Source organism: Nerophis lumbriciformis, linkage group LG13 (genome assembly GCF_033978685.3).
Source record: "Nerophis lumbriciformis linkage group LG13, RoL_Nlum_v2.1, whole genome shotgun sequence".
Taxonomy (NCBI): Eukaryota; Metazoa; Chordata; class Actinopteri; order Syngnathiformes; family Syngnathidae; genus Nerophis; species Nerophis lumbriciformis.
Window position 1 is genome coordinate 25,557,200 of NC_084560.2, and position 144,179 is coordinate 25,701,378.

Below are 144,179 nucleotides of genomic sequence, written 5' to 3' on the forward strand. Positions count from 1 at the left end.
CACACAAGTGCAAGACTGACCGGCAATGTGGTACAAAACGCACACAAACCCTCAAGACACATGCAATATGGGTACAACACAACGGAAGTACGATGAAACCAGAAGTTAACATGGTACGTGAAAGTAAGCCCCACAGATATGGATATATATGATTAGGGATGTACAAAACCCAAAACCAGTGAAGTTGGCACGTTGTGTAATTCTTAAATAAAAACAGATTACAATGATTTGCAAATCCTTTTCAACCTATATTCAATTGAATAGACTGCAAAGACAAGATACTTAATGTTCGAACTGGTAAACTTTGTTATTTTTTGCAAATGTTAGCTCATTTGGAATTTGATGCCTGCACAACATGTTTCAAAAAAGCTGGCACAAGTGGCAAAAAAGACTAAGAAAGTTGAGGAATGCTCATCAAACACTTATTTGGAAAATCCCACAGGTGAACAGGCTAATTGGGAACAGGTGGGTGCCATGATTGGGTATAAAAGCAGCTTCCATGAAATGCTCAGTCATTCACAAAAAAGGATGAGGCGAGAGTCACCACTTTGTGAACAAATGCCTGAGAAAATTGTTTAAGAACAACATTTCTCAACCAGCTATTGCAAGGAATTTAGGGACTTCACCATCTACGGTCCCGTAATATCATCCAAAGGTTCAGAGAAACTGGAGAAATCACTGCACGTGAGCGGCAAGGCTGAAAACCAACATTGAATTCCCGTGACCTTCGATCCCTTAGGCAATACTGCATCAAAAACTGACATCAGTGTGTAAAAGATATCACCACATGGGCTCAGGAACACTTCAGAAAACCACTGTCAGTAACTACAGTTTGTCGCTACATCTGTAAGTGCAAGTTAAAACTTTACTATGCAAATCGAAAGTCATTATCAACAACACCCAAAGACACAGCCAGCTTTGCTGGGCCCGAGCTCATCTAAGATGGACTGATACAAAGTGTAAAAGTGTTCTGTGGTCTGACGAGTCCACATTTCAAATTGTTTTTGGATACTGTGGACGTCGTGTCCTCCGGAACAAAGAGGAGAAGAACCATCCGGATAATTAAAGGTGCAAAGTTCAAAAGCCAGCATCTGTGATGGTATGGGGGTGCATTAGTGCCCAAGGCATGGGTAACTTACACATCTGTGAAGGCACCATTAATGCTGAAAGGTACATACAGGTTTTGGAGCAACATATGTTGCCATCCAAGCAACGTTATCATAGACACCCCTGCTTATTTCAGCAAGACAATGCCAAGCCACGTGTTACAACAACGTGGCTTTGTAGTAAAAGTGCGGGTACAAGACTGGGCTGCCTCCCATTGAAAATGTGTGGCGCAATATGAAGCTTAAAATACCACAACGGAGACCCCGGACTGTTGAACAACTTAAGCTGTACATCAAGCAAGAATGGGAAATAATTCCACCTGAAAAGCTTAAAAAATTGGTCTCAGTTCCCAAAAGTTTACTGAGTGTTGTTAAAAGGAAAGGCCATGTAACACAGTGATAAAAATGCCCCTGTGCCAACTTTTTTGCATTGTGTTGCTGACATTAAATTCTAAGTTAATGATTATTTGCAAAAAAATACTTACGTTTAAAAGTTTGAATATTAGGTATATATATATATATATATATATATATATATATATACATATATATATATATATATATACACACACATACATATATATATATATATATACAGTATGTGTGTGTGTATCCATGTAAATATGTTTGTTTATATATATATATATATATATATATATATATATATATATATATATATATATATATAGCTGTAAAAATCTGATGTAAGTTATGTATGCTTGGGTCCCTTTTTTCTGGACTATTAATACAAAAACTGACAATGATGTCTGGTGGAAGGCTAAAAACGTTATGACAGACCACTTCAAAATAGGGAATAGAATTTAAAATGTTCTACTCAAGGAGATGTATCACTTTTCTGCAGAACTTAGAAATCTGTTCCTGATACCCGCGTTTCAGTCTGCCTGCTCTGTAAACAAACAAACCCACCCACGCCGCTTTGTGCTGGTCTGCCTGCAGCTGCTGTGACGTAGATTACCGTAATAACCCGTATATCACTCAAAAGCGCAGATTCCAGACATTGAAATACTTTTTATAGTTCAAGATTTACGTAATTTGAAAACAGCACCGCACATCGTAATGGTGGCTACAGTTTCGATGTTAAAGGTCTAAAAAAAAGATCTGGAAACGTCCGGTGGGCCGTATCGAAAATCTTAACGGGCCGCGTTTTGCCCATCTGTAGCATTGAGGAGTGGGTGAGGACACAAAGTGCTAAAAAGTGGAGAGAGGTAATCCATTTTTCTCACGTTTGGTGGACATAAACAGGCTCTAGGGACACATATTGCCATTATGACATCATTAAAAAGTCAATTATCCGTAATAGGGGACCTTGAAAAATCTGGTCTGTGACAATGAAACCATGCAGCAAGGAGGGGCATGGAGAGAAACAGAACACATGCCGCCTAACATAATAAAAAGTGGGATAGAGACTACAGGGACTGCATCGATTAAAATCGATTAGAAAAAAGCTTTCATTGTAGTCTGTTGCTTCAATTAATCGTTTAAATGTAACTAGACAAATGTTATCAAATCCAGACCGCATATAATGCCATGAACTTTAAATATGCGGACTATTAATCATGCTGACAAACAGGTTCATGAATGTATTTTGTCCGTCACACTCAACCGTCAAAGTCAGAGGGCGGGGCTAACACAAATCTAGTCCAATAATTGCTTTGCTCTGAAACCTGGAACTTCGAAAGTATTTCAGCAGGAGAGGATACACATGTTATTTTTCGGGAGTTAGTGGCAGATATTTTAGACTTTGCGGAGTATGTGGAAGCAACACCTGCTGACCCAAAGCATGGAGCAGGTAAAGTAGAGGAATTTATTGAAGTTGTTAAGAGTTATTTCCGCACTTTATTAACAAGATATCGACCAATACTCTTCCCCTTCTCTGCTTGAAGTTCCACAGACAATGGAAGTGCCATTTAACCAATCAGGTGTTAGGCAATACAAAGTACACGCTACCTTTTTTATCACATCCACGGGAGCCCGCATTCTCGTTGTCTCTTCTTCGACAAATGGACAAAGTTTTTCGGTAAGTAGAATCACAGCTGACCCGAACATTCGAAAGTTCTCTTGCCGTCTGACTTCAACTGAGTTTGACGGATGAAATCAATTCACGAAGCTCTGACAAGGGGGAAATTCCATCCATCCATCCATCTTCTTCCGCTTATCCGAGGTCGGGTCGCGGGGGCAGCAGCCTAAGCAGGGAAGCCCAGACTTCCCTCTCCCCAGCCACTTCGTCCAGCTCCTCCCGGTGGATCCCGAGGCGTTCCCAGGCCAGCCGGGAGACATAGTCTTCCCAACGTGTCCTGGGTCTTCCCCGTGGCCTCCTACCGGTCGGACGTGCCCGAAACACCTCCCGAGGGAGGCGTTCGGGTGGCATCCTGACCAGATGCCCGAACCACCTCATCTGGCTCCTCTCGATATGGAGGAGCAGCGGCTTTACTTTGAGCTCCCCCCGGATGGCAGAGCTTCTCACCCTATCTCTAAGGGAGAGCCCCGCCACCCGGCGGAGGAAACTCATTTCGGCCGCTTGTACCCGTGATCTTGTCCTTTCGGTCATGACCCAAAGCTCATGACCATAGGTGAGGATGGGAACGTAGATCGACCGGTAAATCGAGAGCTTTGCCTTCTGGCTCAGCTCCTTCTTCACCACAACGGATCGATACAGCGTCCGCATTACTGAAGATGCCGCACCGATCCGCCTGTCGATCTCACGATCCACTCTTCCCTCACTCGTGAACAAGACTCCGAGGTACTTGAACTCCTCCACTTGGGGCAAGATCTCCTCCCCAACCCGGAGATGGCACTCCACCCTTTTCCGGGCGAGAACCATGGACTCGGATTTGGAGGTGCTGATTCTCATCCCAGTCGCTTCACACTCGGCTGCGAACCGATCCAGTGAGAGCTGAAGATCTTGGCCAGATGAAGCCATCAGGACCACATCATCTGCAAAAAGCAGAGACCTAATCCTGCAGCCACCAAACCAGATACCCTCAACGCCCTGACTGCGCCTAGAAATTCTGTCCATAAAGGTTATGAACAGAATCGGTGACAAAGGGCAGCCCTGGCGGAGTCCAACCCTCACTGGAAACGTGTCCGACTTACTGCCGGCAATGCGGACCAAGCTCTGACACCGATTATACAGGGAGCGAACCGCCACAATAAGACAGTCCGTTACCCCATACTCTCTGAGCACTCCCCACAGGACTTCCCGGGGTACACGGTCGAATGCCTTCTCCAAGTCCACAAAGCACATGTAGACTGGTTGGGCAAACTCCCATGCACCCTCAAGGACCCTGCCGAGAGTATAGAGCTGGTCCACAGTTCCACGACCAGGACGAAAACCACACTGTTCCTCCTGAATCCGAGGTTCGACTATCCGGCGTAGCCTCCTCTCCAGTACACCTGAATAGACCTTACCGGGAAGGCTGAGGAAGGGGGAAATTAATATTTAAATAATTATTTAAATGTGTCATTATTTAAAATGAATTTTTTTGCTTCTTCCTAATAATCGAGAAGCACTGAATCTCTTCCCTACACTAGGGAAGAGATTCATATGGCCCCATTCCTGGGTGGATCTCGCATGAAAGGAAGGTAGGAGTTTAATCATTTTGCAATGCAGTCTGGTGAAAATGATGGAAAGTACCACTCTAAATAGTAAGTGATGCAGTGGTCAAAGTTGGAATTGCCACAAAACACAGTTTAAGACATTCAACACTCTACTGCCATCTGGTTACTAAAGTGGATAGTGTACCCCCCATACCCCCAATTTGTCACATTTCATTTGTCAGTTAAACTGTAACGAACGGGGCCATATAAATCTCTTTCCTACTGTAACATGCATATTTTTGTATTGTGGGAGAAAGCCGGAGTACCTGGATAAAACCCACGTGCGCACTGAGAGAACGTGGCAACTCCACACAGAGATGTTCAAACAGAAATTCAAGCTGATAATATTAACACATACTTGTATTTAATTCCAATTGTAATTAATTAATGACCCCCGAGAAGGACAAAGGGCAGAAAATGGATGGATGGAAATATTATTTAAGGATATTTATTTAATTGGTCCCATAATAAAATGTGTCTTATCCAATTATTCGATTAAACGGACAAACTAATTACTGGATTAATCGATTACTAAAATAACAGATAGCTGCAACCCTAAGGCCATTTCTACATTAAGCCGGATAACTCCTTAAACGAAGAATTATTTAGCCTAAGCACCATGCCAGCCACACTTACCCATCGTCTAAGGTCTCCCTCCTTGGATAGTTTTTTACACGGGTAAGTGCGCCGTGTATTTCTTGGATCTCCGGCTCTTAGCTTTGTATGGACTTATTGATAGTTTACAAACTGAGTTCGGAGAGGAAGTGACGTCAGAAAGAACGTGCCAGAGTCAGCTTCATAACAACTGGAGCTAACCACTGGAAAGATGGAGGTGAGTCATCTGGACATGCCTGTGTGGAAATCACACATCAATACCATAAGAGAAGGAAATGCGCGATTGCAGCTATTTGGGATACAACATTTCTCAGACGGCAAGATAACTTTCGAATGTTCAGGTCAGCTGTGATTCTACTTAGCGAAAAAGTTTGTCCATTTGTCGAAGCAGAGTCAACGAGAATGCGGGCTGCCGTGGATGTGATGAAAAAAAGGTAGTGTGTGCTTTGTATTACCTGGCCGGCGAGGGAAGACTACGGAAAACAGCAAATGCTTTTGGACTGGCAAAGCAGACTGTATCAGTTATTGTCCGCCATGTATGTCGTGGACTCAACGTCTAGGTCCAGAGTATATAAAGTCACCAAAAACAAATGGACAATGAAGGTGAAGGCAAAAGAGTGAGGAGTGTCCTGACCAGATATCTAGATCCCTAATTTGATTGATGTAAAATGTTTTTTATCACATTGTTTACTTTCACGTGTCCATTAAAGATTTGATTAATTTATGATGGCTCAGATGTGATTCACTACAATAGAGCCCCAAAGCACACTGGATTCCAGTTAATTGAAATACCACAACACTGGATATTGTTCAGATAAGTTACATTTAATTTAAGAACTTGCACACAAGGCAACACTGGAGGTGACTATGAATATGTCTACACTAAGCCAGATAACTCCTTAAACGAAGAATTATTTAGCCTAAGCACCTTGTCAGCCACACTTACCCATCGTTTAAGGTCCCCCTTTCTTGGATAGTTTTTTACACGGGTAAGTGCGCCCTGTATTTATTGGATCTCCGGTTCTTAGCTTTGTATGGATTCATTGACCGTTACAAACTGAGTTTCAAAAGGAAGTGACGCCAAAAAGACCGCGCCCCACACAGGAAGTGACATCAGAAAAACGCGCCACAGCCAGCTTCATAATAACACGTTTGGTAACTCGGCAGCAACCATTAGAAGATTGAGGTGAGTCATCCAGACATGCCCTTGTTTCTCCTTCTTGTACATGTACAGACGCTTTTGGAAATCACACATCAATACCTTAAGAGAAGGAAACACGTGATTGCAGCTATTTGGGATACAACACATCTCAGACGGCAACATAGCAATGTTGAACGAATGTTTTGGATAAGGCCTGGAAGAACGGGAGCCTGGTGGGATATGTTTGTCAACGAATGTGTTGAGTCAGAGGAACGACAAGAGAACTTTCGAATGTCCAGGTCAGCTGGGATTCTACTTAGTGAAAAACATTGTCTGTTTGTCGAAGGAGAGACAACAATGCGGGCTCCCGTGGACAAGGGAAGACTACGAAAAATAGCAAATGCATTTGGACTGGCAAAACAGACTATCAGTTATTGTCCGTGATGTATGTCGAGCGATTACTCAACGTCTAGTTTTGTACTAGGTGTCCTGCCATGAAGTGGTTGCAGACGTCAAGTACGACCGCCAATTTCAGCCTACAAGCACAGTGTCCTGTTGTTTGTTGTTTTAAAATGTTCTTTATCACATTGTTTACTTTAACACGTCCATTAAAGATATGATTCATGTATGATGGCTCAGGTGTGATTCACTACAATAGTCTAACAGCTGCTGATGGTGAGGCAAGCAAGGTTTACTGTTAAAAGAAATGTGGCAATAGTCTACATTGAAACACAGGGTAAGAATACACTTCCAGGTCAGAGGTGACTATGGCGCGCGCATTTTTTCACGCATGCGTACTAGGTCGCGTTTCGCCGGCGGACGAAGGGGGGGAAGGGGTCTTAAACGGTGGCATTGTTGTGTGTGAACACGGATAAGGTTCGGTGGGATTTACCCTGGATAACCTTAGCTGGCTTAGTGTAGAAGGGGCTTAAGGTTATCCAGGCTATATCCCACCTAACCTTATCCTTGTCCACAAACAACAATGCCACCGATTAAATGCGTACGTTACAGTTACCTCCAGTGTTGCTTTGTGTGCACGTTCTTAAATGTACCTTATCTGAACAATATCCAGTGTTGTGGTATTTCAATTAACTGGAATTCAGTGTGCTGTGGAGCCCTATTGTAGTGAGTCACACCTGAGCCATCATAAATTATTCCAATCTTTATTAGACACGTAAACAATGTGATAAAGAACATTTTACATCAATCAAACTAGGGATCTAGATATCTAGCCAGGACACTACTCACTCTTTTGCCTTCACCTTCATTGTCCATTCACTTTTGGTGTTTTTATATACTCTGGACCTAGACGTTGAGTCTGTGACATACATGGCAGACAATAACTGATACAGTCTGCATTGCCAGTCCAAAAGCATTTGTCGTTTTCTGTAGTCTTCCCTCGATGGCCAGGTAATACAAAGCACATGCTACCTTTTTTAATCACATCCACGGGAGCCTGCATTCTCATTGACTCTCCTTTGACAAATGGACAAAGTGTTTCAGTAAGTAGAATCACAGCTGACATTCGAAAGTTCTCTTGCCGTCTGAGAAGTGTTGTATCCCAAATAGCTGCAATCGCTTTCTCTTAAGGTATTCATGTGTGATTTCCACAAGCGTCTGTACATGTAGAAGAAGGGGAAACACGGGCATGTCTGGATGACTCGCCTCCATCTTTCCAGTGTTATAAAGTCGGTTGTGGCGCGTACTTTCTGGTGTCCCTTCCTCTCCGAACTCAGTTTGTGTCACGAAATGGACTATGGTGGGGTTTGTTTTCCTGAGATATATAAGAACTGGACCGGACATGGCTTGAAGGTAAAGACATGATTTTAATTCTAACAAAAAAAAGAGTGAACAAAAAGGGCGCACAAGGCGGAGGTACAAATGAAAACAAAACTAGCACAAAGGCTGAAACTTTGGACATGAAACTAAAAAGACTTACTGTGGCATGGCATGAAGCATGAACTATGGTATCAACAGGAAGCAAAGGATAGCATGGGTGTGAGAAGTAATGTCACCAGACAGACTAACTGAAAAAGACAGGCTTAAATTATAGTGACATGATTGCTGACAGGTGCGTGAGTCCGAACGTGAAAACAGGTGCAACTAACAGGTTTTCATGGAAACAAAAACAAACAAGAGTCCACAAACAGGAACTAAAAAGAGTCCAAAAACCAAACAGAACCTAGCCAAACAAAACATGATCAAAAGACATGACAGTTTGTAAACGATCAGTGAGTCCATACAAAGCTGACAGCCGGAGATTCAAGAAATACATGGCGTACTTACCCGTGTAAAAATCTGTCCGAGGAGGGGGACCTTAAACGCTGGTTTGGTGTGGCCGAAACGGGGCTTAGGCTAAATAATTATTCGTTTAAGAGGTTATCCGGCTTAGTGTAGACATAACCTTCGTGTAGAAGAGGCCTAAGGCTTTAGTAGCTCAGGTTGTAAATGTCGCCTGTTGCTGTCAGCGTGAGTACTTCCTCATCTCCGCTCGCTCTCCTGCCTTCTCAGAATATGTTGATCCAGCGGCATAAGACAAAGAGCACTGTGTCTACACAAGACAAAAGGAGATGAAACGCACAAAGAAAAAGGGAACAAAACCAACAACAACAGGCGTGGAAAAAACACCGCACCATTTCACCACAAGCAACGACTGAAAGCGGCATTTAAACAAAGAGGGAGTGCACAGAGCGGCGGCGGAATCTGTTATCCCGAGGCCCTGTTTGCGGGAAAAAAAAAAAAAAAAATGTTGTTTCCCTTCGTCTTGTAAGAAGAGAAATATAAACCCCTATTGAGGAGAGGGGATGGATGTGTTAGAGAGCGTGCTCAGCGTGTGAGACAGAGCTGCCTCTTCTTTTCTTTTCTTTTTGTTTGGCTCCCCTCTGGAGCCAAGCTTACCCAGGGAGCCCTGCAGGCCCGCGGAACAAACAGAGCTTTGTGAGCGCTGACCCACTGCGCCCAGCGGCCACACCGCAAACCTCCACTTGTGCGCGAACTGGCAAGGAGAGCGAAAAAAATAAAATAAAATAAAGTCGTCTGGATCGCACTCGCCCGCCTTGCACCTGCGCTCTCATCACGACAGAACACGAAGACGCAGGCAGGGGATGCTTTTTACGGTACACCCCCGTGTCGTGGATTTGTTTTGTGCCATGCTCTAATCAAGACCCCCTACGCTCCCTTGAGGTCCCCGTAAAAATGTCAATAGCCAGCTATAAATTTGCCCGCTGCTGACCGGGAGGCATTGGAAGTGTGAAGTGAGGCACTCTGCTGGTCTACATGTGATTGCACGTTTTCCATTACATGCAGACATGAATGAAATAAACAGTAGCGACAGTTCATTTTGCACCTTAACCACGACACAGAAAGCCTTTTAGGGCTTTGCTCATTACGCTTTCTCCTTTCTGCAAGAAAGCACTGCGCTACGTTTACAGATGCTGCAGCCCAGCAATAACCAGCCAAACACCACTGATTGTTTCTTCCTTTTCCTTCCTGAATGGTCAGAACGAGACGAGAGCGATACAAGGCTTGAATGTTTTTAATCCCATGCTTGAGTGACCACTTGCATCATGGCCATTGACTTGGACATTTAAAGGTCTTTCCGAGTTTCTTTAACATCCGCAGCAGAAAAGCACAATCCCTTACTCTCACACTGCAAGACCTCCCATTCCCCCTCGTGCTCGATCTACATCTTTAGTATGCAAGCCTGTTAGCATGTTGGAGCAAAGTGTCAATAATGCCGTATATATTTACGCCTAAGTGCAGGGGAAGCAAGCACCACTCAGACAATTTGCCAACATTGTTGCATGAATACATGCTGTGCATGTACAGTATTATAAGACAGTGTTTTTCAAGCCCTGTGTGCACCGCGAGATAAAGTCTGGTGTGCCGTGGGAGATTATGTCATTTCACCTATTTGGGTTAAAAATACTTTTGGAAACCAGTAATTATAGTCTGCAAATGATGTGTTGTTGTTGAGTGTCAGTGCTGTCTAGAGCTCGGCAGAGTAACCGTGTAATACTCTTCCATATCAGTAGGTGGCAGCCGGTAGCTAATTGCTTTGTAGATGTCGGAAACAGCGGGAGGCGGCGTGCAGGTAAAAAGGTGTATAATGCTTAAACCAAAAATAAACAAAAGGCGAGTGACGCTAAGAAAAGGCATTGAAGCTTAGGGATGGCTATGCAAAACGAAACTAAAGCTGAACTGGCTGCAAAGTAAACAAAAACAGAATGCTGGACGACAGCAAAGACTTACTGTGGAGCAAAGACGGCGTCCACAATGTACATCCGAACATGACATGACAAATCAACAATGTCCCCACAAAGAAGGATAAAAACAACTGAAATATTTTTGATTGCTAAAACAAAGTAGATGCGGGAAATATCGCTCAAAAGAAGACATAAAACTGCTACAGGAAAATACCAGATAAAAGGGAAAAAGCCACCAAAATAGGAGCGCAAGACAAGAACTAAAACACTACACACAGGAAAACACCAAAAAATTCTAAATAAGTCATAGTGTGAGTGACAGGTATTTACAGTACACCTACTTTGTGACAAGAGTTATAGTGATGCATGGTTGGTTATGGTTTAAAATCATATCCAACAATTGCAACATTAACTTTTTACTGTCAACAGAGTTTCATTTTTCAATGAATTCTGCTGGTGCTGAGCCTCCAGATTTTTTCAATGAAAATAATGTGCCTCAGAAATTAAATAAAAAAATATAATCATATATATATATATATATATATATATATATACTGTACATACATATACACATGTACATGTATACATATAAAATATATAAAGGTGTGTGTGTGTGTGTGTGTGTGTGTGTGTGTGTGTGTGTGTGTGTGTGTGTGTGTGTGTGTGTGTGTGTGTGTGTGTGTGTGTGTAAATCTACACAGCCTGAATGAATATGTTACTAGGGTGACATATCTCTATTTTAAATGTCAGCTCACCCACTCCCTTTTGAAATATCTGTTTTAGGGCAAAAAAAGAAAGAAAAATAAATAATGAGTGTGGCAAATGAGTATCCATGCCAAAAATAAACAGGCAGGCGAGCAACAAGCAAACAAACAAGTCGCTCTCCAATGGTATTATTGTAGTCGGATTACACTCCTGCCTGTGTAATGAAACATTATAGCAATTCCCTGTGCACCCACAGCAGGATTGTTTTCATCTCTGGCCAGCAATCAGCTGCAAGCTCCATCCTTTTGCACAAATAGAAACTGTGTAGTGCTGTTGCTCTAAATTGGACACACAATGAGATTTTTTTTTTTTTTCACGTGCTGTTCATTCAGTAAAGTGGGTGAGGTGTCACCAAGCAGCAGCAGATGTCTAGTGCATTTGAAAAAAGTGGTGCTGCAAAGAAATTGAAATACATTTCAATCCCAAGCATATCAAAGTACTGTACAGTACGGCATATGAACTCACTCTGCCAAGGGAGTAGGAAGTTGATGTTGTCCAAAGAAAAAAAGAATAAGATAGACAACATTTGGAGTTCAATCAAAGACAAATATCATCAGCTTGGTGGCATCACATGGACAAAGATAAGACCTTCTGGAGGTCAGATGAAACAAAAATTGAGCTGTTTGGCCACGATACCCAGCAATATGTTTGGAGGAGAAAAGGTGACGCCTTTAATGCCAGGAACACCATTCCTACCGTCAAGCATGGTGGTGGTAGTATTATGCTCTGGGCCTGCCAATGGAACTGGTGCTTTACAGAGAGTAAATGGGACAATGAAAAAGGAGGATTACCTCCAAATTCTTCAGGACAACCTAAAATCTTCAGCCCGGAGGTTGGGTCTTGGGCGAAGTTGGCTGTTCCAACAGGACAATGACCCCCAAATACACGTCAAAAGTGGTAAAGGAATGGCTAAATCAGACTAGAAATAAGGTTTTAGAATGGCCTTCCAAAAGTCCTGACTTTAACGTGTGGACAATGCTGAAGAAACAAGTCCATGTCAGAAAACCGACAAATTTAGCTGAACTGCACCAATTTTGTCAAGAGGAGCGATCAAAAATTCAAGCAGAAGCTTGCCAGAAGCTTGTGGATGGCTACCAAAAGCGCCTTATTGCAGTGAAACTTGCCAAGGGACATGTAACCAAATATTAACATTGCTGTATGTATACTTTTGACCCAGCAGATTTGCTCACATTTTCAGTAGACTCATAATAAATTCATAAAAGAACCAAAATTCATGAATGTTTTTTTGTGACCAACAAGTATGTGCTCCAATCACTCTATCACAAAAAAATATAAGAGTTGTAGAAATGATTGGGATCTCAAGACAGCCATGACATTATGTTCTATACAAGTGTATGTAAACTTTTGACCACGACTGCATAAGGTTCCCTGATTGGCAATCAGGGACAGGTGAGAGAAGCAGCAGCGTATAGGCCTGAGTCGAAACGGCAGGAAATTAAAGACAAACAGGACAACTGTACTTTTACTTGTACTGATACTTCTACCATAACTACTGGGACTTATTGTGCAACTTATTGTCTTGTAATTAATGTACATCAGAGCTATTCAAATTGTTGTATTTTTTGTATTTAGTGTATTAGATTCAGCAACTAGTGTTTGGATCCCACTGTACGCAATATCTGAAGAGCATGGAAAAAAGCATTTCACTGTGGTGTACTCTGCATGTGACGAATAAAACCCTTGAACCTTGAACCTTGACTTGCAAACAAGAAAACAAGAGCGCTAGAACGGAAATAACACCACAAAGCAAAGTCCAAAAACTGTCACAAAGGGTCATGACAGCTGCTGTGTTAAGCCCGTCACTCTCGTCCAGTGGGGCCCAGTCAGCAATACGGTTGAGTTTGCAGTGAGCACTTTGTCCAAATCTGTTTGGCGTTAAAATAAATATTTTAAGCCTGCAAGCGTGTCCACGGCATCTAAAGTTACGAAGTTACTCTGCTTTAACTGGCGGACACGTCCCGCATAGGGACAACCTCTCCATGAGAAGGGTGCGAGAAAAACACAAAGCCATACTCACGTTTTCCCCGATCAGAATCAGGTGTCCTAATCACTTGGCCCAGCCACAGGTGTATAAAATCAAGCACTTAGGCATGGAGACTGTTTCTACAAACATTTGTGAAAGAATGGGCCGCTCTCAGGAGCTCAGTGATTTCCAGCGTGGAACTGTCATAGGATGCCACCTGTGCAACAAATCCTGTCGTGAAATTTCCTCGCTCCTAAATATTCCAAAGTCAACTGTCGGCTTTGTTATAAGAAAATGGAAGGGGTTGGGAACAACAGCAACTCAGCCACCAAGTGGTAGACCACGTAAACTGAGAGAGAGGAGTCAGCGGATGCTGAAGCGCATAGTGCAAATACTTTCTGCACATTCAGTTGCTACAGAGCTCCAAACTGCATGTGACCTTCCAATTAGCCCACGTACAGTACGCAGAGAGCTTCATGGAATAGGTTTCCATGGCCGATCAGCTGCATCTAAGCCATACATCACTCTTCCAACATGACTGTGCACCAGTGCACAAAGCAAGGTCCATAAAAACATGGATAACAGAGTCTGGTGTGGATGAACTTGACTGGCCTGCACAGAGTCCTGACCTGAACCCGATAGAACACCTTTAGGATTAATTAAAATGGAGACTGACAGCCAGGCCTTCTCGACCAACATCAGTGTGTGACCTCACCAATGCACATTTCGAAGAATGGTCAAAAATTCCTATAAACACACTCCACAACCTTGTGGACAGCCTTCCCAGAAGAGTTGAAGCTGTAATAGCTGTAAAAGGTGGACCAACATCATGTTGAACCCTACGGGTTAGGAATGGGATGGCACTTCAAGTTCATATGTGACTCAAGGCAGGTGGCCAAATACTTTTGGCAATATAGTGTAGCTCTGCTATCTTAGCAGCTAGCTAACTGAGCCATTCTGTGACGTGGGAGTACAATCCACCATTCACGTCACGTCTGGTTTTGGGATCACTTTTTTATATTCTTTCGAAAAGAAAAGGGTGAAAAATAAGAATTTCTATAAACTAGATCTCGGGAATTACGCAATCAATATTTTATGGACCCCAATGACCGCGTTATATCGCACTTTAAATGTACTTTTGTTATTCATATATTTTAAATTTAAATAGTAAAATTAGCCATATTCAGTTCAGGTCAGTTTCAGTTTATTTCAAACATGCATACGATACAATGCAATTCATCACATATTTCCAGTTGTTTCATTACAGCACGTCCGAAAAGGAGTAGGAAGAAGCTGAGTTTATTTAATCCTACCCTCTTTTCATACCATTGCCATTTTATCCTATTTCTTTGTTCTCTGTAACAGAACAGTGAACAAATAAATAATAAATAAATAATATACCATAGTAAGCAAACAAATATCAAATATATAAATAATCTTTGTCTCAATAAAAAAAAGAAAAGAAAAAAAACGGTTCAAAATGTTCGTCATAATTCTTGTTCTGTGTACCGTACTTTGTGAACACTTGTAGTTTGAACAGTCTCTTAAACTGAATCATATTGTTGCTTTGTTTGATTCATTCCATAATTTAATTCCACATACTGATATGCTAAAGGTTTTAAGTGTTGTACGAGCATACAAATGTTTTAAATTAGATTTTCCCTCTAAGGTTATATTTCTCCTCTTTTGTTGAGAAGAATTGTTGTACATTCTTGGCTAGCAGATTATAGTTTGCTTTGTGCATCATTTTAGCTGTTTGCAAATGCACCAAATCGTTGAATTTCAATATTTGTGATTCAATAGATAAAGGGATTGTATGTTCTCTATATCCAACATTATGTATTATTCTAATTCGTGGCCACATAGAGAAAAATCTACTCCCAAGTGGGCCGGACTGGTAAAATCACGGCACGATAACTTAAAAATAAAGACAACTTCAGATTGTTTTCTTTGTTTAAAAGTAGAACAAGCACTTTCTGAAAATGTACAAATCATAATGTTGTTGTTTTGTTTTTTTACACTTACATATTGAAGTTAATAGTAATCTATCTTTGTCATTATTTATATTTTATTTAATTAATTACATTTAACTCATTGGTGTTAATTTTCAATCTAGATCAAGATAAAAAATTACATCAAAATCAAATTACAGTAAGTTATTTATGTAGTTTGATCATTTTCCTCGACTGACATATGTAGCATCATCTACAAATTGCTATTGCGACATCCAGTGGACACATTTAGAACAGCTGTTTCTTTCATTCAAAACTTGCAGTTTCGTTTTTATACTTCGCAAACTCATCCCGCGGGCCGGATAAAACCTGTTAGCGGGCCTGATCCGGCCCACGGGCCGTATGTTTGACACCCCTGTTCTAATTGATCTTTTTTGTAACACAGTTAGTGAATGAAGCGCACATTTGTAGTTGTTTCCCCATATTTCTGCACAATAACTCAGATATGGTAACACTGGCGAGCAGTAAAGAATATGAAGTGATTATTGGTCTAGAACATGTTTTTTTTTATTCATAATTCACGTTTCTTGCTACTTCATGTTGTATATTGGACTTTGTCAGAGCATTTATTTTTTTCCTGTCACACACACACACACACACACACACACACACACAGGCGCCGATCTACATTTTTGCCAGTGGGTGCTCGGTGTGTGTGTATTAGTGTTGTCCTGATACCAATATTTTGGTACCGGTACCAAAAAATATTTCAGTACTTCGGTACTTCGGTATAATATGTTTATTATTGCAAGTTTTTCCTTAAATAAAATAGTGAACATACAATACAACTTGTCTTTTAGTAGTAAGTAAACAAACAAAGGCTCCTAATTTAGCTGCTGACATATGCAGTTACATATTGTGTCATTTATCATTCTATTATTTTGTCAACATTATTAAGGACAAGTGGTAGAAAATGAATTATTAATCTACTTGTTCATTTACTGTTAATATCTGCTTATTTTCTGTTTCAACATGTTCTGTTAAAATGTAATAATCACTTATTCTTCTGTTGTTTGATACTTTACATCAGTTTTGGATGATACCACACATTTGGGTATCAATCCGATATCAAGTTGTTACAGGATCATACATTGGTCATATTCAAAGTCCTCATGTGTCCAGGGACATATTTCCTGAGTTTCTAAACATAATATACATTTAAAAAATAAAACAAAAAGAAGATTTTGTGATGTTAAAAAATATTGACGTAATCATAGTAGTATCGACTAGATACGCTATTGTACCTGGTATCATTACAGTGGATGTTAGGTGTAGCTCCACCAATGGCGTTTGTTTATATTGTAGCGTCCAGGAAAAGCTGGTGCTGCAGGGAATTCTAGGAATTTGTTCTGTAATGTTTATGTTTAGTTGCGGTGCAAATATTCTTCCAAAATGTGTTTGTCGTTGTTGTTTAGTGTGGTTTCACTATATGGCACATGTTTATGACAGTGTTGGCATTGTTCATGCTGACATGTATGGCTGTTGAGTAAGTATGCTCTTCTTTCGCTCATGTGCAATATGCTCAAAGTCAAGATATTTGTGTTATTTGCTCATTTTCGGGCACAAAGAAATGTTAGTCAGACTCTGTTAATTATGGACTATATGACTTATGACTTCTTTATAATGTAAAACAGACTAAACTCTCCACAAAATTAACAACAACAAGATTGATAGCCTGGGAACGTCTCGGGATCTCCCGGGAGGAGCTGGACGAAGTCGTTGGGGAGAACAAAGTCTGGGCTTCCCTGCTTAGGCTGCTGCCCCCGCGACCCGACCTCGGATAAGCGGAAGAAGATATATATATATATATATATATATATATATATATATATATATATATATATATATATATATATATATATATATATATATATATATATATATATATATATATATATATATATATATATATATTTATTTATATATCAGTGAAGTGCGGTCACTAGAGGCAGGTGAGGCGGGGCCTCACCTGCCATCATGGAAAGAAAAAACTGTAAAAAGAAAAAAAAAATTAATTAAATTGTTATATGTATCCAGTGATTATACTATAAAGCTATTTTCCATTTAACTTCACCAGTTTTAGATTATTTTTATTCAAAATCGCTGAATTTTCACATTTGCCGTTCAAATACTGAGAAGAGACGGTGCGGTGATCAGCAGCCAGTTGAGGCACGTCACTCAATTGTGCCTCACCATGGATTGCGGACTCGGCTAACTGCTGGCCTGCTGTGCAGTGAGACCGTATTGCTATATGAATTATATTATACATTTCCATAGTTTAGTTAGCTGAGGTATTTAATGTACAGTGTATTTTGTGTAAAGTATTTCTTGTGCTGAGCAATCATAAAACTGCTGCGAAGACGCACTGTGTGAGGCTCGCGTAATCCCGCCTCCTGGTGCCGGTTAATGCACCTCCGCCGCAGACTGCACCCCCCGACGGGAGCGCCACACCAACCAAAGCCCACACCCAAACCCTCCACGTGCAAGACCGAATCCACCCAAAAAAAAGTCACCTAACAAGAAGCCAAAAAGTGCAAAAACAACATTGCTCGCGCCGGAGGAGCCGTGAACGACTGCAGGGACACAACATTAGGTACACCTGCAAACTGCAGCACGGATTTCATATTTCATTCATTCACAACTCCTCCAACACGAACACCACTGTTCCCGCACTTATAAGTAAAGGTAAGACCATAATAATGTTTTTTTTTATTAAATGTGCTTTTTTGTGTGCTACAGTTTGTATGTGTAAAGTTAAAGTTAAGTTAAAGTACCAATGATTGTCTCACACACACTAGGTGTAATGAAATTTGTCCTCTGCATTTGACCCATCCCTTGATCACCCCCTGGGAGGTGAGGGGAGCAGTGGGCAGCAGCGGCGCCGCGCCCGGGAATAATTGTTGGTGATTTAACCCCCAATTCCAACCCTTGATGCTGAGTGCCAAGCAGGGAAGAATGCTGGTATGAGCTTTTAAACATAACCCGTTAACTGCTGCCAATCAAATGGTGAATAAGATACTCTTTAGGGTTCATATGTTTGTAAATCTGACTGTGATGAAGTCAGTGCCTCACCAGTCATGAACCTCACCGCACGTCACTGATATATATATATATATATATATATATATATATATATATATATATACATATATATATTTGAAATACTTGACTTTTGGTGAATTCTAGCTGTAAATATACTCCTCCCCTCTTAACCACGCCCCCAACCCCCAACCACGCTCCCCACCCCCAACCCATCTCCCGAATTCGGAGGTCTCAAGGTTGGCAAGTATGATGAACGTTTTTATTTATTTTGTGACTCTAGCTGAGCGTTTGGCGAGGGTACTGAATGAGTATTGTGGTAGAATATTGTTTTTCATGCTGCAATGTGATATTTTGATCCTATTAGAGCAGCGGCGTATCGGCGGCATGAAAGCATAAAAGGAAGCGAGAACCTCCCTCTGCGTATTGTCATTAACTTCTATCACAAGGGCCTTGGCGGCGCTGTGCCGGCTGTGCTCTGCAGGTTGCCTATCAAATACCTTTTCAGAACTTGAGGCACCGTAGGTTGTACCCTAGATCACGTCCTCAGGTGGGCCGCTTTGGAAGGCGCTATAAATAGCTCCAAAAGACGACACAACCTCAAAGTTTTAATAATAATATAATAAAAGAATAAACATTAAAAAAAGAAGACGGCACCTCTGCAAAGCAATGTCAAGAGGCTGCTGGCAAATGAAAGCGAAAGTTGCCCTAAGAGTTGCCACAAAGTTTGTGAAGTCAATGTTACTTTTAATCCTAAAAAATTAGGAAAGGCGCTTGGATATGCCACCCCCCAGGGGGCGACGGGGAGTTCTGTACTTAAGGCTTGGAACGGCCTCATTATCTCCTCGCCTCGTCAGGGCCTTTGTCACAGGCAGCGTCGTCGTGGTCGATGCCACGAGGCATCGTACTTTGCATATTTGCTATAATCCATATCAACGTGCAATAATTACCGTATTTTCCGGGCTATAAGGCGCATTTAAAATCTATTTTTTTTCTTCTCAAAACTCGACAGTGCGCCTTATAACCCGGTGTGCCTAATGTACGGAATAATTCTGGTTTTGCTTACTAACCTCGAAGCAATTTTATTTGGTACATGGTGTAATGATAAGTGGGACCAGTAGATGGCAGTCAAACATAAGAGATACGTGTAGACTGCACTATGATGGCAATATGACTCAAGTAAACGACACACACATTTTATATAGTCAATTAAAAATATAGAACATTACACACGGCGCGCAAAAATCTATCAAAATGTTTTAGTACGACTTTGGTAAGCTATGAAGCCGCACCGCTTGATGTGCTTCAACATAGGAGTATTATTATGGTGTGTGTATAAGGTAAGACATATTAGCTGGTGTTTTGTTTCGCAATATTATGCAAAAGCAACTTTTCTTACCTTCTGGTACCTGCTGATCTGTATTTGGGATCTGCATAAATCCTGAAAAATTGCGCACGTCCACTCTGAAGTTGATAAGCTTCTTCTTTTTCTCTATCTTCTTGTTATGGGACATTCTTTCTCCGCTGTTGCCATTTCTAATATAAAGTAGTTTAAAGTTCTTACTTATATCTGCCAGTAAACTCGCCGTGAAAGCGCTAAAACATACCGGTGTAGTGAGTTTACATTATTCACCCAAGGAACTTTAGTTATTAGAGAGTTCCGGTCGGACGGTTTTTCACCGGACACATTTCCGGCCTTGTTATTGCACTAGTGAGCCACAAATGGGGAGATGCTTTCTTACCTTCTGGTACCTGCTGATCTGTATTTGGGATCTACATAAATCCTGAAAAATTGCGCGCGTCTGCCTTTGTAGTCTGGGCCGGCACCGTAGTCTATAAGCTTCTTCTTTGTCTCTATCTTCTTGTTATGTGACATTCATCCTCAGCTATTGCCATTTCGAATATAAAGTAGTGTAAAGTTCTTACTTATATCTGTCAGTAAACTCGCCATGAAAGCGCTAAAACATACCGGTGTAGTGAGTTTACATTATTCACCCAAGGAACTTTAGTTATTAGAGAGTTCCGGTCGGAAGGTTTTTCACGGGACACATTTCCGGCGTTGTTATTGGACTAGTGAGCCACGGATGAGGAGATGCTTTCTTACCTTCTGGTACCTGCTGATCTGGATTTGGGATCTGCATATATCCTGAATAATTGTGCACGTATGCCTTTTTTGTCCGTGTGGACGCCGTAGTCGATAAGCTTCTTCTTTGTCTCTATCTTCTTGTTATGTGACATTCATCCTCAGCTATTGCCATTTCGAATTAAAAGTAGTGTAAAGTTCTTACTTATATCTGTCAGTAAACTCGCCATTAAAGCGCTAAAACATACCGGTGTAGTGAGTTTACATTATTCACCCAAGGAACTTTAGTTATTAGAGAGTTCCGGTCGGACGGTTTTTCACCGGACACATTTCCGGCCTTGTCATTGCACTAGTGAGCCACGGATGGGGAGATGCTGTCTTACCTTCTGGTACCTGCTGATCTGTATTTGGGATCTACATAAATCCTGAAAAATTGCGAGCGTCTGCCTTTGTAGTCTGTGCCGGCACCGTAGTCTATAAGCTTCTTCTTTGTCTCTATCTTCTTGTTATGTAACATTCATCCTCAGCTATTGCCATTTCGAATATAAAGTAGTGTAAAGTTCTTACTTATATCTGTCTGTAAACTCGCCATGAAAGCACTAAAACATACTGGTGTAGTGAGTTTACATTATTCACCCAAGGAACTTTAGTTATTAGAGAGTTACGGTCGGACGGTTTTTCACGGGACACATTTCCGGCGTTGTTATTGGACTAGTGAGCCACGGGTGAGGAGATGCTTTCTTACCTTCTGGTACCTGCTGATCTGGATTTGGGATCTGCATACATCCTGAATAATTGCGCGCGTATGCCTTTATAGTCCGTGTGGACGTCGTAGTCGATAAGCTTCTTCTTTTTCTCTATCTTCTTGTTATGGGACATTCATCCTCTGCTGTTGCCATTTCTAATATAAAGTAGTGTAAAGTTCTTACTTATATCTGTCAGTAAACTCGCCATGAAAGCGCTAAAACATACCGGTGTAGTGAGTTTACATTATTCACCCAAGGAACTTTAGTTATTAGAGGGTTCTAGTCGGACGGTTTTTCACAGGTCACATTTCCGGCCTTGTTGTTGTTTCTGGATGAGGAGATGCTGCTCCGTTATTGATTGAAGTAAAGTCTGAATGTCATTAAAACAGTTAGCGCCATCTTTTGACACTTCTTCCACCCCCCATCCTTGCACGCTACACCGCTACAACAAAGATGACTGTGGATATGCCACCCCCAGGGGTGACGGGTGGGGGGGATTCTATACTTAAGGCTTGGAACAGCCTCATTATCTCAGACTTTGTCAGAGGCAGCGTCGCCGTGGTCGACGCCACGAGGCATCAGGACAATCTCCGTGCTGTACATAATTTGCCATATGGACAGCATTTCAAGACCCCAAAAAAATAAAACAGCCCCCTAGACTGATTCCCAAGATAACTAAATGAATATTTTATCTCTTTTCCATCTAATTTGCACCACATTATTATACACGACTCATTTTTTAATTAATTGATAGAACAGATCAAACACAGGTTTGACTTTATTTTTTGTCTTATTTGGCCTCCGTTTTGAACGCGACTATAGGAGGACGATCGTACCGTGCATTGGCCTATTAATAACTGTCATCACACTCCAAATGCTTGTCGTCGTTTTACTGATGAGTTCTTTTACCTGACACACCGCTGATTAATTCATTTCACGCTGTTTAATTAAATCCAGTCTGGGCGCCACCACAGGGGAATGCCAGCTTTATTGAAGGAGGTCTGAGACTAGGGTTGTACGGAATACCGGTATTAGTAAAGTGATACTAATGAGTCATATTCGGTACTATACCGCCTCTGAAAAGTACCGGTCCCGCACCCCCCTGCGCCCCCGTCGTCGTCACGTGGTGTCAATGCTGGTTTACGAGCAGACGAGCATGTTTGGCAGCGCAAAATCACGGAGTACTTACAAACAGACACAGTGTGTAGACAGAAAAGGGAGAACGGACGCATTTCGGCTTAAAAACTAACGATAAAGGTGAAGTTATAACACTGAAACGCCCTCAGGAAGAGGTGCTTAAAGACATGGCTAGCTAGCTAGCGGCTAACGTCCATCCGCCATCGGCAGTGTTTTAGCTACTTCTTAATCACTAATCCTCGCCTCCATGGCGACAAAGAAAATAAGCTTCTTACAAATATCATCCTTGCAGGACGAGGAATAGCTAAACATGCTTCACTACACACCGTAGCTCACCGGCGTCACAATGTAAACAAATGCCATTGGTGGATCTACACCTGACATCCACTGTAATGATACCAAGTACAATAGCGTATCTAGTCGATACTACTATGATTACGTCAATATTTTTTGGCAACACAACATCTTCTTTCGTTTTTTTCAAATTCATATTATGTTTATAAACTCAGGAAATATGTCCCTGGACACATGAGGACTTTGAATATGACCAATGTATGATCCTGTAACTACTTGGTTTCGGATCGATACCTAAATGTGTGGTATCATCCAAAACTAATGTAAAGTATCAAACAACAGAAAAATAAGTGATTATTACATTTGAACAGAAGTGTAGATAGAACATGTTTAAAGAGAAAGTAAGCAGATATTAACAGTAAATGACAATTAGAATAATTCATTTTCTACCACTTGTCCTTAATAATGTTGACAAAATAATAGAATGATAAATGACACAATAGGTTACTGCATATGTCAGCAGAATAAATTAGTAACCTGTATTTGCTTACTCACTACTAAAAGACAAATTGTCTTGTATGTTCAGTATTTTATTTAAGTACAAACTTGTTTTTTGATTGCAAAAAGAAAGATATGTTTAATGTCCCATAAGATTTTTGTAATTATTAAAGACTGTAGAGCAGGAGCAAGACCGCTGACTCTACCACTACTTTTGTTGTACACCATGGGTGAGATACTTTGCCAATTTAAAAAGCAAGATACACGTACAGTAGAGTTTAATCGATGTCTTGGCACACTGTTCAACTAATAATTACAAACCCTAAAACCAGTGAAGTTGGCATGTTGTGTAAGTTGTAAATAAAAACAGAATACAATGATTTGCAAATCATTTTCAACCTATATTCAATTGAATAGACTGCAAAGACAAGATATTTAACATTCGAACTGGTAAACGTTATTTTTTGCAAATATTAGCTCATTTGGAATTTGATGCCTGCAACATGTTTCAAAAAAGCTGGTACAAGTGGCAAAAAAGACTGAGAAAGTTGAGGAATGCTCATCAAACACTTATTTGGAACGTCCCACGGATGAACAGGCTAATTGGGAACAGGCGGGTGCCATGATTGGGTATAAAAGCAGCTTCCATGAAATGCTCAGTCATTCACAAACAAGGATGGGGCGATGGGTCACCACTTTGTGAACAAATGCTTGAGCAAATTGTCGAACAGTTTAAGAACAACATTTCTCAACGAGCTATTGCAAGGAATTAAGGGATTTCACCATCTAAAGGTCCGTAATATCATCAAAAGGTTCAGAGAATCTGGAGAAATCACTGCACGTAAGCGATTATATTACCGTCCTTTGATCCCTCAGGCGGTACTGCATCAAAAAGCGACACCAGTGTGTAAAGGATATCACCACATGGGCTCAGTTACACTTCAGAAAACCACTGTTAGTAACTACAGTTTGTCGCTAAATCTGTAAGTGCAAGTTAAATCTCTAATATGCAAAGCGAAAGCCATTTATCAACAACACCCAGAAACGCTGCCAGATTCGCTGGGCCCGAGCTCATGTAAGATGGACTGATGCAAAGTGGAAAAGTGTTCTGTGGGCTGACGAGTCCACATTTCAAATTGTTTTTAAAAACTGTGGACGTTGTGTTCTCCTAAATAAAGAGGAAAAGAACCATCCAGATTTTTATAGGTGCAAACTTCATAAGCCAGCATCTGTGATGGTATGGGGGTATATCAGTGCCCAAGGCATGGGTAACTTACACATCGGTGAAGGCACCATTAATGCTGAAAGGTACATACAGGTTTTGGAGCAACATATGGTGCCATCCAAGCAACGTTATCATGGACGCCCCTGCTTATTTCAGCAAGACAATGCCAATCCACGTGTTACAACAGCGTGGCTTCATAGTAAAAGAGTGCAGGTACTAGACTGGCCTGCCTGTCTCCCATTGGAAAGTTGTGCCACAATATGAAGCGTCAAATACCACAACGGAGACCCGGGACTGTTGAACAACTTAAGCTGTACATCGAGCAAGAATGGGAAATAATTCCACTTGAAAAGCTTAAAAAATGGGTCTCCTCAGTTCCCAAACATTTACCGAGTGTTGTTAAAAGGAAAGACCATGTAACACAGTGGTAAAAATGCCTCTGTGCCAACGTTTTTGCAATTAAATTCTAAGTTAATGATTATTTGCAAAAAATATATATATATGTTTCTCAGTTTGAACATTAAATATCTTGTCTTTGCAGTCTGTTTAATTGAATATAAGTTGAAAACTATTTGCAAATCATTGTATTCTGTTTTTATTTACGAATTACACAACGTGCCACCTTCACTGGTTTTGGGTTTTGTACACAACTTGACAACACAAAAGAGCAGATTTGTCATTTTTCAAGCTACCACACAAAGAAATACATTTATGTGATCAAGATACAGTATATTTACGTTGTAGAATTATAACACCGGTTGCTGTGTTTACACGGGAGAGTGGCAAAGACACCAATTGTGCACACTAAGTGGAGTTATACACAATACAGAACAAAACTAGTTTGTTTCTTCATAAGGCCATTTTAGTCACGTTATTCAACATTTAAAAACTTTGCTTAATTTCAGCTAAAATAATTACACACAATAAGATTAGTGAGAAATGTACTTATTGATAGATTTATGGCGTGCAGGGTGTTGTGACGTTTTTGAGATTATCTGCAATAACCTTAATAGAAGCAGTTTTGAGACAACGTTAAAAGATGCGTTAACCTTTAAACATTATATTTTAGTCAACTAAATGCAATGTAATTGTAGTCCATTAAAATGTTGAGGAATTTAGCCGACTAAAACTAGACCAAATAAAACAATTTAGATGACTAAAATATGTCTAAAACTAAAATGAATTTTAGTCAAAAGACTATGACTAAAACTAAATGAAACACTGCTGAATGCACAGAGTGCAGAGCTTGAGAGAGAGTAAGGACGTAAGAGAGCACAGCATTCTGCCTGCACAGAAGGCAGTAATTATTCCTTGTTAATATGAATAATAACAAATGTGCAGACACATTAATTAAGCATAAATACATTTATATTCGCTCAGACTATTTTATTTTTCAATTGAGTTTCATTTTTTTTCTCAAAAGAACATTTGCATACAGTATGTGCTTGCAAAATGTATTTTTCTGTGCTCAAAATACTCTATGCCTTTGCGCCCTCAAAATTCTGACACAAATAACTCCATTGCATAGCAAGCGCGGAAACTGCAAGATGTAGTTACTAAAATGGGGACTATTGTCAAGGCTGAAACCCTTTATTAATGTTTACATTGTTTCTTATGTAGAAATGTCCTTCAATTACCAAATGTCTCTATATACGAACCCTGTTTAAGAACCCAATAAGTTAAAAAGTCGAGGTTCTATTGTATTTAGGTTTAAGTGCTAGAATTAGTTTTTGCTAGCCAATAAATTAGTGTTGTGCGCCCAGTCTTCCTCTCAGGGAATAAAACACACTGGTCAACCCCAAGTTCTTTTGGATGACATATACACTATATTGCCAAAAGTATTTGGCCACCTGCCTTGACTCACATATAAACTTGAAGTGCCATCCCATTCTTAACCCATAGGGTTCAATATGATGTTGGTCCACCTTTTGCAGCTATTACAGCTTCAACTCTTCTGGGAAGGCTGTCCAGAAGGTTGCGGAGTGTGTTTATAGGAATTTTCCACCATTCATCCATAAGCGCATTGGTGAGGTCACACACTGATGTTAGTCGAGAAGGCCTGGCTCTCAGTCTCTGTTCTAATTCATCCCAAAGGTGTTCTATTGGGTTCAGGTCAGGACTCTGTGCAGGCCAGTCAAGTTCATACACACCAGACTCTGTCATCCATGTCTTTATGGACTTTGCTTTGTGCACAGTCATGTTGGAAGAGGAAGGGGCCCGCTCCAAACGGTTCCCACAAGGTTGGGAGCATGGAATTGTCCAAAATGTTTTGGTATGCTGGAGCATTCAAAAGTTCCTTTCACTGGAACTAAGGGGCCAAGCCCAACTCCTGAAAAACAACCCCACACCATAATTCCTCCTCTACCAAATTTCACACTCTGCACAATACAGTCCGAAATGTACCGTTCTCCTGGCAACCTCCAAACCCAGACCCGTCCATCAGAAATTTCCCGACTGGATTTGTTGCACAGGTGGCATCCTATGACAGTTCTACGCTGGAAATCACCGAGCTCCTGAGAGCGGCCCATTCTTTCACAAATGTTTGTAGAAACAGTCTCCATGCCTAAGTGTTTGATTTTATACACCTGTGGCCGGGCCAAGTGATTAGGACACCTGATTTTGATCATTTGGATGGGTGGCTAAATACTTTTGTCAATATAGTGTATGTTGAGTAAGAAGGACCACCAAGACAGAATAGCAATATTACCAAGTTTTACTAAAGCTTTCGGAGACCAGCCCTTACAAGAAGCGGTCTGAAGTCAAACGAAAAGAGTCAGCTTATTTAGTGCGAAAACAGCCCCTCCCGCCCAGAAAGAAATATAGCTGTTGTTTCAAAACAGATATGGCCTTCTCCACAGGAAGGGAGTATGCTATACCCTTACATGGACAGCACAGCGCCTTCAAGGTGAAACACAGAGTTTACTATCGGACATAAGATTAAAAAAAAAACCACGGAGATCACGAGAAGACACACAACATAGGAAAACATAGGTATAGCTCGGTTGGTTGAGTGGTCGTGCCAGCAACTTTAGGGTTCCAGGTTCGATCCCTCGCTTCTGCCATCCTAGTCACTGCCGTTGTGTCCTTGGGCAAGACACTTTACCCACCTGCTCCCAGTGCAACCCACACTGGTCTAAATGTAACTTAGATATTGGGTTTCAGAATGTAAAGCGCTTTGAGTCACTAGAGAAAAGTGCTATATAAATATGATTCACTTCACTTCAAACATGACTATGGATTAAAAAAAGAACACTTGAAAATATCTTATTCTCACATTAGTGATTGCTAATACATTAGCGACGAGCTTAGAGTATTTTACTGTCACGGCTAAAATGTGTTTTTATGAATTAATATTACAGCACACAGCTAACTTATTTTTACATGTTTATAAATTAAAAAATATGTTACTTAAAACATTGGCTGTAAGGTTAAAAAAGCTTTTGCAATGGTGACAGGAAGTGACTGGAGACGTACTGTACATGAATATGGTTTTATGATTGACACCTACGCTGCTTAAAAGAAGAAAAAAAAGACAATGTTGCAGTCAACGAAACGTGCAGTTGTTGTTGAGTCGCACTGATATATCGTCTTTGGTGTCGAAACCAATGCGGCGCGGCACAGCGGGGAAGACGACCGTGTGGGCGGGAAAAGCATGGCGCACTGTGACTGTTCTCTTGAAAACATATTTTTGGAATATATTTTTTGATCTTTAATCACAAACAACAACAAGAGAGGACGCTCACATGTTCCTTTAAAAAGGGAGGGAGGAGTGAACATGTCATTAGGACCATCGTGGAAGTTTTGTACATTTCGGTAGTCGTACGGTAGCACACTGATCTTTTTCATATCAAATGTGAGGCGAGCAAGTACAGCAAGAATAATCAGTTTTGTACAAAACGTACACAAACACATGTCCTCAACTAATGATGGGTACCGTTCATATTTGAACCTATACGGTACCGATTCCCAGTACCTAGGAAGCAATACCGCTACTCAACGCAACCAATTTTTCGGTACTTTTCTGTGAGTTAATAAATATTAATTGGTATTTATCATAAAACATCTAAATATGAGCTGATTATGATACAAGTTGTCCAGTTGTTTTATAATCACATTTCTGTGTCTCAATTGCAGTTGCAAGTCCAAGACGTTAGATGGCAGTTGTGCATAGCTTATGGTGTGTACGTCAGTTCAGTCAGTGCGGTCTGTTGTGCTCTATAACGTGTTAACACTATAAGTATTGTACTAATTACACACCAGCTGTTTGATTGAAACGTGCATCATAGTTATAATTTTAATTAGCAAGTTTAGAGGTGTTGAAATCGCCATTTAAAATCGCTAATGCTAATTAGTAGCATGTCAAAAGCAAAACCAATGTATGCAAGTATCGTTCGAGCACATTTTTTGGAAAAGTGGAGCCTTACTTTACTTACGTTAAAGCGCTTTTTTTGAGTCAATTACTTTGTCGGCATTGAAAATTGGAACAAGAGGGAGTTTGGGCGTGACTTCCTGCGCAACCCAGGTATCGAAAGACGGCATCGTTGGACTTTATGTGAATCGGATTCGGTCGGTGCCAAAAATGTACCGGATTCCATACCCATCCCTATCCTCAACACAACTGTTTTACCCTGAATGTCAATCATCATCAATAAATACTGTTTCTAAGCTAAAATACATTACTTTAAAAGTTGATAAAACCATAAAACAGTGGTACCAAAGGTTACTTTTTGTTAACAACTTCACCTAAAAAAAACGTTATGAATTACACAGGCAATGAGTGGAATGTGTTGATGTTGGAAGGGTTTGCATATGTTGAAAAATGTGGAAAATGTGCAACATTTTTTCAATGGGAACTTCCTGGAAATTTGGGAATTTTGGGAAAAGCGGGTTTTTTTTGGAAAACGATTAAGAGCATGAATGTCCTCAATGAGCTGAATTGGTTGGTATTGAAATTGTTTAAAATCGGTCAAGAAATGTTGAAGTAGTAACAGTTTTGTAATTGAAAAATGGTATTACGGAATTTCGGGAAAAACGGGAATTTTTCAAGTTTTTAAACCAAATTCTATTTTGTCCTGACTTAGAGGAATGCTTTGACAGTGGAAGGGTTGAAAGGGGTTGAAAAATGTGAAAGGCGTCAGCGCACTAAGAAAGGTTGGAAGTAACGTTAAAAAAAAACAGGATTTCCTGGAAATTTGTTGATTAGGGAGAAATGATTGTTTACATTTCCAGAATGAGTTGAATATGCTGAAGGTGGAAGGGTTTGAATCGGTTAAAAAAAGTGGGAATTGTGGAAGTTTAAAAAATGGAAAATTTATTTTCAATGGGGAACATGTCCCTGTTGTAAATAAATGCGTTAAAATGTAATATCGGAAATTATCGGTATCGTTTTTTTTATTATCGGTATCGTTTTTTTTTTTTTTTTTTTTTTTAATTAAATCAACATAAAAAACACAAGATACACTTACAATTAGTGCACCAACCCAAAAAACCTTTGTCCCCCATTTAAACTCATTCACACTCATTCACACAAAAGGGTTGTTTCTTTCTGTTATTAATATTCTGGTTCCTACATTACATATCAATATATATCAATACAGTCTGCAAGGGATACAGTCTGCAAGCACACATGATTGGGTGTGCTGCTGGTCCACTAATAGTACTAACCTTTAACAGTTAATTTTACTAATTTTCATTAATTACTAGTTTCAATGTTACTGTTTTTATATTGTTTTACTTTCTTTTTTATTCAAGAAAATGTTTTTAATTTATTTATCTTATTTTATTTTTTATTTTTTTAAAGTACCTTATCTTCACCATACCTGGTTGTCCAAATTAGGCATAATAATGTGTTAATTTTATGACTGTATATATCGGTTGATATCGGTATCGGTTGATATCGGTATCGGTAATTAAAGAGTTGGACAATATTGGAATATCGGATATCGGCAAAAAGCCATTATCGGACATCCCTAGTTTGAATAGGTTGAAAAATGTGGAAAATGAGCAACTTGGAAAAATGTCCCATTAATTTCAATGGGAACTTCCTGGAAATTTGGGAATTTTGGGAAAAGCGTTTTTTTTTTGGAAAACGATTAAGAGCATGAATGTCCTCAATGAGCTGAATTGGTTGGTATTGAAATTGTTTAAAATCGGTCAAGAAATGTTGAAGTAGTAACAGTTTTGTAATTGAAAAATGGTATTACGGAATTTCGTGAAAAACGGGAATTTTTCAAGTTTTTAGACCAAATTGTTTTTTTTTGTCCCTATTAGAGGAATGTTTTGACAGTGGAAGGGTTGAAACGAGTTGAAAAATGTGAAAAGGCATCAGCGCACTAAAAAAAGTTGGAAATAAAGTTTAAAAAAAAACAGGATTTCCTGGAAATTTGTTGATTGGGGAGAAATTATTGTTTAAATTTCCAGGATGAGTTGAATGTGCTGAATGCATGCACACATTGCACACATCGCACTGTATGGAATGGCCTCAATCTCGTTACCTTGCGTAATGACAATAAAGCTGATTCTGATTCTGATTCTGAAGGTGGAAGGGTTTGAATCGGTTAAAAAAAGTGGGGATTGTGGAAGTTTAAAAAATGGAACATTTATTTTCAATGGGGAACATGTCCCTAATGACTGGGAATTAGAGATGTCCGATAATATCGGTCTGCCGATATTATCGGCCGATAAATGCGTTAAAATGTAATATCGGAAATTATCGGTATCATTTTTTTTATTATCGGTATTTTTTTTAATTTATTTTTTATTTTTTTAATTAAATCAACATAATAACACAAGATACACTTACAATTAGTGCACCAACCCAAAAAACCTTCCTCCCCCATTTACACTCATTCACACAAAAGAGTTGTTTATTTCTGTTATTAATATTCTGGTTCCTACATTATATATCAATATATATCAATACAGTCTGCAAGGGATACAGTCCGTAAGCACACATGATTGTGCGTGCTGTTGGTCCAATAGTACTAAACTTTGACAGTTAATTTTACTAATTTTTATTTATTACTAGTTTCAATGTAACTGTTTTTATATTGTTTTACTTTGTTTTTTATTCAAGAAAATGTTTTTAATTTATTTATCTTATTTCATTTTATGAATTCTTTTTTAAAAGTACCTTATCTTCACCATACCTGGTTGTCCAAATTAGGCATAATAATGTGTTAATTCCACGACTGTATATATCGGTTGATATCGGTATCGGTAATTAAAGAGTTGGACAATATCGGAATATTGGATATCGGCAAATAGCCATTATCGGACATCCCTACTGGGAATTCTAGGAAATCCGGGATTTTTTTTTGTATAGTTGTCGAAAGGGAGCACACAATTCCTGAACAGGCTGAATATTTTGAATTTGGAACAGTTTGAATCGGATGAAAAATGTGGAAGTTGTGGTACTTTGAAAAATGTCCCATTCGTTTCAAAGGGAATTTCATGGAAATTTGGGAATTTCTAAAAAAGCGGGAATTTTTTTTAATTTGTATTTTTTTTATGTTCTGAGGTTAATGCTGGAATTTTTTAAATGGTTGGGAAATGTTGAAGTAGAAGGTTATTTTTTATTATCAACTTCACCTAAAAAAAACCCTTTATTAATTACACAGGCAATGTTTAAAGTAATGTACATTAACTGTCGTTAAAGTGTAAAATGCGTTAATGATGGTGACGAAGTATGAAGGGCGCGGTGACGAACGTGCTAGGGGAGATAACTATGTGTGCCTGGAAGGCAATTCTGTTCACAACAGCACTAAACACAGATGACTTTTCAGTGTGCATTCAGTATGTTGCTGCTCAGACACGTCACAGTTCCATGTCCTGTTCTTTGATTATCATCACATTTGTTCATCCATCATGTGTACCATTCTGTGGTAGCCAAAGAAAAAGCAGTCACGTACTCAGCGTAGCGTGTGCTTTGTATTACCTGGCCGACGAGGGAAGACTACGGAAAACATAGAATGCATTTGGACTGGCAGAGCAGACTGTGTCAGTTATTGTCCGCCATGTATGTCGCGGACTCAACGTCTAGGTCAGTGGTTCTTAACCTTGTTGGAGGTACCGAACCCCACCAGTTTCATATGCGCATTCACCGAACCCTTCTTTAGTGAAAAATAAAAATGTTTTTTTTCAAATTCAAGACAAAGTTATATATTTTTGATAACCCTTTAGTATGGGGAACATATTCTAAGTAACACATACTTAATTTAGAGTTAGTTAGGGTTAGAGGGTTAGGGTTATAATCAGGCCATGCCGAATAAGGCATTAATAAGTACTTAATAATGACTAGTTAAGAGTCAATATGTTACTAATTTGCATGTTAATAAGAAACTATTTAATGGTGAATATGTTCCCCATACTAAAGTGTTACCATGTTTTTTTACTGGTGCACAAAATGAACCGTGCATGAACATCACCTTGTTCAAAGAACAAAACCAACACAGTGCATAAACTCACAACAAATTACACACCTGCAAATCAGAGTGACTTCTGTTGTTGCCGTATCCGTAATACACCGATAGGGAGAAATTTTTATTTACACGATGAGTCGGGTGTGTCTTGACCTCCGCCGAACACCTAGGACAGTGTTTTTCAACCACTGTGCCGTGGTACACTAGTTTGCCGTGAGATACAGTCTGGTGTGCCGTGGGAGATGATCTAATTTTACCTATTTGGGTTAAAAATATTTTTTGAAAACCAATAATTATAGTCTGCAAATGTGTTGTTGTTGAGTGTCGGTGCTGTCTAGAGCTCGGCAGAGTAACCGTGTAATACTCTTCCATATCAGTAGGTGGCAGCCGGTAGCTAATTGCTTTGTAGATGTCGGAAACAGCGGGAGGCAGTGTGCAGGTAAAAAGGTGTCTAATGCTTAAACCAAAAATAAACAAAAAGTGAGTGCCCCTAAGAAAAGGCATTGAAGCTTAGGGAAGGCTATGCAGAATTAAACTAAAACTGAACTGGCTACAAAATAAACAAAAACAGAATGCTGGACGACAGCAAAGACTTACTGTGGAGCAAAGACTGCGTCCACAATGTTCATCCGAACATGACATGACAATCAACAATGTCCCCACAAAGAAGAATAAAAATAGCTAAAATATTCTTGATTGCTAAAACAAAGTAGATGCGGGAAATATCGCTCAAAGGAAGACATGAAACTGCTACAGAAAAATACCAAAAAAAGAGAAAAAGTCACCAAAATAGGAGCGCAAGACAAGTACTAAAACACTACACACAGGAAAACAGCAAAAAACTCAAAATAAGTCATGGTGTGATGTGACAGGTGGTGACAGTACACCTACTTATTAGTTATATTGATGCATGGTTGGTTATGGTTTAAAGTCATATCCAACATTTGCGACAACAACTTTTTACTGTCAACTGAGTTTCGTTTTTTAATGATTTCTGCTGGTGGTGCCTTGGCTCAAAAAAGGTTGAAAAACATTGCCCTAGGGTTCGATTGAACTCAGGTTAAGAACCACTGGTCTAGGTCCAGAGTATATAAAGTCACCAAAAAGGAATGGACAATGACGGTGAAGGCAAAACAGTGAAGAGTGTCCTGACCAGATATCTAGATCCCTAGATTGATTGATTTAAAATGTTTTTTATCACGTTGTTTACTTTCACATGTCCATTAAAGATTTGATTAATTTATGATGGCTCAGGTGTGATTCACTACAATAGGGCCCCACAGCACACTGGATTCCAGTTAATTGAAATACCACAACACTGGATATTGTTCAGATAAGTTACATTTAAGAACTTGCACACAAAGCAACACTGGAGGTGACTATGACGTGTGCATTTTCCACGCATGCGTACTAGGTCGCGTTGCGCCGGGGGACGGAGGGGGAGGGGGTCTTAAACGACCATTATGTGTGTGTGTGGACAAGGATAGATGGGATTTACCTCAGCCGGCTTAGGCCCTGTTTAAACTAAGCCGGATAAGGTTATCCAGGGTAAATCCCACCTAACCTTATCCTTGTCCACACACAACAATGCCACCGTTTAAGACCCTTGCCCCCTCCGTCCGCCGGCGCAACGCGACCTAGTACGCATGCGCGGAAAATGCGCACGTCATAGTCACCTCCAGTGTTGCTTTGTGTGCAAGTTCTTAAATTTAACTTATCTGAACAATATACAGTGTTGTTAAAGTTAAAGTACCAATAATTGTCACACACACTAGGTGTGGTGAAATGTGTCCTCTGCATTTGACCCATCCCCTTGTTCACCCCCTGGGAGGTGAGGGGAGCACTGGGCAGCAGCGGTGCTGCGCCCGGGAATCATTTTTGGTGATTCAACCCCCAACTCCAATCCTTGATGCTGAGTGCCAAGCACGGAGGTAATGGGTCCCATTTTTATAGTCTTTGGTATGACTCGACTTTGAGCTCACAACCTACCGATCTCAGGGCGAACACTCTAACCACTAGGCCACTGAGTAGGATGTGGTATTTCAATTAACTGGAATCCAGTGTGCTGTGGGGCCCTATTGTAGTGAATCACACCTGAGCCATCATAAATTAATCAAATCTTTATCAGACACGTAAACAATGTGATAAAGAACACTTAACATTTTTCAATCTAGGGATCTAGATATCTGGTCAGGACACTCCTCTCTCTTTTGCCTTCACCTTCATTGTCCATTCCTTTTTGGTGACTTTATATACTCTGGACCTAGACGTTGAGTCCGCAACATACATGGCGGACATTAACTGATACAGTCTGTTTTGCCAGTCCAAATGCATTCGCCGTTTCCCTCGACAGCCAGGTAATACAAAGCACACGCTACCTTTTTTTAATCACATCCACGGGAGCTCGCATTCTCGTTGTATCTCCTTCGACAAATGGACAAAGTTTTTCTCTAAGTATAATCACAGCTGACCCGGCCGGACATTGGAAAGTTCTCTTGCCGTCTGAGAAGTGTTGTATCCCAAATAGCTGCAATCGCTTTCTCTTAAGGTATTCATGTGTGATTTCAACAAGCGTCTGTAGATGTAGAAGAAGGAGAAACACGGGCATGTCTGGATGACTCGCCTCCATCTTTCCGGTGGTTAGCTCCGAGTTACGAAACCTCTTTATTATGAAGCTGGTTGTGGCGCGTTCTTTCTGACGTCACCTCCTGTGTGGGGCGAGGTCTTTCTGGCGTCACTTCCTCTCCAAACTCAGTTTGTAAACGATCAAAGAGTCCATACAAAGCCAAGTGCCGGAGATTCAAGAATTACACGGCTGACTTACCCGTGTAAAAAATTGTCAGAGGAGGGGGACCTTAAGCGCTGGTTTAGTGTGGCTGAAACGGGGCTTTGGCTAAATAATTATTCCTTTAAAGGCCTACTGAAACCCACTACTACCGACCACGCAGTCTGATAGTTTATATATCAATGATGAAATCTTAACATTGCAACACATGCCAATACGGCCGGGTTAGCTTACTAAAGTGCAATTTTAAATTTTGCGCAAAATATCCTGCCGAAAAGGTCTCGGTATGATGACGCCTGCACGTGACGTCACGGATTGTAGAGGACATTTTGGGACAGCATGGTGGCCAGCTATTAAGTCGTCTGTTTTCATCGCAAAATTCCTCAGTATTCTGGACATCTGTGTTGGTGAATCTTTTGCAATTTGTTCAATGAACAATGGAGACAGCAAAGAAGAAAGCTGTAGGTGGGAAACGGGGTATTGCGGCAGGTGTTGTGCCGTATAACGCACCCCCGCCGTAGAATGCACCCCTTGACTGTTGTGCCGGATAACAAAGCCGGTGTTTCTTCATTGTTTACATTCCCGGAAGATGACAGTCAAGCTTTACCATTGGCCTGTGGAGAACTGGGACAACAGAGACTCTTACCAGGAGGACTTTGAGTTGGATGCGCAGACGCGGTACCGTGAGTACGCATGCAGCTGCGGCTTCCAAACATTTGATCGCTTGCCCGTACGTGCGTGCCGCTATGTGCATGTCACGTACGTAACTTTGGGGACTTTGGGGAAATATATGTGCTGTATGAACTTTGGGGAGGTGAACGGTACTTTGGGCTGTGGGATTGAGTGTGTTGTGCAGGTCTTTGAGTTGTATTGGCGGGTTATATGGACGGGAGGGGGAGGTGTTTGTTATGCGGGATTAATTTGTGGCATACTAAATAAAAGCCTGGTTGTGTTGTGGCTAATAGAGTATATATATGTCTTTTGTTTATTTACTGTTTTAGTCATTCCCAGCTGAATATCAGGTCCCACCCGCCTTTCACAGCATCTTCCCTATCTGAATCGCTCCCACTGCCCTATAGTCCTTCACTCTCACTTTCCTCATCCACAAATCTTTCATCCTCGCTCAAATTAATGGGGAAATTGTCGCTTTTTCGGTCCGAATCGCTCTCGCTGCTGGTGGCCATGATTGTAAACAATGTGCAGATGTGAGGAGCTCCACAACCTGTGACGTCACGCACATATCGTCTGCTACTTCCGGTACAGGCAAGGCTTTTTTATCAGCGACCAAAAGTTGCGAACTTTATCGTCGATGTTCTCTACTAAATCCTTTCAGCAAAAATATGGCAATATCGCGAAATGATCAAGTATGACACATAGAATGGACCTGCTATCCCCGTTTAAATAAGAAAATCGCATTTCAGTAGGCCTTTAAGGGGTTAAACGACTTAGAGTAGAAGGGGCCTTAGAAGAACCGTGAATGCCGGAAGAAGAGTGAGCATTTAGGAAACCTCAGAGGGAATAAACAGGACCTTTTTTCTTTTCTTTTTTTTTACAGCGTTGATACAATAAATCGGCAAACAATAACCCCAAAATACAGCGCGATTAAAATCAGCAATTTAATTCTCGGCGGCAGCCAATTTTCTTTTGTCAACGCCTGCATGTACGCCGTGTGACTATGTGAGTCTTCTCAAAGAAGTCGGCAGGAAAAAAACTTTTAATTGGCGCAGCCTGACACAGCATTAACACTCTCTATTTGTGCTCGCCTTGTCCTGTGACAGCGAGACCTATCAGGTGGCGGCGTCTTCTCCCCCGTCAACCCACAACCCCCGTGCACAGACACACACACATCCATCTCTTCTCCTGACCTCATTCTGTCATCTCTGCTTTTCCTTCCCCTCTACTCGCAGGTCTTTTATAAAGTGTCTCTGAGCATTACACATTTAACAATGCATTAAAAATAGGCCGCCATCAATCAGTCATCGTGTGGCGGCGGCAGAGATCTACTTATGCCACCCAGCTTTGGGATAACAACACAACACTGTTTGAAAGCACACACTCAGATCCGTAGGTGTGTTAATAAACACGAAAATGATTCCTGTGGATGTAAAGAATACACCCTGTTTTTTCGGACCATAGGGCAGACCACATTATAGGGCGTACTGCCGATCAGCGAGTCCATATGAATTTTTTTCTTTCTAAATGTAAAACACTTCCTTGTGGTCTACATAACATGTAATGGTGGTTCTTGGGTCAAAATGTTGCATCGATTATGTTTTACAGACCATCTTCAAGCCGCTTTCTGACCGTCTCTTCAGGATTCACCGTTTTGTGGGCGGTCTTATTTACGTGGCTCCACTTCGACAGCGTCTTCTTTGTTGTGCCGGTAGTTTTTAGCGCTTCCATAGCGAGTCTACTGATTGATATAAGTTAGAACTAGTGTTGTCCCCATACCAATATTTTGGTACTGGTACCAAAATTATTGCGATACTCTTTGGTACTTTTCGATACTTTTCCAAATAAAGGGGGCCACAAAAAATTGCATTATTGGCTTTATTTTAACAAAAAAAATCTTATGGTACATTAAACATATGTTTCTTATTGCAGGTTTGTCCTTAAATAAAATAGTGAACATACTAGACAACTTGTCTTTTTTTAGTGAGTAAGCAAACAAAGGCTTCTAATTAGTATGCTGACATATGCAGTAACATATTGTGTCATTTTCCATTCTATTATTTTGTCAAAATTATAAAGGACAAGTGGTAGAAAATTAATTATTAATCTACTTGTTCATTTACTGTTAATATCTGCTTACTTTCTATGTTAACATATTCTATTTACACTTCTGTTAAAATGTAATAATCACTCATTATTCTGTTGTTTGATACTTTACGTTAATTTTGGATGATACCACAAATTTGGGTATCAATCTGATACCTGGGAGTTACAGGATCATACATTGGTCATATTTAAAGTCCTCATGTGTCCAGGGACATATTTCCTGAGTTTATAAACATAATATAAATAAAAAAAACAAAAAACGAAAGAAGATGTTGTAATGCTAAAAAATATTGACGTAATCATAGTAGTATCGACTTGATAAGCTCATGTACTTGGTATCATTACCTCCCTGCTTGGCACTCAGCATCAAGGGTTGGAATTTTGAATTGGGGGTTAAATACCCAAAAATGATTTGCGGGCGCGGCCACCGTTGCTGCCCACTGCTCCCCTCACCTCCCAGGGGGTGAACAAGACGATGGATCAAATGCAGAGGACACATTTCACCACACCTAGCATGTGTGCGACAATCATTGGTACTTTAACTTTAACAACGTTTTGGTGTTGCTTGCTTACGGGTACTTGCTTGTATCATTTATTGTACAGGTGTCAACCTGCAATCCACACATATCTCTTATGTGTGACTGCCATCTACTGGTCACACTTATCATAACACCATTTACCAAATAAAATAGCTTTGAGGTCGGTAAGCAAAACCAGAATTATTCTGTGTATTAAGCGCACTGGGTTATAAGGCGCACTGTCGAGTTGTGAGGGAGAAAAAAAAGGATTTTAAGTGTGCCTTATAGTCCGGAAAATACGGTAATACATTATCTTCAAAGGAACATTTAAAGTTTTGATGTTTACTGGCGTCATATAGCAGTCTACACGTATCTCGTATGTGTGACTGCCATCTACTGGTCACACTTATTTCACCATGTATTGAAGAAAATTGCTTCGAGATCGGTTAGCACCACCAGAATCAATCTGTCAATTTTTGAGAAAATGAGGATTTGAATGGCGCCTTTTAGTTTGAAAAATACGGCAGATAGATGTCGGTGATGACAAGATTACGTGTGATGGCTGCCCGGTTAACATGATGGCCAAAAGCTGCAATGCATGATACACGATTGACACTTGCTACAATCTGATGTAATGGCTGAGAGTGAGTCAAGCCGCCCTCCAAAACCCCTGCAGGGCACACAATCTGAACAGTGACTCCAGGTTGCTCAGACCAAAGCAGATGTTCAGCTCACAAAAGACAGAGAACGTCATAGTCGGTTTTCTTTCACATTCTTACGTGCTGCTATGCTGAATACTTTAATAGTGACTTTAATAACTATACTTACAGGGGCTGTTGTGCACTTTTGACATCCTCTTGGCCGAGCAGCTGTTTCCCGTCTTTCAGCGGGCAAAACTGATCCTGCAGACTCCTCTTGGGCTCGTCGCGAGACACGCAAAGACGCAGACTACAAAGGCACGCCTAGAGGGAAAAATTGCGTGATGAGTTAAATAGGGGCAAGAGAAATTAGCATTTCACACAGACAACACACAACCTTTAGCAACATTTTTGCTACAGGAAACAGTAATCCTCTGATGGGCTCTACTATAATAGATGCCATGTATCAATTAATCTATCAATCAATATTCATGAAGACCGAGCTTCAAATGATCCATGTAGTTTTTAGTCCAACTACGACAAACACCGAATTAAAATATTCAATTTTTTTTCCACATTATGCTTTGTCATAACCTTTTTCTAAAAAAAAAAAAAAAATTCATTTTTTGTCCTCAAAATTCTACAGACAATACCCTGTAATGACAATTTTTTTCTGCAAATTTATTAAACATCTAAAACTTTAAAAAAAATATCACATGTACAAAACCCAAAACCAGTGAAGTTGGCACGTTGTGTAAATGGTAAATAAAAACAGAATACAATGATTTGCAAATCCTTTTCAACTTATATTCAATTGAATAGACTGCAAATACATGATATTTAAAAGTTCAAACTGAGAAACTTGTTTTTTTGGGAAAATAATCATTAACTTTGAATTTAATGGCAGCAACACCTTGCAAAAAAAGTTGGCACAGGGGCATTTTTACCACTGTGTTACATGGCCTTTTCTTATAACAACAGTAACTACAGTAAACGTTTGGGAACTAAGGAGACCAATTTTTGAAGCTTTTCAGGTGGAATTCTTTCCCATTCTTGCTTGATGTACAGCTTAAGTTGTTCAACAGTCCGGGGGTCTCCGTTGTGGTATTGTAGGCTTCATAATGCACCACACATTTTCAATGGGAGACAGGTCTGGACTACAGGCAGGCTGCTCGGGGCCCTAAAAATTATCTGGAGGCAAAAGCTAAAATATTGTCAATTGTCCAGTTTACAAATATACATATTGATTGGGATCTGGGCTGATTATTTCCTTTTTTAACTGATCTTCCAAGTATCATCACTGCAGGACGAGAGGAAAAGGAATGGCTAATCATGCTACGCATGCAGGACGACACAAGAAGCTACCGTATTTTCCGCACTGTAAGGCGCACCGGATTATAAGGCGCACCTACAATCAGGCATGTGATTTGACCACAATGAAAAAGACTGAAAAAAATTCCGGGGGTCTGGGGGACGAAGCCCCGAAGCTGCTGGTTTTTCATCAATTTAACATGCTAAAATTAACAAAGACAGCACCATTTGAAGAAAATATTTTAGTGTTTAAAGACATGAAAACATCATTAATAGAACATACTTGCTTCAAGTTGTTTCATATGTTTTTGGCGTTTTGCATGTACTTCCAAAGCCTTGAAACCTCGTGATCCATAGTCAATATTATCATGACACCACGTGCATAAAACCTTTCCGGGACGATCGATTTTCCGAATAAAATCACCAAAAAAATCGTAACTTCCTTCTTCCCAACAGTATCAGTGATTTCCCTTTCCATCCAGTCCCATCGAAACTTATTTTTGACATGTTTATCAATTTCTTTTACTCGTAAAGCGTCCTTTCTCTCGTGAACCGACATCGTTTACATATGGAAAATGGCGGTAATAACCATTATGAATGATGACGTTATTAACGTCATCATTCATAACAGATGTCCTGATTGGTCGATATGTTCCTTGTGACCAATCAACTACGGCGTAATATAAACTACATCTCGAATCTTGATTTAGGGTCGGAAAAAAAAAAACGGAAAAACGGGAGATAATTTATTTTTTTTCCCGAGATTAAAAAAGACGGAATTCCGACTTTAGACGGAAAAATCACATGCCTGTACAATGAATGGCCCATTTTAAAACTTTGTTCATATATAAGGTGCACCGCATTATAAGGCGCATAGAATAGACGCTACAGTAGAGGCTGGGGTGACGTTATGCATCCCGTAGTTGCGAGACCTGTTGTGGCTCAATATTGGTCCATATATAAGGCGCACCGGATTATAAGGCTCACTGTCAGCTTTTGAGAACATTGGAGGTTTTTAGGTGCGCCTTATAGTGCGGAAAATACGGTAACCGCTAAAGCTTCAATGTAAAGTAAAGTGTCAGTATATAAGCAATTTTTAAGTGATTATTTTTACAAAATGTTTTTTAGTTATTGTTTACCAAGTTAGGGTGTAAGTATCTGGACACAGGAAGGCTTTAAGTGCAAACTTAAATAATTCAAATTGGAGCCAGTAGTAATTTTGGCTTTTCTTTACTTATTCTGCACGAGACACATTATTTTTACTAAAAATATGGTATTTGATACATCATCTGATTTGCAACAATATTATCAGATTCTACATTTAATAAGAAAAGCTTAATAAAAATGTGTTTTTGTGTTTACTTTAATTACTTGCCGTATTTTAACTTCTATGATTTATTGTCAAAGTAGGACTCGAAATCAAGATCGGACCTTAGACCAAAAAAAAAAAAAAAAAATCACACTGGGATTGGAGGCCAAGAATGTTGATTGGGACATCCCTAGTATACATAGTGAATACTCGCCATTTGCTGACGTTCCAAGACCTCTGTGAGTAGCAAAAAAACCCAGCAAATACGGGCACAAGCATAAAAAGCCCTAAAATTGTCAGTACGTGGACTATGGTGTGGTTGTTTTACCCAAATGCAAGTGAACTTGGACCGGACATGGCGTGAAGGTAATGACATCTTTATTTTAACACTAATAAAAGGAATAAACAAAAGGCGCGCACAAGGGCGGAAGTACAAAACTTGGCTATAAAAACAAAAACTAGCACAAAGGCAGAACTATGGACAAAAAAACAAAAGACACTAACTGTGGCATTAATAAACCAAACTTACTTGCGATGACGTGAACAGGGCAGCATGGACTATGAAACAAGCAGCGTGAACTAAGCATGAAATCGTAAACATGGCATGAGGCAGAGTGTTGTCGCCAGAAAGACAGCCTGGCAACAAAGGGTTTAAGTAATACAGACATGATTGACAACAGGTGTGCGAGTGCAAAACAGGTGAAACAGGTGAAACTAATGGTCGCCATGGTGACAAAACAAACAAGAGTGCCCAAAGTGTCCAAAAACCAAACCGAACATAACCAAAACAAAACATGATCACACAGACATGACAAAAATGCATATTTGTGATACTCTAAAGCAGGGGTCGGCAACCCTAAACGTTGAAAGAGCCATCCATCCATCCATTTTCTACCGCTTATTCCCTTTGGGGTCGCGGGGGGCGCTGGAGCCTATCTCAGCTACAATCGGGCGGAAGGCGGGGTACACCCTGGACAAGTCGCCAGCCATATTGGTCTAAAAAAAAAACAAAAAAAAACTGTCTGGAGCCACAAAAAATGAAAAGCCGCATATAAGTCTCATAATTCCCGGGCGCGGCACCGCTGCTGCCCACTGGTCCCCCCACCTCATAGGGGGTGATCAAGGGGATGGGTCAAATGCAGAGGACAAATTTCACCACACCTAGTGTGTGTGTGACAATCATTGGTACTTTAACTTTAACTAACTTTAATGAAAGCAACACATGACGTAAGTGTCTATATTAGCTATAATATAATATAATGTGTCGCAGGTTGAAGCAAATCTTCGTTGACAGAAATGTTTATATTTATTCTACACGTTTTTACAACAGAAACCAGTAGTCAATCAGAGGCTAAAGGCCAAAGGTATAGATGTGTGTGTCCAAGTTAAAGGAATGAGTTTGCCAAGTATAAAAATGAGCTTAATCTTTTTAATGAAAGAAACTGCTGTTGTAAATGTGTCCACTAGATGTCATAATAGTAATTCTTTGTATCTTTGTAGATGATGCTAGATATGTGCAAAATAAACCACATGATGTTAGTGCACCAGTCGAGGAAAACGAGCAAACTACATAAATAACATTCTGTAATTTTTTTTATCTTGATAGATTGGAAATTAACACCAATGAGTTGACTGATGAACATTATCAGATAATTTATTCAGAAAGTATAAATAACGAAAAATATAGATAGAATACTATTAACCGCAACATGTAAGTGTTAAAAATATTCAACAATATTAGGATTTCTATATTTTCAGAATGTGCTTGTTCTATTTTCAAACAAAGAAAACAAAACAAGTTGTCTTTATTTTTAAGTTATCGTGCCGTGATTTCACTCCAATTGGGAGTAGATTTTTCTCCATGTGGCCCCTGATCCAAAATGAGTTTGACACCCCTGTTCTAATGGATTTATTACAATCTTTGGCAAGCTAGGTAATGTTTGCTGTGGTCTGGAACAACATGGCACACAAACAACTATCTGAAATGCAAGCCAATATTACATACAGATAATGTGTTATGAGACATGCAAAACTAATTTTAATACAAAGAGGATACAAGTAAAGGATATTAAATGAGCTCTAATATATTTACAAATGAGGCAATATGTACATACAGCTAGCCTAAATAGCATGTTAGCATCCATCAGCTTGCAGTCATGCACTGACCAAATATGCCTGATTAGCACTCCAACAAGTCAATAAAGTTCACCGTTGTGCATTCACGCACAGTATAAAACTTTTGGTGGACAAAAATGAGACGAAGAAGGAGTGGAAGATTTTACATGTAAACAAACTGTTGCGTCACAGTCCACACTATGGTGAGTTCAAGAACCGCCGAAATTAGTAGGACAAAACGATGTTCACCCAATGCTCTCATCAGTGAAGCATACACACAAACATATTAAACAGTGGGCTTTTTAACAATTGGGAAGGTTTGTGTCATTTTTGTCCTCAAACAAAAAACATACTAAAACAAAACAAAAATTGTTTCCCTTCCATCTTTTTCCATTTTCAATCGTTTTTCAAAAATTGCTCCATTGAGCCACGAGGGCGGCACTAAAGAACCGCAGGTTGCTGACCCCCGCTCTAAACCCTATTACATACCTCTGACAGTTCTCATGACATTAGAGATTATCTAGAACACACCAACATATTATTTATTAATAATGGTTCATTGAAACTACAGGAGCTAGTAAAGTTACAGACATTATGTGTTATTTTTAAGGCTAAAAGTATAACATTACCAGCAAATGTACAAAAAAATGTTCGTCATCACTTCTGAGAATGAAGAGCATAGAAGAAAAGGTAATTTCAAACATCAGTATTTAAGGACAACTTTAAAATAAATGTGTATATCAGTGGTTGGGGTTAAACTATGGAATTCTCTTTACAATGAGATAAAAGATTGTAGAAATATATTCCAATTGCAAAAAATATATAAAGACAGAACAATAAGATCATATGCTTTACATTATGCTTTATATTTATTACTTTACTTATTTTTTGTCTGGTTTTGTGAGTGTTTTGTATCATCCCGTGAGGTGTATATTACTTTTTTTGTTCGGTTTGTACTTCATGAAGTTTTGCACTGTTTTTTTTTTTTGTGTGTGTGTTTTTTTTTGTTTTCATTATATTTGGATGTGTTTGTTTGGTTTGTATGCTTGTGAATCTGGGCTATCCATTAAGTAAGACTACTTATGTTGAAAGGGGCAGGAAATATAAGATTTTCTTCATCCTGTTCCTTCTCAAACATAGGTGTGTAAATATGTGTTTATTTGCCAAAGTTTAATTTTCTATTGATCAAAAATGCACACCAATGAAGGAGATAGATAAAAATAGAGAAAAAAAACACATTATTTTTGTCCTACGCATTTTAAATGAACTTTTTACACATCAACAATTACGGGCATACAGTATTGTACATACAAAACGTGCAGATAACACGTCTTGTCAAAGCATCTTCCTGCTAGAAAATGTTTACCGAATGCCGAACACTCTTCATCCTGTTCCTTCTCAAACATAGGTGTGTAAATATGTGTTTAGTTGCTAAAGTTTAATTGTCTATTGATCAAAAATGCACACCAATGAAGAAGATAATTAACAAATGAAAACAAAAAAACATTATTTTTGTTCTATGCATTTTAAATGAACTTTTACACATCAAAAATTACAGGCATACAGTATTGTACCTACAAAACGTGCAGATATCACGTCTTGTCAAAGCATCTTCCTGCTAGAAAATGTTTACCGAACGCCGAACACTCTTCATCCTGTTCCTTCTCAAACATAGGTGTGTAAATATGTGTTTATTTGCCAAAGTTTAATTTTCTATTGATCAAAAATGCACACCAATGAAAAAGATAATTAAAAAAATGAAAACAAAAAAAAACATTATTTTTGTTCTACGCATTTTAAATGAACTTTTTACACATCAACAATTACGGGCATACAGTATTGTACCTACAAAACATGCAGATATCACGTCTTGTCAAAGCATCTTCCTGCTAGAAAGTGTTTACCGAACGCCGAACACTCTGACACCCAAACTGGATTTGCTACAGCTCTGATACCACCAGTGTTGGGACTAACGCGTTACTGTAACGCCGTTAGTTAGTTTTGGCGGTAACTGGTAATCCAACGCATTATTTTTTATATTCAGTAACTCAGTTACCGTTACTACATGATGCGTTACTGCGTTATTTTACGTTATTTTTTATGTAGTATCGGCTAGAAACAGAAGATCTGAGTGTGTTTTATTGCAGCGCTGCGGTGGAAAAGAAAAGGCGTGCTTTGTGTGGGTGGGGGCAGGAGGGGGGGCTCCCATACCGTAGTTGAGACGTTCCTCCAGGGCCTATGTACTTCGGGGCTAACAAACTTCACTTTACCCGGAAGTGGGTCTTTACAGCTGAGGGTGAATGACGAGGCCGGCGGTTTGTTGCAACTTTGCGACTTTATTGGACGCAGCCATCCACCAAGCTAGAGCACCTGCACGCACTCACTGTTGCCGTTCCCTCACCTCTCTCGCCCACTCACTCACTGACGTCACTCACCTCACGTGCTGTCATATCTTAAAGGGCCACACACACGCACACACACACACATAGGCTACTCTCATAACAACTAACAAGACATCATGGTGAAGCCAGAAGTCGAGTTTCTTGACATGGAGACATTCTCAATACTTTTCCTTTGTCGAGCACAAAGAAAATAGCATTTTAGTTAAATGTAAGTTGTGTCTTGGATCAAAGATCCTATCTACTTAAAGTTAAAGTTAAAGTGCCATTATGTTGCAGCTATTTAAAATAGTTTTGTCAATTTGTTCTGGCCTGAAATAAGTTGGCCCTTTGAAGCATATCTTTGTCTTTGTGTGTAGACCACATTGCTTTTTGAGTTCAGTGATGCAAATGCATGTCAAGTCAACAGATTGTATTATTCTCCAGTGCAATAACAGTACTGAAATGAAGGCTAAAAGGGCATTAATGGGAGCCTTAAAAAAAAAAAGGGAAAAAAAAGAAGTAACTAAATAGTTACTTTTCACAGTAACTCATTACATTTTGGTGTAAGTAACTGAGTTAGTAACTGATTTACTTTTGAAATAAAGTAACTAGTAACTGTAACTAGTTACTGGTTTTCAGTAACTAACCCAACACTGGATGCCACCTCCAAAAAGGTTGACGCCGTTCCGTGTCGGTGCCGTGTCTACAGAGAAAATTCAGCTTTTATCGGCAACGTAGAAGATGCTCATAATTACCTGAGCTCGGTGCCCATGAAACACTTAAAACGGCGTAAAAATGGCGGACCATTAGTGGTTCCAGACAGCGGGGGATCATTCTCAGCCTGAAGAGTATCACAGCTTAAACATTCTTATTTATTTTTTTTACATTGCACATTGCATTAAAATAAAGGTCCCTTGGAAATTGCTGTGAGGCTGCCTGGTGATGTTCTCCCCCCTCTCTTGCTCGCTCAATGGTTTTCCAGACCATTTTTACTTATTGCACCCCTGGGTGCTTGCTCACTCCAGTCTGCAGTCCATTTTATAGACATGACTCAATGTGCATTGGCTGCAAGTAGGAATTGTAATTTCCAAGCACATCTCCACCGTCTAATGAGATCCAATACCAGGGATGTCACTAATGTGCGTGCATACAGAGCCGCCGCAGAGGGCTTTCTGATGTTTCGGTTACCTTATTTAGCTGCATAAGACTTTAAGGAATTTAAGGGAAAAAATAAAAAAAATCTCTCAGTGCGATTGCAGCTCGGTTCTCCACCACGGTAAACTACAGCCGCATTAATAAACATCAATCATAAAGCACATGGAGGCGGAAGGCAACAAGTCCAACGTGCCACACTGGATTTACGGCTCCAACTGTTCAGAGTTGCATTTCACATTTTCAATGCACTTTTAATGCTTGCTCGCCCGAACTCGTTTGTGTGAAAACACGCTAAATCAAAAGTAGCGGCGCTATATCACGGGGTGATATAAATGCCATATAAATCTGATCCGGGCGAGAAGTCCGACAATAAAGCACAAAAGCCCAGCAGAGACGTTTCCCCGCAGTGAACCGAGGCACGCAAAAACACTGGTAAATCCACGTTGCCAGGCAACAATCACGTGTGCCTCACTAATGTATGCTTGTGATGTTGATATTGTTTAAAACTGCTTTGCATTGACAATATAATCATACTGTGTCACATAGAAGCTATAAGTAGAAACATGTTTTTTTGCAGTAATTTATGACATTTGCTGAAGGACTTCTTTAACTAAAAGAATAATGAGAAAAATAATATGGTGTCAAAGTAATAGATGTAGAAATACACAAATGATTCCCGAGCGTGGCCACCGCTGCTGCTCACTGCTCCCCTCACCTCCCAGGGGGTGGAGCAAGGGATGGGTCAAATACAGAGGGTACCTAGTGTGTGTGTGACTATCAGTGGTACTTTAACTTAACTTATCTATAATTAAATGAATAATGTTGTAATAATGAAGGAAAAAGTCATAACTTCCAAAACTATGAAGTTTGTATTCCACTGGAGTAAATATGTATATATATATGAATTAACAAATACTCACGTCATACAGTGATATTCCAACATACTTGCCAACCTTGAGACCTCCGATTTCGGGAGGTGGGCGGGGGCGTGGTTAACAGGGGTGGAGTATATTTACAGCTAGAATTCACTGAAAGTCAAGTATTTCTTATATATATATATATATATATATATATATACATATATATATATATATATATATATATATATATATATGAAATACTTGACTTGGTGAATTCTAGCTGTAAATATACTCCTCCCCTGTTAACCACGCCCCCGCCCACCTCCCGAAATCGGAGGTCTCAAGGTTGGCATATATATATATATATATATATATATATATATATATATATATATATATATATATATATATATATATATATATATATATATATATATATATTTATATATATGTGTATAGCTAGAATTCACTGAAAGTCAAGTATTTCTTATATATATATATATATATATATATATATATATATGAAATACTTGACTTGGTGAATTCTAGCTATACACATATATATAAATATATATATATATATATATATATATATATATATATACATATATATATATATATATATATATATATATATATATATATATATATATATATATATATATATATATATATATATATATGTCTTAATAAGGTTATCCAAAAAATAGTGCTCGATACCGTAGTAGAGCGCAATATATGTATGTGTGGGAAAAAAATCACAAGACTATTTCATCTCTACAGGCCTGTTTCATGAGGGGGGGTTCCCTCAATCATCAGGAGATTTTAATGGGAGCATTCACATACCATGGTTTATATAGGGCACAGAGTGGGTGGGTACAGGCTGGCGTAGGGGCGTGGTGATTGGCTCATGTGTTACCTAGGAGGTGTTTCCGTCTGTGGCGGCATGCTGTTACAATTTCGCTGCGCTTGTTGAGGGATGACAGGTCTGGACGGTAAATAATAAACAGTTTCTCTTTCAAGCATAGGTTGCATCTTTTATTACCACTATTGTAAGGTGTGCTGGATGCAAGAATTTGCCATGTTATTGAATATTCAACATTATTGTCTTTGAGGTCCCAAATGTGTTTGGTGAGTTCTGTGGTATTCCGCAGGTTTTGGTTCCTTGAAAACCAGATGGAACAATCACAAGGCTTCTTTCAGGAACCAAAACCTGCGGAATACCACAGAACTCAGCTTCGTCTCCTTGTTGTGTGCGCAGTTGTGCACTGCACTCTCTAAAAGCCGTAGATGTTATTGTCACATATGCATGTACACTAGATGGAAGTATTGTCCTGTTTAAGAGTGTCACAACATTGCTGTTAACGGCAGACAAACTGCTTTACGGTAGACGAAAAGGTGACTGCTGTTGTTGTGTGTTGTTACCGCGCTGGGAGGACGTTAATGAAACTGCCTAACAATAAACCCACATAAGAAACCAAGAACTCGCCCTCGATTATTCTACAGTTATAACGTGATTGAGCAGGCACGCTGTTTATATTGTGGGAAAGCGGATGTGAAAACAGGCTGTCGACACGTTACTCGGGTCCGCCTGAATTTCCGGAGATTTTCGGGAGAAAATTTGTCCTGGGAGGTTTTCGGGAGAGGCGCTGAATTTCGGGAGTCTCTTGGAAAATCCGGGAAGGTTGGCAAGTATGTATTACAAGGAGAATTAAGTAGAATTTTTTGTATTCTCTTTTTGTTTTATTATGAAAATAAAGCGGTGATATTACATGGAGAAGGAAGGAGTAATTTTATAACAAAAAAGTAAGATTTTTTTAAAGAAAAAGTTTAACTACCGGTATTCCAATTTTGGTTTTGCAAAGTTATACGTATACATTTTTCAAATAACAAGTTAATATGAAAAAAAAAAAAAAAAAGTGTTATTTAGATTATTTTTGTTTACAGTATTACAAAGAAGTCATAAAAATATATATTAAAGACTAAACAGTCAAATAAAGTTGTTCGGGACATAATTACAAAAATTAGGTTGTAATATCAATCAGTCAATCAATCGTTTACTTATATAGCCCTAAATCACGAATGTCTCAAAGGGCTGCACAAGCCACAATGTAATATTGTAAGGAAAAGAGTTGCAGGTTTAAAGAAATATGAAAATGTGGTAACAACAATATTTTGACAATAAATTCATAGTTTAGTGGACTGAAGTTTAAGTTAAGTTAAAGTACCACACTAGGTGTGGTGAAATTTGTCCTCTGCATTTGACCCATCACCCTTATTCACCCCCTGGGAGGTGAGGGGAGCAGTGGGCAGCAGCGGTGGCCGCGCCCGGGAATCATTTTTGGTGATTTAACCCCCCAATTCCAACCCTTGAACTTCAAGTTCATATGTGAGTCAAGGCAGGTGGGCAAATACTTTTGGCAATATAGTGTATGTCAAGCCCAAACTGAGGAAAAAAAAACGTGACTGGTAAATTTGACGTTCTTTTGTTTTTATTTTACTTTCCGCCTTTTCCTGTAAGTGGTCACCACAATAAGTCAATCACACGTTTTTTTTTTTAACACTGCACCTCCATTCTGACTTAAGCCTTCAACTGATGTCTTATTATTACACCTGGTGTTGGGCTCCTGCTCCTGCCATCTGCAGCACAGCCAGCGTTACATCTACTTTTAAAGCATTTTTCTTGTAATTCCAGGTTGTTTCCTTCTTTGTGTGGCCCAAATCCCTCTTTATAGAAAACACTTTGAGCTCTATAATATTTCTATTCAGACAAGGCCAGTTGTAGAAGAGAGAGTATCTCACCTTGAACGCTCTCTTAAATCTGTTGTTGACTACGTATAACGCCACGGGGTTGATGCATGCCTTGAGGGAGGCCAGATTGATGCCAACATAGTCCAGCACAAGTAAGACACTAAAAAGAAAAGTGAATGTATTATACACTGTAGTAGGGTTGTACGGTATTAGTATAGTACCGCGATGCTAATGAATCGTATTCGGTACTATACCGCCTCTGAAAAGTACCGCAAGTATCTTACAAGTATCATCCCTGCAGGACGAGGAATAGCTATACATGTTTCTCTACACACCGTAGCTCGCCGGCATCAAAATGTAAACAAACGCCATTGGTGGATCTTGGTTGGAAGTGGGGGTTAAATCACCAAAAATTATTCCCGGGCGTGGCCACCGCTGTTGCTCACTGCTCCCCTCACCTCCCAGAGGGTGAACAAGGGGATGGGTCAAAAGCAGAGGACAAATTTCACCACAACTCGTGTGTGTGTGACAATTATTGGTACTTTAACTTTAACATCCACTGTAATGATACTAAGTACAGGAACGCGTCTAGTCGATACTACTATGATTACGTCGATATTTTTGGCGTCACATTATCTTTTTTGTTAATTTATGTTATGTTTATAAACTCAGGAAATATGTCCCTGGACACATGAGGACTTTGAATATGACGACTTGGTATCGGATTGATACCCAAATTTGTGGTATCATCCAAAACTAATGTAAAGTATCCAAACAACAGAAGAATAAGTGATTATTACATTTTAACAGAAGTGTAGATAGAACATGTTATAAGAGAAAGTAAGCAGATATTAACAGTAAATGAATAAGTTGATTAATAATTCATTTTCTACCACTTGTCCTTAATAATGTTGACAAAATAATAGACTGGAAAATGACACAATATGTTACTGCATATGTCAGCAGACTAATTAGGAGCCTTTGTTTGCTTACTTACTACTAAAAGACAAGTTGTCTTGTATGTTCACTATTTTATTTAAGGACAAACTTGCAATAAAAAAACATATGTTTAATGTACACTAAGATTTTTTGTTAAAATAAAGCCAATAATGCAATTTTTTGTGGTCCCCTTTATTTACAAAAGTATCGAAATAATTTTAGTACCGGTACAAAAATATTGGTATCGGGACAACACTTCACTGTAGTATACAGTATTGTATACATTTAATTTTTTAAGCTCACCTTAGCAGTTGACATCGATCCGGATCTTTCTGGTCATAAATGGTTGATTTTAGGATTCTGCTGAGGTGGAGTGGCAACCAGCAGACAGCAAATACGACCACCAGGCACACAGCCGTGTTTGCAGCAGCTTGCCTCTTTAAACACAACATTGACAGATAGCCATAGTGAAGTCTAAAGAAAAAAAAAAAAGAAAAAGGAGAAGAGAAAGAAAAATAATTGGACACACCTGCTTGCTGTGTTTGTTTAAGTTCTCTTTGTTCTTTCGCATCTTCTTGGTCCTTAGCGCATAGAAGATGACAGCCCAAGCCAGCGGCATGCAGAAGTAAACGCTAAAGAGCCACCAGTCCTTTACGGCCTTATAAAACTGTGAACATACAGTAGCAGGGCATTAAAGCAATAGTACGGAATCATTTGACTACATAACACAAACAAAACCATGGTGATGATACATTTTGCTCCCGTTGCCATGGGGAACATCAATCCCCTATTTTAGTGGTCCATGATAGTGGTGGACCAGCCAGGACAACTCAAGTTTTAGCACCATCGTGTAAATTTAAACTTTTATTTTGCGCAAACGCGCTGTCAATACAATGTATCTCTCTATATATTGTTACACTGTAAGTTATTTGTAAAGTTAATATAGATTTTTAGTTGTATTAATGATATGTTCTGCAAAAACACGCTACTTGTTTTATATTTGCCAAATTGCATTCTTCTTTTTTATTTGTTTTTTTAATTTTGTTTTTTTATTAATCAATACAACAAAATAATACACACTAATACCATAGTAATAAGTTCCAATTCCAAAACAACATTCAGAATAGCAATCAACAGAGCAATTGAGAGGACAACCAAACAATACACAAAACAATCCAAAAGTGGTCAAACAAAAATTAATAATATCAACAACAGTATCAATATTAATAAGAATTCCAACATAGCAGTGATTAGAAATCCCTCATTAACATTATTATCACAGCCATTTATAAGAAAAAAAAACATTTAAAAAAATGAAAAATTGAAAAATAACAATTAAAACCAAAAATATTGGACAACACATTGTGTCCAATATTTTCCACAAAGATAAAATAAGTCATATTTAAGGTTCATTTAATAGTTAAAAAAAATTTAAATAATGGATGCATTCTTCTTAAAAAATAAAATGTGACGTATTGTGACTAAGGATGTCAAAAGTAACAAGTTAACTCAACTTAATCATTTAAAAACAAAAATCGCAATAATCATGTATATACTCAGATTAATGACACAATTTATTTTCAGCGTACATGCTCTTTTACTTGAACCTGAGAAGTGGCGTGGGTTACAATTCGGCGAGTGCTCAGGTCAATGCACACGTGGCTCATTTCACTTCAAAATACAAACCGATGGGACTTCAGCTCAAACGTTTAAGCCTTGAGCAAATAAATGACGCGCACTCAATTAAAATGTTTTCTATAAATGTTACTACTCTTCGACATTCTGACGATAAAATTGCATTTGAGTCCAAGTATTTGGTTTATTTTTTAGGTAAGTTTGAATTATGCATGTGCTATTTGATGATTATTCCAAATTGGATGATTAATGAGATTAATTATTAATTCCAACCATTTGACAGCAGCACTAATTGTGACATAGTTTTACAGTATTTCCTTTTGTAACAATGTGTACTCAGATTACAATGACAATTCTGTCAACAAATGTATATCTGCAATTATCACAGTCCACCCTGGTAAGCTTTTATTTCTCATTGGCACGTTGTGTAAATCGTAAATAAAAACAGAATACAATGATTTGTAAATCATTGTCAACCTATATTCAATTGAATAGACTGCAAAGACAAGATACTTAACGTTCAAACTGGAAAACGTTGTTATTTTTTGGGAATTATTTGGAATTTGCTGCTTCCAACATGTTTCAAAAAAAGCTGGCACAAGTGGCAAAAAAGACTGAGAAAGTTGAGGAATGCTCATCAAACACTTATTTGGAACATCCCACAGGTGAACAGGCTACTTGGGAACAGGTGGGTGCAATGATTGGGTAAAAAAGCAGCTTCATTAAATGCTCAGTCATTCACAAACCAGGATGGGGCGAGGGTCAACACTTTGTGAACAAACGCGTGAGCAAATTGTCGAATAGTTCAAGAACATTTCTCAACGAGCTATTGCAAGGAATTTAGGAATTTCACCATCTACGGTCCGTAATATCATCAAAAGGTTCAGAGAATCTGGAGAAATCACTGCAAGGCCGAAAACCAACATTGAATGCCCATGACCTTCGAACCCTCAGGCGGTACTGCATCAAAAACTGACGTCAGTTTGTAAAGGATATTACCACATGGGCTCTGGAACGAAAGCCATTTATCAACAACACCCAGAAACGCCGCCGGCTTCGCTGGGCCCGAGCTCATCTAAGATGGACTGATGCAAAGTGGAAAAGTGTTTTATGGTCTAACAAGTCCACATTTCAAATTGTTTTTGGAAAATGTGGATGTCGTGTCCTCCGGAACAAAGAGGAAAATAACCTTTTGGATTGTTATAGGCGCAAAGTTCAAAAGCCAGCATCTGTGATGGTATGGGGGTGTATTAGTGCCCAAGGCATGGGTAACTTACACATCTGTGAAGGCGCCATTATTGCTGAAAGGTACATACAGGTTTTGGAGCAACATATGTCGCCATCCAAGCAACGTTATCATGGACGCCCCTGCTTATTACAACAGCGTGGCTTCATAGTAAAAGAGTGCGGGTACTAGACTGGCCTGCCTGTAGTCCAGACCCCGGACTGTTGAACAACTTAAGCTGTACGTCAAGCAAGAATGGGAAAGAATTCCACCTGAAAAGCTTCAAAAATTGGTCTCCTCAGTTCCCAAACGTTTACTGAGTGTCGTTAAAAGGAAAGGCCATGTAACACAGTGGTAAAATTGCCCCTGTGCCAACTTTTTTGCAATGTGTTGCTGCCATTAAATTCTAAGTTCATGATTATTTGGCAATACAAATTAACTTTCTCAGTTCGAACATTAAGTATCTTGTCTTTGCAGTCTATTCAATTGAATATAAGTTGAAAAGGATTTGCAAATCATTGTATTCTGTTTGTATTTACGAATTACACAACGTGCCAACTTCACTGGTTTTAACCTTTAGCCAGAACCTCACCAATATTTAACACATCCAAAGTACATCACCCCTCTACAAAGATGCTGTTTATGCAACCTTGCTAAATGTGTGAGTCCTGTATTTCATGTAACTGCTATGTAAAAGGCCACTAAAAAAAACCAAAGGTAGTGCAGCTGGCAGAAGACCGATATGCTGCAGACCGGATTACAAAGTACAGTAACATCAAACACGGGTTATTATTACTTGTGACTTGCATCATGGTCACCTGCATAAACGGTGTGGTCTGCACAGGATGGAGCAGACAAATCCTCAGATGTTGGTCTTTGTAGTGTACGTTGATCACGGAGAAGCCGACAAGTTCGGGTAGAGCCAGTATGATGGAGACGAGCCATATGAGAGATATTTCCACCACTGACACTCCTGTGCTTTTGATCCGTTGCCGAGATACGACTGCACGGTACCTAAAACATTTAGTTTTTAGGTTAATCACAAAGTGAGTACACCCCTCGCACATTAGCAACTGTTTTTTTTCAAGGGACAATGCTATTGAAATGAAATTAGGTCATAACTTAAGAGTAGTATGTGTACGGTTTCTGTAAGAGTATAGACTTACTGTCCACTGAAAAATACTCTACACACAGGGATGTCACGATCCAATAATTTTAGTTGATTCCAATACCAATGAGTTTCCTCAATTCTCATTCAATACCGCCATAAAAAATAAAATAAAAACTGGACCCATGTACCTTTAAATGCAACTGCTTCCTATTTCAATTATTTAGGATCACATAATAAGTTCCTAATTGATTTCCTAAGATGAGTCCATTAAAATTCATGACGTGTTCTTAAATGCCCAAATTGTTCCCACCTGCTGTTCTTAAGTTGCTGAATGCCAAATGGTTAGCGCATGCGTGTCTATCATAATTTGCATATAAACACGCCCGTATTTCTCCAATATGCATATGTAAACACCCTTAATTCCGTAATTTGCATAGGTAAACGCCCTTAATTCCCCATGTAAGGGCACAATTCTCGCGGAAAAGCTCAACAAACACACGGAGATAACACAAAGAGATTACAGAAGAGAAATTTGTATTATCCCGCGGGGGAAATACACAATGTCAGAATGTAAGTTTAAGAAAGGGGGGACAGCTGAGGTAGCCTAAAGTGTTCAAATAAATATTTGTCACTTCAGGCAAATAGGTCTACATGGTCGTGAAATACAAAAATCTCCTTAAAAACTCCGTAAGTGGGCCTAAGAACAAAATGTGTTCTTAAGAACGGGGCCCACTGTGTGTCAACATGTTTTGGTACAGAATCTAAATTCCACTATCAGCTGCCAAGAGGTAACATTAAAAAAAAGAACAGCAGTGTTCTGCAGCCTCCAGTGTATTTAAAATAAACAACGCTGTGATTATAAACACGCTCATAAATAACAGTCGTATTTTACATTCTAAAAAGAACAGCAGATGCGTGGAGCCCTTAAGTACATAAAAACAAACCATACTGTTCTTAATGTTCTCGAAATATGGATGTCATGTAATTTGTTGTATTAAAAAAAAGGTTAAACATGTTTAAAGACAAATCTTTGCGTTTTTATTCCAAATTACAGTAGTATCAACACTATGTACAATATACCTTTTTCCTCTATTTTGCTGTTATTTAATTTTGACAATGTGCCACAGGCCCATGCAATTTAACACTGCATTCAGCAAAACAAGCCCCAGGCCACACTTTAACTTCCTGGTGAAATAAGTAATCTAATGGTGTTCAAACTGTTGCCAAACGACAGAAGAGTGTCTCTAATCTGCTCCTTTGGCATTTATAAAAGTGATAAAAGGTTGGGTTGCACGCCTCTGGATGTTTTCTGCCCTCTGTGGGATTACTGTCTGGGCTTGTGGTGGCGGATCTCCACTCACACTTTTGTGACGGCTTGTATTTGATTTGTGCATAAATGCATGACACAAGATACCGTATTTTTCGGACTATAAGGCACACTTAAAACCCTTTTTTTTCTTCCTCAAAACACCTCATAACCTGGTGCGCCTAATGTACGGAATAATTCTGGTTTTGCTTACCGACCTCGAAGCCATTTTATTTGCTACATGGTGAAATGATAAGTGTGACCAGTAGATGGCAGTCAAACATAAGAGACACGTGTAGACTGTCAGGAAGTGTTGGTGACGAACCCCAAGATGCAGAGATGGTAGGAAAACATGACTTTGATGTTAAAAAGGTAGGAAAAACACTAACCAGGAACCAGGAGACAGGAAACAGGATACTAGGAAAACAGCCAACAGGCAACGGGATTTAAGGGAAACTGGAGACAGCAAATACAGGAACCAGCTCACAATACTCCAGCACTGACTGGAGGGCGAGGCAGGCATAAATAGCAGCCGGCTGATTGAAACCAGGTGTAGCCAATCAGCCGCAGGTGAGGGGAAACAGCGCTCAGGGAGACAAGCAAGAAACTGAACCAAAATAAGAGCGCTGACAGGAAATAAAATACAAACACAGGAGGAACAACTAAAACATAACCAACCTGTCAGTGACAAGCCTGACATGGACTGCGATATGACTCAAGTAAACAACACCAACATTTTATATGTTCCATTGAAAGTATAGAACATTACACACGGCGCTCAAAAATCTATCAAAATTTTTATTACGACGTTGGTAAGCTACGAAGCTGCACCGCTTGATGGATTGTCAGTGCATTAAACATACGAGTATTATTATGGTGTGTGTATAAGGTAAAACATATTATCTGGTGTTTTGTTTCGAAGTATTATGCAAAAGCAACTTTGCTTGCCTTCTGGTACTTGCTGATCTGTATTTGGGATCTGCATAAGTCCTGAAAAAATATGCGCGTCCGCCTTTGTAGTCTGTGACGACACCGTAGTCGATAATCTTCTTTTTATCTACCTTCTTGTTATGGGACATTCATCCTCCGCTGTTGCCATTTTTAAAATAAAGTAGTGTAAAGTTCTTACTTATATCTGTCAGTAAACTCACCATTAAAGTGCTAAAACATAATTTTGGCTTTGCCTACTGACCTCGATGCTATTTTATTTAGTACATGGTGAAATGATAAGTGTGACCAGTAGATGGCAGTCACACATAAGAGATACGTGTAGACTGCAATATGATGGCAGTCACATGCAAGAGATACGTGCAGACTGCAATATGACTCAAGTAAACAACACCAACATTGTATATGTTCCATTGAAAATATAGAAAATTACACACGGCGCTCAAAAATCCATCAAAATGTTTTAGTACGACTTTGGTAAGCTATGAAGCCGCACCGCTTGATGGATTGTACTGTGCTTCAACATATGAGTATTATTATGGTGTGTGTATAAGGTAAGACATATTATCTGGCGTTTTATTTCGCAATATTATGCAAAAGCAACTTTTCTTACCTTCTGGTACCTGCTGACCTGAATTTGGTATGTGCATAAGTCCTGAAAAATTGTGCACTTCCGCCTTTGTAGTCTGTGGCGACGCCGTAGTCGTTAAGCTTCTTCTTTTTATCTATCTTCTTGTTATGTGGCATTCATCCTCCGCTGTTGCCATTTCTAATATAAAGTAGTGTAAAGTTCTTACTTATATCTGTCAGTAAACTCGCCATGAAAGCGCTAAAACATACCGGTGTCGTGAGTTTACATTATTCACCCAAGGAACTTTAGTTATTAGAGAGTTCCGGTCGGACCGTTCTCCACAGAACACATTTCCGGGGTTGTTATTGCACTAGTGAGCCATGGATGAGGAGATGCTGCTCCGTTATTGATTGAAGTAAAGTCTGAATGTCATTAAGACAGTTAGCGCCATCTTTTGACACTTCTTCCACCCCCGTCCTTGCACGCTACACCGCTACAATAAAGATGACGGAGAAAAGACTCTGCCGAAGGTGAGCCACGTAAATAAGACCGCCCACAAAACAGCGCATCCTGAAGCATTCACACAACAATCCTACAATAAACCATTTGTGGACAAGGAGAAACACAGCCATCGACGCACGTTCAATCGCTTTGTTAACTCACTGTGAAAATATTCCACAGGTGCTACAGTCAACAACCCCCTTCCAGTCCGCAGACTACCAATGCCGAGCTAAAATATCCAATAAGCGCGCCCTCGCTTATGTCACGCTTCACTTGACACTTGCCTTTTAAAGGCGCACACTCACGCACTCTTCTCTCATGAAACATCTCAACTGCATACACCAGATATACGAAAGCTTAAAAAAAAGTAACGGTAACACTTTAGTATGGGGAACATATTCACCATTAATTAGTTGCTTATTAAAGTAAGAAAGACTTAGTTTAGAGTTATTTGAACACTAGGGGAACATAAGGGTTAGGGTTAGGGTTACTAATAAGCAATAATTCTGAGGTTATTGAGGGAAGACTCTTAGTTAATGGCTTACTGGTTGTATAATAAGCCCATGCAGAATAAGGCATTAATAAGTACTTAAAAATGATTAATTAAGAGCCAATATGTTACAAATGTGCATGTTAATAAGCAACTAATTAATAGTGAATATGTTCCCCATACTAAAGTGTTACCAAAGTAACCTATTAATTACTTTATATCTATTAAAGAATAATTCAGATAGTAATTTACTTTTTTGAGAAAGTTATGACTAACTCTAATAAATTACTTTTTTAAAGTGATTTTCCTAACATTATTTGGGATTCCCGTTTAGTGGATAGTAAATATACAATATAAAAATATGGTAACACTTTAGTATGGGGAACATATTCACCATTAATTAGTTGCTTATTAAAGTAACACAGGCTTAATTTAGAGTTTTTTGGGGAACATATAAGGGTTAGGGTTAGGGTTACTAATAGGCAATCATTCTGAGGTTATTGAGGGAAAGCTCTTCGTTAATGGCTTACTGGTTGTATAATAAGCCCATGCAGAAAAAGGCATTAGTAAGTACTTAATAATGACCAATTAAGAGCCATTATGTTACAAATGTGCATGTTAATAAGCAACAAATTAATGGTGAATATGTTCCCCATACTAAAGTGTTACCAAAGTAACCTCTTAATTACTTTCTATGTACTAAAGAAAAATTCAGATAGTAATTTACTTTTTTGAGAAAGTTGTGAGTAACTCTAATAAATTACTTTTTTAAAGTAACTGTCCTTACACTGGTTGGGATTCCGGTTTAGTGGATACTAAATATACAATATAAAAATATGGTAACACTTTAGTATGGGGAACATATTCACCATTAATTAGTTGCTTATTAAAGTAACAAAGACTTAATTTAGAGTTACCTATTTGGACACTCGGGGAACATATAAGTGTTAGGGTTACTAATAAGCAACAATTCTGAGGTTATTTAGGGAAGACTCTTAGTTAATGGCTTACTGGTTGTATAATAAGGCCATGCAGAAAAAAGCATTAGTAAGTACTTAATAATGACCAATTAAGAGCCAATATGTTACTAATTTGCATGTTAATAAGCAACTAATTAATGGTGAATATGTGTTCCCCATACTAAAGTGTTACCAAAATAACCTATTAATTATTTTCTATGTATTAAAGAATAATTCAGATAGTAATTCACTTTTTTGAGAAAGTTATGAGTAACTCTAATAAATTACTTTGTTAAAGTAACTGTCCTTACACTGGTTGGGATTCCCGTTTAGTGGATAGTAAATATACAATATAAAAATATGGTAACACTTTAGTATTGGGAACATCCATCCATCCATCCATTTTCTACCGCTTATTCCCTTTGGGGTCGCGGGGGGCGCTGGAGCCTATCTCAGCTACAATCGGGCGGAAGGCGGGGTACACCCTGGACAAGTCGCCACCTCATCGCAGGGCCAACACAGATAGACAGACAACATTCACACTCACATCCACACACTAGGGCCAATTTAGTGTTGCCAACATATTCACCATTAATTAGTTACTTATTAAAGTAACAAAGACTTAATTTAGAGTTACCTATTTGGACACTCGGGGAACATATAAGGGTTAGGGTTACTAATAAACAACAATTCTGAGGTTATTGAGGGAAGACTCTTAGTTAATGGCTTACTGGTTGTATAATAAGGCCATGAAGAAAAAGGCATTAGTAAGTACTTAATAATGACAAATATGTTACTAATGTGCATGTTAACAAGCAACTAATTAATGGTGAATATGTGTTCCCCATACTAAAGTGTTACCAAAATAACCTATTAATTGCTTTCTATGTATTAAAGAATAATTCACTTTTTTGAGAAAGTTATGACTAACTCTAATAAATTACTTTTTTAAAGTAATTTTCCTTACACTGGTTGTGATTCCCGTTTAGTGATTGATTGATTGATTGATTGATTGAAACTTTTATTAGTAGATTGCACAGTACAGTACATATTCCGTACAATTGACCACTAAATGGTAACCAGAGGTGGGTAGAGTAGCCAGAAATTGTACTCAAGTAAGAGTACTGTTACTTTAGAGATTTATTACTCAAGTAAAAGTAAGGAGTAGTCACCCAAATATTTACTTGAGTAAAAGTAAAAAGTATGTTGTGAAAAAACTACTCAAGTACTGAGTAACTGATGAGTAACATACACATTCATATCATATATATATATATATATATATATATATATATATATATATATATATATATATATATATATATATATATATATATATATATACATACATACATACATATACATTGATATATACAGTATATAATTTATAAGTATTTATTTTGCTGTTTTTGTTTACATGTTAAAGGTGTTTTAATGAATATACATGCATGTTTAACATATAGATTCCTTTCTTTAATGAAGACTAGAATATAAGTTGGTGTATTACCTGATTCTGATGACTTGCGTTGATTGTAATCAGACAGTCGTGATGATAACGTCCACGTTTTCAAATACAGGAGAAGAAAAGTTCCTCCTTTCTGTCTAATACCACATGAAAGTGGTTGGTTTTTGGCATCCTATTTGTCCAGCTTCCATATTCGTTTTTATACACTTTACAAGAAATATATTGGTGTCAAACTCCGTAGCTTGCTAGCTTGTTTACGCTGGCTTTCGGAGACTCTTGTTTTGAAAGCGCAGGCGCGATGGCGCGGCACTTTTATTGTGAAGACAGGAACGTCCTCATGTGCGGTCAGTCTTGAGGCTTTTGACGGTACGGTTGAAATAAAACAAGTATTTTTTTTCCTTCACACTTTTGATTGATTGATTTGAACTTTTATTATTAGATTGCACAGTACAGTACATATTCCGTACAATTGACCACTAAATGGTAACACCCCAATAAGTTTTTCAACTTGTTTAAGTCAGGTCATGTGACCACCTGGCTCTGTTTGATTGGTCCAACGTCACCAGTGACTGCATCTGATTGGTGGAACGAACTGAAACGTCACCAGTAAGGCAGGCACTTTGAAGGTCTGTCTGACAGACCAAAACAAACAAAGCGTGCATTAACAGATCGATAAAAATTAGTAGCGAGTAGCGAGCTGAATGTAGATAAAAGTAGCGGAGTAAAAGTAGCGTTCCTTCTCTATAAATATACTTAAGTAAAAGTAAAAGTATGTTGCATTAAAACTACTCTTAGAAGTACAATTTATCCCAAAAGTTACTCAAGTAGATGTAACGGAGTAAATGTAGCGCGTTACTACCCACCTCTGATGGTAACACCCGAATACGTTTTTCAACTTGTTTAAGTCTACGTTAATCAATTCATGGTAGTAGTAGTAGTAGTAGTAGTGGATAGTAAATATACAATATAAACATATATATATATATTAAAATGGTGGCAGAAATGTGCTTACCTGTCAACACTGAGAGCACACAGACTGAACACTGAAATACCAAGAGACATTTTCTGGATGAAAGGCACCATCTTGCACAACGCCAAGCCAAAAGGCCAACCTCCTACCACGAGCTTAACATAAAGGGGGGGGGGGTGAAACATGACAATTAACAATTCAAGATAGGCTGGGATGGTAGAAAGGCGATAAGGCCCCGCATTATGTCGGCCTTGTAATTGCCTGTGTGCGGCCGACGACTCACCCTGTAGGCGCTGACCGGGATGTCTATCACAACGTGGACCAGATCTCCCAAAGCCAGACTTGCAATCAGGATGCTCGCGCCGCTCCTCGGGCGTGTCTTCTTGTGAATTATTCTCAGCAGCATCGAATTGCCCGCCATCCCCAGCACGAAAACCACGACAAAAACCACAGCGGTGACATATTTGAAGAGGTCGCCGACGCGGGTCGACCGGGGACACATAACAAGTGAGCTATTGTGGGGGGCCACCTGAACAGGGGACGCCATCCTGGGAGAGTTTAGTGGCTCCGAACGCTGAGCGCTGGCCTTGCCGCTAATGACAACTTTTTCTCAGACAAAAAAAAGGGCACAGTGAAAAAAAGCGGCCTTGAGTTGCTTGCTGGCGCCACTGGATAGGAAAAGAAAGTAATTAGCAAAGCATCAGAACAAATAATTCAGACAGGCTTATAAAAACATTTTTAATTTCATTGTTCCATTTTACCTTTTTAACCACCGCTGGTATCAGAGTTGCCTGCCGCAGTAAATGTTTGCAGCCCGGTAGTCGGAGGGCTTTATAGTCGAAGTTGTCGCCGTTAGTCATCAATCTGTCAGCCGTTGACTGTAATTACCTCCTTGTAGCGCCGCCCTCGTTAAATAGACGCCGCCGATGTGTCTGAAGTCTGTTGTTTACAGTGAGATCATTTTTTTGGCTCTCACTTTCAAATAAAAAAATACATACATTTACAGCACCCAAAAAAATACAGGTGCTCCAAAAATTCCGATTCTAAATCAATTTATATTTTTTGAGAATCGATTTTACAACCCAAAAAATATGCTATTTAAAAATATATATATATTTTTGGATTAAAAACTACTACTGTAGTACTTGTATCATTATTATCATTATCGGTATAGCTCGGTTGGTAGAGTGGCCGTGCCAGCAACTTGAGGGTTCCAGGTTCGACCCCCGCTTCCACCACCCTAGTCGCTGCCGTTGTGTCCTTGGGCAAGACACTTTACCCACCTGCTCCCAGTGCCACCCACACTGGTTTAAATGTAACTTAGATATTGGGTTTCACTATGTAAAAGCGCTTTGAGTCACTAGAGAAAAGCGCTATATAAATATAATTCACATTATATACTGTTGTGTTTATCAATTATTGTTTTTTCTTTTTTTTTTAGTATTGTATTTGTGTGTCTTCTCAAGTGTACATTTCTATCCTAAATATTGTTTAGTTTCAGTTTATTTGGAACATGCATATACGATACAATGTAATTCATCACAATTTTGCAGTTGTTTCATTACAGCACGTCTGAAAAGGAGTAAGAAGAAGCTGAGCTTTTTTAATCCTACCCCTTCTTATACTTAAGCAATTTTATCCTATTTCCTTGTTATCTGCAACATAACAGTGAACAAATAAATAATAAACAAGTAATATACCATAGTAAGTAAACAACAATTAAATACATAAATAGTCTTTGTCTCAATAAAAAAAAATTAAATAAAAGGTTTACGATATTCAATATAAATCTTGTTCTGTGTACACTTGTAGTTTGAACAGTCTCTTAAACTGAATCATATTGGTGCTTTGTTTGATTTCTTTGCTTAATCCATTCCATAATTTAATTACACATACTGATATGCTAAAGGTTTTAAGTGTTGTACGAGCATACAAATGTTATAAATTCCTCTAAGGTTATACTTCTCCTCTTTTGTTGAGAAGAATTGTTGTACATTCTTGGGTAGCAGGTTATAGTTTGCTTAGAACATCATTTTAGCTGTTTGCAAATGCACCAAATCGTTGAATTTCAATATTTTTGATTCAATAAATAAAGGCTTTGTATGTTCTCTATATCCAACATTATGTATTATTCTAATTGATTTTTTTTGTAACACAGTTAGTGAATGAAGCGCATATTTGTAGTTGTTTCCCCATATTTCTGCACAATACCTCAGATATGGTAACACTGGTGAGCAGTAAAGAATATGAAGTGATTTTTGGTCCAGAACATGTTTTGCTTTATTCATTATTGACGTGTTTCTTGCTACTTTATGTAGTATATTTTTTACATGAGATTTCCAATTCATTTTATCATCTATTATTACACCCAAAAATGTGTTTTCTTTTACCCTTTCAATGTCTACTCCGTCCTTTTGTATTTGTGTTTGACTTTCTGTTAAAAGCTGGGATTAGTTTGGAGTTGCTCCATTTTCTTGAATTAGATTAATTAACATTCTGTGATTATTTTCAAATAAAATTTAAAAAATACATACTTACAAAGCCGCCTTTTAGCGGTAAACACTTCACTCAACAAAGACGTCATCAAATATCACATTTAAAAGCGGGAACTGCACTTTGTTTTTAGACTTTTGTCTCTCATTGACAATCTTTTTGTGAGACAAGAATACATACGTGTTGTTGTTTTTTTATGCATTCTACTCTGTAAAATACAGCCAGTAAGAGGTGGCTAACAATGCAGGTAATGGGAGTACTCTATTGCGGCCATAAAGCCCTCTAAAAAACATTCATAAACCGCCAACAATACTCCATTTACATCTTGGGACATGAAAATTTACCAAGCATTAGCGATACTCTTATTATAAGCGCTAACTAACTTATGCAGCTACCGTATTGACATATTGAGTTGCTGTTGCTGCAATGCCTCTAAACCAGTGAAAGTTGATTTTAGATTATGAATCATGCCTCTCACTTATACAGTGAAATGTTGCCTAAAAAATGAAATTATTGTACAAGTTTTAATTTTGCATTTCATTGCATATAACTGTGGTACATTCAAAAAGTCTAGATTGATGTTAGAAACAACTCTCAGGAGATGCAGTAGTAATTATAGAATCATAATATTTTTATGGTTCGTAGTATCCACTGATAATATACTTCTATATGTATCCGCTAATCTCTACTTTATAAGCCTGCTCAGTGGCCTTGTGGTTGGAGTTTCCGCCCTGAGATCGGTAGGTCGTGTCATACCAAAGACTATAAAAATGGGACTCATTACCTCCCTGCTTGGCACTCAGCGTCAAGGGTTGGAATTGGGGGTTAATTCACCAAAATGATTCCCGAGCGCGGCCACCGCTGCTGCTCACTGCTCCCCTCACCTCCCAGGGGGTGAACAAGGGGATGGGTCAAATGCAGAGGGTAATTTCACCACACCGAGTGTGTGTGTGTGACTATCAGTGGTACTTTAACTTTAACTTTATACTCTGATGTAAGGGACAACTTGACAGATTTATGATCATATTTAAGTATAAAATGACAAGTTATATGAATATTTAAATTCATATTCTGGCCACTTTACAGTGTATGGAATTTGTTGACTTTTTTGCAAAAATAAAAATTAAAAAAATAAAATAAAAAAAACAAATTATTTATGGGGTTTATCTAGATATGTAGATATGTTAATCTCATTTTTAAAAAGCAACAAATTTAGAGGTTTTTACTAATGGTGTCAAATGACTAATATGCTTAATTAGATTGATCCCATTTTTGAATTTGGATTAATTTTGATTAATCGTTTATATGAACTAAGTTAGCCTGAAAAAGACTCCATTATTTTGACATAATGCCATTTTAGACTTAGACTTAGACAAACTTTATTGATCCACAAGAGAAATTGTTCCACACAGTAGCTCAGTTACAAAGGATGGAAAGGGTAAGGATGGAAAGGATAATGCAGGTATGCAGGTGTAAAGTAGACTAAAAATGTACCGTAGTAGCAATATAAAATATAACATCTCATCTTTAAAAAGTCAAAAACGTAGAGGTTTTTACTAATAGTGTCAATTGACTAATATGCTTAATCAGATTGATCCCACTTTTGAATTTGGATTAATCTTGATTAATCGTTTACATGAACTAAGTTGACCTAAAAAAAGACTCCATTATTTTGACATAAATGCCATTTTAGACTTAGACTTGGACTTTATTGATCCACAAGAGAAATTGTTCCACACAGTAGCTCAGTTACTAAGGATGGAAAGGGTAAGGATAGAAAGGATAATGCAGGTATAAAGTAGACTAAAAATGTACTGTAGTAGCAATATAAAATCTAACATATGTAATATTTACATATTATATATACAGTATATAATATATACTTATATATTATATTTTAATATAATATATACAATATAACAATTACCATGTACAATATTGCAGTATATGTAACAGCTGCAGCAAAAAAAAAAAAAAGGCAGCATAAAATAAAGAGTGTTTTATTGTCAGAATGTCATAAACAAAGATCATTTAAATGTTTCACTTGAATGCACGTCATTTATTTGTCCAAAACCGTTTCATCAAAAGTCCTGTCTGGATGTATTTTATAGCGGAATTGCACTGACCTGACCACTGAGCGTGTAACAACCCACGCCGCCTTGCAGGTAACCATCCGCAGTTAAAGTAAATGAGCATGTCCTGTATGCCCGAGATAAATTGCATGATTAATCTGCAACTATACATTTTTAATGCAATATTTTTTTGTGATTACTCGTTATTTTTGACTGCCCTGGTTTTTAGACGAGTTTTAAAAAGCTGGTTTCGACCAAATTCATGCAATGATTTGTTGAGTAAACATACCAAGTGTGTGTGTATGGAGCAGGGACGTTGGGTTTAGGGTGGGATGAGGGACGCTGTAGTAGTGGTGTCCCGATACCAATATTTTGGTACCGGTACTTTTCTAAATAAAGGGGACCACAAAAAATTGAATTATTGGCTTTATTTTAACAAAAAATCTTAGGGTACATTAAACATATGTTTCTTATTGCAATTTAGTCCTTAAATAAAATGGTGAACATACTAGACAACTTGTCTTTTAGTAGTAAGTAAACAAACAAAGGCTCCTAATTAGTTTGCTGACATATGAAGTAACATATTGTGTCATTTTCCATTCTATTACAAACCCCGTTTCCATATGAGTTGGGAAATTGTGTTGGATGTAAATATAAACGGAATACAATGAATTGCAAATCTTGTTCAACCCATATTCAGTTGAATATGCTACAAAGACAATATATTTGATGTTCAAACGGATAAACTTTTTTTTTTTTGCAAATAATCATTAACTCTAGAATTTGATGCCAGCAACACGTGACAAAGAAGTTGGGAAAGGTGGCAATAAATACTGATAAAGTTGAGGAATGCTCATCAAACACTTATTTGGAACATCCCACAGGTTGACAGGCAAATTGGGAACAGGTGGGTGCCATGATTGGGTATAAAAGTAGATTCCATGAAATGCTCAGTCATTCACAAACAAGGATGAGGCGAGGGTCACCACTTTGTCAACAAATGCGTGAGCAAATTGTTGAACAGTTTAAGAAAAACCTTTCTCAACCAGCTATTGCAAGGAATTTAGGGATTTCACCATCTGCGGTCCGTAATATCATCAAAGGGTTCAGAGAATCTGGAGAAATCACTGCACGTAAGCAGCTAAGCCCGTGACCTTCGATCCCTCAGGCTGTACTGCATCAACAAGCGACATCAGTGTGTAAAGGATATCACCACATGGGCTCAGGAACACTTCAGAAACCCACTGTCAGTAACTACAGTTGGTCGCTACATCTGTAAGTGTAAGTTAAAACTCTCCTATGCAAGGCGAAAACCGTTTATCAACAACACCCAGAAACGCCGTCGGCTTCGCTGGGCCTGAGCTCATCTAAGATGGACTGATACAAAGCGGAAAAGTGTTCTGTGGTCTGACGAGTCCACATTTCAAATAGTTTTTGGAAACTGTGGACGTCGTGTCCTCCGGACCAAAGAGGAAAAGAACCATCCGGATTGTTATAGGTGCAAAGTTGAAAAGCCAGCATCTGTGATGGTATGGGGGTGTATTAGTGCCCAAGACATGGGTAACTTACACATCTGTGAAGGCGCCATTAATGCTGAAAGGTACATACAGGTTTTGGAGCAACATATGTTGCCATCCAAGCAACGTTACCATGGACGCCCCTGCTTATTTCATGAAATTCTAAGTTAATTATTATTTGCAAAAAAAAAATTAAGTTTATGAGTTTGAACATCAAATATCTTGTCTTTGTAGTGCATTCAATTGAATATGGGTTAGAAAGGATTTGCAAATCATTGTATTCCATTTGTATTTACATCTAACGCCATTTTCCAACTCATATATAAGGACAGGTGGTAGAAAATGAATTATTAATCTACTTGTTCATTTACTGTTAATATCTGCTTACTTTCTCTTTTAACATGTTCTATCTACATTTCTGTTAAAATGTAATAATCACTTATTTTTCTGTTGTTTGAATACTTTACATTAGTTTTGGATGATACCACACATTTGGGTATCAATCCGATACCAAGTCGTTACAGGATCATACAGTGGTCATACTCAAAGTACTCATGTGTCCAGGGACGTATTTCCTGTGTTTATAAACATAACATAAATAAATAAAAAACAAAAGAAGATGTTGTGATGCCAAAAAATATAGACGTGATCATAGTAGTATCAACTAGAAACACTCCTGTACTTGGTATCATTACAGTGGATGTTAGGTGTAGATCCACCAATGGCATTTGTTTACATTTTGACGCTACGGTGTGTAGTGAAGCATGTTTAGCTATTCCTCGTCCTGCAGGGATGATACTTGTAAGAAACTTACTTTATTTGTCGCCATGGAGACCAGGATTAGTGATTTAGAAGTAGCTAAAACACTGCCAACTGGGACTGGACTTTAGCCGCTCGCTACCTAGCCATGTCGTAAAACACCTCTTCCTGAGGGCGTTTCAGTCTTATAACTTAACTTTTATCGTTAGTTTTTAGGCCAAAATGCGTCCGTTCTCCCTTTTCTGTCTACACACTGTGCCTGCTTGTAAGTACTCTGTGATTGTGCGCTGCCGAACATGCTTGTTTGCTCGTAAAATCAGCAATGACAGTATTTTGATGGTATTTTTCAGAGGCGGTATAGTACCGAATATGACTCATTAGTATCGCGGTACTATACTAATACCGGTATACCGTACAACCCTACCTTGTAGTAGTTTTGTGGACACATTGGGCACCACATTAAGTAGACCTGCATGACAATACAGTTGTATAAATGTTGAGATTTGAGTGGGATTGTCAGTGTTAGCGAAGTGTTGCATCACACTGACAGCTCCCTGACAGCTCGGGTGTTGGATCTCAGTAGACGGTGCAAATAGACTTAATGTTGCAGCCGGTGGTGAACATATAGAACGTCGCCTGCCGCAGCGCAACAGATTTACGAGGAGCAAAAGAGCCCGGAGGCAGGAACAAAAGGCGTGCGGTGACCAGAAACATTCCATCGTTAATACCGTCTTTTGAAAGATTCCGGCTAGTACTCTGCCAGCCAGGAATGACCTTGGCAAACGAATGTGTTGGCGCACGTCCACGAAAACAAGCGATTAAGGGAGAAGAATTGCCAGAGTTGAGTATGAGGGTGTATGAAAAGTCTTCTCAGCTGGGCGGCTGACATACAACGTTATTGCGAGGGTTTCTCTATATAGGTCACCGGAGAGCGCCAAGACGCTTCATGGCCTATAAAAAATAATTTTGAAAAAAAAAAGGGAGCATTTTCAGTAGCATGTCTGAAGGAGTAATAAAGAAGAAAGGAACAATCAATCCCCTGTGAATTCACACTAAGCCTTTAAAGCAGGGGTGTCCAAACTTTTTTCCACCGAGGGCCGCACACGGAAAAATTAAAGCATGCGGGGGCCGTTTTGATACTTTTCATTTTCAAATTATATGGATTTTTTTTGTTTTTTTACCTTTAGGGTTCCCGGGGTCTAAGTCATTATAATGTTAAAAACAAGTCAAATTATTTGTTTTATTTTTATTTAACGCTTACAGTAAATCTCTACAGTATATCAACTTCAGGTTGATATTGTCAGAACTTGGACTGTGGAGTTTTTGTTTTCCCGAGATGCAAGTGAACTTGGATCGGACATGGCTTGAAGGTGGGTACATGATTTATTTTAAACACTAACAAACTACAAATCAGAAGCAAACAAAAGGTGCGCACAATGGCGGAGGTAAAAATCTTGGCGAATGAAAACAAAACTTGCTCTAAGGCAGAAACTGTGAACACAAAATAAAAACACTTACTATGGCTTGATACGAGAGGATAGCAGGGTTAGAAAAGATATGACATGAAAATGAAAAGCTTAAATAACACAGACATGATTCACAACAGGTGCGTGACTCAAAACACGTGCGTGACATGACAGGTGAAAACTAATGGGTTGCTATGGTGACAAACAAGAGTGCACAATGAGTCCAAACGTGGAACAGGTGAAACTAATGGGTAACCATGGAAACAAGACAAGGGAGTGAAAAGCCAGAAACTAAAGAGTCCAATAACTAAACAAAACAAAACATGACTAAAACAAAACATGATTACACAGACATGACAGATATAAAGTAAAAAAACGAAACGAAAAGGTTTTATGCCTTTTCTGTCAAAGATAACTTTGTTTTTTTTTATAATAAAACTGAAAAATGCAGTATTTCCCCCACTGCTTAAAACATTCAGAAAGCAATGTTTGAAGTAATTAGAGCCTTAAAAAAACAAAACAATAATACAGGACACCATTGGTTTTATTTCATTATTATTTTTGAGTAATCACAGTGAAAATATAAATAAAATCCCATTACATATATTTGGCATCCAAAAGGTGCCCCACTCATAAAGTGATACATTTTTATTTGTATTTTTTTTTAACTTTCAACACTTAAGTCATGAGATCAACTTCAGATATATCGGTCCATTTTACGTTTTAACTATTATTTTGTTTGCTCTTTTGTCAAAGAAAACGTTGATGTTTGTGTACGGCAACCGCACAATATATGCAATATTTTCCACATAAAACATTTTAAGGTGAAATATTTCTAAGAATTGGAGCCTTGAATAGGTCAATAATTCTTTTTTTTTTTGAGCAATGGCAAAAAAATAAAAATAAATGTGAAGTGAATCATATTTATATAGCGCTTTTCTCTAGTGACTCAAAGCGCTTTTACATAGTGAAACCCAATATCTAAATTCCATTTAAACCAGTGTGGGTGGCACTGGGAGCAGGTGGGTAAAGTGTCTTGCCCAAGGACACAACGGCAGTGACTAGGAAGGCGGAAGCGGGGATCGAACCTGGAACCCTCAAGTTGCTGGCACGGCCACTCTACCAACCGAGCTATACCGAGATAGACAAAGGGGAAAAAAACCAGCCTGCAAGGCAGCTTTGTGTCAACATTGCAACTTTTTCTAGTTAGATTTCACCCCAGTCCACTTTTTTTAAATATTTTTTTATTTTATTTTTGCAATAGCATTTCCAGAATGTGTGGCGGGCCGCACTTTGGACACCCCTGCTATAAAGAGTGTGTATCATTGCCCTGAATTGTTGCATCACTTTTTGATCATTTTAGCACGTTTAAAAAGCAATGTTTCCGCCTGCATAAAACAGTTACACGGCCTACGCTCCAGTTTGTTTTTGTTTTTGTTCCGCCTATTCTTTCGCTTCCATCCTTCAAAGGTTTATAGGTCGAACGCGCTCGTTTGAGCTGGTTCAAGCCGTCACGCTCGGCTGACTGCAAAAAAGCGGGCGGCCCGTTGTTTACTGGGTCAGCGGTTCAAGCAGATTTATGACATGATTGTTTGTGTGTTATTTACTGTGCTCTAATGAAGCACTAACACGCTGTCTGTCACGGCCCAGCTGACACCAAATAAAGTGCAGCTCAGAAGGCGATGGGGGCCGTGAGTTGGATGGGTTTGTATTAAAAATGCGCTCTTTATAAGTCTTTGGGCGATTCAAATGGAACCAGTGAGGTACTGTATAGAGGAAGACAAAGGTCAAAAAAACACATTTTACTTGGCACTAGTATAGCTTTATACACATGTTTATATATTCTACTGTTATTGACATTGTATTTTGTCCATTATACTTCAGGTAGCAGAATCCAAAGGGTCAAAAATTATGCATTTGCCTATAGATAATCGTCACCAGGAACTAGTGTTGTCCCCATACCAATATTTTGGTACCAGTACCAAAATTATTTCAATACTTTTCGGTACTTTTCTAAATAAAGGGCACCACAAAAAATTGCATTATTGGCTTTATTTTAACAAAAAAGCTTAGGGTACATTAAACATATGTTTCTTATTGCAAGTTTGTCCTTAAGGAAAATAGTGAACATAAAAGACAACTTGTCTTTTTTTAGTGAGTAAGCAAACAAAGGCTCCTAATTAGTCTGCTGACATATGCAGTAACATATTGTGTCATTTTCCATTCTATTATTTTGTCAACATTATTAAGGACAAGTGGTAGAAAATGAATTATTAATCTACTTGTTCATTTACTGTTAATATCTGGTTATTTTCTCTTTTAACATGTTCTATCTACACTTCTGTTAAAATTGAATAATCACTTATTTTTCTGTTGTTTGATACTTTACATTAGTTTTGGATGATACCACAAATTTGGGTATCAATCCGATACCAAGTAGGTACAGGATTATACATTGGTCATATTCAAAGTCCTCATGTGTCCAAGGACATATTTCCTGAGTTTATAAACATAACATATGTTTTTTTTAAACGAAAGAAGATGCTGTGATGCCAAAAAATATTGACGTAATCATAGTAGTATCGACTAGATACGCTCCTGTACTTGGTATCATTACAGTGGATGTTAGGTGTAGATCCACCAATGGCGTTTGTGTACATTGTTCAGGAGTTGAATTCAGAGATCTAAAATGTTTACTATATACTACTATTGTTAAAAAATCTGTCTAAATCTGTGTTAGTGAGCACTTCTTCTTTGCCAGGATAACCCACCCCACCTATCAGGTGTGGCATATCAAGATGCTGATTAAACAGCATGATTATCACACAGTACAATGCCACAGCAACACTAAATTGGCCCTAGTGTGTGAATGTGAGTGTGAATGTTGTCTGTCTATCTGTGTTGGCCCTGCGATGAGGTGGCGACTTGTCCAGGGTGTACCCCGCCTTCCGCCCGATTGTAGTTGAGATAGGCTCCAGCGCCCCCCGCGACCCCAAAGGGAATAAGCGGTAGAAAACGGATGGATGGATGGATGGACAATGCCACAGATGCCAAAGTTTTGAGGGAGCGTGCAATTGACATGCTGACTGCAGGAATGTCCACCAAAGCTGTTGCCCGTTAATTGAATGTTCATTTCTCAAACATAAGCTGTCTCCAAAGGCGTTTCAGAGAATTTGGCAGTACATCCAACCGGCCTCACAACCGCAGACCATTATTTTGATGTTGTGCCATCAGTAAAATTTAATTAAATGTATACTGTAAGTATTTTTTATTGATTTATTTATTTTAGTTATTTTTTTATTTTTGTAATAATTATTTTTTAAATAATTTCTTTAATTTATTTTGCTGTTGGTTTTGTTCTTCAATGGACTGTTTGTGCATATGATGAATACTTTTCAGCCACCGCCATTAAAAGGTTGACTAGAAAATTCTTAAAATTGCCATATTGATTTATGATGGAGACAGTTGGATCATGGAACTGATCATTTCTATTACCAGCAATAGTTTCCCAACCAGAGCAACTCAGATGTTCATTGTAGTCATATTTCCTGCAGTCAACTTTTACATGTTCCTTGGTCGTGTTGTTTGTGACGGTCCTGGCACGCGGCTGACTTTGTAGTGTTTGTACGGAGCGTCCAATCACTTTCCAGTCATCCCTTGTGTTTGTGACACTCTCTTCTCTCCAAGTTATTTCGGTCCATGTCAGACTAGACAAACGGGGGATAAGTTGTACGGATCAGGGAAAGCGCGGAGCGCCATGATCGCGTTCTCTCCCAGTGTCAACATGGAAAGGAACACTGATGTATGCGCACGTCTTCTGCTTTGGTTGCTGTGGGCCGCTTGCCGAGGCTTTCATTGAAAATGAATGACTGCCAGCTGCTTCTGTCGCCTTTGAATGTTTGCATGCACAGTAAACATTGTAGAAGTGGGGGGAAAAGACACTAATTTATGCAGCTGAACTTGACTTTTTTGGAGGGGGGTGGGTAGCGTATTTAAACATGTATAAGGCTGTGCAACTGAAAGTGACAGCAGGGAAGTCATTTGTGGGTTTCAAAAGTTATTGGTGAGTATGATGTAAGGATGTAACTTATTCATCGTAATGATAAAAAGCTTCTTTGTTTTTACTTCGAATCATAATTCAGTGTTCTGTTATTAGGTTGGTTATGTTTTTCACATTTTTTCTATAAAGATGTTTTAACAAAGTCCCAAATCTCTCTCTCCATACATATATACATATACATACAATGTTGAGGATTACAATGAATGTATTCCATATTGAAATAAGGCCGGAACATAACAGAAAAGTGCTATGAATATTTTCCGGAGGCACAGTATACACACACACACACACATATATATATATATATATATATATATATATATATATATATATATATATATATATATATAAATGTGTGTATATATATATATATATATATATATATATATATATATATATATATATATATATATATATATATATATATATACACACATTTATATATATATATATATATACAGTGTTGGGACTAACGCGTTACAAAGTAACGCGTTACTGTAAAGCCGTTAGTTTCGGCGGTAACTAGTAATCTAACGCGTTATTTTTTTTTATTCAGTAATTTAGTTACCGTTACTACATGATGCGTTACTGCGTTATTTTACGTTACTTTTGATGTAGTATCGGCTAGAAACAGAAGCGCTGCGGTGTCGTTCTTCTGAATCTTCCTCTGTCACAAGCCGGAGAGAAGAAAAGAGGCGCGGTCTATGTGTGTGTGTGGGGAGGGGATGACGCACACAACTGATCCGCGGTTTGATATATGAAACAAAAAAAAAAGTTGTTAGCATGTTCAGTCCACACACAGCGTGGTCATGGCGAGCGGAGTAACGGAGGAGCTTGAACGCCCCCGCCATTGAATCGGTGTGTTTATAAGTGCAGACTCGGTTGTGCAAAACGAGGGTTTTAAACACATGCTGAACATGCTTGAACCACGTTACGACATCCCGTCGCGCACCCACTTCAGCAATAAGATTGTGCCAGATCTTTATGAGCAGGAGAAGAAAAAAGTTGTGGATGAACTATCCCGAGCATCAGCTGTTGCGCTCATGACAGACGGGTGGACGTCCAGCGGAACTATAAGCGCTCACTTCATCACAGCAGACTGGGAGATGAGAAGACACGCCCCCTCTACGAGAGTCACCTTGCGCAGGTACTGACACAAGCAGTGGAGGAATGGAAGATAAAGATATCCCAGTCACACGTGATAATGCCAAAAATCAAATAATTACAGAGAATGAGGCAGGACTGGGACCACAGATAGGTGCTTTGCACATGTAGTGAATTTGGCATCACAGAAGGGAATCTCAGTCAATAGGATGGAGCGCCTCTTTGGGAGGATCAGGAAGGTTTCTTACTTCCACCCAAGCACAACAGCTGCTCATGTGCTTAAGACAAAGCAAGAAATGCTAAAGCTGCCTGCTCATACTTGATGTCCCAACGAGGTGGAACTCCACTTATGATATGTTGGAGCAGCAGGCAGCTATATACTCTGCATTGACCCACAACACCCTAAAGACAAATGTCACCCTGTCTGATGATGATGTGAGAGTGGCAGGTGAGGTCCTCCAGGTGCTTAAACCCCTCAAAAGTGTTCCATCTCTACTGAGCACTGAAACATCACCATCTGTGTCAATGATCCTGCCACTGAAAACAAGTATTCTACAATCCATGGCTCCAAGTGTGGAAGACAGCAGCATCACTCCAGATGTCAGGCTTTATGTTTCAAGGAAGATGATGTGCCTTCTTATGTTGCACTTTAACTTGTTTTTTATTCATGGTCATTGGTCCAAGTTTAAAGAAAGGAGGAATGCCTTTTTATGTTGCACTGTTTTTCATTAATTATGTTAAAAGGAAAATAAAAATGTATGTCAAGTTGATCAACAGATTGTATTATTCTCCAGTGCAATAACAGTACTGAAATGAAGGCAAAAAGGGCATTAATGGGAGCTTTAAAAAAAAAAAGAAGAAAAAAAGAAGTAACTAAATAGTTACTTTTCACAGTAACGCATTACTTTTTGGTGTAAGTAACTGAGTTAGTAACTGAGTTACTTTTGAAATAAAGTAACTAGTAACTGTAACTAGTTACTGGTTTTTAGTAACTAACCCAACACTGTATATATATATATATATATATATATATATATATATATATATATATATATGTCTTAATAAGGTTATCCAAAAAATAGTGCTCGATACCGTAGTAGAGCGCAATATATGTATGTGTGGGGAAAAAAAATCACAAGACTATTTCATCTCTATAGAGATGAAATAGTCTTGTGATTTTTTTTCCCCACACATACATATATATATATATATATATATATATATATATATATATATATATATATATATATATATGTATGTATATATATATATATATATATATATATATATATATATAAATAATATATATATGTATATATGTATATGTATATATATATATATATATATATATATATATATATATAAATAATATATATATATATGTATATATATATATATATATATATATATATATATATATATATATATATATATATGTATATATGTATATATATATATATAAATAATATATATATATATAAATGATAATGATAAATGATAAATGGGTTGTACTTGTATAGCGCTTTTCTACCTTCAAGGTACTCAAAGCGCTTTGACACTACCGGTACTTCCACATTTACCCATTCACACACACATTCACACACTGATGGAGGGAGCTGCCATGCAAGGCGCTACCAGCACCCATCAGGAGCAAGGGTGAAGTGTCTTGCTCAGGACACAACGGACATGACGAGGTTGGTACTAGGTGGGGATTGAACCAGGGACCCTCGGGTCGCGCACGGCCACTCTTCCACTGCGCCACGCCGTCATATATATATATATATATATATATATATATATATATATATATATATATATATATATACACACATTTATATATATATATATATATATATATATACACATTTATATATATATATATATATATATATATATATATATATATATATATATATATATATATATATCAATCAATCAATCAATCAATGTTTATTTATATAGCCCTAAATCACAAGTGTCTCAAAGGGCTGCACAAGCCACAACGACATCCTCGGTATAGCCCACATAAGGGCAAGGAAAAACTCACCCCAGTGGGACGTCGATGTGAATGACTATGAGAAACCTTGGAGAGGACCGCATATGTGGGTAACCCCCCCCCCCCCCCCTCTAGGGAGACCGAATGCAATGGATGTCGAGTGGGTCTAACATAATATTGTGAGAGTCCAGTCCATAGTGGATCCAGCATAACAGTAAGAGTCCAGTCCACAGTGGGGTCAGCAGGAAACCATCCCGAGCGGAGACGGGTCAGCAGCGCAGAGATGTTCCCAACCGATATACAGGCGAGCGGTCCACCCCGGGTCCCGACCCCGGACAGCCAGCACCCCATCCATGGCCACCGGATCTGTGTGTCTCCCCTTCCCCAAGGGATAGGGGGGAGCAGAGGAGAAAATAAAAGAAACGGCAGATCAACTGGTCTAAAAAAGGGGGGCTATTCAAAGGCTAGAGTATACAAATGAGTTTTGAGATGGGACTTAAATGTTTCTACTGAGGTAGCATCTCTAACTGTTACCGGGAGGGCATTCCATAGTGCTGGAGCCCGAATAGAAAACGCTCTACAGCCCGCAGACTTTTTTTGGGCTCTGGGAATCACTAATAAGCCGGAGTTCTTTGAACGCAGATTTCTTGCCGGGACATATGGTACAATACAATCGGCAAGATAGGCTGGAGCTAGACCGTGTAGTATTTTATACGTAAGTAGTAAAACCTTAAAGTCGCATCTTAAGTGCACAGGAAGCCAGTGCAGGTGAGCCAGTATAGGCGTAATATGATCAAACTTTCTTGTTCTTGTCAAAAGTCTAGCAGCCGCATTTTGTACCAATTGTAGTCTTTTAATGCTAGACATAGGGAGACCCGAAAATAATACGTTACAGTAATCGAGACGAGACGTAACGAACGCATGAATAATGATCTCAGCGTCGCTAGTGGACAAAATGGAACGAATTTTAGCGATATTACGGAGATGAAAGAAGGCCGTTTTAGTAACACTCTTAATGTGTGACTCAAAGGAGAGAGTTGGGTCGAAGATAATACCCAGATTCTTTCCTGAGTCGCTTTGTGTAATTGTTTGGTTGTCAAATGTTAAGGTGGTATTATCAAATAAATGTCGGTGTTTAGCAGGACCGATAATCAGCATTTCCGTTTTCTTAGTGTTGAGTTGCAAGAAGTTAGCGGACATCCATTGTTTAATTTCATTAAGACACGCCTCCAGCTGACTACAATCCGGCGTGTTGGTCAGCTTTAGGGGCATGTAGAGTTGGGTGTCATCAGCATAGCAATAAAAGCTAACACCGTATTTGCGTATGATGTCGCCTAGCGGCAGCATGTAAATACTAAAGAGTGCAGGGCCAAGAACCGAACCTTGGGGGACTCCGCACGTTACCTTAACATAGTCCGAGGTCACATTGTTATGGGAGACGCACTGCATCCTGTCAGTAAGATAAGAGTTAAACCACGACAAGGCTAAGTCTGACATACCAATACGTGTTTTGATACGCTCTAATAAAATGTTATGATCGACGGTATCGAAAGCAGCGCTAAGATCAAGAAGCAGCAACATAGATGACGCATCAGAATCCATCGTTAGCAGTAGATCATTAGTCATTTTTGCGAGGGCTGTCTCCGTAGAGTGATTTGCCCTGAAACCGGATTGAAAAGGTTCACAGAGATTGTTAGACATTAAGTGTTCATTTAGCTGCTTTGCGACAATTTTTTCGAGGATTTTCGAGATAAACGGAAGGTGGGACACCGGCCGGTAGTTTACCATGAGGTCAGGATCGAGGTTAGTTCTTTTGAGCAAAGGATGAATAACCGCTTTTTTGAATGCTAGTGGAACAGTGCCAGAGAAAAGTGATAAGTTTATAATATTTAGCACTGATGGACCTAATAATACAAAAAGCTCCTTAATAAGTTTCCCAGGAAATGGGTCAAGTAAACATGTTGTTTGTTTTGTCCCATTGACACATCTTAACAATTCCTCTAATGTTATTTCCTCAAAGAGAGAGAAACTATTTTGGAGGGCGGTATCCTTCGTAGATACAGTCGTATCTGTGTTAATAGAACCCAGTTGTAGCTGCGATGCATTGTCTTTAATCTCCTTTCTAATGAGTTCAATTTTCTTATTAAAGAAATTCATAAAATCATCTGCTGAGTGGGTGGAGCTACTGGGAGGAGTCCCTTGTTGGGTTAGCGATGCTACTGTACTAAACAAAAATTTCGGATCATTTTTGTTGAGGTGGATGAGATTTGAGTAATATTTAGCTTTAGCTAGGGTAAGCATGTGTTTATAAGTTATTAAACTATCACTCCATGCTTGATGGAAAACCTCAAGTTTAGTAGCGCGCCATTTGCGTTCCAGCTTTCTACATGATAATTTATGGGCTCTAGTTTCTTCTGTAAACCATGGGGTGCGCCTTTTAGGGGCTCTTTTAAGCTTTAGCGGTGCTATACTATCAATGGTGTCGCGCAGGGCGTCGTTAAAGTTGTTAGTGAGGTTATCAATAGAGCCGACATAATTTGGGAATGGTGCCATTACCGAAAGCAGTAGGCCAGCAAGAGTCATCGTTGTGGCAGCATTAATGTTGCGGCTGCTATAGTAGTTATTATTATTAGTTTGTTGACAATGAGTCAGAACTTCGAATTTTATAAGGTAATGATCGGACATTACTTTAGTATACGGGAGTATCGTAACTTTGGAGGTGGTGACACCCCTGACCAGCACTAGATGTATCGTATTTCCGTTGCGATGCGTAGGTTCATTTATTATTTGTGTAAGACCACAGCTATCAATTATAGTCTGGAGCGCCATGCACTGAGGGTCCGATGGGGTATTCATATGGATATTAAAGTCCCCCATTATGATTATATTGTCGGCGTGCGTCACTAAATCAGCAACGAACTCTGAAAATTCACTGATGAAGTCCGAATTGGGTCCTGGGGGGCGGTAGATAACAGCCAGGTGGAGAGGCAGCGGTGTGACAAACCTCATAGTAAGCATCTCAAACGAGTTGTATTTATTATTTAGGTTCGGGGTAAGATTAAAGTTTTTATTGTGGATGAGTGCAACTCCCCCACCCCTTTTAATGGGACGGGCAATATGCGCTCCCGCATAGCCAGGAGGAGACGCCTCACCCAGCGCAAAGAAATCGTCTGGTTTGAGCCAGGTCTCGGCGAGACCAATAACGTCAAGATTATTGTCTCTAATGACCTCATTAACTAATAACGTTTTGGAAGATAATGATCTTATGTTTAAGAAGCCCATATTATAGGTAGTGGGCTGTTTTGAGGAGTTTTTGTTGAAATTATCCGTAGTAGCAATATTAATAATGTTGTGTTTATTATGTGTAGTGCAATTTAAATAATTTCGACCATATCTAGGAATTGATATGACGGGAATTTTCCGATTGTTTGCTTGATGTTGTGATAAACCGAACGCATCATAACTTGCCACCTCAGTAGAGTGCATGTCTACTTCTGACACAGAAAAAACATTTTTTGAGTTGTGTATTGTTCTAAAATAGTTGCTATGTGTGCAGGTATTATCCAGCCTGGCGCTGGCTAGTTCTATTTTAACTAACTTCTCACCCGGACTAGCGCTTCTTTGAGGATTAGCCTTTCGCTTTGTTGTTAGCCCCGCTCGGCATCCCCGCTTCTGCTTCCGCTCACACCGCTTACGTGTCTTCCGTTGACGGTCCTCGCTGGCACTTGACTCCGCTGCTTTAGAGGCCGCTGGATGTAGCCGGCGAAGAATCCCCATGCTAGCGAGGAGGTCGAAAGTACCCGCATCTTTCAGCCTATAACGGCCCGATCTATCCACATCCAGAATCGTCTGTCGGTCGTATCTGATCACGAAGTGTCCACGCTGTGAGCCAGCCATGAAATAGACAGAATTGACGGGTATTTTTGCCAAATCGCTCTACACTTCCAAGAGCGTCTGCAAGCCGCTGCCATCAGGGCGCCGCCATCTTGTCAATATCATATATATATATATATATACACACACGCACACACATACATACATACATACATACATACATATATATATACATACATACATACATACATACATATATATATATATATATATATAGATACATACATACATACATATATACATACATACATACATACATACATATATACATACATACATACATACATATTTTTTGTATAAATTGATTGTTTGACCTTTGTCATTTTTAACTAACCTGTACAGCACTTTGGGGAAGCTTGAGCCGTCTTTTTTAGCTAAATCTTGGCCTTCTTCGTCAAATCATACAATCAGCAGCTTTTTTATATTTTCATGGATACATGTGCGCCCTTCAGATATGTTAATATTCTTGGGCTTGCATTATACTCGGCCTGCTTCAGTATGGCGCAGACTAGCAACGATACGCTCATACCGCTTTGTCAAGTAAACTAGACACTCGGTCATGGTTTTATTGATTTGATTTGATTTTTTAGCCAGTTTAAAAACAGGTTAAAAAAGAAAACTAACAGGCTAATGCTAGCAAATAAGACCAGATGTTTTTGGTCGGCTTTTACAGGGTTCACTGTGACTTTTGCTAGGCCAACTAAAGGCAGGAATGCTTCGAACTCAAATGTTTGCTTGCAGCTTAAAGCACAACAATTAGTCGAACAATTAGTAGTGTCTTATCTCAAGACACTACTAAGTTGAGATACACTATATTGCCAAAGGTATTTGGCCACCTGCCTTGACTCACATATGAACTTGAAGTGCCATCCCATTCCTAACCCATAGGGTTCAATATGATGTCGGTCCACCTTATGCAGCTATTACAGCTTCAACTCTTCTGGGAAGGCTGTCCACAAGGTTGTGGAGTGTGTTTATAGGAGTTTTCGACCATTCTTCCAAGAGCGCATTGGTGAGGTCACACACTGATGTTGGACGAGAAGGCCTGGCTCTCAGTCTCCGTTCTCATTCATCCCAAAGGTGTTCTATCGGGTTTAAGTCAGGACTCTGTACAGGCCAGTCAAGTTCATCCAGACCAGACTCTGTCATCTATGTCTTTATGGACCTTGCTTTGTGCACTGGTGCACAGTCATGTTGGAAGACGAAGGGGCCCTCTCCAAACTGTTCCCACAAGGTTGGGAGCATGAAATTGTCCAAAATGTTTTGGTATCCTGGAGCATTCAAAGTTCCTTTCACTGGAACTAAGGGGCTAAGCCCAACTCCTGAAAGAAACCCCCACACCATAACTCCTCCTCCACCAAATTTCGCACTCGGCACGATGCAGTCCGAAATGTAGCATTCTCCTGGCAACCTCCAAACCCAGACTCGTCCATCAGATTGCCAGATGGAAAAACGTGATTAAACACTCCAGAGAATGTGTCTCCACTGCTCTAGAGTCCAGTGGCGACGTGCTTTACACCACTGCATCCGACGATTTGCATTGGTGATGCATGGCTTAGATGCAGCTGCTCGGCCATGGAAACCCATTCCACGAAGCTCTCTGCATACTGTACGTGGGCTAATTGGAAGGTCACATGAAGTTTGGAGCTCTGTAGCAACTCTTTGCACTATGCGCTCCAGCATCCGCTGACCCCCTCTCTGTCAGTTTACGTGGCCTACCACTTGGTGGCTGGGTTGCTGTTGTTCCCAAACTCTTCCATTTCCTTAAAACAAAGCCAACAGTTGACTTTGGAATATTTAGGAGCGAGGAAACGGCTGGATTTGGTGCACAGGTGGCATCCTATGACAGTTCCACGCTGGAGCGGCCCATTCTTTCACAAATGTTTGTAGAAACAGTCTCCATGCCTAAGTGCTTGATTGTATACACCTGTGTTTGTACACCAAGTGATTAGGACACCTGATCCTGATCATTTGGATGGGTGGCCAAATACTTTTGGCAATATAGTGTATGACTGTATATTCCCCCCAGACAATGTTGTTTGACCTCTGTATTGTACAAATGCCAGGTTATTATTTGGAGCATCCAACCTTTGCTTGGCTCGCTGCAGCTGGTGCCTTCTGCACTTTGGCAGTGTGCAGGAAGTGCACTTTGTGGCGTTATTGCGAACACCTGCAGCTATTTTGACACAGGCCTCCTGAGTTTAAGATGATTAGCCCGTGGTTTAAATTAGGCAGCTGTCAGGAGGCCTGATAAAAACATGTTTGTGTGTGTGTGTGTGTGTGTGTGTGTGTGTGTGTGTGTGTGTGTGTGTGTGTGTGTGTGTGTGTGTGTGTGTGTGTGTGTGTGTGTGTCTTTCTTTCAGCTACCCTTTCCAAGAGGAATCAATGCACAGACCGGCCAGGTGGAAGTATTCCTGGGTCGCTTAATGTTCGAGTCCACAGTCTGGTGGTCTCGGAGGATTTTATGGACGTGTGCGCGGCGGATGAGAGATTTATTAGCTCGGTGATTGCTCCCACCCAGACAGATTGGGAGTAGGTGGAGCGGACCCCCGCCCCCTATCTCAGCTGTCAGACATTGCCGTGTCATCACTTTTTTTTTTTTTTTTTTTTTTGCCTCTTATGACTCGCACATCTGCCACCTTCTTAATTATTTCTCTCTGTGTGGCCGGAAAAGAAACGGGAAGATCAAACGCGTGTCAGGTGTAATTTATACGGGCACTGTGTGCTGTTTGCAAGGCGCCTGTGAAGTCGGAAAATGGCCTTTCTCATCTCCCTGCTGTAAAAAAAAAAAAAAAAAAAAAAAAAACGCAGCCAGGTGAGTGGGCCGCAAATATTACAAGTGCAGCCATGATTGGGGAATCGTATTTCTTCTTGTCGAGGTTGACTCGCCTGCAGCCCTGTCAGGCCTCCTCAAAGGCGTCGGGAAATAACACCGAACTGGAAATTCCAAAATGTATTCAGAGGAAAATAAGGAGTGTGGTTGAGGGAAGGTTCACGGGCTGAAAGTACACGCGCGTGTGATGTTTGCTTCCATTCGGCTCCGAGGCTGCGAGCGAGCACGACAAATGAGGGAGCTTATACTGGCAGAGGAGGGGAAATTGATAGAAAAGGCTGATGTGAAAGTGCATGCATCTCTCCTATCACGTATGCAGAGGGGAGAAGCTGCTGCAGAAGGAGATGAGAAGCAGACACACTATTGTGCATGTTCTTGTTAGAAAGGAACAAAACTGTTTTTTTATACAGAACTCTCATACGGTCGTGGTCAAAAGTTTACATACACTTGTAAAGAACATAATGTCATGGCTGTCTTGAGTTTCCAATAATTACTACAACTTATTTTTTTGTGATAGAGTGATTGGAGCATATATATACTTATATATATATATATATATATATATATATATATACCTATATATATACATACCTATATATATACATATACATATATATATATATATATATATATATATATATATATATATATATATATATATATATATATATATACACACATACATACATATATATATATACACATGTGACTGACCACCACACACAACTTCCTGCCATTGTAAGGTTGAATAAAGACTTTCGTAGGCGTGCACTCTGACGTCCTTGGATGTTAAAGCAATATTAAAGAGACATTTAACCTTAAAAAGATTAAGACGTCTTCTTCAAGGTTTCTCTGTCATTGCCATGGCAACCCAGAATCACATCCTTTGATGATTGCCTACACTAGTCAACAAACCAAAGCGCCCTCATTCTTATGAGTCTGCTGATAAAACATGACAGAAGCAGGCGGTTGGTGAACATGTCATGTTCCTAAAGTACCAAAGTACCAAGGTCACCTTGAGAATTGGTGTGACGATACCCTGGCAGTATAGCGCCTCTCGTGGTTACCGAGCCTTTACTGCACCATTTCGTTAAATACCAAAAATAAGAGTGTTTTACACAAAAAGAAAAGCGAAGAAGAACATATTCAGTTAGTTTGTCAAGTCATAATTTTAACAACAAATAATTCAGTTAAAAAAAAAAAACTTTATTCATGTACAGTTATGAATTTTGTTTCATGTTAGTTTAATCTTGTCAAATTACAGTAAGATATTTTTGGTTTGTAATGTATATTTAGCCACTCAATTGTGTTTTTTTTCTTCGAATATGACTATTGCAATATTGAAAAAAACATTATTTAAATATTACAACTAAAGTAAAATGTTGAGTTATACTTAACTTTTTTCTATTAAAATTCTGGGATTTGTGTTTGAATTGTAAGGCTTTGTTCGTTTTTTTGTCTTGTGAAATTATGGATTTGGGATTTCTAATATGAATTTAATAATTTAATTGTGTGTTTTTTTCTGAATATAATGGCTTCATCATCACAATTTTACATGTATTTAATTGTTTTCATTACAATTATTCACATATAATTTAAATAACTTTTACTTGTACAATTATGACTTTACACTGGTAAAATTCCGGGGTTTGGTCTTTAAAGTACCACTATAAAGGAAAAACAATTTCTCTAAATTGAAGCAATTTTATAATACATACATACATACAGCTAAATTTTTGTTTCATCTGACCACAGAACTTTCCTCCAGAATGTCTTATCTTTGTCCATGTGATGTCAGATGAAACAAAAATTGTGCTTTTTGGCCACAATACCCAGCAATATGTTTGGAGGAGAAAAGGTGAGGCCTTTAATCCCAAGAACACCTTTCCCACCGTCAAGCATGGTGGTGGTAGTATTATGCTCTGGGCCTGTTTTGCTGCCAATGGAACTGGTGCTTTAAATGGGACAATGAAAAAGGAGGATTACCTCCAAATTCTTCAGGACAACCTAAAATCATCAGCCCAGAGGTTGGGTCTTGGGCGCAGTTGGGTGTTCCAACAGGACAATGACCCCAAACACATGTCAAAAGTGGTAAAGGAATGGCTAAATCAGGCTAGAATTAAGGTTTTAGAATGGCTTTCCCAAAGTCCTGACTTAAACGTGTGGACAATGCTGAAAAAACAAGTCAAATTCAGTAAGCCATGTCTCCGTAAATGCCATAACACAGCAGTCTCTGTAGTCCTGGAGGAAGCGAGCGTTTCCTTGAAGCTCATCACGTTTTTTCCGCAAGGACTGGACATACCCCATAACCAGAGAGGGCAAGGGAAGGCGGGTTGTCTGCCGTTTCCTCATTCGCAGTTTGTCACCTCCTCTTTTCCCACGTTTCCTTTTCTTAAAGCCTCTAAAGTCCTTGTTGCTCGGACTATTTAAATCCCTCTGCGTCAAATCAAGCAGCTGAACGTCCCGTGTGATTGTGATTCAGGTTATTGAGCTGCAATAGTAGGTCCCAGGTGTATTGGATTCTCAGATGCGGAAATTAAGCCAGTCAAAGTCCATGAAACAGCGAAAAGTAGGAGCTCCATTGTTCCGGATGTGCAGTACAACAACTAAAAGCACTTTTCACTTAAGAAAAGAAGGAATCAGGCATAAAAACACGCACAGATTCACTCAAACAAACATAGCAAGATGCCGAAAAACACACCTGCCGGTTGCTGCACGCGCATTCGCCCATTTGCCCGAGCAGGGAAAAGGAGACAGACATCCTCTCAAAATGTCTGTCTTTTCCTTCTTCCCAAGGACTGATATTATTTTCCAAAGGACGGTTGGGTTGTCTTTGTCCCATTTGACCAAGGTGTTCATGGTAACTGCCCCTCCGCTGTCTTATCTTGATGATTATTGCCGCTCGCAAATACACGAAATTGCCAAAAGTATTTGGCCACCCATCCAAATGATCAGAATCAGGTGTCCTAATTCCTTGGCCCGGCCACATGTGTATCAAATCAAGCACTTAGGCATGGAGACTGTTTCTACAAACATTTGTGAAAGAATGGGCCACTCTCAGGAGCTCAGTGATTTCCAGCGTGGAACTGTCATAGGATGCCACCTGTGCAACAAATCCAGTCGTGAAATTTCCTCGCTCCTAAATATTCCAAAGTAAACTGTTGGGTTTTTAAAAAAAAAAATAGGAAGAGTTCTGGAACAACAGCAACTCAGCCACGAAGAGGTAGGCCACGTAAACTGACAGAGAGGGGTCAGCGTATGCCATACTTGCCAACCTTGAGACCTCCAATTTTGGGAGGTGGGTGCGGGGGGCGTGGTTGGGGCGGGGGCGTGGTTGGGGCGTGGTTGGGGGCGTGGTTAAGAGGGGAGGAGTATATTTACAGCTAGAATTCACCAAGTCAAGTATTTCATATATATATATATATATATATATATATATATATATATATATATATATATAAATCTCCTGACGATTGAGGGTACCCCCCCTCATGAAACAGGCCTGTAGAGATGAAATAGTCTTGTGATTTTTTTTCCCCACACATACATATATATATATATATATATATCCCCGCGACCCCGAAGGGAATAAGCGGTGGTAAATGGATGGATGTATATATATATATATATATATATATATATATATATATATATATATATATATACAAATAAAAGAAATACTTGAATTTCAGTGTTCATTTATTTACACATATACACACACATAACACTCATCTCATTGTTGAGTTAAGGGTTGAATTGTCCATCCTTGTTCTATTCTCTGTCACTATCTTTCTAACCATGCTGAACACCCTCTCTGATTATGCATTGCTGTGTGGCACGCACAAAAGTGCTGTCATCAAATGCACTAGATGGCAGTATTGTCCTGTTTAAGAGTGTCACAACATTGCTGTTTACGGCAGACGGACTTCTTTACTGTAGACGTTCTTTATATTGTTGGAAAGCGGACTCAGGTCCGCATGGAGTTGGAGGGGGCGTGGTCTCCAGCTCCGCCTGAATTTCGGGAGATTTTCGGGAGAAAATTTGTCCCGGGAGGTTTTCGGGAGAGGCGCTGAATTTCGGGAGTCTCCCGGAAAATCCGGGAGGGTTGGCAAGTATGGCGTATACTGAAGTGCATAGTGCAAAGAGGTCGCTGACTTTCTGCACACTGTCAGTTGCTACAGAGCTCCAAACTTTATGTGACCTTCCAATTAGCCCACATACAGTATGCAGAGAGCTTCATAGCTGGGCAGCCTCATCTAAGCCATACATCACCAAGTCCAATGCAAACCGTCGGATATAGTAGTGTAAAGCACGTTGCCTCCTCTTCCAACATGACTGTGCACCAGTGCACAAATCAAGGTCCATAAAGATATGGATGACAGAGTTTGGTGTGGATGATCTTGACTGGCCTGCACAGAGTCCTGACCTGAACCCGATAGAACACTTCTGGGATGAATTAGAACGGAGACTGAGAGCCAGGCCTTCTCGACCAACATCAGTGTGTGACCTCACCAATGCGCTTTTGGAAGAATGGTCGAAAATTCCTAGAAACACACTCGGCAGCCTTGTGGACAGCCTTCCCAGAAGAGTTGAAGCTGTAATAGCTGCAAAAGGTGGACCGACATCATATTGAACCCTACGGGTTAGGAATGGGATGGCACTTCAAGTTCATATGTGAGTCAAGGCAGGTGGCCAAATACTTTTGGCAATACAGTGTACCTCTCACCTTCATTTAAGGGCTCTTTTGTGTGTCTCTTTTAATGTGTTATTTTAGAACTAGCCACAGTAAAACGTAATGATTTACTATAACAAAGCACACAGAAATACAATGGTAAGAACAATACACTCATTGTATTAGGTGTATGCGCACACAACTATGTTCACAAGTGTGAACAATAACTGCAATTTAAAAAAATACTCCAAGAGGAGTTGTCAATACTCACATTTATGTGTCGTCTGTAATGCACAGCATCGACTCCATTCAGTCTTTGGTCCCAAAGTCCGTAGTTGTTCATGTCAGCTTCATATTGTTGTCTTTTAGATCATCTTCCCTGCAGGTGGTCTTTTGTAGCCACAATATGAATTTTGGAGCACAGTTTGTCTTTGCATCAAACGTGTGGTACAGCCAGCTCTGAGGCGGCCACATTCCAGTTTGGTTTCTGGTGATGTGATTGTCTTCACTATGAAGACCATGTCAGCAAACTTCATCTTGGACGTACCCTCGCTCATCCATGCGGACTGGACACTGGCCGAGAGTTGGTGGGCGGCCGAGGGTGGAGTCGGCTTTCTTGGTTGCTTTGTTGGGTCTGCTCCGGTCTCTGGCCATGCTCCCCCCACCCCCACCCCAGCAGACGATGGCGTGGACCACCGCAGAGGTCACCACAGTGTATATCCATCCATCCATTGTCTACCACTTGTCCCTTTCGGGGTCGCAGGGGGTGCTGGAGCCTATCTCAGCTGCACTCGGGCGGAAGGCAGCATACACCTTGGACAAGTCGCCACTTCACCACAGAGCCAACACGATAGACGGACATGGTTTTGTTTTTTTGTTGTTGATTTTACTTTTGTGGCTGTGTGTGGCTCTTCCATTTTTTTTATAATAAACCCGACAGTTGGCGTTGGAATATTTAGAAGCGAGGAAATTTCATGACTGGATTTGTTGCACAGGTGGCATCCGATGACAGTTCCACGCTGGAAATCACTGAGAGCGCCCCATTCTTTCACAAATGTTTGTAGAAACAGTCTCCATGCCTAAGTGCTTGATTTTATACACCTGTGGCTGGGCCAAGTGATTAGGACACCTGATTCTGATCATTTGGATGGGTGGCCAAATACTTTTGGCAATATCGTGTATTTGCGAGCGGCAATAATCATCAAGATAAGACCGTGGAGGGGCAGTTACCATGAACACCTTGGTCAAATGGGACAAAGACAACCCAACCGTCCTTTGGAAAATAATATGTGGCTGGTTGCATCAGCTCTGCTCTTTTAATAATAATAATAATAATAATAATAACTGGGATTTATATAGCGCTTTTCTATGTACCCAAAGTTGCTTTACATGTAGAACCCATCAATCATTCACACCTGGTGGTGGTAAGCTACTTTCATAGCCACAGCTGCCCTGGGTAGACTGACGGAAGCGTGGCTGCAATTTGCGCCAACGGCCCCTCCGACCACCACCTATCATTCATCATTCAATTCACCGGTGTGAGTGGCACCGGGGGCAAAGGGTGAAGTGTCCCGCCCAAGGACACAACGGCAGCGATTTGTGGATGGTAAGAGGCAGGGAGCGAACTTGCAACCCTCAGGTTTCTAGATCGGTTGCTCTACCCACTACGCCATGCCGTCCCATTTTAATGTCCTTAATGTCCTTTGATGTTTCCCTCTTACACACATGTTTATGTGTGCTATGGCTATGAGTTTTTTTTCCCCTTGGCCTCAGTCTGGAACCCCTCTCCAGGGGCCCAGGCTTAGACTGATCTCTTTTTTTTTTTTTTTCCTCGCAACTGATAATGTACATCTGGAAGTGGACCTCCAGCAATCAGAACACAGGTGAGGCTATAATTGAAGAAATTGGCACAACAAATGACATTGGACTTGTCGTCTTGCATGTTTTTGAATCAGATGTGGTTGTTGTTGACAGGGAAAGAGTGGAGGTGTGCGATCAAGGTCTTGGTCCACTCTGAGTCACCGCTGGACACAAAAGCGAAAACACATTTTGAGAAGATGTGTCTGTTCTTTTCATATCAGTTTCAAGGTCAGATGGTTTCTATGTAAGTGCGTAATCATAGTGAGGTCCTAGTTACACGCAGTGCTTTTAATGTCCTCAGAATATAATTTTTTGTTTAAACATTCTGTGCTTCAAGCAATATATTTCCACAAAGTGAATGCCATTTGATTTTTCAAATATAAATAATGAAAACTTTCCAACTTTGTTTTAATGTATCTTACTTTCCCTAAGTAAATGGTATTATTGGTGTCAGGAATTGTTGGTGACGAACCCCAAGATGCAGAGATGGCAGGCTTGTTGCAGGAAAACATGACTTTAATGTCAAAAATGTAGGGAAAACATGAACCAGGAACCAGGACACAGGCAACAGGATTTAAGAAAAACTGGAGTCAGCAAACAGTCTACAGCAGGGGTGTCAAACTCAAATACAGAGTGGGCCAAAATTTAAGACTGAACAAAGCCGCGGGCCAAGGTTGAACACATTAACCTTTTAATAGGGACCCAAACAAGTTTTGCATTGAATATTGAACAAGCAAGGCTTATATAACTTTATAGTGACATGCAAAATCGAGTTTCAAGTAATAATAATAATAATAATTAAAAAATATCAATGGCTTATCAAATACAATTTAAATAAGTATTGAATGCCTCTTTTCTATTTGCAGCCTTCTGAGGTAAATATCAAAATAAACTTTTTCCACAGGCTAATAATAAATTTGAAAATAAAATAACAATAATGAATGAATCAAACATTCAAGCCTTGAAGTAGCAAGAGAAAGGGGTGGCGGGGTTTGGTGGTAGCGGGGGGTGTATATTGTAGCTTCTGGAAGAGTTAGTGCTGCAAGGGGGTTCTGGGTATTTGTTCTGTTGTGTTTATGTTGTGCTACGGTGCGGATGTTCTCCCGAAATGTTTTTGTCATTTTTGTTTGGTGTGGGTTCACAGTGTGGCGCATATTTCTAACAGTGTTAAAGTTGTTTATACGGCCACCCTCAGTGTGACCTGTGTGGCTGTTGATCAAGTATGCTTTGCATTCACTTATGTGTGTGTAGAAGCCGCATATATCATGTGACAGCGGCCGGCACACTGTTTGTATGGAGGAAAAGCAGACATGACGACAGGTTGTAGAGGACGTTAAAGCCAGTGCCTTTAAGGCACGCTCCCAATATTGTTGCCCCGGGAGACTTTCGAGAGGGGCACTGAAAATCAGAAAGGTTGGCAAGTATGAGTTTTAGCGGTGAATGCGGTGTTAAATTTGGCCCGCGGGCCAGAGTTTGACACCCATGGTCTACAGCATACAATCCCCCAACACGAACAGGAGGGCGAGGCAGGTATGAATAGTAGCCTGTTTGGCAATTGCCACCAGGTGTGCCAGGCTGCCAATTAGGGACAGGTGAGGGAAACGAGCGATCAGGGAGACGTGCAGGAACTGCAACCAAAATAAGAGCGCTGACAGGAAATAGAACACAAACACAGAGGAAAACCCAAACATAACCAAACTGTCAGTGACAAGTCTGACAATTGGGATAATAAAACCAGTGTAGTTACAGAAAAAAACTCACAATTGAATGATTTAATTTATTATTGGAAACCTAAAATCCCTAATTTGACAAAAAAAATAATGAGGGGGCAGAGCTTGAAAATGTTAAGTACCAGTACAATGGAACAACTAGTTGACTTTATATGCTGAATTGTGTTTCATTCCATTGAACTAGGGCAGGGTATCAAACCTACGAACAGGTTTTATTCAGCCCGCGTGATGAGTTTGCCAAGTATTAAAATGAGCCGCATTTTTTTTTTTTTAATGAAAGAAACTGCTGTTCTAAATGTGTCCACTGGATGTCACAATAGCAATTCTGTTTGGCCAAGCAAGAGGTACAAAGTAAAGCGTGGCTGTGGCTTCTCCTCCTCGACCCACATGTAACTTAAAACCTGCCGTTTTATGTCTTCTGCTTCGAACACATCGTCATTTGGCACCATTACTCCCCCATAATGTATCTGTCAAAAATGAGAAAACGTAACCCTTTTGAATAGTTTTTACCTCCCTTTCTTACGGTTTGTTGAGTTAGCTCTGGATTGATACGTGGACATGACCTTGAACAGTTTACATGTTGTGTTTTTTTGTTCAATCCACGAAAGACTGTGACTTAAAGTTTAATCCTGGCTTTGTAGATACACTGAAATGAAGTTTAAGGTCATTGTGTTTTTGAAATTTCCTCAGAATTTCCAACAAACTTGAAGTGTTTTGTCCAGAGGATTATTTGTGATTTGTACGTTTTCAGAATGTGCTTGTTCTATTTTTGGCCGAAGTAAAACAGAGAAAACAACCTGGAGTTGTCTTTATTTTTAAGTTATCATGCCATGATTTTACCAGTCCGACCCACTTGAGATTAGATTTTCCTCCATGCGGCCCCTGAGCTAAAATGAGTTTGACACCCCTGAAGTAGGGATTCTTAAACTGGAAAAATAGAACTAAAAGCCTCTTTTCTTTCCTCCCATAATTTAGTTTTATGCATTTTCCCGCAAATTACATAAATTACATAAATTGCTTTAATGCATTAAAAAAAGTTTGTACATTTCTAATTAAACCACAAAATAGCAAAAACAACAAAACAAAAACACACATTATTCTATTATCCACTGTCTCTTTGGGAAAAGACGTGTGAGGAATTGAATCATTGATATAAAAATGGTACTGACTAACTTTAATGTGCACCAGACTGACCCTCCTGTGCACAGACCAAAAATATGTGTAAGACTACTAATAATATACTCTAACTTCAAATTATTATTCAATACATTAGGTAATGTGCAACCTAAATCAAATTGCATAAAATGTGTCTGTGTGACCTTAAGACCAAGTCTTCTGTCAGCGTCTTTTAAAAAGAAAGTATTCCATGCTCACATACCTAACGGCAAGATAATCTATTCAAATTAGAACAAGACCTCAAGAAAAGGCTAAAAAGATTACAATATGTACACGTGTATGTGAGTTTGCAAGGGCAGTCTTACTTATATTCACTTCCAACACAATGCTATCCGATTAAAACATTGACATTTTAATTAATAATAAATATGTCAAAATGCCATGGGCCAACTAGTTGAACTCTGTACTGAAAATGACCCGTAGGCTGTACTTTGGACACATGGATGTTTTTTTTGTTGTTTCCACTTTCGTTTTCCTACAGGTGTGTCCTGGTTACTTGACAACAATATTTTTTCAACTCATTCAGGCATGCAGACATGCATATATACATACTACCGGTACATACATATACACATACTGCATATATACATTCACTGTACAAACATACATATACACATACTGTACATATACAAGTACATATACATACTCATTAGAGATGTCCGATAATATCGACCTGCCGATATTATTGGCCGATAAATGCGTTAAAATGTAATATCGGAAATCATCGGTATTGTTTTTTTAAATTATCGGTATCGTTTTATTTATTTATTTATTAAATCAACATAAAAAACACAAGATACACTTACAATTAGTGCGCCAACCCAAAAAAACCTCCCTCCCCCATTCACACTCATTCATACTCATTCACACAAAAGGGTTGTTTCTTTCTGTTATTAATATTCTGGTTCCTACATTATATATCAATATATATTAATACAGTCTGCAAGGGACACAGTCCGTAAGCACACATGATTGGTCCACTAATATTACTGACCTTTAACAGTTAATTGTACTATTTTTCATTAATTACTAGTTTCTATGTAACTGTTTTTACATTGTTTTAATTTCTTGTTTATTCAAGAAAATGTTTTTAATTTATTTATCTTATTTTATTTTATGATTTTTTTTTTTAAAAGTACCTTGTCTTCACCATACCTGGTTGTCCAAGTTAGGCATAATAATGTGTTAATTCCACGACTGTATATATCGGTTGATATCGGTATCGGTTGATATCGGTATCGGTAATTAAAGAGTTGGACAATATCGGAATATCGGCAAAAAGCCATTATCGGACATCCCTAATACTCATGCATATAAACACATTTCATCAAACATATATTAACGTTGTTGCCCTAGGGGAAACTGGGTTACACATGGCACACTGACAAAGCTTAACCTATTGTTACCATAACAATCTACAAGGTTAATATAGCTGGCTTCTCTTTTTTCCCTTCCATTTATCTGCTTTCTTTTGTATTTCAAGTTATCATTACATATATGTATTGTTGCATCTGAACAATTGTATTGTTGATAATGGAGGTGAATTATTGTTATTATTCATTATCAATAGCACTATTTCTATTAGTATTTGTATTGCTCCATTTGTAGTGTAATAATGCTCATTGTCATTTTTGTATTATTATTTATTTCACTAACTGCTTCTTTGCTAGCACTTTTACCATCATATTTGTACATATCCTATTTGCTGATGTTGTTCTATTGTTGTTGTTGTTGTTGTTGTGTTTGCTGTTTAGTTGTTGTCTCTCTGTCTTATCCCCCTCTGGTCCCTCCAATCTCCCCCTCTGTCTTCCTTTTTTTCTCTTTCTATCCCCTCCTGCTCCGGCCCGGCTGCACCAAATGATAATATAAATACATTTAATAAAGTCAAATACAAATAAGGCAACAAGAGAAGTATCCCACACTTCTCTTTTGTAAAGTAAACTTGTACAGCCGATATGGGCATCTACATCAACTATGTGATTTGCCTGAGAAGCTGGACAGGACCAAAAAAAAAAAAAAAAAAAAAGAAGGTCCCCTAAGCACAAACAATACAAATAACAAACATCAAAACAAGGACATACTGTGGGATTAAATGCGATTAAACACGGTACGATGTTCCGCTTTTCTCTTCGTCTTCAGCGTGACATTGTGAAACGGTCTTTATAACCGCAGTACGGATAAAATCTCCCTTTGTGGTTTACTCCTTGGCAAAGAAGTCACATGCAACGGGATTGTTTTTTGTTGTTTTTTTTTAAAATATATTTACCACCAAAGAGGCCTGTAGCCACTTTACTACTTGGACAATGTAGTACGCTAAGCTGCAAGTTACTTTTGATTAAATGTAGGTAAGCTAGAGCTGAAGTTATGCCCAGAGAATTGTAGCAAAAGTAGGTTGCTACATTAAAGCTACATTATATAAATGCAGTGGTTTCCCACCTAGGCCTTCAGTGATGTCTGACTTCAATGATCACCTCTCAAAATACCGTCATTGATGTCACCACATGACCATTGCTGGAGAAATACTATACAGAAACACATTAAAACCCTACACCGTGTTGAAGCACATCAACAGTGTACAAAACTGGTTATTTTCTGGTGCATTCAAAAATCTATGAAAACGCATCAGCAATTAAAACATGTCTTATGTGGTACTGTCAAAATTTAAATTGCAAAAAAATACATCAAAAGTGAAAAAATTAAATATTTGAACTCAATTTGTAGGACCTATTCGACACCGTATAAGCCAGTGATACTCCTCGTTATCAGCTTCTTCGAGTGGAAATGGCGAGCAATTCCCCCATTTCATCGCCAAAATTGGCCGATATCGTCTCACAAGATGTAGTTTCTCTTTAAATATCCTTCTTGAAAATGGCCTTGCAAATATATATCTGCCATCGAATCAACGTTTTGTTCTCCAGAAAAGCTACTGTCAACAACTTGTGATCTGATTGGCTATCGCAACTGTCTATCAACTGTATGTGTTCTCAAATTCATCCGCTAACGGTCCCGGTGAGTATCCAATCACAGGACGCGTAAATGTCACATTCAACCTTAGGCCAGCTACAAGTCCTTACTGACAACAACTCGTGATCTGATTGGCTATCGCAATTATCTATCAACTGTATGTCCCTGTTCACATACAGTGCACGGATGCCCACATTGTTGATTCTGAAGGCCTCGGGCAGATTTGGTACAGCATGGCAACATAAGCTAGCTGAATTCTGATTGGATACAAACTAAAACTAAAAACAACAGCACTGGAAGGAGCATAATATGACATGAAGAGAATATGAATAATTTTTGATATTTAGGGAAAGTAAATGAAAAAATAACTTTAATTATGATGATGATTTCTGGTTATGTTAGGCCAGCAGAGAAGGACTTGCTGGCCCAGACGGCACACCACTGTGTAAATATATAACTTAATGCACAACTATCCACCAAACAAGAGGAACAAATGCTCAGTTTGATTAATAGAATAAACACTAGCTAGAAAAGTGTCCTCTGTTTGGCTTTTTGAAAAGTATATTCAATTGCGTACTGTGTACAAACTGAGGGGGAAAACACAGGAAACAAATTAAATAAAAGGCAGTGGAACAATAATAATGATAAATAAACACCAGAATATATACTCTAAAGGAGACTTTTCAGCACAGGATAAATGACTGTTTTAACAGAAACCACGGTGGCAAAATGACAATAACAAGGCCAAGAAACAAAACACTTGTCTCACAAAAGAGACATTAGAGGGCAATTGTACTTTTTTTTGTTTGTTCACAATCGTTATAAAAGACATGACGATAGATGGATTTTTTTTTGTATTGCATTCTAACTTGTAAATAAAAGTCCGCTTACAGTGGAGCCAATGAGAGCTCCTCTATTTTGCCTATAAAATCTAATTAAAAAAAATAATCCGGCCGCAAATTAATTATCTCTGGCCCCCGGGATGATATTTGATTAGTATTAGAACCGGCCCGCAGGCAACAGCCGCCTGCTGCTGTTTTGCACGCACCAATACTCGATGGGGTCCCAGGGATTTTTTTGGGTCCCACTTTTTTGTAAGCGTTTTGAAAACAAATGATAATTGTATGCATTATCCTGTTATATTTCACATTCTATATTGTGTTTTGGAAAAAGGTTGTCATGAACGTAAAATTCCTTTTTTTTTTTTTTTATAATTCAAAAGAAAACAAATTTGTATGCATAAAATTCAGTTATAAACATTCATTAATTTTCTTCTTTCCTTCATGGATCTAAACCTTACCGCTGTCAGTATTGTAATATTTTCAGAATGTGTTTGTTCTATTCTTGGCCAAAGTAAGACAAATAAAACAATCTAAAGTTGTCTTTAGTTTTTAGTTTTAATGCCGTGATTTTAATAGTCCGGCCCGCGTGTGCACAGATTTTTCTCCGTGCGGCCCCTGAGCTAAAATGAGTTTGACACCCCTGGTCTAGATCATAAATCATGCCTCTCACCTGGATAGAAGAAGGCTGAGGACGTATTCCGACAAGTTGGTAAACCTTTACATCAAATTTAGACCCGGAAATGGCGAGAACGACACACAAAAAAAAACTTTTCTCCACAAAGATTATGAGTCATTCTTCATCTAAATGGGAATATAACAAGATTCTAGCAGTCGGCATCCTATTGACAACAGACATTGAGCAGTAAGTGATGTTTTTGTATGTTTGCTGGCTCTCATAAAGTCTGCAGTGAGTAGTAATGTAGTAGTTATGTTGCTGAAAAAAAGCAAACATTGTGATGTGTTTTAAAAATGTATGTGCCGGTATGCTTAAAATGATCAAAATATGTAAATATTACATGCTATTATAAATGTGCCCGTTACTACATTACATATATACTAACATCATGTATATAAAACCTTAATGGAGGTGTTTGGATGTGTTTTTAAGGGCTTTATAGGCGGAATAGTGTGACTCCTGTAAGCTCGATTGTAAGCTGACTTTTGATCGCATTTATTTAATATTCAGAATTAATTTTTTAAAAATCCATTGGTCTTCATGTCTTTCATAATGATTGTGAACGACAGGCAGAATTCCCCCCAAAAAGTGCACATCCCCTTTAACAAACTCCATCTTTACTTACTTAGACTTAGTTCCTCCCGTTCCTATTGGAACATTGGGCCACGAGTCCCCTTCCATTTTCTCCGGTCTCTGGCGGTTCTTCTTGTTCCGTGCCACCTGACACCCATCAGCCTTAGGTCTTCCTTGGCTGTCTGTCTCCATGTCTTCTTTGGCCTCCCTCTCTTCCTTATTCCACCTTCTGGCATCCAGTCCATTGCCACACTTGAGGGTCTCTCTCTTGGCAGTCAGAGTACGTGCCCTATCATTCTCTTTCTCCTTTCGGAGTCAATGTCAGACAGTGCTGCTACACCTGCCCTTCTCATCACCTCCTCGTTGTAGATGTGGTCTCTCCAGTAGAGCTTCAGGATGGATCTGAGGCATCGTCGGTAGAAGACATCCAGCTTGTTGGCGATACTGGCTGTCTTCATTTACGTCTCGTAGGCATAGGTTGCTGTTGGTATGACCACTGACATGTAGAGGCGTAGCTTGATGGCCGTTGTGATAACTTTGGACAACCAGATGTTTCGGAGTCGTTGGAACACTCAGCTTTGCCAATTCTGTTATAGATGTCTTTATCCACGTCTCCTGTACTTGAGATGTTACTTCCAAGGTAGGTGAAGTCGTCAACATACATCATGTTCGTCTATAGTGAGTGGTGGAAAGTGTTGCATTTGTCCATTGACCATGGCCTTGGTCTTGTCTTGGCTTATCCGTAGTCCGAGATTGACGGTCATCTCTTGGAGTCCATCTTTACATGAGCGAAAATCAATAAAACTGAACATATTTAAAGGGGAACATTATCACAATTTCAGAATGGTTAAAGCCATTAAAAATCAGTTCCCAGTGGCTTATTATATTTTTCGAAGATTTTTTCTAAATTTTACCCATCACGCAATATACCTAAAAAAAGTTTCAAAGTGCCTGATTTTAACCATCGTTATAAACACCCGTCCATTTTCCTGTGACGTCACATAGTGAAGCCAACACAAACAAACATGGCGGAAAGAACAGCAAGCTATAGCGACATTAACTCGGATTCAGACTCGGATTTCAGCGACTTAAGCGATTCAACAGATTATGCATGTATTGAAACGGATGGTTGTAGTGTGGAGGCAGGTAGCGAAAACGAAATTGAAGAAGAAACTGAAGCTATTGAGCCATATCGGTTTGAACCGTATGCAAGTGAAACCGACGAAAACGACACGACAGCCAGCAACACGGGAGAAAGCGAGGACGATTTCGGCGATCGCCTTCTAACCAACGATTGGTATGTGTTTGTTTGGCATTAAAGGAAACTAACAACTATGAACTAGGTTTACAGCATATGAAATACATTTGGCAACAACATGCACTTTGAGAGTGCAGACAGCCCAATTTTCATCAATTAATATATTCTGTAGACATACCCTCATCCGCGCTCTTTTCCTGAAAGCTGATCTGTCCAGTTTTGGAGTTGATGTCAGCAGGCCAGGGAAGCTAGGGTCGATATTCTTCTCTTGATCATCTTCGGTGGCTTAAGGGACGGTGTGAGCCAAGACATCCAGGGGGTTTAGCTCGCTCGTCTGCGGGAACAAACTGCCGCCATTGCTTGCCATGCTACCGAGGTCCTTTGTCCCTGAATTGCTCACACACTCCGGCAGATTCAATGGGGGTCTGGCGGCAGATTTCTTTGACTTTATCGTTGGAAATGCATCTGCTTTGAGTGTCGCAGGATATCCACACATTCTTGCCATCTCTGTCGTAGCATAGCTTTCGTCGGTAAAGTGTGCGGAACAAACGTCCAATTTCTTGCCACTTTCGCATCTTTGGGCCACTGGTGCAACTTGAATCTGTCCCTGTTCGTGTTGTTACACCCTCCGACAACACACCGACGAGGCATGATGTCTCCAAGGTACGGAAAACAGTCGAAAAAACGGAAAATAACAGAGCTGATTTGACTCGGTGTTTGAGAAAATGGCGGATTGCTTCCCGATGTGACGCCACGTTGTGACGTCATCACTCCGAGAGCGAATATTAGAAAGGCGTTTAATTCGCCAAAATTCACCCATTTAGAGTTCGGAAATTGGTTAAAAAAATATATGGTCTTTTTTCTGCAACATCAAGGTATATATTGACGCTTACATAGGTCTGGTGATAATGTTCCCCTTTAAAGTAAATATAAATTCCTCCCCAACTCCTACATTTTTAAGTTCTCATATAGAAAATAATGTTAATGTAACGTAGAGTGTATATTTGGAACCAAATGACCCCAACAACGGTCTATTACTAACCTGACTCTCGCCAGACTTTGGTTCTGGAAGGAGTTCCCAATGCCTTCGAGCCCAGACCTTTGTGTTGGGCTCTGCGAACAACAAGGGTCTGGGCTCGAAGGCATTGCAAACTCCTTCCAGATAGCAACAAACAATGAACCAATGAGGATTGCCGGGCGGGATTTCATAGATGTGATGTAGCGCCGAAGGGATTGTTTGATTCGGCGGAGCGAGGAGTCGTGTGCTGACATTGATTCTGCTATTGCAACTGTTTTGCGACTTCGATCGAATATTAATTCTTCTAAAGATGAACAGAGAACGGTTTTGAAGGCATTTATTGGTGGCAAGGATGTTTTAGCTCGGGTTTGGATTTCCCAGCTCTCATCAGCGTTACGGGTTGATTTCGATGTGAGTGGTTGAAGTAGCACGTCATTCAAGATAACGGACAAGTGGTTTATCCAATCACATACAATGATTTTTTTTTACAAGGCCCCGCCTTCTGAAATACATCTCCTATTGAGAACTCCCAGATTCCTGTGTAGAGCTCAGCGAACGACAAGGATCTGGCGAGCGTAAGGTTAGTCTATTTCTATTAACTAGTCATTTTTGATTTAGACTTACAAAGTAAACAACTAAAGATGAATGTTTCAGTCATTGTTTTACCCAAACCCGTATATTTGGCCAAGTGGACACATTGTGGAATTCCTGGACGTCATCTACATCGCTAAAAGAACAATCCAATGGAGAAAATCCCTCTGCCATCTTCCACCAGATTAATTTTTTTAATCGCCCGCTTGAATATTCCCTCTTTTCTCGTCATGTGGAGCCCTATCTTGCCTCTGATTGGCCTTTACATAATGTTTTGTTCTAACCTTAACCAATCGTGACTCATCATAGTAAACCAACCAATCATCATGGATTTTCTTATACGTACAACAACCAATCATGGATTCTTTCCGTAATTTTTTGACCCCTGCTCCTGGACTTGCGGTCTCTCTTTCTTTTCTCTTTCTCCTTTTCCTCGCTCTTCTTTTGTAGCTTATAGCTTTGTAGCTAAGATACCTGCTACATGGGTCTAAAAACAGCTAAGCTTACAAAAAATTGCTACTCGTTTAAAAAGTAGCATAGCTACTGCCGAGCTACTAGGAAATGTAGTTAAACTACGTAGATTCGCTACACTGACAACAGGCCTATAGCCTTGGTGATTTTGTTAATCGTATTCTTTTATTTCTAAAACAGGCCTATAGCCACTCATTTGTGTTTTTTATATAATTCACTTAATTTTTTTATACTACACAGTAGACCTAAAGCCACCCTTCCAGTAGTATTTGGCCACCCATCCAAATAATCAGAATCAGGTGTCCTAATTGCTTGGCTCGGCCACAGGTGTATAAAATCAAGCACTTAGGCATGGAGACTGTTTCTACAAACATTTGTGAAAGAATAGGCCGCTCTCAGTGATTTCCAGCGTGGAACTGTCATAGGATACCACCTGTGCAAAAAATCCAGTCGTGAAATTTCCTCGCTCCTAAATATTCCAAAGTCAACTATCGGCTTTATTTTAAGGAAATGGAAGAGTTTGGGAACAACAGCAACTCAGCCACAAAGTGGAAGGCCACATAAACTGACAGAGAGGGGTCAGCGGATGCTGGAGCCAAAGTGCAAAGAGGTCGCCGACTTTCTGCACGGTCAGTTGCTACAGAGCTCCAAACTTCATGTGACCTTTCAATTAGCCCACGTACAGTACGCAGAGAGCTTCATGGAATGGGTTTCCATGGCCGAGCAGCTGCATCTAAGCCTTACATCACCGAGTCCAATGCAAAGTGTGGGATGCAGTGGTGTAAAGCACGTCGCCACTGGACTCTAGAGCAGTGGAGACGCCTTCTCTGGACTGATGAATTGCGCTTTTCCATCCGGCAATCTGATGGACGAGTCTGGGTTTGGAAGTTGCCAGGTGAACGGTGCATTTCGAACTGCATTGTGCCGAGTGTGAAATTTGGTGGAGGAGGAATTATGGTGTGGGGTTGTTTTTCAGGAGTTGGGCTTGGCTGGACAAAGCTCAAACAAAATCTCGTTGACATGTATGACTTAAGTGTTATTATGACAATGACAAAAAAGGAATTGATTGATTGCCCCCTTAGTTCCAGTGAAAAGAACTTTGAATGCTTCAGGATACCAAAACATTTTGGACAATTCCATGCTCCCAACCTTGTGGAAACAGTTTGGAGCGGGCCCCTTCCTCTTCCAACATGACTGTGCACCAGTGCACAAAGCAAGGTCCATGGATGAAAAGACATGGATGACAGAGTCTGGTGTGGATGAACTTGACTGGCCTGCACAGAGTCCTGACAATAGAACACCTTTGGGATGAATTAGAACGGAGACTGAGAGCCAGGCCTTCTCGACCAACATCAGTGTGTGACCTAGCAATATAGTGTACATTATCCAGTCAAATTAGCCTATAAGTTCTCTTGCAGGGTGTGTCCTAAACGACAAGTATATGCTAAAGTGATTTTGGAAAGAAACCCAACGGCACCCTGAATATGTCTACTCAATGCTCACAATGATTTATTTTGCACGTCTGATATCTACCTTCCACATGGTGACTTGCATGCACCCACTGGACAATAACGCCTTTCTTCAATGTTACAGCAATGTTCCCTCTCACTAACTCCTTTTTGTGCAATGCGGATACATCAACCTTGGTGGCTCAGAAATTACGTAATCTAGCACTTTTAAAACTGTATTTTGGCAATGCTGAACGAACCACAGGTCAACTTGTTGATTTTACCTGCAAAAATGTAGTATAAACTTAAAAGCAGTCCTTTCCCATCCTATTTTTTATTTGATTTACTTTTTTCAGGTTGGTAAGGGATCCAGACAATCGATATTTTTTAATTACATTGGGTTTTTTTTAAATATTTTCTATTTGTTTGTTTATCTTCCTTGACCTTCAATGTATGTGTTGTACAATATGGGTTTATTTAAGAAGATTAATCAATATTGTGGAAGCAACAATCTTATCAACAGTACAAAAAGCCACACCCATATACCAGTGTGTTTCCCACCTAGGCCTTCAGTGAAGTCCTGTGTCCAATGATTAACTCTCAAAATACCATCATTTATGTCACCACATGACAATTGCTGGAGAAATACTATACAGGAACACATGTACACACTACTGTGCATTGAAACACATAACGGGTTATTTTCTGGCGCATTTAAAAATCAATAAACCCGCATCAGCAATTAAAACATATCTTATGTGGTACTGTCAAAATTAATATTAAACGTGAAAAAATTAAGAAATAAAATAACTGAACTCACAATTTGTTCAACCCATTCGAGCTTCCGGGGTTGGCCGACATCGTCTCACAAGATGTAGTTTCTCTTTAAATATCCTTCTTGAAAATGGCCTTGCAAATATATGTGTTGTTTTGTCGAATCATAACAGATGCAGACGAGGTGTGTTGGCTGAGTTCTTAAAGTTTACTCCACAGCGTGCTCATCAAAAACATCCTGTTGCCGGCATGTCTACATTCAACCTAAACGGGTCTACTGTTCACCACTGTGGCATGCTGGGTAATGGTGTTCTAATGTTTCCCAGCTCATAACATCACTATATATCTGCCTTAGGCCATCTAGAAGGCCTTACTGACAACAACTCGTGATCTATCCCAACTGTCTGTCAAATGTTTGTGTCTGTTCACTTACAGTGCACGGATGCCCGCATTGTTGATTCTAAAGGCCTTGGGCAGGTTTGACACATTTTCACCTTCATTATGGTATTTCTTCATGCATCAAAACTTCCTACATCTCCAATAGTTCCCGTATATTCAAGTCAGATTCAACATGGTTATCTATCGCATTTTCATCATAGCAATAATGCAATCACCTTCACCCTTACTGTAGCCGTCGGGTTCACATTTCCTCCGCTGTACTAACCCTGTGTTTTGGGATACAATTTGCATTTGAGCAACTGCAACTCCTTCAGCTGCTAAATGTTGCTTCAGCTAGGTTACTTGACACTGGAATACTGCCGGTATTTCTCGGAGACCCTGAAGGTTTATAATAATAACCCTCTTTAGCTGCTTCCCTAACCAACTGTCTTGACATGAGTGCTCCCCCTTTGGGTGGGAGGTGTTTGTGCTCCTTTTGGCAATGTGGTTTCTCCGGGTGGCATGAAGCATCCATTAATAGACTGTCTGGTAATGAAGTTCTGTGAGCATGTTGGTGGCCAATGACCCATTCTTCCACAAACAAACAAAGGTTGAGTCTCGTCATACCTTCCTAGAGGGTACCGTCTTCCGCTTTGGTTTGACCATCCTACTTCTCAGTGACGTGCGGTCACTAGAGGCAGATGAGGCCTCACCTGCCATCATGGAAAGAAAAAAAATGTAAAAAGAAAACAAATTAATTAAATTGTTATATGTATCCAGTGATTATACTATAAAGTTATTTTCTATTTAACTTCACCAGTTTTAGATTATTTTTATTCAAAATCGCTGAATTTTCACATTTGCCGTTCAAATACTGAGAAGAGACGGTGCGGTGATCAGCAGCCAGTTGAGGCACATCACTCAATTGTGCCTCACCATGGATTGCGGACTCGGCTAACTGCTGGCCTGCTGTGCAGTGAGACCGTATTGCTATATGAATTATATTATACATTTCCATAGTTTAGTTAGCTGAGTTATATAATGTACAGTGTATTTTGTCAACAACTGTATGTGTGTAAAGTATTGATTGTGCTGAGCAATCATAAAACTGCTGCGAAGACGCACTGGCTGAGGCTCGCGTAACCCCGCCTCCTGGTGCCGGTTAAGGCACCTTCGAAGTTCGCCGCAGACTGCACCCCCCGACAGGAGCGCCACACCAACCAAAGCCCACACCCAAACCCTCCACGTGCAAGACCGAATCCACCCAAAAAAAAGTCACTTAACAAGAAGCCAAAAAGTGCAAAAACAACATTGCTCGCGCCGGAGGAGCCGTGAACGACTGCAGGGACACAACATTAAGTACACCTGCAGACTGCAGTACGGATTTCATATTTCATTCATTCACAACTCCTCCAACACCAACACCACTGTTCCCGCACTTATAAGTAAAGGTAAGACCATAACGTTTTTTTTATTAAATGTGCTTTTTTGTGTGCTACAGTTTGTATGTGTAAAGTTAAAGTTAAGTTAAAGTACCAATGATTGTCACACACACACTAGGTGTGGTGAAATTTGTCCTCTGCATTTGACCCTTCCCCTTGATCACCCCCTGGGATGTGAGGGGAGCAGTGGGGAGCAGTGGGCAGCAGCGGCGCGGCGCCCGGGAATAATTGTTGGTGATTTAACCCCCAATTCCAACCCTTGATGCTGAGTGCCAAGCAGGGAAGAATGCTGGTATGAGCTTTTAAACAAAACCCGTTAACTGCTGCCAATCAAATGGTGAATAAGATACTCTTTAAGGTTCATATGTTTGTAAATCTGACTGTGATGAAGACAGTGCCTCACCAGTCATGAACCTCACCGCACGTCAGTGCCTCACCAGTCATGAACCTCACCGCACGTCACTGCTACTTCTACCCTATGAAGTTGAGGCTCCACCCACTGTTGGGGGACAGAAACAGCAAGTGGACTGCCATGTTCTTGAGGCAAGCTGAATTAAACGGTCACAGGCAGAGCAGGATTAGACATAGTAAAAGTGGGTTAGACTTAGGCTATGTCTACACTAAGCCGGATAACCCCTTAAATGAATAATTATTTAGCCTAAGCCCCATTTCAGCCACACTAAACCAGCGTTTAATGTTCCCCTCCTCGGATAAATGTTTACACGGGTAAGTGTGCCGTGTATTTCTTGTATCTCCGGCTCTTAGCTTTGTATGGACTCATTGATCGTTTACAAACTGAGTTTGGTGAGGAAGTGACGCCAGGAGGACCGCGTCCCACACCGTAAGTGACGTCAGAAAGAACGCGTCACAGCCAGCTTCATAATGAAGCTGTTTCGTAACTCGGAGCTAACCACTGGAAATATGGGGGGGGGGGGGGGGGAGTCATCCAGACATGCCCCGTGTCTCTCCTTCTACTTGTACAGACGCTTATGGAAATCACACATGAATACCTTAAGAGAAAGCGATTGCAGCTATTTTGGATACAACACTTCTCAGACGGCAAGATAACTTTCGAATGTCCGGGTCAGCTGCGATTCTACTTAGTGAAAAACTTTGTCTATTTGTCGAAGGAGAGACAACGAGAATGCCGGCTCCCGTGGATGAGATAAAAAGGTAGCGTGTGCTTTGTATTACCTGGCCGACGAGGGAAGACTGCGGAAAACAGCGAATGCATTTGGACTGACAAAGCAGACTGTATCAGTTATTGTCAGCCTTGTATGTCGCGGACTCAACGTCGAGGTCCAGAGTATATAAAGTCACCAAAAACTAATGGACAAAGAAGGTTGAAGGCAAAAGAGTGAGGAGTGTCCTGACCAGATATCTAGATCCCTACATTGATTGTTGTCAAATGTTCTTTGTCACATTGTGTACTTTCGTGTCCAATAAAGATTTGATTAATATATGATGGCTCAGGTGTGATTCACTACAATAGGGCCCCACAGCACACTGGATTCCAGTTCATTGAAATACCACAACACTGGCTATTGTTCAGATAAGTTACATTTAAGAACTTGCACACAAAGCAACACTGGAGGTGATGCATGTGCATTTTCCACGCATGTGTATCAGGTCGCGTTGTGCCGGCTGACTAAAGTGAGTCGTTTTAAACGACCATTGTGTGAGTGTGGACAAGGATGAGGTTAGGTGGGATTTACCCTGGATAACCTTAGTGTAAACGGGGCCTTAGACTTAGACATAGACAAACTTTAATGATCCACAAGGGAAATTGTTCCATACAGAAGCTCAGTTACAGATGTTGTTGTGGTACCTGTTGTATTGAAGTTGGGGCCATTGTCATCAGCTGCATTGTAGTGTGTCCAGTGGGGGGGCTGCATCACCAGATTATTGTCTGCTCTTGGTGTTGCTTCATTCGGCTTTCCACTTCCACTTCAAGAAGCCTTAACCGCAGTGTCTTTTCCTCGTCATCTTTGCCATTATCTATCCTTTGAAACAATATGAGTTAGTGTATAACGTGGTCTTTCCACAAGCCCTCTGGCATAACAAGCTAACTACCTCCTCTCACTTCTGTCTGGCTCTAGCGGGAAGCGTATCCATTAAAGCTTCTCGGTAAAGCAGGAGTGTGGTATAGGTGTGGAGTTATGAACTGCACCTGTGCCGTCAACCCATTTCTCCTAACAACACTTAATGTGAGTGTCAGGATCCATAGTCAAAGAGACCGCATCAGATGTTGCGTGATACTTCTCTTGCAAAGCTGACCGATATGTACTGCGATGTCTGTTAAAGAGTTTTGTATCAGAAAGCAGTAGAGTATGACCAGCTCTATCAATCTGCACCCACCTAAAGAGGAAACAACTGACCTCACGTCACCCGTTGCCAATATGACAGCAGCAGCAAGTTTCTCAACAATTCTAATCCAGGGAGCAGCACCCTTTGACAAGGCTGGAAGCTGCCTCAACAATGTATGCACATCACGATGTCCCAAGGGACCAAACTGAAGGCCACTTGGTTTTACAATGACAGGGAACATTTTGGAATAAGGCACATTTATCACCAACTATGCCGCGGTTACTCAACTTGGTGTGAACTTCAGTAGGAAGCGTATCCTCCTCTTCATCCTGACCGGAGGGGGCCTAAAGTGTAATGTATCATCTTTGCAATTGGGGGCAGGGATGCAGTCAACTTGCATTTCACTTCGTCAGACCATGAATTGATTAACTTAAACAGACCCCAAAGGGAATAAGCGGTAGAAAATGGATGGATGGATGGAAGTTGAAAAACTTATTGGGGTGTTACCATTTAGTGGTTAATTGTACAGAATATGTACTGTACTGTGCAATCTATTAATAAAAGTCTCAATCAATCAATCAATCAAAGTCGTCATCATCATTGCCTTCTTCTTCAAAGAAGGTTGGCAAGGGTGGGAGGTCAACTGTTTGGTTTACCAAACTAGTGTTGTCCCGATACCAATATTTTTGTACCGGTACCAAAATTATTTTGATACTTTTCGGTACTTTTCTAAATAAAGGGGATCACAAAAAATGGCATTATTGGCTTTGTTTTAACAAAAAAAATCTTAGGGTACATTAAACATATGTTTCTTATTGCAAGTTTGTCCTTAAATAAATAGTGAACATACAAGACAACTTGTCTTTTATTAGTAAGTAAACAAACAAAGGCTCCTAATTTTGTCTGCTGACATATGCAGTAACATATTGTGTCATTTGTCATTCTATTATTTTGTCAAAATTATTAAGGACAAGTGGTAGAAAATGAATGATTCATCTACTTATTCATTTACTGTTAATATCTGCTTACTTTCTCTTTTAACATGTTCTATCTACACTTCTGTTAAAATGTAATAATCATTTATTCTTCTGTTGTTTGGATGCTTTACATTAGTTTTGGATGATACCACAAATTTGGGTATCAATCAGATACCAAGTCGTTACAGGATCATACATTGGTCATATTCAAAGTCCTCATGTGTCCAGGGACATATTTCCTGAGTTTATAAACATGATATACATTTCCAAAAAAACGAAAAAAGATGTTGTGATGCCAAAAAACATCGACGTAATCATAGTAGTATCGACTACATACGTGCCTGTACTTGGTATCATTACAGTGGATGTCAGGTGTAGATCACCAATAGCGTTTGTTTACATTTTGACGCCGGTGAGCTACGGTGTGTAGTGAAGCATGTTTAGCTATTCCTCGTCCTGCAGGGATGATACTTGTAAGAAACGTACTTTATTTGTCGCCATGGAGGCGAGGATTAGTGATTTAGAAGTAGCTAGACTTTAGCCCCTAGCTAGCTAGCCATGTCTTAAAGCACCTCTTCCTGAGGGCGTTTCAGTGTTATAACTTCACCTTCATCTTTAGTTTTTAAGCCAAAATGCGTTTTCTGTCTACACACTGTGTCTGCTTGTAAGTACTCTGTGATTGCGCACTGCCGAACATGCTCGTCTGCTCGTAAACCAGCAATGACAGGACGTGACGACGACTGGGGCGTGGGGGTGGAGGACCGGTACTTTTCAAAGGCGGTATAGTACCGAATATGATTCATTAGTATCGCAGTACTATACTAATACCGGTATACCGTACAACCCTATACCAAACACACCTTTTAACTTCTGCAATGTCCCTTTTGCACTGTTAAAACTCCTTTAAAAAGTTCCTCAATGTTTCTGCCTCCAATCAAACACTCATCTATAGGCCCAGCAGTCACTGTTACATTCTTTGACTTAAATACCAGGGTCCAGTATGTCAGGAACAGCATTTAAATCTTCCAAATTAGGGACATTTTGCTTGAGGTATGTTGGTGGCTTTCAACTTTCAACACCTGAATTGCTCACTGTACTTTGCTCCCTTCCTGCATTTGGAATAATAGACCTGTCTTCTTTTACAACATACTTTAGACGTCACATCACCCACTGTTCCTTTCTTTCTCACTTCGCACTCCTTTTTCTGCACACACATTCTCTCTCCTTCGACTACATCTGCCTGGGACCGCCATTTGAGCAATCTAATGCCATATTTGGATGCTCTTTCTGCCTTTTCAGTCCATGCTTAGTTTCATGTAGCAGCCTTAGCTTTGTTGCTCTTTGCCTTAGTCCAATTTCTATCTAACCTTGTTTTGACCTTTAACCTATATTGAGCAATAGGAAACCAGCCAGCAGCAGACCAAACGTTACAAGCCTTAACCAATTTCTTAATCCAATGTCCCTGCTCTTTTGTGGGCGCTTCCTCAGAGAGTAGACTCACAACAACATCCATCATAATAGCACCTTATCTAAATTAGCCATGGTCAAGCTTACTGTATACCAGTGGTTCTTAACCTGGGTTCGATCGAACCCTAGGGGTTCGGTGAGTCGGCCTCAGGGGTTCGGCGGAGGTCAAAACACACCCGACTCATGGTGTAAATACAAACTTCTCCCTATCGGCGTATAACGGATACGGCAACAGCTGACTGATTTGCAAGTGTGTAATTTGTTGTGAGTTTATGCACTGTGTTGGTTTTGTTGTTTGAACAAGGTGATGTTCATGCACGGTTCATTTTGTGCACCAGTAAAAAAACATGGTAACACTTTAGTATGGGGAACATATTCACCATTAATTAGTTGCTTATTAACATGCAAATTAGTAACATATTGGCTCTTAACTAGTCATTATTAAGTACTTATTAATGCCTTATTCGGCATGGCCTAATTATAACCCTAACCCTCTAACCCTGACCCTAACCAAATAACTCTAAATTAAGTCTTTATTACTTAGAATTAGGGATGTCCGATAAATGCGTTAAAATGTAATATCGGAAATTATCAGTATCGTTTTTTTTATTATTGGTATCGGTTTTTTTTAGTTTTTTTTTATTAAATCAACATAAAAAACACAAGATACACTTACATTTAGTGAACCAATCCAAAAAACCTTCCTCCCCCATTTACACTCATTCAAACAAAAGGGTTGTTTCTTTCTGTTATTAATATTCTGGTTCCTACATTATATATCAATATATATCAATACAGTCTGCAAGGGATACAGTCCGTAAGCACACATGATTGTGCGTGCTGCTGGTCCACTAACCTATAACAGTTAATTTTACTCATTTTTATTAATTACTAGTTTCTATGTAACTGTTTTTATATTGTTTGACTTTCTTTTTTATTCAAGAGAATAATTTTAATTTATTTATCTTATTTTTTTTTTTTTTCAAAGTACCTTATCTTCACCATACGTGGTTGTCCAAATTAGGCATAATAATGTGTTAATTCCACGACTGTATATATCGGTTTATATCGGTATCGGTAATTACAGAGTTGGACAATATCGGAATATCGGATATCTGCAAAAAGCCATTATCGGACATCCCTACCCTAGACTATAGAATATAAAATATGAGGAGCCTCTCACTATCCGTGTGTGTTTACCACAGTGGCTTCGAATTAAAATTATCTTTCACAGCTGTCGAGGGAGTGAAGGAGAGAGGAAGAAACAACAACACAGCGCTTATCCCTTACTGTTGCTTTAAGGCGTGCAGTGCAGCCTCTCACAGACGAAATATCAATAGGAGGACATTTTCATCTGTCTGCCCGGGTCAAATTGTAATGAAAATGAAAATCCTCCCACAGGCTACGGTGACGAGGCTGGCATGGCTCAGATCAATATCAAAAATATGACTGGAATGTTTCATGAAGAGTCAGACTGCGAGCCCGAGGAGTGGCCATGCTTTCACGGCGTCTCGCCGACAAGTGATTGATCGTTTTATTTACCAGACATCTGATGAAAACACCCCCCCACCCCACCTTGCTTAAAAAGTTCTACAAAAAAGGGCAGCCATGTTGTTCGCTTCAACTTGTGTGAGCGGAGGGTTTCTTTTTTTCAAGCGCGTGATCAAGGACAAGGTCGGCGCTGATTAATGGGGGTAAACGTTTGTTCCCCCCTTTCAAAGGTTTGTACAATGTTAATGATCTTAATAGATGATGTTATCCCTCTGGGAAAGTAGCCATCATATTGTCCTCTGCAAAGGCGCCTTGGAGGACGAGGGCGGGCACCAAAGGCATTTCCACAAATCACTTCACATGTGACACGGTGACGTGCTCGCTGATAAGCGGCCGCACGTCAACATGAGGCCTCGTCAATATATGTTACAAGTGCAACAAAAGAGTTGCGCGTGCGGTACCGTAATGACTTGTACAGAGCATGGCCGACTGACCTTTGAGGCGTGCACGCTCACGAGAGGTCGCGTACGACATGAGTGCACACGCCACAACATTAGGTACACGCTGATGTGATGCACCAGCCACAACATTAGGTACACGCTGATGTGGTGCACCAGCCACAACATTAGGTACACGCTGATGTGGTGCACCAGCCGCAACATTAGGTACATGCTGATGTGGTGCACCAGCCACAACATTAGGTACACACTGATGTGGTGCACCAGCCGCAACATTAGGTACATGCTGATGTGGTGCACCAGCCACAACATTAGGTACACACTGATGTGGTGCACCAGGCACAACATTAGGGACACGCTGATGTGATGCAAAAGCCACAACATTAGGTACACGCTGATGTGATGCACCAGCCACAACATTAGGTACACGCTGATGTTGTGCACCAGACACAACATTAGGTACACACTGATGTGGTGCACCAGGCACAACATTAGGGACACGCTGATGTGATGCACCAGCCACAACATTAGGTACACGCTGATGTGGTGCACCAGCCACAACATTAGGTACACGCTGATGTGGTGCACCAGCCACAACATTATGTACACACTGATGTGATAAACCAGCCATAACATTAGGGACACACTGATGGGATGCACCAGCCACAACATTAGATACACGCTGATTTGGTGCACCACAACATTAGGTACACCCTGATGTGATGCACCAGCCACAACATTAGGTACACGCTGATGTGATGCACCAGCCACAACATTAGGTACACGCTGATGTGGTGCACCAGACACAACATTAGGTACACACTGATGTGGTGCACCAGGCACAACATTAGGGACACGCTGATGTGATGCACCAGCCACAACATTAGGTACACGCTGATGTGGTGCACCAGCCGCAACATTAGGTACACACTGATGTGATCAAGGTCAAGGTCAAGGTCAAGGTTCAACTTTATTGTCCCCGCGGGGAAATTTGTCTTGGGTACAGTGCATCATTGCTTTCTTAACATACCCAAAACCAACATAACAAAAACACAAGCACAGACACAACCACAACCATACAACTAACATTTAAACATCAGAACATGGAGCTTGATAGACATAGGTGGCACTTTGATGTAGGCATAAAATCTACAGTATGGAGATAAAGATAAAGTACCAATGTGCATTGCACTAGAGCTCATGGATAAAGTGCTGTGTGCTAAAGTGCTTAGTTCTAAAGTGCTATGTGCTAAAAAAGTGCTAACCCATGTATTAAAATTCTATTGCACATTGTTGGTCAGCTTAATGGAGGCTGGAACAAATGATAATTTAAGGCGGTTAGATTTGCATAGTGGGACCCGGAGTCTTCTCCCTGATGGCAGGGTTCCATATTCAGGAAAGAGTGGGTGTTGTGAGTTGGAAATAATTTTCTTAGCTTTTTTCCTAACTGCCTGCTCATAGATGCTCTGTATAGGCTCATATTCTTTCCTCCCTACGATTTTCATTGCCGTTGTATGCATGCCGGCCAGTTTGCTTTTTAGCTTAACGGTTAGGTTGCCAAACCATGAGGTGATCCCGTATCTAATGATGCTCTCTACAATGGCACGGTAGAAAATCATCATGATATGGCTGCTTACGCCGTACAATCTTAATCTTTGCAAAAAATATAGCCTCTGTTGCAGTCTATTGCACAGTTTGTCAATATGTGTCTTTCAGCAGAGAAGATTATCAATATGAACTCCTAAATATTTATATGAGGATACCTGGGTGATTTCCTGATTTTTGATGACCACTGGCTCAACAACAAGCCATAACATTAGGTACACGCTGATGTGATGCACCAGCCACAACAATAGGTACATGCTGATGTGATGCAAAAGCCACAACATTAGGTACATGCTGATGTGATGCAAAAGCCACACCATTAGGTACATACTGATGTGATGCACCAGCCACAACATTAGGGACACGCTGATGTGATGCAAAAGCCACACCATTAGGGACACGCTGATGTGATGCCCCAGCCACATCATTAGGTACACGCTGATGTGATGCACCAGCCACAACAATAGGTACATGCTGATGTGATGCAAAAGCCACAACATTAGGTACATGCTGATGTGATGCAAAAGCCACACCATTAGGTACATACTGATGTGATGCACCAGCCACAACATTAGGGACACGCTGATGTGATGCAAAAGCCACACCATTAGGGACACGCTGATGTGATGCCCCAGCCACATCATTAGGTACACGCTGATGTGATGCACCAGCCACAACATTAGGTACACGCTGATGTGATGCACCAGCCACAACATTAGGGACACGGTGATGTGGTGCAAAAGCCACACCATCAGGGACACGCTGATGTGATGCAAAAGCCACACCATTAGGGACACGCTGATGTGGTGCACCAGCCACAACATTAGGGACACGCTGATGTGGTGCACCAGCCACAACATTAGGGACACGCTGATGTGCAAAATGAGCCAAAAAAAACAAAAAACGTTGCAAGCTAATGTAGGTATGTAGGTCTTTATTGTCATTGCACAAGTGCAACTAAACTTTAACATGTTAACAGTGGGCATACATGACGTAACAAAATATTCTACTTTGGAGGTGAGAACCTGCAAAATGAGCTGAAAGTGGGGGAAAAAAAAGAAGATATTTTGCTGCTTTATTTTTGTTTCTCAGCAGATTACTTCCCAGAAATTGAAGACGACGCAAAATGGCTTGACATTAGATTTGATTCTGGGAAAGAGGAAACGTGTTCATGGTTATTCAAAGAAATATATATAATTTGTATTATTAAATAGTCCGCCTTTTTCTTGGTTTGTTATTTCTAGCAGGATGTTTCTTGGTAAATGAGGGATGATGTAAGATTGTTCCAGTGTTAAATCTGGAGCCGGGAGAATAGTAACTATTACCACAAAGAAAATATTATTCTAGATTGGGTGGGAAAAAAACATGACATATTTTTGTTTGTTTGTCCATGTCTTAGCTACTTCCTGGAATGTTGGGGTTGGTGCAAGATATGCAGAGTTTTGACTGACATGGTCAGATTGCTAAATATTAGAGGTGTGCCGATCCGATATATACACTATATTGCCAAAAGTATTTGGCCACCTGCCTTGACTGACATATGAACTTAAAGTGCCATCCCATTCCTAACCCATAGGGTTCAATATGATGTCGGTCCACCTTTTGCAGCTATTACAGCTTCAACTCTTCTGGGAAGGCTGTCCACAAGGTTGCGGAGTGTGTTTATAGGAATTTTCCACCATTCTTCCAAAAGCGCATTGGTGAGGTCACACACTGATGTTTGTCGAGAAGGCCTGGCTCTCAGTCTACATTCTAATTAATCCCAAAGGTGTTCTATCGGGTTCAGGTCAGGACTCTGTGCAGGCCAGTCAAGTTCATCCACATATTTATGGACCTTGCTTTGTGCACTGGTGCACAGTCATGTTGGAAGAGGAAGGGGCCCGCTCCAAACTGTTCCCACAAGGTTGGGAGCATGGAATTGTCCAAAATGTTTTGGTATCCTGGAGCATTCAAAGTTCCTTTCACTGGAACTAAGGGGCCAAGCCCAACTCCTGAAAAACAACCCCACACCATAATTCCTCCTCCACCAAATGTCACACTCGGCACAATGCAGTCCGAAATGTAGCGTTCTCCTGGCAACCTCCAAACCCAGACTCGTCCATCAGATTGCCAGATGGAAAAGTGTGATTCATCAGTCCAGAGAAGGCGTCTCCACTGCTCTAGAGTCCAGTGGCGACGTGCTTTACACCACTGCATCAGACGCATTGCATCGGACTTTGTGATGTATGTTTTAGATGCAGCTGCTCGGCCATGGAAACCCATTCCATGAAGCTCTCTGCGTACTGTACGTGGGCTAATTGGAAGGTCACATGAAGTTTGGATCTCTGTAGCAACTGACTGCAGAAAGTCGGCGACCTCTTTGCACTATGCGCTTCAGCATCCGCTGACCCTTCTCTGTCAGTTTACGTGGCCTACCACTTGGTGGCTGAGTTGCTGTTGTTCCCAAACTCTTCACTTTTCTTATAATAAAGCCGACAGTTGACTTTGGAATATTTAGGAGCGATGAAATTTCACGATAGGATTTGTTGCACAGGTGGCATCCTATGACAGTTCCACGCTGTAACACTGAGAGCGGCCCATTCTTTCACAAATGTTTGTAGAAACAGTCTCCATGCCTAAGTGCTTGATTTTATACACCTGTGGCCGGAACACCTGATTCTCATCATTTGGATGGGTGGCCAATATAGTGTATATAAAAGAACACGATTTGGATTACACCGGCTTGCATCTAAAATCCTGATGTAAGCGCGCCGATACAAGCAGCCCTATAGCAGATTTACTGATGCGAAGCTGAACAGCCAGTGAACAGCTAAATGTAATTTTTTTTAAAAGTGTAAAAATTATTTGCTATAGGCTATCAGGAGCTTGCAGCTACACAACAACTAAGCACACAATAGCACACAAGCTAGACGTCCATAACGAATGTCCTGAATCAAACAATATTGCAGTCTAAAACACCACATTTGTCAATATGTATAAAACATGTATAGTTGAATATTATTTACACATAGAAAGTCCCCAAAGCAGAAGTGTATTAGCAATTATCCAGTAACAAACGTGTCCGCATCACTCAACTCACTGCATCGTGAGCTAAACCTAATTAATTATCGTGGCCACAAAACAGTTACCACTCCACTTCAACTTAAAGACAATATGAGTCCACTCAGGGCGGTTATTAATAAATAGGTTAGTGTTTTTCATACTTAACATTGGGTTTGAGTAATTTAACTTGATCAAGACTTTTCTAACATCCCACACTTGAAAATAAAAGTATGTATGAGTTGTGCTGATATATCAGATCACTATCAGCCAATACTAAAGGCTCCAATATAAGATACAATAGACTTATTCATCTAGCAATGGAGAAATCGTGTGGTTGCAGTGCATACTTTTACATGCAGTAAACCCCCCCTCAAAAAAATAATCCATAAGTGAGATCGCCGATACCATTAATATTTTTTTTTTTTTTTTTTTAAATAAAAATATTATAATAATCACTCTAGTATGGATCATATTGATACTACCACAGGTATCAACAGCACCGATTTATGGATACATGTGATTGTTCTTTTACAAACCCCGTTTCCATATGAGTTGGGAAATTGTGTTAGATGTAAATATAAACGGAATACAATGATTTGCAAATCCTTTTCAACCCATATTCAAATGAATGCACTATAAAGACAAGATATTTGATGTTCAAACTCATAAACGTTACTTTTTTTTTTTGCAAATAATAATTAACTTAGAATTTCATGGCTGCAACACGTGCCAAAGTAGTTGGGAAAGGTCATGTTCACCACTGTGTTACTTGGCCTTTCCTTTTAACAACACGACAATTTTTTTAAGCTTCTCAGGTGAAATTCTTTCCCATTCTTGCTTGATGTACAGCTTAAGTTGTTCAACAGTCCGGGGGTCTCTGTTGTGGTATTTTAGGCTTCATAATGCGCCACACATTTTCAATGGGAGACAGGTCTGGACTACAGGCAGGCCAGTCTAGTACCCACACTCTTTTACTATGAAGCCACGTTGATGTAACACGTGGCTTGGCATTGTCTTGCTGAAATAAGCAGGGGCGTCCATGGTAACGTTGCTTGGATGGCAACATATGTTGCTCCAAAACCTGTATGTACCTTTCAGCTTTAATGGTGCCTTCACAGATGTGTAAGTTACCCATGTCTTGGGCACTAATACACCCCCATACCATCACAGATGCTGGCTTTTCAACTTTGCACCTATAACAATCCGGATGGTTCTTTTCCTCTTTGGTCCGGAGGACATGACGTCCACAGTTTCCAAAAACAATTTGAAATGTGGACTCGTCAGACCACAGAACACTTTTCCACTTTGTATCAGTCCATCTTAGATGAGCTCAGGCCCAGCAAAGCCGACGGCGTTTCTGGGTGTTGTTGATAAACGCTTTTCGCCTTGCATAGGAGAGTTTTAACTTGCACTTACAGATGTAGCGACCAACTGTAGTTACGGACAGTGGGTTTCTGAAGTGTTCCTGAGCCAATGTGGTGATATCCTTTACACACTGATGTCGCTTGTTGATGCAGTACAGCCTGAGGGATTGAAGGTCACGGGCTTAGCTGCTTACGTGCAGTGATTTCTCCAGATTTTCTGAACACTTTGATGATATTACGGACCGTAGATGGTGAAATCCATAAATACCTTGCAATAGCTGGTTGAGAAAGGTTTTTCTTAAACTGTTCAACAATTTGCTCACGCATTTGTTGACGAAGTGGTGACCCTCGCCCCATCCTTGTTTGTGAATGACTGAGCATTTAATGGAATGTACTTTTATACCCAATCATGGCACGCACCTGTTCCCAATTAGCCTGCACACCTGTGGGATGTTCCAAATAAGTGTTTGATGAGCATTCCTCAACTTTATCAGTATTTATTGCCACCTTTCCCAACTTCTTTGTCACGTGTTGCTGGCATCAAATTCTAAAGTTAATGATTATTTGCAAAAAAAAAAAAAATGTTTATCAGTTTGAACATCAAATATGTTGTCTTTGTAGCATATTCAACTGAATATGGGTTGAAAATGATTTGCAAATCATTGTATTCCGTTTATATTTACATCTAACACAATTTCCCAACTCATATGGAAACGGGGTTTGTGGATGGCACACCAACAGTTGTAATATTATCCTCTCTCTAGACTCAATAATCTACTAATTAATTTCCTGTTAATAATTGCTTACTTCATGCTTTAACACAGTTTCATTTACGTTCTAAATGTTTACAAAGCACCTATTTATTGGTGTTGTTTAAAGCTAGCATGCCGGCCTGCACCTGGTTAGCTTCCGGTGCAAACCCTGCTGAGCCTCGTCCTCCAGTAACAATGGTACTTGACAATGACATTTAACAAACTAAGAAATGCAGTTTAATTGCCGTGAAGGAGGGGATTATCTTGGGGATGGAAACACAGTTACTTGCTAGCCACTTGTCAGCCAGAGAGGATCAGCATTTCTGATCTGCATTAAAAGGCATTAATTGACAATGGTCGATGAAGCGTTCAAGAAAATTGGCCAATTGATCGGAACATCTTAAATCGGGGCACGTTTGCTAATATGGCTGGGCAAAAATAATACTAACAGAGTCCATGGTTCAGTTCCTCTACAGATTTCAATTTAAGAGCTATTTATCAAGGGCACAATAAAACATTTTAGAGAGAGCATTTAGCATTGGAATGGAATTGAATTTTATGGAATGGATTAGACCATTGTTGGGTGATGGCCTTGGATTTAGTACAACTTGTAAGTCGACCGGTATCATGAAACACTTTGACTTTGGAGGTTAAACTGATAGTAATGCTCTGTGAAAGTGCCTTCTGTGAAATATCAGATGCAGAGTATTCAAAGGGTTAAAGAATGTGACAAAAAATGTGAAGTATCTTGGGTTCTTCTTCTCAAGTGCATTGTCAGAAATAGCCAAGAGTAGTAAACAGTGACTATAGTCTGCTATGATGAAGTGTTGGATCATTACAGTCTCTCAAGAGGCTCGCAATAAAAAGTGCCTGAACAGAAAATCTGGGTTCAGTGCTGTCGTGCCTATTTTAAAAAGTGTCATTATACGAGGAAAAAAACAAGCCAAGTTTTCAAAGTGAAAATTCATTTGGACACTATCAGACAGGTTTCGGTTTAAAAAATAAATTATATATATATATATATATACACACATAAATATATACATACTGTATATATACATAGAGAAGTTCAAGTACCTAGGAGTCTTGTTCACGAGTGAGGGAAGAGTGGATCGTGAGATTGACAGGCGGATCGGTTTGGCGTCTTCAGTAATGTGGACGCTGTATCGATCCGTTGTGGTGAAGAAGAAGCTGAGCCGGAAGGCAAAGCTCTCAATTTACCGGTCGATCTACATTCCCATCCTCACCTATGGTCATGAGCTTTGGGTTATGACCGAAAGGACAAAATCACGGGTAAAAGCGGCCGAAATGAGTTTCCTCCGCAGGGTGGCGGGGCTCTCCATCACCCAACCATGCAAATTTTGCATTTCCTTTGGAAATCGAGGTCCCAGAGTCTGAAGGAAGACAGGAGAGGCACAGGATCCACGTTGCCTGAAGTCTAGTGTAAAGTTTCCACCATCAGTGATGGTTTGGGGTGCCATGTCATCTGCTGGTGTCGGTCCACTCTGTTTCCTGAGATCCAGGGTCAACGCAGCCGTCTACCAGCAAGTTTTAGAGCACTTCATGCTTCCTGCTGCTGACCTGCTCTATGGAGATGGAAATTTCAAGTTCCAACAGGACTTGGCGCCTGCACACAGCGCAAAATCTACCCGTGCCTGGTTTACGGACCATGGTATTTCTGTTCTAAATTGGCCCGCCAACTCCCCTGACCTTAGCCCCATAGAAAATCTGTGGGGTATTGTGAAAAGGAAGATGCAGAATGCCAGACCCAAAAACGCAGAAGAGTTGAAGGCCACTATCAGAGCAACCTGGGCTCTCATAACACCTGAGCAGTGCCAGAAACTCATCGACTCCATGCCACGCCGCATTAACGCAGTAATTGAGGCAAAAGGAGCTCCAACCAAGTATTGAGTATTGTACATGCTCATATTTTTCATTTTCATACTTTTCAGTTGGCCAACATTTCTAAAAATCCCTTTTTTGTATTAGCCTTAAGTAATATTCTAATTTTGTGACACACGGAATTTTGGATTTTCATTTGTTGCCACTTCAAATCATCAAAATTAAATGAAATAAACATTTGAATGCATCAGTCTGTGTGCAATGAATAAATATAATGTACAAGTTACACCTTTTGAATGCAATTACTGAAATAAATCAAGTTTTTCAAAATATTCTAATTTACTGGCTTTTACCTGTAAATATATATGTGTGTGTGTGTGTGTGTGTGTATCTGTGTGTATACATATACATACAAATATATACATTATATATACATACATACGTTATATATATATATATATATAATGTATGTATGTATGTATATATAAATATATAATGTATGTGCATATATATATATACATATATACAGTATATATATATAAATATATATACACGTACATACACATATACGTATGTGTGTATATATATATATATATATATATATATATATATACACACACACATATATATTTGTGTGTATACATATATATATATATATATACAGATGTGTATATATATATATATATATATATACATACATATATATATACACACACACACACACACACACATACATATATACACATACACATATATGTATGTATGTATATATGTATACACACACACACATATAAATACACATTTATTTGTATATAGGTGTATATATATACATACACACACATATATATATATATATATATATTCAGAGGTGGGTAGAGTAGCCAGAAATTGTACTCAAGTAAGAGTACTGTTACTTTAGAGATGTATTACTCAAGTAAAAGTAAGGAGTAGTCACCCAAATATTTACTTGAGTAAAAGTAAAAAGTATGTTGTGAAAAAACTACTCAAGTACTGAGTAACTGATGAGTAACATACACACTCATATCATATATATATATATAAATATATATATATATATATATATATATATATATATATATATATACATACATACATATACATTGATATATACAGTATATCATTTATATGTATTTATTTTGCTGTTTTTGTTTACATGTTAAAGGTGTTTTAATGAATATTATTCCGTCCTACGTGTCTGTGTCCGTGACGTAAACAAGTTGACAGATAGCTAACATGAAGATCCCAAGGAAAGAGAAGAAAGAGTCCAGGCCTTTATCTTTAAGAAGCTTTAGTGGTTTTCACAGAGAATGCACTTTTCCTTTCTTCTTGTCTAATTGGTCATTTCTTTCTTTGTTTTTCTCTTTTCTTTGAATGTATTTTTGCTTTTGTTATCTTCTCCTTTTTGTTGTAAAACTGTATAAAGAGACACAAACTATATGTGAAATACACACTACTAAATAACTACATTTCCATAAATGTTTGCTGCATAACATGTTTTCACACATACACACACAGCCCATACAATAGCATGTAAACAGTGCTCATAAAGTGATGTAAATAGCCCCTGTAACACTCAAAGCCACACATGAATAAGATTGACATTTACAAACATTGCACCCTCCCTTAGAGGAGTGAGCTAGCGAGCAAAGAAGCTACATGCTAAGTAGCAACAAGCTAAACAGTAGAACAAGCTATCGTTGCACAGTACTATTTCTACATTTACACGCACACACAACGTCTTCATGTCACTAATAAAACGGACACAGGACTTACAGACAATGTTTCCAAGGCACTTTGTGGGAAGAAACAACAAACTTGGAGTGCTGAAACACGTACACCTGTCTTGTGTGTAAACGAGTGTCTGACTGTCGTGCGGACACTACCGGAAACTAGAGGAGGGAGCAACTCGCCTTCAAAATAAAGGTCCCTTCTTATTACCTGATTATGTTACGTCACACTCCCCGCCTGGTATAAATACTATACCACTATTTCGAACTGCAGTAGGAACATGCTTGATACAAATTACAGAAACCTAACTTAACTTAGTCTGTATCATTAGCTGCCAAAAGAAGGACTGTCTCAGAGACAGGCCTCAGAAAAGTCTTTGCAGATCCAGATCTTGTGACCTTGAGTTCTATCTTCCTGACCTTCCCGTCCTGGTCGGGGAAAGTCTTTGTGACAAGAGCCAGGGGCCACTCGTTCCTCTTAGCTTGATTGTCTTTGAGCAACACGAGGTCACCCTCCTTCAGATTAGGCTTGACATCTTGCCACTTGTCGCGATTTTGAAGTGTGGGAAGGTATTCACGCCTCCATCTGTGCCAAAAGGTGTTGGCGAGATGCTGCACCTTCCTCCACTGCTGGCGGTAGAGATCCTTGTTGTCAAACGTTCCAGGAGGGGCAGGGAGAGTGCACAACTTCTGCGTCAATAGCGAAGCAGGGGTCAGAAGGAAAGGAGATTCCGGGTCTGAGGAGATCGGTGTGAGTGGTCTGGCGTTAATGATCGCTGTTACTTCTGCCATTAGCGTAGACAACACTTCATGAGTGAGATGAGATCGGCTGGATTCTTGAAGCATGGAGTCCAGGATTCTTCTGGAGACTCCAATCATGCGTTCCCAGGCTCCCCCCATATGGGAGGAATGAGGCGGGTTGAAAATCCACGTACACCCTTCCTCACCCAAATACTTCCTGACATTGGGCTCTTTAGGATCTGTAAGGACCATGTGCAACTCCTTGCAGGCACCAACGAAGTTTGTCCCACAGTCGGAACGAATCTGCTTTGCGGGTCCTCTCAGTGCAAATAATCGACGTAAAGCGTTGATGAAACTTGATGTTTCCATTGATTCGATGAGTTCAATGTGCACGGCACGCGTGCTCATGCACGTAAAGAGCACTGCCCACCTCTTGCTTTCAGCTTGACCTCCACGGGTTCGTCTCGTGGTGACAGACCAGGGACCGAACACATCAAGTCCCACATAGGTAAAAGGTGGCTCTGTGCACAGACGGTCAGGGGGAAGATCCGCCATTTTCTGTTCAGCAGTCCTTCCACGAAGTTTGTTGCAAACCACACATTTGTGGAGAATGCTGTTGATGCACCGTTTAACACCAACGATCCAGTATCCTGCTGTACGGATGGATCCTTCTGTGAAGACATGACCCTGATGTTTGACCTTTTGGTGGTAGTGTCTCACAAGGAGCTTCCCAATTTGGTTGTGGGCTGGAATGATAATAGGAAACTGCTCTCCAATGTCCAGTGTGGCATGCTTTAGCCTTCCTCCTATCCTCAAAAGTCCCTTTTCATCCATGTAAGGGTCCAGCTTTCTTAGGGGACTGTCTTTTGGAATGTTTTTCCTATCAGCCAAGCAGTCGAGCTCAGTTCTGTAAGTCTCCCTTTGTACACAACTAATTATGAGAGTCTCTGCTTTTGATAGTTGTTGTGCTGTACAGGGTTTAGTGATATCGTCAGTTGTGACTGGTGTTCTTTTACGTTCCAGCATGTTGGTTATGGAAGCGATAGCCCGTACTAGTGACTTCCATGTGGAAAATCGCCCAAACCGATGAGATCCCAGCTTAGAATGAGGAATGGAGAGTGCTGTAGCATGGGAACGTACCTCGCTGTCAGTGTCTGGGTCGACGAGCTTGTGATGTTCCGTTTCAGAGCTGGGAACTTCATCAGGCAGGTACAAAAAGGTGGATCCTGTCAGCCATGTAGTGTTCGTTAGCTCCATTGCAGGAACTGATCGTGTAGCATGATCTGCTGGGTTTTGAGCTGTGTGGACGTAGTGCCACTGATCTGGTTTGGTTGACCTTCTGATTCGCTGCACCCTGTTGCAGACGTACACGTAGAATCGCCTGGTCTGGTTGTAGATGTATCCCAGGACGACTCTGCTGTCTGTGTAGAAATGCATTGTGTCAATACAAATGTCCAGCTCTCTCTGTACCAATTCTGCCATTTCCACTGCGAGTACAGCAGCTCCCAATTCCAGTCTTGGAATAGTGTGGGCGGATGGAGGTGCTAGTTTCGCCTTTCCCAGGACAAAACCGACGTGGCACCCTCCATCGCTGTCAATTACTTTGAGGTAGCCTACGGCAGCGATAGCCTTTACTGAAGCGTCAGAGAAAAAATGAAGTTCTCTCTTCTGTGCGGTAGACAAGGTGGTAGGTGAGTACGCTCTAGGTATCCTGATGTCCTGTAGATCTTGTAATGAATCTTTCCACATCTTCCATTCAGCTTCCTTTTTTCTTCGGTAGAGGGACATCCCAGTCGAGGGTTTTGTTGCAGGCCAGTTCTCGGAGTAGAAACTTCCCTTGAAGGACGACTGGAGCTACAAGACTGAGAGGGTCGAACAAGCTGTTCACTACTGCTAGAGCACCTCTACGGGTGTAGGGTTTCTCTGTGGCTATTGTTTTGTAGGTGAAGATGTCATGCTTTAGCTCCCAGCTGAGTCCCAAACTGCGTTGGACGAGAGTGGAGTTGTCGTCGAAATCTAAGTTTTGCAATCCTCCTGCATGATCTTCCTGAGAGAAGGCTTTTAGCACATTAGAGCAGTTGGATGCTATCTTGTGGAGTCTCAGGTTTGAAGCAGCCAACATCTCCTGTGTCCTTGTCAGCAGGTCGATGGCTTCCGGGGCTGAGGGTAGCGACGTGAGTCCGTCGTCGACGTAGAAGTCGCGTTCCACAAAGTGTTTGGCATCCATCCCATGTTCCTCTGCTCCATGTTCTGCTGCACGGTGAAGCCCGTAGATGGCTACTGCTAGGGAGGGTGAGTTACCGAAGATATGGACTTTCATGCGGTACTCCACAATCTCTTGGCCGGGGTCGTTTTCTTTAAACCACAAGAAGCGCAAAAAGTCTCTGTTGTCTTTGCGAACGACAAAGCTGTGGAACATTTGTTCAATGTCTGCTATTACAGCAACAGTCTCTCTTCTGAAGCGCAGCAACACGCCTAGCAAACTGTTGTTTAGATCCGGCCCAGTAAGTAGTACGTCATTCAGGGATATGCCATGATGTTGAGCACTGGAGTCGAAGACGACCCTGATCTTGTCCGGCTTCTGGGGATGATAGACACCAAAAATAGGTAAGTACCAGCACTCACCTCCTTCCTCTAGTGGTGGCGCCAACTCAGCATGGTTGCGATCAAAGATGTTCTGCATGAAGGCAAAGAAGTCATCCTTCATCTTTGGCTTTCTTTCAAAGGTGCGACGAAGAGTGGTAAGTCTGCTGAGTACTTGTTCTCTATTGTTTGGGAGTCGTTGACGGTGAGATCTGAATGGAAGCGGTGCCACCCAGCTGTTGGTGTCATCCATTGTCATCTCTCTGTCCATGAAATCCAGGAACATTCGGTCCTCGATGGAAAGTCCTACTTGATCATCATCATTAGTGCTCTGGAAGATCGTGTTGCCCAAGTTGCTGTCATCGAGGACAGGGATGCTGAATTTAAGGCTGCGAGAAGAAGTTGCATTGTGTACTTTGGAGCTGAACCTTTCCTTGACCTGAAGCTGGTTGGGACATGGAGTGAGGAGAGATGGTCTTCCATTTTCAAGCACACTGGTACGGTAAGAAGTCACAGGTGCCGCTTGGTGGGCTGACCCAAGACACACATCCCCTACAACGACCCAGCCAAGATCCAGTCGTTGGGCGAAGGGGGAACTATGAGGGCCGTTACGCTGCTCTCTGACTTTATGGACCTGAAGGACGTCTCGTCCAAGAAGTAATAGTATCTGGGCTTTAGGGTCCAGACGTGGGATCATGTGAGCAATTGACTTCAAGTGGGTGTGGTGTCGTGCGACCGCGAAAGTCGGGATCTCGGACCGGTCGTCTGGCATGTGGTTACATTCTATGAGTGTTGGAAGCACCACACTGGTTTTCCCATCCAAAGTGGGCGTCTGACTGTCGTGCGGACACTACCGGAAACTAGAGGAGGGAGCAACTCGCCTTCAAAATAAAGGTCCCTTCTTATTACCTGATTATGTTACGTCACAAATATACATGCATGTTTAACATATAGATTCCTTCCTTTCATGAAGACAAGAATATAAGTTGGTGTATTACCTGATTCTGATGACTTGCGTTGATTGTAATCAGACAGTTGTGATGATAACGTCCACGTTTTCAAATGGAGGAGAAGAAAAGTTCCTCCTTTCTGTCTAATACCACATGAAAGTGGTGGGTTTTTGGCATCTTATTTGTCCAGCTTCCATATTCGTTTTTATACACTTTACAAGAAATATATTGTCGTCAAACTCCGTAGCTTGCTAGCTTGTTTGCGTTGGCTTTCGGAGACTCTTGTTTTGAAAGCGCAGGCGCGATGGAGCGGCACTTTTATTGTGAAGACAGGAACGTCCTCGTGCGGTTGAAATAAAAAAGTATATTTTTTCCTTCACACTTTTGATTGATTGATTGGAACTTTTATTATTAGATTGCACAGTACATTACACATTCCGTACAATTGACCACTAAATGGTAACACCCGAATAAGTTTTTCAACTTGTTTAAGTCAGGTCATGTGACCACCTGGCTCTGTTTGATTGGTCCAACGTCACCAGTGACTGCATCTGATTGGTGGAACGAAATGAAACGTCACCAGTAAGGCAGGCACTTTGACGGTCTGTCTGACAGACCAAAACAAACAAAGCGTGCATTAACAGATCGATAAAAGTAGCGAGCTGAATGTAGATAAAAGTAGCGGAGTAAAAGTAGCGGAGTAAAAGTAGCGTTCCTTCTCTATAAATATACTTAAGTAAAAGTAAAAGTATGTTGCATTAAAACTACTCTTAGAAGTACAATTTATCCCAAAAGTTACTCAAGTAGATGTAACGGAGTAAATGTAGCGCGTTACTACCCACCTCTGTATATATTACACACACACATACATACATATACATGTATGTACACGTATATATACATACATACATATTTATATATATATATATATATACACACATATATACATACATACATATATACATACATACATAGTTATTCAGTAAAAATATAAAGAAATTACAATGTTAAAAATGATTCACTTCCTCATATTCATCCCAACGATTAAAACAATCAATATTGCATTTCCACCACCAATAACAAACACAATCAGCAATATTAATAGTAATAGTTGGTAGTGTGTTTGTTAAGCTCTGCTTTATCGTTTCTGTATCTCACATGGGCATGTCCACAGCTCGATGAAGTAGCTCGTAGTAGTAGTAGTAGTACGGTAATAAATCCCGTAAGAGCCAACCCAAACATTTAATATTAATCATGAGCATTCTAAGTAGAGATCAACATAACTTAGTTTGTCTAACTGTAGGTGGGAAGAGAATGAGTGTGAAGGACAGTGCTGAGAAGAAGAAGATTATTTTCATTAAATTAAAGAAAGGAATCAACAAAAACATGGCCGAGCGTGTAGCCAACTTGAGCGTAGCACAACTCGTCTGTACCATACCGGAGCAGAATGAGCCGATAACGCCAGCCATCGACGCTAAATCCAATAACAGCGAACATTTTTCTATGAAAATATGGAAAAGCTGCTGATGGTGTGTTTGACAGACAAGCAACTGGAAGGAGATATTGTAAGGTAAATACTGCATGTACATTACTTCATAAAACTACTGTAGTTTGTAGTAAAATGTATTGTATGATTTTCAAACAATATTTCTGTGTTAAAATATCGTATTGGGAGGGTCTTATCAGAAGGAACATTTTTCTTCTTAAAAGGCATATGTGACATGTTAAAATGTGTTTTTGGGGGTGCAACCATTAAACTTCAATGGGTGACACTTTCGCAGTAGTTTTGATGTAAGAGCACTGTGACAACATCAATTAAATGTTTTACCCAAGGTACCTTTGTATTATTATTATTAAACCTTCAAGAGATCCTAATCACTTGTTGTGTCCATCCACCCTTTCATGTCCTATTGCTTGTACCTCTCAGGGTCGACATTGTGTATCATTTATTTTTATTTTACAATTTACAAACCATTTTAACTGTGTTGAACGAATATAGGTCAGAATTTGCCAGATAATATCTATTTTAAAACACTTTAGAACAGTCATCCCAGCCTTCTTTAAATTAACCTAAAATGACAAAGCTATACTGAAAAACTGACACGTGTGCCTTGGAAAACTATAGAAAATGACAGTTTTGATCCCACATTTAGCAAAACAAGCTCGCACAACCCTTTGTTAAAATTTCAAGTTGGACTACTGGCATGTTAATATTTGCACATGCACAAAGTAGGTATGTATTTCTCATGTTGGATAATGGTGTGTATGTCAAATACAATTGTGTGTATGTGCGGGCTTTTATAGGCGTGTGTGTCCATAAAATGTTTAAAAAAAAACACAACAACATTGGAGCTCTGTAAAATACTGGTCTTTTAACATGTACTGTATATTACGGGCTGGCTATAGGGCCAAATGAGTGAGGATATTAAAAGACCTTTTCTTGAAAGGGTTAATCACTAAACATTGTGACAAGGACCAGTCAATAGACGTCCTCCATTCTACATGCACTGGGGTCACCAATTAAGTCAGCTATTGTGGGTCTTCATTCATTCGTATCTCAGGGTCATGCATTAATTAACACACTCAATAAGGAGCGAGTCAAACTATGGGAAAGATCTCAATCTTGTGGCCGCAAATGACAAAGAAATATATATATATATATATATATATATATATATATATATATATATATATATATATATATATATATATATGGTGTTCAATCAAGTATCGGGCTGAAGCTAAAATTACCAAGAGGACTTTTAATACTACTTTATCTTGTTAAATTAACTGCTGTTAATAGGATTGTTTTAACATAATTTAAGGAATGAAATAGCAATGGTTTTGAAATGATTTAATGAGACAACTGTCACTTATTGAGTGCTTTTGAAAAGTCTTGCCTCCACTGATTGGTTCATTTTACAGTTGATTTCACGCCTATGACTAACACCGCACTGCTTATTTTTAGAGTGCAATTAAGCAAGCGTAAAGGGTTACAGCGAGAAGCAATACTACGTCCTTTGTGATTTTAACCAAAATAGAACAGTACTGCAGTATATTCTGTGTTAATTGCAATTTACCATGCATCCTGCTGTATAAGAAAGCCAAATAAACACCTGCAAATGTTTCTTTTCTGAGAATGTGGAAGGTTCAATAGTTGATCCAATTCTAGTAACATGTCTTCTGACTTCTATCTTCAATTAATTTAATGAACGTTCGTTTTGTTACTGCATGCTCGCTAATTGCGTAGACGCTGTCCTGTTTTATTAGTATTCCCAAAGTGATTCTTTGCTGGAGCATCCAAATGAGGATTAGAGTACTTCCGTTCCCTGCATTACAATTTTGCTTTACTTGGCCGTGTAATTCATCACTGAATGATTGTATCATTGTTTAAATGTGGTCATTAATGGAAAGCTTGGCAGCTGTCAGGAGATTTGGCAGGAACAGCAAATTGACAATCCTCACCTGACGGGGAGGAGAGAACGTGCCATTTTGTCTTGTGTGGGCTGCATCACATGTTTGGGGCATGGTGCAACAGTGTAATTGTTGCGGAGATGAGAAGCTCAGTGTGGCCAAATTAGTTTCGTATTTTTGAATAAGATAGAAAAAAATGTCCGTCAGGATGGCAGCAATTGTGGAGCCAAGTGTTCAAAATTGGAAGACGTGTGTAAATACATGGCCAAAATACAGAATGGCGATAGTCTAGTTTTACTGTGATTGACAGAACACACAAACGGCGCACCAACCAGTAAAGCTGTTCCCTCGCAAATTGCGTGTTAATGCTGAGAGATCAGCCGGATATATATATTGTTCAAATATAAATTGAATACTGGTTAAAAAATTAAAGCACATCATAGGAACAGCTAGATTTGGTGCTAATAAGCAATTGCATCAGACCTATTACATGGACATTTACTTACATGGCCAACCAAGGAGGAAAATTAAAAACTTTACAAAGCTATTTCTCTGAATGTTTTGAACTCTTGTTTCCATTGAGGTCTGTCAGGACGTTCTATTGTAGGCCACAAACTAGTTAGGATTGAATTAATAGTGCCTCTGCTGGTTACAACCAATGATTTTGACTCCCGTTGCTTTATGACGATCCACCAATCAACTATCCAATAAAGTGATTATCACATCTATTTCAAGAGAGAACACCGGGGAAATGGCATAAGACAACTAAAACATGCCATGACATCACTGTCACATTTTCAAAACAGAGCAAGGCAAATTAAGAGCACACCTGTCTGTAGCACACTACACATTTTGCAATGAAGCAGTCCTTCCAATCGTAGCGAATCGGTCTCACAACTTTGTCCAATGCCCGCAACTTCCCCGCACATTTTTGCCAATTTATATTTCACCAATCGAATTTGCTCTAAGCGACGTTCAAACACAGATGTCAAGTATCTAATCAAAACTTATGTTTGTGTCTTGTGTATACGAAGCAAGAACAACAATGTGTAACAATATATAAACTCTTTATTGCCCAAACTGCTTTTTTTTTTCCTATCGCGTACCGCAGACCTACATCCTGGTCCTGTCTATGTGCTAAACCTTCTGGGTAATAGAATTATTTAAACATTAGCAAAACACCGGTATCCTTACGTCCTAGTTTACATGAACTTTTATTTTTTATTCAAGCTTCATTTATCCAGGTTAAATTAATTAGAAATAGATTTTCATTTGCAATGCAGACCTAGCAAAGAGGCCACAGTTACATGATAGAGATATTGAAGTGCAATAATAACAACCCAACAAAAATGACCACTTCAGAATGCTCTTGACATGTGGCGATAAATGTGTTGAAACATAAATGAATGTTTAAGATGGACAAACACTTCAAGCGTAAAACATACACGGAGAATATCTGCAACTTGTGTACGACAGAGCACACAGGAGACAATAAGGAAGCCTTCAGTGGAGTTTACTTCTATAATTTTTTTTACGATTATTAGTTATGATTACTAAACACAGTACAGTTATTTGTATGTGCCGTCATCTAGTGTCTATTAAATCTGTGTGGTACAGTATAAAACAAGTAACATATCAATGCTTTTTGAGGAACACTTAAATCATTGACAACACATTCATACAAACACAGGTTGATTCAATTTTGATGAAAAAATAAGCCCCAAAACATAGCAACTTTTGTCAACTTTCTGAAAAGCTGCCATAAATTCAGTCATTTTAGGCTGCAACAATAAAATAAAAAAGCCAACAAAATCCTGGTCGGACTGAATAAAGGCTTTTTATATCCATCCATCCATTTTACGTACCGCTTGTATTAAGACAAAAAACAGAATCCACACTGAACAGGTCACCTGCAGTTGGAGTTGCTCCAATACCAGCTACACCAAATTCCGCTTTGTGAACCACTAGACTACCACTTGCAATGCTTGCCTCTGTCAGTATCCATGGCTTTACATTTACAAAGTAAGTCTGTTGTAGGGGTAACAACTATGTAGGGAGCATGACAAATCATTTACTTGCGACATGGTGTCAGTGTGTCGACTCAATGAAAAGTGTGCCAGTGCAAAGACCTGATATCCTTTGGTGGGAAATCTGCAGCAGAATCGCGTCAAGATCGACGTCCCGCTTTGGAACACCCGGCCGGTCCCTCCGCATGGAACAAGACTGTTAGTTCGCAGAAGGTCACGGCTCAGGTGTAAAGATGGCAACAGCGTGTCTGACAGGGAGACTCCCTAAAGGGCAGGTTCTCATTAGTATGAGAAGAATCACAGCACTAGTCACAAAAATCACAATTTGAATGTCACATTCTTCTCAGCCACTCATCAAACCTGATGAGGAATGTTTTAATCCCAATGTTCATAAATAGTATAACTGTACACGTCATTTTAGCGGCATACATGGTTTCCCATGAACAGTGCAAACCTGAAGGTGAAGAACCTGTGATTTAGAATGAAAAGCATTTGATTTGTAACCAAGGTATAAGAAAAAGCTATAAAACATATAATTTGTCCTTTTTACATAATTGCAACAGTTTTGTGGAACCTGTACAGAATTTACCATGACCACACACCTGAGCACATGTTAAAAATAACATCTGTGCTAAAATGCAACAAAAAAAAAGGTTTTGCAGCATTTTTCTCTTGTTATCCTTCCCAATGGTCATTGAGGGAATCGGAAAGCGAGTCGCGTTACTGGCCTGTGAGCTAAATGGCTGATGAACGGTCCTCCAGTTCCTCCATTCACACAGCCCAAGAGTCCTTCTCTGAGCACTCCAACAGATTTTATCCCGCTAGCCCCACACCATCACATCATGTTAGTATGCTTTATCCTCAACCATTTTGCTGTTAAGTGAGACACAGCCATAGTGCAGGATGAGATTTTTTTTACGCCTCCATGTTTTAAACAAAGCTAAAAAGGAGAGATCTTGACTTCATAATGGACGGCTCAGCAAACTCCCGACTGCTGTGTGTTGAAAACTTTGGCTTTTTTTTCGGCCATCTCAGCTCTGAGCGCGACTCGTGTCGTCCTCTCAATACCACAGCTGGATGTGCGAAATCACAAGCCAGAAGGCGTTCAGGTCATTACTTATTCGCAGACAGCAGCAGGTTAATCTGGGAAAAGAAAAGCAGAGCGCTTACAAAGACTGTTTGCGTAGCCTATTTAATGATGCTGCAAGTAAACTTGCTCTCAGCAGAAATGAGAATTGCAGCAGCATTATTAAAACATGTGGGTGTCCTTTTTCTCTATTTCAGAGCAGAGTACCTGCTCCATTGACGGGCATGCGATGATTTGAAGGTCCTCTCCACTATATTCCTCCTGGAGTAAAGTGTGCAGTCTTTGGAATACTTGCTGTATATTATTCTGTATGGGAGAAAAAACAAGTTTTGAAGTCTAAAAAAATACAATGAACAAAAGGGACATAATTTAAAGGGGAACTGCACGTTTTCGGTCACAATCACTGTGAAAGACAAGAACCCAAGTATTTTTATTTTATTTTAAAGATGATAAATAACACTTGGAAAATGCAGCTAATGGGAGTCAACATTGTAGACTTCAAAACCCTCCATCAACGTTTTATATACACGCTGCAAGTCTATATATAAAGTAGTAACAGACACGTTCATAATAATATGTAATATGTTCAATATTTACCGTATTTTGGTCATTTTAATCATTGTCGGAACTAATTTTTTGGGGCATTTATTATTGTTTCCATAGCAGCGCACGTCTGACTTCCGGCAACAACCCCTTCCAGGTAGAAACACACGAGTGTGTTCTTATCATGGCAGATTTGGTAACAAACAACTAAGATGACTATTTTTGGACAAATGAGGCTTCACAACCTTATCTTTTTTAATCTGAATCTATGGAGGATGAACTACTGCTTCTACAAGCCAGTATGAAACAAGACTGAGATGTTAGAGCAGACGGAAGCTGAGAGAATGAGGTGAAAGGGACTCGAAGCTGCAAAATGTGGAACTTGAAGCCAAGCTATTTTGACAGAAATGGAGTGCTTACCCATAATTAACTGGAAAAAACGTCACCAGCCAGTTGGACTAGACAGACAACTATCCCTTGAGTGAGTCACACTTTATATTGATCATGATACACGCAGCGCATGAGTCATGCGTGTTCTTACAACTACAGTACATATGCTGTCTGGCTAGCTGTGTACAAACAAAACATGAAATGTGGGCTAATACTTTACTGTAATATGATTGTTCATGTTTTTCAGTCAGTACAGATTGATGCCCTATCGCATCGTGTTATGCATTACAAACTCAAATGTGTTTTGTGAGGACGTAGAAGCTGTCTTATCGCTTATCTGATACCGTAGCACGCCGATGTGTTTGTACGCTAGCGTTCCTCAGTGGTCACTCTTACAATAACAATGTCGCTACATTTTGGTTATTATACAGGTTATGGAACGTAAATGATGTATTGTTGATGGTTTTTAACACATTTTTAAAGTGATTTAGTGGTATAATTGATTGCTCCTATTGGCTGCATTGCTAGCCACCAAAATCGAGACGATTTTTATGTGTAAGTAAGCGACAAAAAAACATTTTCAGAATGATTGTGAACGATAGGCGAAATTACCCCCAAAAAGTGCAGTTCCCCTTTAGGGGGACAGAAAAGACGGCAACAAGATTTGTGTATTGATTTAACCTAGGACTCTAGTTTTGCATATTGTGTCAAAAAGAACATTGTAGGTTGTTGCTTTGCACTAGGTTTAAAAATGCATCTAGCACAGTCATTTTCAAAGTCTAAACTCGGCCTACACCAGAAAAACTGCAAATTTAACTTGAAACTTGTCAGTGGCAAAATAAATAGATTTTTAGCTCCTAGGGAGAGGCTCAGGACAGGATGCTCACTGTACCATATGTTAATCTAGCAGTACTTGGCATAATTCAACCATAAATATCAATAAAAATTTACAAGATTTTTGCTTGTATGACAATAACGCCCCTGAAAGGAGACTTGTTGAACACTGACAGGCGAGATTACATGTGTTTTGTAAGAACCAGATCTTTGACTTTCACCACAAAATATAATTAAAAAACATTAGGATTCTCTGAAATTGTTCATGAAAAGTAGAAAGGAGCCTATCCCAGCTGCTCTTGGGCAGAAGGCAGCAGGGTACACCCTGGACAAGTCTATAAGGCTATAAGCAGGCCTGTGAGCACCCATTGGTGGGCAAAAAAAAAAAAAAAGGAGGAAGATTTCTATTGGCACGAAGCGCTGCCACGCAAGCTCAAACTATTTTTTTGTAAATCAATATAATAATTCCTGCATTTGTGTGCATTTATACAATATACAGTAATTTAGATTTACTACCAACCTTCCATCCATCCATGTTCTACTGCTTGTCTCTTTTGGGGTCACGGGGGGTGCTGAAGCCTCTCCCAGCTGCTCTTGGGCAGAAGGCAGCAGGGTACACCCTGGACAAGTCGCCACCTCATCGCATGGCCAACACGATAGACAAACATTCACACTCACATTCACACACTAGGGTCAATTTAGTGTTGCCAATCAACCTATCCCGAAGTGCATGTCTTTAGAGGTGGGAGGAAATCGGAGTACCCTGAGGGGGACCCACGCAGTCACTAGGAGAACAGTACAACTTGTGTTGTAAATAAGACACTAGAGGTAGGATTGAGGAAGGAAGTACTGGATTCTTACACCATACAAAACTCTCCCCAGTCCTTAAAGTACCTGCAAGAACATGTATTGCTACAAGTAAAGTAGTCCTAATGCTGTGGCTATAAGCAGGCCTGTGAGCACCCTTTGGGAAAAATAAAAAAAAATAAAAAAATTAAATTAAAAAAAAAGGAGGAAGATTTCTATTGGCACGAAGCGCTGCCACGCAAGCTCGAACTATTTTTTTGAAAATCAATATAATAATTCCTGCATTTGTGTGCATTTATACAGTATACAGTATTTTTGATTTATTCTCAACTCCCAACCTTTTTTGACACTTACATGTCCCATGTATTGTACTGCATATTTTTTTAGTTTTTTTGTAGATAATTTACCAACAATATTATCATTAAATAATAATAATAATAAAAAATTCTATAACACGCATGCAAAGAACTCAGAAAACGTTTGGATTGGGGAGTAGTCTTTTAGTGGGGGGGGTGTTGATGTCTCTTTTTTGCGTGTTGGCGTTTGGGCCGACTGGCGAGCTGGCGCTGGCTGGTCGCCATTGTCCTGTTGGCGCGTGGCTATCGGTCGCGGTTTTTTAGTCTCTTTGATTTGATCGAGTGGTGTTTGTTTGTCTAGGATTTTGCAGTCGTTGTTTCTGCTGCCGTTTGTTTGTGGTGTGGTGACCGTGGCTGCTGGGTCCGATGCAGGGGGGTGGCCGATGTTGTGACTTCTGGCAGCGCATGCACGTGGTGGTTGTCGGGGCTGGCAAACTTGCCAGCTTCATTTTCGTTTGTTGTTGTGTTGGTTGGCTTGTCGGGTGTCGGCCCTGGCCAGCCCTCGAACTCTACCTACTCAGTGGCCTAGTGAGTGACCGCCCTGAGATCGGTAGGTTGTGAGTTCAAACCCCGGCCTAGTCATACCAAAGACTATAAAAAATGGGACCCATTGTCTCCCTGCTTGGCACTCAGCATCAAGGGTTGGAATTGGGGGTTAAATCATCAAAAATGATTCCCGGGCACGGCCACCGCTGCTGCCCACTACTCCCCTCACCTCCCAGGGGGTGAACAAGGGGATGGGTCAAATGCAGAGGACAAATTTCACCACACCTAGTGTGTATGTGACAATCATCGGTACTTTAACTTTAACTTAACTTTAACTCTGTCGCGTTGTCCTTCACGCCTGGTGTCGTGCCGTCGTCTGGGTGAGAGGCCTGCTTGTCCGGCGGGGGTCGGCGCCTCAGACTACTGCAGCCGGGCTGCGTGTCTGGGCCCCCTGGGTCCCACCGTCCACCCCTTCCGGATGCCTGTCTTGGTTTGGGCCTGCTAGGTCTAGTCCCCGCGTATATCGTGGCAGCTTGGTGCCCTGCAAAGTATTCTGCAGTGCTGCAAGTCGGCCAGCTGCTGGGGTATTGACCTTGTGTGTCAGCGTGTCGGTAATCTTTTTAATTTGTAAATGTTTTTCTCTTCCCTCAGGGGGAGGATTCGCCAGGGTGGTTGCTGGATGTTCCATCTTCATCGTTGGGGTCCCTGCAGGTGGACTGGGTGGTTCCCGTGGCCCCGTGCCGGGCGGTCCAGCTTTCCGGGAGGGGGCTAGGCTCCCGGGGGCCCGGTTGAAGGTGGGGCGGTCTTCTCGTCTGGCTGCAGGGAGTCTCTAGGCCCCTCGGGGCGGGGCAACTCTATCCTGTAGTCACGTCCCCTCGGGTAATATACTTCCGGTCTTGTGACCTCTGTTTACATCCGTCATATCAAAAATATAACTTCTCGCTGGCTACTAATAAATGCTCTAGAACTACGACTGGTTCAGAAACTAACAATGTTCACATTGTAATCATCCAAATATGATTAGGAGCAAAGTAGAAAGCTGTCAACATTTTGGCTCGGAGAGCGAACGCAGGCGATAGCAAGTAAGCTAGCTAGAGGATCCCAACTATGCTAGGTCGTTCCGACGCCCCTGATCATCTCCCAGTCCTGCAACTCAATGCGGCGTTTAAACAAGAGGAATAGAGAGTACCTACGGCTGAGGCGAGCGTTCAAAACATTTTGTGTAAATCCTATTTTTTTGATACTGTAGTGGGTTTACATAATTCACCCATGTAATTTTTGTTATTGTTGGAAAGTTCCGGTTGGATGGGTTTTCATAAGACACATTGTGTTGTTTTGTTGCGCTGAGAAGCCACGGATGTATAGATACTACTCAATTGCTGAAAAGAAAGCGAAGTCAAACAATTAGCTCTATCTTTTGACACTCGTCCTTCGACTCCCTGTCCTTACATGCTACAATATTTAATGAAAAAAAAGGGGAAGTGATATTTTGATGTGAAAATGAATGTTTAAAAACACGGACATTTCACATGCCTGTATAAGTTATGCAGTACATACAGTTTATGTACTTCTTTGACCTCAACAAATTTGGGCATAATGCGTCAAATTTGAAATGATCACCTAACTGTACCTACAACACAACCTTTGTCACCTCAGTGATGTATGAACAAATATAAGATGAATATCTTCAGTCAATTGTATTACAATACTGACTAGGCTCTGCAAGTAAAGTGGTCAGCTAAACTTATTAGCAGGTCTTTTCACTACAGTATTTACAGCACTAAGTCTACAGTGGTTAAAAGAAATATGCTAATGATATTGCACAGATGTCTTCATGCAGACAATATCTCCAAATATAACATTGTCTAACTAGGTAATGGGTGAAGTACACATACTGGCTTTCCAGAATAAAAGAATGGGTAAAATGTTTTAAAAAAAAGCCTTCCTGCTTTGAACCACATACCCGCACTGGCTTGAAAAGGATGAACTCTGTGTCTCTGTTGGCCAAGTACAAGGACATGCTCTGCAGTGTGCTCGGCAGCTTGTTCTTCATCACTCGGTAGGTTGCCATCACCAGATCGTTGATCTTTGCTGAAAAGAGAAAGGGGAAATAAAATGAGTAAGACAACACAAACGCGCCCTGGAGCGCACCCAGCAAACAATGAGATGAATTGCAGCACCATGCTGGTGGCCTTTTCATGAGCCCGGAACCTACCAGGCTGAGCCCATGGCTGCTGAGACAGCGTGTATGCTGGGCCGCCTTCGATGGCCATGGTTTTGAGGGCTGCAACCTGAGTGAAAATCAAACCATAGTTTTGTGACAGCCTTGCAAACAAGCAAAACAAACACAATCTTCTCACTGTGTTGCAGCGTCAAAACTGATTAGCTACCAAATCGAACCAATTGTGTTCATTTGACAATTGAACAATTGTTGGTGTTTGCAGAAAAGTGACAATGGAAATGCATTGGGTGGGTGGAAGGAGGAAGAAAAAGGTGGGCAGCAAATGATTGGAAGAAAATTGTATTTGAAAGAAAACAATAGGGGAGCATCACAAGTGCATATCCCAGCTGAATGGAAGACATTGTCTGCAGTTGGAGGCAACATAGAGAAGTATCAATCCAAATGGATTGTAATAAACTTAAAAGCTGAGCGCTGACAGGCAGGACGTGGTGTCTCTGCCTGAGGACATGTCTGGCGGTTACCTTGGTGAGAAAGTCTTCAAGGTTCCGCGTGAAGATCTGCGTCTGCTGCTGAATGAACTGCTCGCAACTGAACTTCAGGTGTCGGTCCACATCCTTCTTGGAGTCGATGTAGTGCTCCTTTATCTCTGGGGTTCCCTGTGGAGCGGAGAAAATGATGCTTTCAAGTGCAGGCTCCCTTGGCAGAAAGTGAATGGCATGTTGAATTGAAAAAAGGACAAAAAGAAAAAGAAAGAAAAACCTCCAACAGGAATTCGAGAATGGCGTTGTGACTGTTAAGCCGGAAGAATTTGGGAACAGCCTTCGGGTTCAGGATTTTGAAGGCAGCGTCTTGACAAAGAGCACAAAGATGAAAATCAGGGTGCAGCATTGGAGTGCCCTCTAGTGGCACAAATCAAATATGACCTTGAGTGAAGGTGGTGAGAGGAGCAAATGTGACCTGTGAGCCAGCAGTTAACCAACATTAAGGTGTTGGATGACACTGTAATTTCCACATTAATTGTTGCCAGCGGTGCATGTCACCGGCACAAGTTGCTTAATGAGCATGGGAATGTTATGAGTGGCTTTGTGGAGTTGAACACAGACATCGTCAAATATCTTACCTCGCGTTTTCTTTAGATCCAGCGAAATTTCCTTGATGGCGAAATCAGTGTGAAATGGAGCAATCTGTTCACGCATTATCAGCAAGTGCTTGATCAGGAAAAGCTGCCCATCTATTTGTGTCTAGAGAAAACCAGAAAGCACGCTGTTTAAATGCACCGCTTGGGCTGCCAAAGACAAAAAGAGCTCTGACTGACTTTCCAGGTTGTTGGGAACAAGGAGAACTCAAGCAGGCTTGCAGATGATAAGGAAAGTCAGCTAATTAATAACTTCTTCATAATCGGAGTTGGAAAGAGCCGCGATACTGTGTGGAGGAAAAGAGATATCTGAGGCCGTTTTATTGCTGAGCTGGTAATTAGAGATTGGACGGGGGTAAAAAAGGTACAGGGAGGACACTTGTCCCCTGAAATTGATGTTGCTGCATTAATTCTAAATGTTAGGTTGAAACGGGGCAGGCAGCGCAGATATTAACAGCAAATTTGAAGGTGAGAGCGCCCTATAAATAAAAGGAGAGTTCACTGAACAGTCTGCAGAGCGTAATAACGCCGCCATTAAAAATAAACTTTAAATGACATCCCAGCTGCTTTAGTTAAGTACCCCATTGCAGCGGGAAGTTCTAATGAAATAGAATTAGGCGGGAAGTCGTCTACAGCATCCAAAGACAGGCATGGGTTTCCAGCTGATTTTAGAATAATAGGAAATTGCAAAAGTACAAAACTGCTTTTGAGCGAGTGTGCCAAACCTTGTTCTTAAGGATGCTATCAGAAGCTCTCAGCAGGGACTGGATGCAAGCAGATAAGGCTTCTTGAGATAAACCCTGGAAGACAGCTTTCTGGAAAAAGGCAAAATAATGGGGATGGAAATTGAAAAGAAAAAAAAAGACAAAAGATGTGAGGATATTCTATTGTGTTTAAATGGCACTCACGTCTATACATCTGTACAGCTTAGACAAGCAGACCAGTGTCCGTCTGACGGTAGGGTACCACATTCCGTGCAAATCGGCGGGAGAGACTGACGACTGCAGGCGGGATGCCTCTGGTTTCCCTGCAAGACCTCATGTAAAAGTAAAAGCAAGTCAGGCATGTGATTACAGCACCTGAACTGTTTAATTTAAGGGACATTGATGTGGTAACACATACCAGCATTGCTGTTTTTTCTACCATCAGGATCCTCAAGCTGAACATCCGAAAAGACGGACACCTGGGACATTTGCTTCATTTGCTCTTCCTTCAAACTCTGAGCGATTCTCTGGTAAGACGAAGAATACAACACAAAAAATGCTAAATACTTCAAAAACACGGAGTATTATGAGCAAAATTTACAACCAGAGATGCATGTCTTTCTGTTGTGAGGATCTTTACAATCCCTTTCAGCAACACGGGTTGAGGCTCACCTCCATCATCTCCAGTTTTTCAGGATAGGCCAGATCCCCCGGGGCAGGGTTGTAGCCTGTGATGTCTGTCTGGATGTAAATGTGCGTCCTGTAGACGAGCCTTTCCTGCACATCCTCCAGCATCTGCTTCACCACGGAGTCAAAGGCCCCCAGTTGGCTGGCTATGTCAAACAATGCAGAAATAACTTTCACAGCTTCCACTTTCAGTATGGCGTTGTGGCTCAGATGGTTGAGTAGCCATCTAAAAACTTGAGGGTTCCTAGTACAAGTACAGCTTGTGTCATCCTAGTCACTGCCATTGTGTCCTTGAGCAAGACACTTCTCCCACCTTACTGCTCACAGTTGAATGGGAATTAATATTTGGTGGTGGTGGTCAGAGATGCTGTAGGCGCAAATTGGCAGCCACTTTTCTGTCAGTCTACCCCATGACAACTGTGGCCACAAATTTCGCTTACCACTATATATGTGTGAATGTGGCGTGGATGAATGATGGGTTCTCAATTCTCACTGTAAAGTGCTTTGAGAGTCTAGAAAATTGC

At 40.0% G+C, this 144,179-nt stretch overlaps 3 protein-coding genes across 4 annotated transcripts in view; all 3 read right to left on the reverse strand.

The window, feature by feature from the left end:
* Window positions 1-28,012: 28,012 nt before the first annotated feature.
* On the reverse strand, window positions 28,013-64,111 carry LOC133613984 (endothelin receptor type B-like). Its single transcript, XM_072914376.1, has 8 exons — window positions 63,893-64,111; window positions 63,652-63,764; window positions 56,107-56,302; window positions 52,958-53,095; window positions 52,732-52,865; window positions 51,541-51,649; window positions 39,798-39,931; window positions 28,013-28,175 (listed from the first exon to the last, which is right to left on the reverse strand). Exons 1-8 carry the CDS (start codon window positions 64,109-64,111, stop codon window positions 28,013-28,015), a joined length of 1,206 nt encoding a protein of 401 aa, XP_072770477.1.
* A 60,196-nt stretch (window positions 64,112-124,307) lies between these two features.
* Window positions 124,308-127,219, reverse strand: LOC133613982 (uncharacterized). Its single transcript, XM_061971913.1, has one exon. It carries the CDS (start codon window positions 127,217-127,219, stop codon window positions 125,045-125,047), a length of 2,175 nt encoding a protein of 724 aa, XP_061827897.1. The 3' UTR covers window positions 124,308-125,044.
* A 6,695-nt stretch (window positions 127,220-133,914) lies between these two features.
* cog3 (component of oligomeric golgi complex 3) overlaps window positions 133,915-144,179 on the reverse strand; it is a 32,841-nt gene continuing 22,576 nt past the window's right edge. Inside the window, exons 13-23 of one of the 2 annotated variants that reach the window (XM_061971428.2) lie at window positions 143,641-143,801; window positions 143,387-143,495; window positions 143,173-143,291; window positions 142,990-143,079; window positions 142,250-142,370; window positions 141,889-141,977; window positions 141,651-141,785; window positions 141,163-141,238; window positions 140,911-141,038; window positions 135,739-135,837; window positions 133,915-135,587 (exon numbers count right to left, since the gene is read on the reverse strand). In XM_061971428.2, the coding sequence (XP_061827412.2) occupies window positions 135,558-135,587; window positions 135,739-135,837; window positions 140,911-141,038; window positions 141,163-141,238; window positions 141,651-141,785; window positions 141,889-141,977; window positions 142,250-142,370; window positions 142,990-143,079; window positions 143,173-143,291; window positions 143,387-143,495; window positions 143,641-143,801 (1,157 nt within the window). In that variant the 3' untranslated portion in view covers window positions 133,915-135,557. Of the gene's footprint in view, window positions 135,588-135,738; window positions 135,838-140,910; window positions 141,039-141,162; window positions 141,239-141,650; window positions 141,786-141,888; window positions 141,978-142,249; window positions 142,371-142,989; window positions 143,080-143,172; window positions 143,301-143,386; window positions 143,496-143,640; window positions 143,802-144,179 lie in introns of both variants that reach the window. The other variant, XM_061971427.2, reaches the window with a different exon arrangement.

Coding starts and splice junctions, on each gene's coding strand:
- LOC133613984 (XM_072914376.1), bottom strand. CDS start 64,111: ATGTGTCCCCGGTCGACCCGCGTCGGCGACCTCTTCAAATATGTCACC. Junction 63,765..63,892: donor TCCCGGTCAGCGCCTACAGG/GTGAGTCGTCGG, acceptor CTTTATGTTAAG/CTCGTGGTAGGAGGTTGGCC. Junction 52,866..52,957: donor TAAACAAACACAGCAAGCAG/GTGTGTCCAATT, acceptor TTGTGTTTAAAG/AGGCAAGCTGCTGCAAACAC.
- LOC133613982 (XM_061971913.1), bottom strand. CDS start 127,219: ATGTGGAAAGATTCATTACAAGATCTACAGGACATCAGGATACCTAGA.